The sequence below is a fragment of the Sus scrofa genome, chromosome 7 (genome assembly GCF_000003025.6).
Source record: "Sus scrofa isolate TJ Tabasco breed Duroc chromosome 7, Sscrofa11.1, whole genome shotgun sequence".
Lineage (NCBI taxonomy): Eukaryota > Metazoa > Chordata > Mammalia > Artiodactyla > Suidae > Sus > Sus scrofa.
The window spans coordinates 78,487,253-78,631,023 of NC_010449.5; the positions used below are offsets into that span (position 1 = coordinate 78,487,253).

At 42.1% G+C, this 143,771-nt stretch overlaps 4 protein-coding genes and 1 long non-coding RNA gene across 10 annotated transcripts; 3 read left to right on the top strand and 2 right to left on the bottom strand.

Moving 5' to 3' along the window:
* TEP1 (telomerase associated protein 1) lies at nucleotides 996-42,933 on the top strand. The gene is given in 56 exon segments (XM_005656313.3): nucleotides 996-1,102; nucleotides 3,777-4,457; nucleotides 5,540-5,719; nucleotides 6,217-6,351; nucleotides 7,096-7,257; nucleotides 7,657-7,818; nucleotides 8,135-8,209; nucleotides 10,338-10,462; nucleotides 10,656-10,813; nucleotides 13,891-14,000; nucleotides 14,439-14,529; nucleotides 15,013-15,199; nucleotides 19,361-19,529; nucleotides 20,015-20,173; nucleotides 20,354-20,434; nucleotides 22,137-22,267; nucleotides 22,625-22,684; nucleotides 23,916-24,071; nucleotides 24,692-24,868; nucleotides 25,041-25,123; nucleotides 25,126-25,160; nucleotides 25,733-25,857; nucleotides 26,110-26,223; nucleotides 26,313-26,430; nucleotides 26,589-26,783; nucleotides 26,924-27,099; nucleotides 27,187-27,343; nucleotides 27,456-27,635; nucleotides 28,089-28,181; nucleotides 28,474-28,606; nucleotides 28,741-28,891; nucleotides 29,136-29,269; nucleotides 29,453-29,541; nucleotides 29,827-29,941; nucleotides 30,363-30,603; nucleotides 30,799-30,922; nucleotides 32,186-32,310; nucleotides 32,429-32,528; nucleotides 32,731-32,886; nucleotides 33,032-33,244; nucleotides 33,449-33,602; nucleotides 34,002-34,214; nucleotides 35,158-35,318; nucleotides 35,588-35,701; nucleotides 36,696-36,803; nucleotides 37,471-37,603; nucleotides 37,682-37,758; nucleotides 37,863-37,995; nucleotides 38,137-38,273; nucleotides 38,437-38,561; nucleotides 39,953-40,096; nucleotides 40,245-40,335; nucleotides 41,548-41,653; nucleotides 41,759-41,964; nucleotides 42,092-42,196; nucleotides 42,700-42,933. Coding segments are annotated over 55 exon segments (7,962 nt in total). The 5' UTR covers nucleotides 996-1,102; nucleotides 3,777-3,800; the 3' UTR covers nucleotides 42,823-42,933.
* Nucleotides 47,820-64,141, bottom strand: PARP2 (poly(ADP-ribose) polymerase 2). Its single transcript, XM_005656314.3, has 16 exons — nucleotides 63,997-64,141; nucleotides 62,952-63,101; nucleotides 62,519-62,589; nucleotides 61,169-61,219; nucleotides 54,013-54,109; nucleotides 53,504-53,579; nucleotides 52,780-52,882; nucleotides 51,854-52,016; nucleotides 51,469-51,607; nucleotides 50,149-50,212; nucleotides 49,934-50,068; nucleotides 49,549-49,676; nucleotides 49,290-49,389; nucleotides 48,535-48,633; nucleotides 48,202-48,326; nucleotides 47,820-48,085 (listed from the first exon to the last, which is right to left on the bottom strand). The coding sequence occupies exons 1-16, from the start codon at nucleotides 64,037-64,039 to the stop codon at nucleotides 47,926-47,928; spliced, it is 1,704 nt and encodes a 567-aa protein (XP_005656371.1). The 5' UTR covers nucleotides 64,040-64,141; the 3' UTR covers nucleotides 47,820-47,925.
* On the top strand, nucleotides 66,428-88,805 carry CCNB1IP1. Of its 6 annotated transcripts, XR_002345960.1 has the most exons (8): nucleotides 66,490-66,644; nucleotides 69,903-70,050; nucleotides 73,806-73,875; nucleotides 74,914-75,104; nucleotides 76,624-77,039; nucleotides 82,393-82,725; nucleotides 83,938-84,271; nucleotides 87,179-88,805. It is a non-coding gene; the product is annotated as a cyclin B1 interacting protein 1 (long non-coding RNA). The 6 variants fall into 6 exon arrangements; XR_002345959.1 differs by having other exon boundaries at nucleotides 66,428-66,547; nucleotides 69,903-74,136; nucleotides 87,179-88,804; XR_002345958.1 differs by having other exon boundaries at nucleotides 66,428-66,547; nucleotides 69,903-73,875; nucleotides 87,179-88,804.
* Nucleotides 90,995-113,542, top strand: TTC5 (tetratricopeptide repeat domain 5). The gene is made up of 10 exons (XM_001929309.5): nucleotides 90,995-91,099; nucleotides 95,238-95,370; nucleotides 96,257-96,468; nucleotides 97,113-97,263; nucleotides 98,842-98,933; nucleotides 101,946-102,002; nucleotides 102,537-102,683; nucleotides 102,859-103,073; nucleotides 107,112-107,256; nucleotides 110,443-113,542. The coding sequence occupies exons 1-10, from the start codon at nucleotides 91,049-91,051 to the stop codon at nucleotides 110,560-110,562; spliced, it is 1,323 nt and encodes a 440-aa protein (XP_001929344.3). The 5' UTR covers nucleotides 90,995-91,048; the 3' UTR covers nucleotides 110,563-113,542.
* Nucleotides 137,615-138,583, bottom strand: LOC100156306 (olfactory receptor 11H4). Its single transcript, XM_021100007.1, has one exon. The coding sequence runs from the start codon at nucleotides 138,557-138,559 to the stop codon at nucleotides 137,615-137,617; it is 945 nt and encodes a 314-aa protein (XP_020955666.1). The 5' UTR covers nucleotides 138,560-138,583.

Here is a 143,771-nt window from a genome sequence, read left to right on the forward strand (position 1 = left end):
CACTCACCCATCCTCACCCACCCTTAGGAAAGGATGTTTTCCAGAAGACAGATAATCTATTTTCCAGGAGGTAAGCCCGTTTTTCTTGCTACTCTGTTTAGCCCTGCTCTTTTTTTTCTGTTTGTCTTTTCTAGGCCCACAACAGCAGCATATGCAGGTTCCCAGGCCAGGGGTCTAATTGGAGCTGTAGCTGCCGGCCTGCACCACAGCAACGCGGGATCCAAGCCGCATCTGCAACCCACACCACAGCACACCACAGTTCACAGCAACGCCCGATCCTTAACCTGCTGAACAATGCCAGGGATCGAACCCGAAACCTTATGGTTACTAGTCGGATTCGTTAACCACTGAGCCACGACGGGAACTCCGGCCCTATTCTTTATAGAAAAGTACTAACATTACCAGTCTATAAGTCACTTGTCTCTTTGCTGAGCCTAGTCCCACTTTCTGGGAAACATCCGCACTAACCATTCAGGATGGCTCAAAAAAATTCTCTGTAATCCAGGAATCTCTCCTAAAGGGGCATAGGCATGCTCTTGGTTCACTCTGCCTTAATTATTTGATATTTACACCCGGTTATAGGTTATTGCTTTAATCTCCCTTTACTTCTGTTTTCACCAAGTAATTTTTGCATGAAGTTAGTGTCCCACTATATTTGATACCAGGACAAAAAAGGTGTCAAGGTCGGTAGCGAAAATGCCAAAACCTTTTCAAGAAACGGTGTTGAAAGATAAAACAAAAGAGAGAAAACTTAGCAAAAGAGGGGAATATGGTAGAGGAGGAAGCCTGAGGGATAGGAGAAAAGAGGACTAGGAAGCGGTGGAAGAAGGTGCAGGGAGGGAATGGAAGTAAACTCAGTTCTCAGAAAAAGCTGCAAAGTCCTCTTCTGCACTCGCCCAGCCAGCGGCGCCGCTCTCCTTCCGGGCGCTCCGGACCCGGCCCCCGCCCAGCGTCTCCGGCGGCGCGCAGTCTCCTCCCCCGCTCCCCGCCCCCCCCACCCCCCGTCTCCCTTCTTTCCACCCGCGGAACCAGGAACCGGGTTCTTCTTCCTGCCCCCGGGACCGGAGCTTCCTCGCGTGACAGCCAGCTGCTCCAGGCTTGGGTGACTCCGGGGAGGGGCGAGCACCGGCAGCAGTTGCCCCTAGCCTCGGGTCCACGTGTGGCCTCGGCACCCGGGCCGGTGGGAAGGGCCTAGCGCGGCTAGGTAGTTACCTCCCGGGCTTTGGCCGGATGGGCGCCGGGCGGGGTCCTCTGTCTGGCTGCTCCTAATGCTCCCGGAGCGGGAGTGGTGTGTGAAGGGAAAGTGGGAAGGGCAGTTGAGAGAGCGAGCGTAGGAGGATGAGGGAAAGGGAGGGCCCAGGGCTAGAAGAACACTGGGAGAGGAAGGTGGGGACTAAGTGAGAAGGGGGTCACTTTTCCTTGCTCCAGGTGCTTCTGGGAAGGAGAGAGTAGCTGCCACAAACAGACCGTGGTACGAGCACGGTTTGTTAATAACGGAAACCGGGCTGTGCTTGAGCCAGGTAGACTGTCAGCCAACTTAAAAGTATGGTTGATACTAATGTGTTAACACGGCAAGGTCTTCAAGACATACTAAGTGAAGAAAAGTGTCTATAAAGTATGAACCTCTTTGTACAAAGCAAAAAAAAAAGGGGGGGGGAGGATATGGGGAAAGCAGACATATAAACCTATGCATATAATTGTATATATGCATAGAAAGTGTCTGAAACTCTTCATATAAAACTTAGCATGTGGGAGTTCCCTGATGGCCTAGTGGTTAAAGATTTTGCGTTGTCACTGGTATGGCTCATGTTCTATCCCTGGCCTGGGAATTTCCAAGGGTGTGACCAAAAAAAAAAAAAAAAAAAAAAATAGTAGTGGTTATTCCTGGAGAATGGAGCTAGAAACTAGAGATGAGGATTTTTACTTTTCATTTGTAGATATTTTTGCTCTCATTTGTAGGTGAGCTGAATCTCCCTTCACAAACACCAGGGTGCAAAAAACCCCCCAAAATCTAACTTTATATTTCTATTAAGTTAATTTTTGTTGTGAGACTTCTTTTTTAAATCTTGAGCCAATTCTGAGATTTCCTGCTCTGACACCGGGGTCTTACATAGTGCAAAGATATGAGGGAAATGTACAGGACACACAGGCCATTACTTTTGATTCATTTTGCCTGCACTAATATCCATTGGCCATTCTGGCTTTGGATTGTCAGTCCATTCAAGTCTTCTTGGAAGTATTCTATGTTCCTGTCCATAAGCTTTTGCATATAAGGGATTAAGTGATTTACTTAACAACATAATTATTCCTAAAATATTTAAATGTAAATAGGAGATAAGCATTTGTCCAAATAAGAGAGTATATACATTCCTAATGATATGAATTCAAGTACTCTCTCAGGCAGAGGTTCAATTTGCAGTTACTGGAGATACTAGGAGATCCATGGGTGGAATCCCTGAAAACTGAATGCAAAATAGTACATACTCATGTTTTTCTGTGAAAAGCTCCAACTCCGTAGCTTTTAGCAGAATCTCAAAAGCTTTTGAGTCACACTGAGCAGTATTTTAGCAACAGTGGTGAACAAGGCTAAAGGGTCTCTGTCCTCAGGAACTTATTGTCTGGTGGGGTGAAAGACAAATGAACAGGCGGTTACAATAGAGGGGATGTGCTCTGTGATAGAGGAGGCACAGTGGTTGTGAGAATATAGAAGGACCACCATACCAGACAAGGGGTGGCTGTCAGCTGAGGCTTCTTGGAGGAAATGACTTAAATTGAGGCCTTCAGAGTGATAGGAAAGTAGAATTTGGGTTAGCAAAGAAGGAGTTGGGGAAGGGTGGTGTGGTCTTAGTAGAAGAAAGAGCGTTCTAGCCATCTGCCTCTGCAGAGATCTAAAGTCAAGAGATGCTTTGGCAATTCATAAGCTAAAAAGAGTTTGTATGGTTTAAGCTTAAAGTTAGATGAGAGTTGGGGTTCCTGTCGTGGCCCAGGGGTTAACGAATCTGACTAGGAACCATGAGGTTGCGGGTCTGATCCCTGACCTCGCTCAGTGGGTTAAGTATCCGGCGTTGCTGTGAGCTGTGATGTAGGTTGCAGACGCGGCTTGGGTCTGGTGTTGCTGTGGCTCTGGCATAGGCTGGGGGCTACAGCTTCGATTCAGCCCCTAGCCTGGGAACCTCCATATGCCGCTGGTGCGGCCCTAGAAAAGACCAAAAAAAAAAAAAAAAGTTAGATGAGAGTAGCAGTAAGGGATGAGGCTGGGAGATCAGAAGCCAGGTTGTGTGAGTGATACATACAGATGTAAACAAGACAAAAGAGCCCTGACCTTCAGGTAGTTTTAATAAGGAGAAACAGGAGTTCCTGTTGTGGCACAGTGGTTAACGAATCCGACTAGGAACCATGAGGTTGCGGGTTTGATCCCTGCCTTTGCTCAGTGAGTTAACGATCCGGTTGCCGTGAGCTGTGGTGTAGGTCGCAGACTCAGCTCGGATCCTGAATTTCTGTGGCTCTGGCCTAGGCCGGTGGCTATAACCGATTCGACCCCTAGCCTGGGAACCTCCTTATGCCACTGGTGCAGTCCTAAAAAGATGAAAGACCAAAAAACAAACAAACAAACAAAAATACATCCTTAGTTTGGACCCAGTCCTCCAAAAATAAATATTGGTTGTTCTCTGCCTGAAGCTCACTGGCATTATCAGGAGGACTATGGGAAAGGTTTAGTCCCAGTACACAGGCACTCCCAACACAGCCAGCTGCTTATCACCTGTCTTTCCTTCTAGGCATATACTGGTTGGGCTCCAGCCATGGAGAAAATCCATGGACATGTGTCTGCCCACCTGAACATTCTCTCCTTGGAGAACCGGTGCCTGGCCACACTTCCTGACCTGAAGACCTTGCAGAAACGACATGGGCATGTGTCTGCCCACTCAGACATCCTCTCTTTGGAGAACCAGTGCCTGGCCACATTTTCTGACCTGAAAATCTTAGAGGATCCACGTGGGCCTGGGTGTGCCCACTCAGACATCCTCTCCTTGGAGAACCGGTGCCTGGCCACACTTCCTGACCTGAAGACCTTGGAGAAACCACACGGGCCTGTGTCTCCCCACCTGGACATCCTCTCTTTGGAGAACCATTGCCTGGCCACACTTCCTGACCTGAAGACTTTAGAGGAACCACATGGTCATGGGTCTGTCCACCGAGACATCCTCTCCTTGGAAAACCGGTGCTTGGCCACACTCCCCATATTAAAGAGCACTGTGTCTCCTAGCCCCTTGCTCCATAATCTCCAGCTGTCTCGTCTGGTACAAGCTGATCTGTGCAGCCTGAATGCCAGCAACCACTTGGTCTCTGAGCCTCCAGCCTCAAGGGCTCAGTGCCTCTCTGAAGGATTAAGCCTTCTGACCTGCCCCAGGGTCTTGAAAACCATCTCTGCCACAGAGACAGCTCAGGAAGCAGCTTTGGTAATAGCTCCAGGCACTTGTGTTCACTCCAGCCGTATCTGTTAGGTGCTGTGGTCACTAGCTTTCAGTGTCACAGTGTCTCTGTGTGCTGCTCTGCATCTGTGTACCTTCTCTCCTCAGAACCTCTTCCTGAGGTGTCCTTTACCCAAGGGCTATCTTCATAAGCAGCATTACCCTTATTGAATATCTAGTTCAATATTCTGGACAATACAGCAAAAACAGGTTTTGTCCTTAGAAAACCTCTGGTCAGGGGCGGGGTAATCGGGGGATGCATGATATTGCAGTAGCAGAGTCAATCAAGTGCTTTTGAGATCTTATAGGACATGAGACACTTTACTGTATTCTGGACCACTTCTCTGAGTGTGCATGTGCAAACACACATTCACTTTTACACATCTAAGTATGTTTGGTGTACAGGTCAGGATCAGTAGACAAGCACACAATCTTTCTGTGTAGATTGGGTATTTGGACTGAGGGGAAGGTGAATCTGAGCCCTTTACCATCTGCTAGTTGCAAACCATTCAACCTTGGGCAAAACTCTTAAGCTTGTGAAGTTTTAATTTCTTTACCTTCAAGATGATGTCAGCGAAAATCTACCTCACAGGGTCATTGTCAGGGTTTTAGCTACTGTGATCTTACATTTATTTAGGGCTTTGCGATTTGCAGAGTCATACGTGAGTGATCCCATTTAGTCTTCTAACAGCCCCATCAGGTAGGTGGCCGGGAATGAGGAAGCCGAGGCTAAGGGTAAGCTCATGGTTGTTGGGAGATGGGCCCTTTTTCTTCTGACTCCAGAATACCTTAATAGCCTCATAGGTGTGTCTCGAGGGGCCCAGGCTCCTAGGCTGTGACATCAATGAGGAGGATCATGAAGCATCTGAGCAAAGGTTCAGGTTATGGGTTTGGGAAAGGGGATATAGATCTGTCCCAGACAGGACAGATCCATGCTGGGCTGTGAAGGGAGAGGGGTTCAGGTGCTGGAAGATAGATGTGGACTCTTCCTAGCCCTGGGAGCTGCTTTCAGCTCCCTCTCTGAGGGGCTGTGGGTGCAAGCTGGGATTAAGTACTGCTGCTCTCTCCAGGGTCGCTGGTCTTCAGGAGAGAAAAAGTCGGATGAGAAGGAATGGGCAGAGGCTGAAATGCCTTTTTATAGTCTAAGCCTGGGAGAGAAGGAGGAGGTGGAGGAGCTGGCTCTGAAGCTCACTCATGGGGACTCTGAATCTCATCCCGAGCCTACTGACCAGGCCCTTCAGGAAAAGAAGGTAAAAGTTCCAGAGCTGGGGAAGGTTAATGGTGGTGGGAGGAGTAGTCACCAGAGGCTGAACCAGATCTCCACCGACAGAAGGGGAAGAAACTTTTATTTTCTCACTTCCTAGTCTCTCCTGCCCTTTTTTTTTTTTTTTTTTTTTTGACTTTTTAGTGCCGCACTTGCAGCATATTGAAGTTCCCAGGCTAGGGGTCTAATATGAGCTACCAGCTGCCAGCCTACCCCACAGCCACAGCAATGCCAGATCCTTAACCCACTGAGCGAGGCCAGGAATCAAACCTGCAACCTCATGGTTCCTAGTTGGATTTGTTTCTGCTGCGCCATGAAGGGAACTCCCCTCTCCCCTTTTCTAACCTCTCAGCTGAACAAACATCTTCCTGAATCTGGGTTCATTCTCTTTGTCTTTGACTTTGTAAGTTGCCCTGAGTGGATGCTGAAGTTGGTCCTTATTACCTCTCTGCTCTGTTCTTCCCTTTCTTTCCCGATTCCCAGATGGTTCTGATCAGCTATCTTTGTTCTACCCTGGCGTCAAATGTAAACATGAAAAATGAGGCTTACTCTATCCAGACTTTCCTCCTTGAGGTCTGTAGTGAGCTTGCCCCCTTGGAGCCTGAATTTATCCTCAAGGTATTGTGATGTGAAGGAGGGGATCAGGGTGGGACGCTCAGAGGGAGGGAATTTAGTTAGGCTGTGTGAGCGGGATAGTGACCAGCTTTATACTGGAATGGAAGGAGCTTTACTTAGATCGTAGGGTCTCTGGGTGAGTCTGAGGCCCAGTCTCTGGGGTTCTCTCAGGACTAGGGGAAGATAGGATTGAGAAAGAGTATACTGGGATTTGTTTATTTAGTAATTACTCAGGCTGAGTACACAATGCTAGGCCTGAGGGGTTATACCAACAGATATAATGAAACTTGTATCTGGCTCTTAAGGAGTGTATGGTATTGTTAGGGAAGCAAAAACAATCCCAAATATTATATACATGTAAATGGAGTAGTAGATAGTGAATAAAGTTTCAGAAGTAGAGAAGAAGGGCAAAGTGTTTCCTCAGAGGTTTTGGAAGATGGCAGCATAAAGCAACAATTTGAACCCTGGGTAAGTTTTTGATAGACGTTGATGGTGGGAGGTCTTCCGAAGAGGGAAAGGGCCTGGTTAAACTGGGAGACAATAAGCAGACTTAGGGGAAGACTGGTGAATAAGGGTTAGGTTATGGAGCATGTAGAATGCTGGGCCAAGAGGCTTGGACTTTATATTTTATAGACTATCTGGAGGGCTCAGGAAAAGGTTTATGCAGGCAGATTAGATAAGCAAGTTAGTTTAGAGCATGATGCTGTGAAGTGGCTGAGATGCCAGCCCACCCACCCTGTGCCCTAGGCATCTCTGTACGCCAGGCAGCAGCTGAATGTCCGGGATGTAGCCAACAACGTCTTGGCTATTGCTGCCTTCTTGCCAGTCTGCCGCCCCCACCTGCGACGATATTTCTGTGCCATCGTCCAGCTGCCTTCTGATTGGATCCAGGTAGCTGAGTTCTACCAGGTATGGTACTCAGTTCCCTGGGCTTTGACCCTCCTTTGGTTCCCTCTCCTTTGCTCGCTATATCCCTGGAGAAAATTCTCAGGTATTTTGGCATCCACTTGGCCATCCTCAACCCTGGTACCCAGACCAGATAGCTTCTCCCTCTACCAGGCTGGGACATCCAACAGGGAGAATACTATTGAGAAGGGCTGGACAGAGTTTGAGAAGAATTGGTGTTCTGGATCTCGTGTTTATAATGAAGAGCATGAGAATTTGAGAGGTCTGCCAACAGGCCCAGGACCACAGAAACTGTCATTGTAGAGCTGGTGCTGGGGCCACACTCCCGATTCTGTGCTCTCTCTTAACTCTAGGAATGGTCTAGAGGGTCTCATTCCTGATGGTTTCTCCTCTTCCTGACAGAGCCTGGCCAGAGGAGAGGAGGACAAGCTGGTGCCCTTGCCTGCCTGCCTACGTGCTGCGATGACAGACAAATTTGCCCAGTTTGACGAGTACCAACTGGCCAAGTACAACCCTCGGAAGCACCGGGCCAAGAGGCGCCCCCGCCGGCCACCCCGCCCTCCAGTCAGTCCCTGTCTCATCCCTGGTCATTCACAGCCTAGGCCTCTTTCCCTGGGAAAGTAGGGGGAGGAGGGAACACACTGACACCCCTCCGCCAGGATCCCACATTAAGCACCTGACATGTTTCTGCCACCAGGCAAAGAAGGAGTCAGAGATAGGCAGAGGAGCTGGGTAGAGCTCAGGGGGCAGAGGGCAGGGCCTGCTTCTTCCCAGTCGGCTTCCTATTTGGTAGCAATGGGCTTTTAGGGCTGTTGGAATGGGTCTCTCTAGGGACAGTCTCCACTTCTCTTTTTTAAAATGGCTTCTCCTGTCCCAACAGAAGGAGCATACATTTTCTAAGACAAAGCAATTTTTGCCAAAGTTCATTCGGCCTCTTCAAGGTGAACAAATGATGGTGAGTCCTTGTTCTGGGGTTTTGAATGTACATGTACAGTCTTTTCTCAACTAATATTTAGAAATGGAATTTCACTTGGCTTAGAAGTACTAATAGTGAGTGTAGCAGGCACATACCACTGTCCTACCTAGGGAATTCTCAACTGTGATTATGGGGGCACTGGGAAAGCCTTTTTTTTTTGTCTTTTTATGTCTGCACCTACAGCATATGGAAGTTCCCAGGCTAGGGGTCTAATCAGAGCTGTAGCTGCTGGCCTACACAGCCACAGCCACGCCAGATCTGAGCCATGTCTGTAACCTACACCACAGCTCATGGCAACACCAGATCCTTAACCCACTGAGCGAGGCCAGGGATCGAACCAGCATCCCCATGGACACTAATCAGGTTTTTAACCTGCTGGGCCACAACAGGAATTCTGGAAAGGCTCCTTTTATTTCCATTTTTGCTCTCCTTTGGTATCCTACTTGAGTGACAAGAGGTACATCCAGCTGGATAAGTGATTAAAACATTATGAAATATCTCCCTTCCGTAGGAAGTTTTAAAAACAAACCAAACACAAAATCTTTTTTCGCTTAATTAGCAAATAAGTCACTGCACTTAGTGGTTAAGAGCATAGAACCTGATCAGACCACGTGGATTTGAATCCCACCACCACCACCACTTGCTGGCTACATGACCTTGGCCAGCATGATGCACCTTTTTTTGCCTCATTTTCCTTACATATAAAATGGGGGGAGTTCCTGTGGTGGCACAGTGGTTAACGAATCTGACTAGGAACCATGAGGTTGCGGGTTCGATCCCTGCCCTTGCTCAGTGGGTTAAAGATCCGGTGTTGCTGTGAGCTGTGGTGTAGGTTGCAGATGCGGCTCGGATCCTGCGTTGCTGTGGCTCTGGCGTAGGCTGGTGGCTACGGCTCTGATTAGACCCCTAGCCTGGGAACCTCCATATGCCGCGGGAGTGGCCCAAGAAATGGCAAAAAGACAAAAATAAATAAATAAATAAATAAATAAAAAATAAAAAAAATAAAATGGGGATTGGAGTTCTTTGGTAGTGTAATAGGTCAAGGATCCAGCATTATCACTGCAGCAGCTTGGGTTACTGCTGCGGCGCATGTTCAGTCCCTTGCCCAGGAACTTCCAGATGCCATGGACACAACCAAAAATAAAAATAAATAAAATGAGGATGATAGCAGTACCTACTTCATTGGGTTTTTGTGAGGATTAAATAAATCAGGGACTGTGTTTAAGGTCTTTCTAACAGTTCCTGGCACTGAATAAGTGATGACGTCACCACCATCATCATTAAAATAGGAAAATATTTATTAATATTATAAGAAAACGTATCCTTATTTGGTCCACCGATATTTTCATCCTATTACTACACCCTAAACTTAGCTCCTCTCTTATAGAAAATTCTTTTTTTTTTTTTTTTTTTTTTTGTCATTTCTTGGGCTGCTTCCGCGGCATGTGGAAGCTCCCAGGCTAGGGGTCTAATCGGAGCTATAGGCGCCAGCCTACACCAGAGCCACGGCAACACCAGATCTGAGCCGCAGCTGCGGCCTACACCACAGGTCATGGCAACACCAGATCCTTAACCCACTGAGCAAGGCCAGGGATTGAACCCGCAACCTCATGGTTCCTAGTCGGATTCGTTAACCACTGCGCCACGACGGGAACTCCCCTCTTATAGAAAATTCTGAAAGCCAGCATCTTTCTGTTTCTTAAAACACCTCACAGCCTGCATTGTGCTGATGCTTCCATTTCCCTGTTCCATGTCTGACTGATTTAAATAAGAGCTGCTCTTCCCTCTCCCTCCCTCCAAGAACAAGATGTTCTCTCTTTATTCTATCCTCATGTTTTTCTCAAGCCAGTCATCCCACATTAACCACTGATAGTTCAACCTTGTGTAAATGAAACGTGGTGACCCCATAGACCTATTCTGTTATGCTCGCCGTAGGAGCTGTTGTTGCTGGAGATTTTTTACCCCCTATTCTTATTCTCTACCGAGATCTACTCTGGGGAAAGAAAGTACCTCATAGGAATAGGATAGTCTTGGTTTTTGTTTTCTGAAAAAAGTGACCACAGTGTTAGATTGAATGACTCTGGGGGACTTGGGGATATTTCCACAGTTTGAGGCGACCTACAATCCAGTATCAAAGAAAGAGAGTGAGCCAAGATTCACCCTGAAAAAGTTGGTACAGCGACTGCACATCAGGGAGCCTGCCCAGCATGTCCAAGCCCTGCTGGGCTGCAGGTGAGCAGATGTACCCTGAACACACGCTCCATCTTGGTAACCCCCGACTCTTCAACAGCCCTGGGCCCCAGCAACATTAGTTTGGGCAGACTGGCCTTAAACACAACTGACTAGTTTTGGATGACTCACCTTTTCATTTCTGAGTTAGTTTTGGCTGGCTTTGAAATAATAAGTTTTTCCTCCTCTGTTCCAGATATCCCTCCAACCTACAGGCCTTTTCTCGAAGTCGCCTCCCGGGCCCTTGGGATTCCAGCAGAGCTGGGAAACGGATGAAGCTTGCCCGGCCTGAGACCTGGGAGCGGGAGCTGAGCTTGCGGGGAAACAAAGCTTCTGTCTGGGAGGAACTCATTGGTAGGGTAACCTTGACCATCACACTCCCTCCCTCCCTTCCTCATTCGTGCCTCTGCATTTTGCACCCTAGATTTCCATGGCATGACGCTATTATTCTTTTGCTTGGTGGTTCCATCCCTGAAAATGATTGGGTTTGTAAGGTCTGCCATTGACCCACTGAAGTGGACAGTGGGCCTGCTTTGAGTAGCACTGGCATTATAGGTAACTGGTCATAATTCCAGATGTAGTTAGGGGATATACAAACCTTTATCAACACATGACAAAAGTGGTACTTTCTCTCTGATTTCACTTGTGTCAGTATCTGTGTAACTTATCCAAACAAGGTAGGACTGTCCATGGCATATTGGAATCTCTACCAAAACCCATTTTTAGGGCATGGATGTTTTAGGTAATTTGCACATTGTGATAATGAATTCAAATGGGGAAGACCAAGTTACTTACAATTTTCTCTTTCTGTTTTTTTCTTTTTTATTTTTTTGCAGGGGGAGGATAGCTAGTTTATTTTTAATGATAGAAGGTTCTATTCCATTTTTTCTTTTACTTTCTCTTTCATCTTTGAACATTTAAAGTCAGCTTCTTTCTGTTGAAAAATATCTGACTTTTGACTGCTTGAGTTTTTTTGGTTTTTTTTTTTTTTGTCTTTTTGCCATTTTCTAGGACTGCACCCATGGCATATGGAGGTTCCCAGGCTAGGAGTCTAATTGGAGCTATAGCCGCTAGCCTACGCCAGAGACCCAGCAATGCAGGATCTGAGCTGCGTCTGTGACCCACACCACAGCTAATGGCAACGCCGGATCCTTAACCCACTGAGCAAGGCCAGGGATCAAACCCACAACCTCATGGTTCCTAGTCGGATTCATTAACCACTGAGCCATGACAGGAACTCCCATTGACTGCTTGAGTTTAAAAAATTTTTTTTATTATAGTTGATTTACAATGTTCTATCAATTTCTTTTGTACAGCAAAGTGACCCAGTTATACATATATATAACTACAAGTCAGATATTTTTCAACAGAAAGAAGCTGACTTTAAATGTTCAAAGATGAAAGAGGAAGTAAAAGAAAAAATGGAATAGAACCTTCTATCATGTGTAAGATAAAATGTAATCAGATATACAGATCCCTCTTTGTAAACCACAGGCTCATTAGTAACTCATTAATACATTTTTTTGGAATGAAATCATTGAATTTTCTCAATCTATAGGTTAAATCTTCATTTTATTTTCTAGTATCCTAAATATGATATTAAATTTAATTTCTTATCAAAATGATCTAGACAACCTTCATCCCTATCAACATTAGAGCAAAACTTATGAGTTGACAAAGGGTGCAATAGTGCATGAGTTGTAACATATAATTTATGCTGTGTACACCACCTAATTGTTCTACACAGACTATAAATCAGAATTATGACTAGGAGTTCCTCTCGTGGCTCAGTGGTTAATGAACCTGACTAGTATCCATGAGAACGCGGGTTCGATCCCTGGCCTTGCTCAGTGGGTTAAGGATCTGGTGTTGCTGTGGCTATGGCATAGGCCAGCAGCTGCAGCTCCAATTATACTGCTAGCATGGGAACCTCCATATGACAAGACAAAAAAAAAAAGAAGAATTATGACTGAAGAGCCCCAGACTTCCAGAAGGCTGAAAGCTTCTAGCTATAATTCAGATGGGATTTATATCACCTTAAAAAAGATGCCACCGCTTTCCTAATTCTACTGATGGTGCTGGCTAGTGCCTGGGATGTGGGGGGAGGGAGGGCAGGCAAGTTGGCGTGGTCTTTAATGTGGTCTGAATGCATCTCTAGATGGTACTTCCTATTTATGTTTACCTTTGTCTAAAAGAAAGAATGTTTCCAATATTTACTGTACAGATTGAACCCCTATAGTCACTTAGTGCCTGTTATGTGGCTGTATGTCATGTATGATAGTTGAGGTTATTGAGGACGAGTAGGAGTTCTACAATACAAAGACATTGAAGGTGCCCCTCACCCTTTTTTGGTTTCTGCATAATGTGACTTATTGCAGCTTACCTTTGAATTGTAAATGGATTTTGAATTATTATTCAGTATTAACCAAATTAACCCTCTAAAATTGACCTAAACCTTCATTATAAAGAAACTGTGATTGAAGGTGATACTAATCTCAAGAGACAAGTGAACAATGAGAAAGTGACAGAAGTAAAATTCTGCTTCAGGATAAATCTTTTTCATCTATCTTCAAATAAAGAATAATTTAAAATAATTTAACCATCTCTTATTAGACATTGGCCAAAAAACTTAAGAATTATCAAGAAGACTCTTTGTAGTATGGATTTACACTCAACTGTTAATGGTGAATTTATAATTTAAGTGTGTATTGTACCTTGATATATGAATGATTGTACTACATGTATATAATTTATAAATATCATTATACTAGGAAATTTCTCTTTCAGCCATCTAAAAAGTTTGGAAATCATTATGCTAGATTATAGAGAATGTAGTTTGCCAGTTGAGTCCAGTCTCAGGGCTAGAGCCAACAGACAAAAGTGATAACCTAAGTAGTTTATTGAAATATCCAAACCCTGGGAATTCCTGGTTATGGCACAGCAGAGATGAATTTGACTGGTATCATGAGGATGTGGGTTTGATCCCTGGCCTCGCTTAGTGGGTCAGAGATCCATCATTGCTGTGAGCTGCAGTGTATGTCACAGACACAGCTCAGATCCTGCATTGCTGTGGCTGTGGCTGTGGTGTAGGCCAGCAGCTACAGCTCTGATTTGACCCCTAGCTTGGGAACTTCCATATGCCACGAGTGCAGCCCTAAAAAAAAACAGCAAAAAAAAAAAAAAAAAAAAAAAAAAGAGAAATAAATAGCTAAATCCTGTTTATGGGTTGTATAGATTTTACTCCAAACTCAGGCAACCCCATTTTTATCTTTCCAGACCTTTAAAGCATGTTGTGTAGGATAGATCATATGTTAGCACCTCATTTCCTCCAACCTGAAGATTCAGCATGGCCTCTGAGCTTCTTGCTCTGGTCTCTGACCTCTCTCACTCAAACTTTGTTTGCTTTTCTCACCTATGGCCGACCTTCACAGACAGGGGGAAGCTTCCCTTCATGGCCATGCTTCGGAATCTGTGCAATCTGCTGCGGGTTGGAATCAGCGACTTCCACCACGAGCTTGTGCTCCAGAGACTCCAGGAGGCTGTACGTGTGAGGGGCAGGGCGGTAGGCTTCTCCTGGTGGCTGAGGAAGGTCGTAGCCACCAGGCTATTTCCATGTGGTCTGTAAGCAGGTATGGAGATACAGATGGGTTGGGGGACACAGATCTGGGGGTTCATCATCCCTTTGAGAGGTTGGAGTAGGAGAACTTTCGTTTTTGTTTTCTGAGATGATTCTGTGATGTAACTAACTTCAGAGAACCTGATATAAAAGAAACAGAACATTCTGTTCCTCTCCTTTCTTTACCTCTTTTCATATTCTCATGTGACGTCTTTCTATATATTTCTCCACCTTTCTCTAATATCCATTTTGCTCTTCTTCACCTTCCCGCAGATCTAATAGAGTGCTTATCTCATCTTCCTGGTCCCTGAAACCCCAGATACCTCCCTGGTCCTCTACTCATGAGCCTCCCTTGCTTTCCAGAGGTCAGTGATCCATAGTCGACAGTTTCCATTCAGATTCCTTAATGCTCATGATTCCATCAATGACCTTGAGGCTCAACTTGAAAAGAAAGGTATTATCTCTCTTTTTCCAACTCTTGTTTGTCTCTCTTATCTGAGAATAGATGAGATTGGAGTCCCTGTCATGGCTCAGTGGTAACAAACCCAACTAGTATCCATTAGGACTCGGGTTTGATCCCTGGCCTCACTCAGTGGGATAAGGACCTGGCGTTGCTGTGAGCTAAGGTGTAGGTCACAGACACGGTTTGGGTCTGGTGTTGCTGTGGCTGTGGTGTAGGCTGGCAGCTGCAGCTCCAATTTGACCCCTAGCCTGGGAACTTCCATATGCTGTGGGTATGGCCCTGAAAAAAAAAGAAAAGAAAAGAAAAGACAGCAGCACTGGGATTTTTCAGCCTTTCGCTTTCCAGTCTCAGGGTGTGGGGTGGGCAGAGGTCAGACACTGGCCAACTCCAAGGGTCAGGACTCAGGACAGCTATGGGAGGACACGATGCGGGAATAGAATCTCCTGATTCAGATACTTACCTGTTGCCACACAGCATTGCCATTTCCTTCCAATACGAAACTGCTACAGCGGATAATGATTAAAAACACAAGATATGGTAAGAGGTTTGCCAGTTACTGGCAGTCTTGCAAACCAAGTCGTCGGGAACTTCGGGCAGCAATGATGATCCCTCTGATATATGAGCAGCTCAAGCGGACGAAGCTGAAAATACACAAGGCCAGGTGTGTGCGCGAGTGTGTGCTATCTGGGAGTAATGGGTGGGCAGGAGGCACCCTGAAAGGGCTGGGGAACCATCTGGAAACCCCAGCTTTTATTCTCCAAAGACATGCTTGTTGGTCATCCAAGTTGCTGAGACTCCCCTGGTTCCAGTCGTCTCCTGCACAGCAAACCTTGTCTTTAACGTTGTCCTCTAGAGAGATCATGAGACAAAATCTATGTTTGGGCCTTCACTCTGTTATCTGTGATTTTTTTTTTTTTTTTTTTTGGTTTCCATGGATTCCATCAGCCCCTGTAGCATTTTAGTGCGTTTAGTGCGTGAGTCAGCATGTAGTCCAAGAGGAATTGGTGCATGTATAGTGCCTCTCTGCTTAGGCTCTAGTTTGCACTTTTCTTTTAATTCTCTGTGATATGTTTGCTTTTCTTTTTGTTTCTCTTTGCGTGTATTTTCTGACCCATTCACTTTCCTTTTTCTTTTGACACGTATAAAGATAGTTATCATCAAGCAGATTTAAAGGCAGGCATAAAACCTGTTCTGAAAGCTTGATAAAGTCCCAGCATTCAATGCTTCCACAGTATCTTCATTCATTTCATTCAAGACACATGCAGGGATTATCTAACCTTCTAGTAGGTCTCGTTGGCTAGGACTCACCTGAATCAGTGAATCACTGGCTGAACACAGGGTTATTAAAGAATTCAGCTGAGGGTGCAGTCCAAACAGTATGTCTTCATGACCCAGTTGTGTAGCCACTAGCCACATGTCCCTATTAAGCACTTGAAATGTGGCTAATGGAAACTGAGATGTGCTGGATTTCAAGGACAGGGTGGAGAAGGATATAAATTACCTCATTCATAATTTTTGTATTAATTACATGTCGAAATGAAAATATTTATATATATATGGCTAAATTAAATGTAATATTAATGTTTCCAGTTTCTTTTTACTTTTTTAAATGCCACTGCTAGAAAAATTTAAATTACATGTGTAATTTAAATGTAATTTCACTAGTTGTAATTTATTTCTCTTGGTTAGCACTGCTGGAGACTACTGAATTCTCTAGATTAAAAAAATGAGGGAGTTCCCATTGTGGCTTATCAGGTTACGAACCCAACTAATATCCATGAAGGTGTGTTTGGTTTTTTTTTTTTTTTAGGCCTGCACCCACACATATGGAGGTTCCCAGGCTAGGGGTCCTCCAGTTGGAGCTATAGCCTCCAGTCTATGCCACAGCCACAGCAACACGGGATCCAAGCCGATTCTGTGACCTACACCACAGCTCACAGCAATGCCAGATCCTTAACCCACTGAGTGAGGCCATGGATTGAACCCAAGTCCTCATGGATGCTAGTTGGGCTTGTTAACAGCTGAACCACAATAGGAACTCTGATGTGGGTTTGATCCCTGGGTCTGCTCAGGGGGTTCAGGATCCGGCATTGCCGTGAGCTGTGGCATAGGTCACAGTGCAGCTTGGATCTGGTACTGCTGTTTCTGTGGTGTGGGCCAGCAGCTGCAGCTCTGATTCCACTCCTAGCCTGGAAACGTCTATATGCTGTAGGTGTGGCCCTAAAAAGCCAAAAAAAAAAAGAAAGAAAAAAAAAAGGTAAAAATTTTAAACATGCATACAAATAATGAGAATAATAAAATGTACTCCCATGAAGCTATTAGCCATATTCAGTAAATATCTAGATTTCACTAGCCTTCCTTTCCTGATTTCTCTCTGCTTTTTCTTTTCTTTTTTTTCTTGTTTCTTGCTTTCTTTTTTCCTTGTTTTGTGCTGACATCATGTGGCAGTTCCCGGGCCAGGAGTCAAACTTGTGCCACAGCAGTTACCTGAGCCACTGCAGTGACAATGCTGAATCCTTAACCCACTTCAGCACAGGGAAATTCCTCATTTCTTTTCCTTTTGAAGATGTTTTTATTTTTATCTTATTTATTTACTTATTTATTTAATTTGATTTTTAGGGCTACACCTGCAGCACATAGAAGTCCCCAAGCTGGTGGTTGAATTGGAGCTACAGCTGCAGGCCTATGCCACAGCCACAACAACGCCAGATCCAAGTCTCATCTGCAACCTACACCACAGCTCGAGGTAGCACCAGATCCTTAACCCACTGAGTGGGGCCAGGAATGGAACTTGCATCCTCATGAATACTAGTCAGGTTCCTTTCCACCGAGCCACAATGGGAACCCCTTGAAGATGTTTTTAAAAACAAATGTTGAATAGTATGATACACTTTATTTCACCCCTCAGTAACTCACATGTGTCTCTTAAAACAGACATTTTCTTGTATGGTCAGAATGTCATTAATATACTTAACGAAACTGAAAATAATTGCTTGGTATTATCATTTATCTAGTCTATATTCAAATTTCCCAATTGTCTTAAAAGTATCATTTCACAGTTTTATTCAAGTCAGAATCCAAACAAGGCATACACAGATTACATTTAGTTATTAAGGCTCTTAAATCTTTTAAAATCTTTTTTTTTTTTTTTTTTTTTTGTCTTTTGTCTTTTGTTGTTGTTGTTGTTGCTATTTCTTGGGCCGCTCCCGCGGCATATGGAGGTTCCCAGGCTAGGGGTTGAATCGGAGCTGTAGCCACCAGCCTACGCCAGAGCCACAGCAACGTGGGATCCGAGCCGCATCTGCAACCTACACCACAGCTCACGGCAATGCCGGATCGTTAACCCACTGAGCAAGGGCAGGGACCGAACCCGCAACCTCATGGTTCCTAGTCGGATTCGTTAACCACTGCGCCACAACAGGAACTCCTTAAAATCTTTTTAATTGTTTTCATGCCATTACCTTTCTGTGGAAATTATGCTCAGGGGGCCTCTCAGAATGTCCCACATTCCAGATTTGTCTCTTTCTTCAGTGTCATCTAACTCGTTTTTCTATTTCATGTACCCTGGGCATTAACTCTAAAGCCTGAATAGGTTTAGATTTAACTTTTTTTTTTTCTTGCAAGAATATTTTGTAGGTGATCCTTTGTACCAGCACTGTGAGTAAGACTAACAGAATTTTCGCCCCCTGATAGGATAGAGGATCAGGAGGTTCACTACCACAAGAAGTCTAGTGGTCCTACTCATAGTGCTGGTGATTGATCAGTGCTCTTAGGTGATGATACCCTGATTTCTTCACTGTAAAGCTAATGGTTTATTAATTGATGTTCTTTGCCTGAATTAATTGTTTCATTAGCAGCTACAGAATGGGGGTTTTCTATCATTCCCCATGTTTATTAGCTGGAACTCTAAAAAAAAACTGCCCTCATGAACTAAAGCTACTTAGTAACTTTGAATACTTTAAAATAGAAATTGTCTTGGAAAAGTGGGTAGGATGTTCAATTCTTCCTCCTTTAAATTCCATTTCATCCATTTCATTTTTCAGAGTAAGAAGTTAGCATTTGTTCTTTTTTTTTTTTTTTTTTTGCCACACCTGCAGCATACAGAAGTTCCTGGGCCAGGGATGGAACTTTTATCACAGCAGCAACCTGAGCCACAGCAGTGACAACACTGGGCCCTTAAAACACTGCACCGTAAGGGAACTCCAGCATTTGTTCTTTACATTACATTTAAAAATAGGTAGCAGTTGGAGTTCCCTTGGTGGCACAGTGGTTAACAAATCTGACTAGGAACCATGAGATTGCGGGTTCGATCCCTGGCATCGCTTGGTGGGTTCAGGATCCTGCACTGCTGTGAGCTGTGGTGCGGGTCGCAGATGCAGCTTGGATCCCGCGTTGCTGTGGCTCTGGCATAGGCTGGTGGCTACAGCTCCGATTAGACCCCTAGCCTGGGAACCTCCATATGCCGTGGGTGTAGCCCTAGAAAAGACCAAAAAAAAAAAAAGTGTGTATGTGTATATATATATATATATATAGCAGTTAAATCTTGCCCCCCGAGGTAAGTATGGATTAATTTGGTGAGCATGGCAAGCGATTTCAGAGAGTGGGTCTACAGGTGACTTCTCTTCTGCCATGAGAATGGATTAGGGGAGTCCTGTAGAATGGGGGCCAGGAGAAGCTCCATCCCTGTTTTCTCTACCGACACTGGAGACAGGCTGTGGAGGGAGAGAAGACTTAATATTTGAATGGCAAGTATTCCCATCTTTCTCAAAGTGGCAAACAGAGAAGCTCCTGAGCCCTCTGTCTGTTTCTTTCCTGCCTGCAGACAGTGGAAATGTGACCGTGAGATGCTGGCTCGGTATCGACAGGCCCTGGAGACAGCTGTGAACCTCTCCGTCAAACACAGCCTGCCCCCTCTGCCAGGCCGCACCCTCTTGGCCTATCTGACAGATGCTAATGCAGACAAGATCTTTCCCAAGAGTAACCTGCAAGGGGTAAAAGAATAAAAAGATGACGGGTGGTTGGTAGGCTACTGGGGATCCTGAGTGGCGTCCTGTTCCCAGACCTGGTTCCCCCAAGCAAGCACTCAGGACTAAAAGAGAGGTCATGCACTAGCTTCTCAGTCAGACCTTGGTTTCTAGGAACAATTCCTAGAATGTGGTCTCAGGCCTGTTCATGGACGGTAACACCAACCTTTCACATTTGGTTCCTTCATATTTTTTACGTTTCTGTCACCAAAATATGTACCACTTTCACCTCCTTCCATCCCATTGTTGACTTGGGGCAGGCATCCCTAGCCCTTCTCCACCTTCCTCCTCATTAGCCCTTTCTGGGGGCTGCTAAAGCTGTCCTTTTCTTAATTGGGGATTTTGTCCACTTTTCCCCAACCAGTGGAGATGTTTAGCCTCCAGAGCTGGATGGGCAAAGGTGGATTCTGGAATAAGGGAGCTTTATTTCACCCTGATACTTGTCCAATCAGCCCCCTCTGAACTATGTGCTCCTGTTGATTGGAATGATGATGGCTCGGACAGAGCAGGTGGATCTCTTGTTGTGTGGAAGAGGCATTGTCAAGACTCCTGTGATTAATGCAGAGCAAGGTATCCTGAAGACGGCCACTGAACTCCAAGCTCAAGTCCAGGTCAGACACCCTCCCCCACCTTGCAGAAATGTAGGAGTAGATAGAGGCCTGGGAACAGCCTGACTAGTCAGGGAAGGTTTGGGTATACTCAGCTCTGACGACTTCCTGAGCAGACTATAGTGTTTGTTGTCTACTGATCATCTCCCATGCAGCCACATGACACCAGCCTCTTTCTTTTAGGAGCTGGATGAAAAGTTGGATGAATGGTCCCTGTCTGCTTTGGGGGAGCACTTGCTGTCCCTGGCTACCCAAAGGGTCCCTGTGAGTACTGCCTAATCCCTGAGAAAATCTCCCCTCACCCACATTTTCGTCCACACCGATGTACCTCATTTCTCAAAACTTTCTTGCAAACTGTGTATGATACCGTACAGGCTGCAACCCCATACTCAGTGGCATGCTGGTAAATATTTCACAACCAGCAATCTGGAAAAATAAGTCCTGGTTAATATCATTTTCTAATTTCCATAGTGTAAATACTCCTTTAATGGCAAGTTTCAAGCTACCAACATGCAGTCGGTGACACAGAATTGGAAAGAGGTACCTCAGCAGCACGTTTATGTATAGTATTTCCACAATATAGATAAAGTAGATATAAATAAGGTCAAGAGTAGATAATGGCGAGATGTGGTAAAATAATTAGAAAGTGATGATTTTATAGCATTTATTACCTTTGTCTTTAATATAATTTATTCAATTGTAAGCTTATACAACTTATTTTTTTTTTCTATTTATTTTTTTCTGGCTGCTCTGTGGCACATGGAGTTCCTGGGCCAGGGATCAGATCTGAGCTGCAGTTGCTGCAGCAACGCCGGATCCCCAACCCATTCCACAGGGCCAGGATCGAACCTGTATCCCAGTGCTCCCAAGAAGCCATCAATCCCATTGTGCCACAGCAGAAACTCCAAGCCTACTCAATGTAATATTTAATGATGGCTATGTTTCACAGCTGGCTCACAGAATTCCTAAAGGTTTGAGAGTCAGCTTTTGTGAGCCTGAATGAGCCAGCTACACACTGCCCCTAACCCAAGCTCTACGTTAGTTTTTACTTTTATTTAAAATTTTTAATATAAGTTTTAAAGGTTATTTTCCATTTACAGTTATTAAAAAATATTGGCTATATTCCCCATGTTGTACAATACATTCTTGAGCCTATCTTACACCCAGTAGTTTGTATTTCCCACTCCACTACCCCATGTTGCCCTTCCTCACTGGTAACCAGTAATTGTTCTCTATATCTGCAAGCCTGCTGCTTTTTTGTTATATTCACAGTTTGTTATATATTTTTATATTCCACATACATGTGATATCATATAGTATTTGTCTTTTTATGTTTGATCTTATTTCACTTAGCATAATGCCATCCAAGTCCACTCATGTTGTAACAAATGGGAAAATTTCATTATTTTTTATGACTGAGTAGTATTTCATTATATATATATTTGTGTGTGTTTAGAAATATATATATATATATATATATATGTATTTTTTTAATCACATCTGTTTTTTTTGTGGCCATACCTGCAGCATATGGAAGTTCCTGGGCCAAGAATCGAATCTAAGCTGCAGTTATGACCTATACCACAGCAACACTGTATCCTTTAACCCACTGTAGTGGGCCAGGGATTGAACCCTTGCTTCTGCAGCAAACTGAACCACTCATTCATATTCTTAACCCACTGTGCCACAGCAGGAACTCCTACCACATTTTCTTTATCCATTCATCTATTGACAGGCACTTAGATTGGTTTCATATCTTGGCAATCCCACATTCCACTTTGATGCCCTGCAAATCAGGGCGTAGTGGCTTTTCCTACCCTACTTGCTCTCAGGAAAGTTTCTAATGTCCTCAGAGTTCTCCTAGTTCCCCAGTCCTCAGAGATCTTGTCTCTTGTTGTCCTGAGCTCTTTGGCACCTCTGTTCTCCCTCTGTTCCTGGTCTTAGCCTCTCCCCTTTCATCTTACAGGTGGACAGGGTCATCATCTTTGGCGAAAGTACAGATGATAAGCTGATAAATGCAGCGAAACAGCTTTTCTGGCAGCACGTGAATCCCAAGTGCCTCTTTGTTGGTGTCCTTCTGAGAAAGACAGGTTACCTGTAAGGGTGCTCACATTCCTTGCCCAATGCCAGCAGATAATGACCCGTATTTCCTGCCTAGCCCTACAAAATCTTGGGGTACCCCTATGGCTTTTTTCCTACCCCTACTCCCACTCGCCAGGCCCCTCCCCATTTTTCCCTTCTTTCCTCTGTTGCACTTCAAGTGCTAGAACCTCCTCTGTAGTCTTCAGCCTGGCTTCATACCTCTTTGTGATGGTCCATCCCAGTCCCAGCCTAGTAATGAACCCTATTAAAAGTGCAGAAGTTGGGTGGTGTCCATCCTACGGTGTTAGGGGTCAGTGACTCTTTTTTATGGTACTGTTGCTGACTACTAGTGGCTGCTTCTTCCTTTGCCAGGTGCACGGATTTGAATCCCAATGACGTGACACTCTCAGGCTGTACTGACGGGATACTGAAGTGAGTACAGGATGGATGCTGAAGAGGTCGGGGGCTTTGTTAGAACATCTTTTTTTTTTTTTTTTTTTTTTTAGAACATCTTTTAGAGATCATCTGTGGCCTCTGCTCCATTCCCATCCTTTTTAAAGCAAGACAAAAATTTCTTCCTCTTGTACATGTTGTAGGCATGGCACAACACAGTATTATATCGACTTGGGCATCTTCTATCTGTTGCTCATATTCCATCCTCAAATACTCTGCTTCCACCTCATAGTTCAAGATGGCTGCTCCAACCCCAAGCATCATTTTTTATATTACATGTAGTAGGAAAGGAGAAAAGGGTACATGGGAGATTGTAATGTTTGCTTTTATGGGAACAACTCAGTAGTTGGTCCTATCAGTTCTATTCATTCTCTGTGGCATCTGTTCCATTGCATTTCAGAGGAAATCTTATGTTAACTTTACTTATGCCAAATCTGCGGAAGTCTTTTTACTTTATTTTTCTCTCCACCTCTAGGCTTCCCACTTAATTCTTTTATCCCGTGCCTTTTCCTTTGGATGGCACTTAATCCCCACTCTCCTAAGTTCCATTAGGAAGGTTTATATACTTTCCTCCTTATCCGTGGAGCTTTCATGGCTGGTGCATTGCTGATGAAGCCCAGACTGGAACGATCTTCATCTTTGCACCCTCTTTCAGCCCAGTTACCTGTGGCCCAACAGAAAGCTTATGATAACTATGCACACAGCGGAGGGTCTATAACTGTGTTTCTTCTCTGTTCCATCATTCCTGTGGTTCTGCTCCTCACTTACTTTAAGTCTACACTTATTGTTTATGATTTTTGTTTTTGTTTTTTGGTTTTTTTTTTTTTTTTTTTGGTCTTTCTAGGGCCATACCCGCAGCACATGGAGGTTCCCGGGCTAGGGGTCAAATCAGGGCTGTAGCTGCTGGCCTACACCAGAGCCACAGCAATGCCAGGTCCAAGCCATGTCAGTGACCTACACCACAGCTCACAGCAACGCTGGATCGTTAACCCACTGATCGAGGCCAGGGATTGAACCTGTGTCCTCATGGACACTAGTCAGATTCATTTCCGCTGAGCCATGGCAGGAATTCCCTGTTAAGGGTTATTTTATTAAGGAGATCCAGTTAATTGGGTGACCTACTTTAGCCATATCTTTGTCCCCAGCCCTCTTAGATGATCTTCCTAATTCTCTATTTCACTCTCATTTATTTTGTTGTTCTTTATGTCAGGTTCATTGCAGAGCGTGGTGCCTCCCGCCTATTAGAACATGTAGGCCAAATGGATAAAATATTCAAGATTCCACCACCTCCAGGAAAGACAGGGGTCCGGTCTCTCCGGCCACTGGAAGAGAATACTCCAAGCCCCTTGGCTCCGATTTCCCAGGGGTAGGTCTGTTTTATGCCTTTGTGAATTGGGAGGGGGTTCAGGCGAAACCTAAAGAATCTCAGGTGACTATAGTTCTGGCTGTTGGGATGCTGCTTATTCTGGTCACTGAGGCCTGCTTCCTCTTTCCCAGGCAGGGGTTTCTTAATACAGATGGTGAGCATGCCCCTTTCTATACTAGGAAAAGGGAGTTAGAATGTGAGGTGGGCAGCAGGTACCATGGACATACAGCCAGGGCTAAGGCCGAGAGCTGAAAGGCACAGGTTCTGGCTTTCCCATCCTGGCTTTGTCAAATAGTAACTTCAAATTTAGGCTAATTGCCGGACATTTTAAGCTATAGTTTCTTGATCAGTAAAATGGAGATAAGGATCGTGCTTACCTCACAGTGCTGTCATGAGCATTTCATGGGCAGAGTAGGTAACAACTATTGCTGACACAGGAGAAGCGCTTAAGAAATGGCAAGTGGGGTTTAAGTTCTATGCTCTGTAGCTGAGGTCCCAAGCAGATTATTCTCCCAGACACCCTCCAGCTGGCTGTTGTACCTGGCTTGTCAGTGCCCAGGGGTGGTCACAGCCATGTCTCTGGAGCTGGGCTGTGGGGCTGATCCCCAACTTACCTGCAGATGGCGCAGCGTCCGGCTCTTCATTTCTTCCACTTTCCGGGACATGCATGGGGAGCGGGACCTGCTGCTGAGGTCCCTGCTGCCAGCACTGCAGGCCCGAGCAGCCCCCCACTGCATCAGCCTTCATGCCATCGACCTGCGCTGGGGCATCACTGAGGAGGAGACCCGTCGGAACAGGTGTGGGGGCCACAGAGAAGAGGGGCTGGGTTGGTGATGAGGGGCTTGAGTGGTAGAACTGATGTGGGCAGGGTTGGGATTGCAGGGGCTGCTGAGGGCTGAGGCAGGGATGCTATCATTATGGGCCAGGGCCCCGTCTCCCTGACATGGTGCCCCCATAACTATCCTGCAGACAACTGGAAGTGTGCCTTGGGGAGGTGGAGAACTCGCAGCTGTTTGTGGGGATCCTGGGCTCCCGCTATGGCTATGTTCCCCCAACTACAGTCTCCCTGACCATCCTCACTTCCGCTGGGTAAGTCAGACAAGGTTCAGGGTCTGGGGAGGAAAGAAAGGTTGAAGCAGGGGCAGGAGAGGCTACGGTGGGTCTAGAACCCTGGGACTCTGCATAGGCAGGTCCTTGAGTCTTGAAGTGGAATACAGACAGAAGGTTCTTTCTGTGAGTGACCAAGACCTAGATAAGCCAGTTGCCTTGAGAAATTCCTCTTGTTTGGCCATGGGATACGAGGGATAAGCAGACATCTTTAGGTTTTGCCGTCAGACAGAGCTGGGTTCTGATCTTCCTTCTGTCATTGTGCGGCTTTGTGGAAAATGGTTTATCCTAATCTAGGCTGAGCTTCATATACTGAAGAGTAACAGCAACGTCTCCATTGCAGGGTTATTATGGGAATTAGAAATCTATTTTAAAAACATGACAACATGTGACAGATATTCAATTGTTAGCCATCTCCTATATTTATTGGCTTGTGTCTGGAGGGAGAAAGGAACATTACCGAGATGAAGGGGTCCTGGGATCTTGGCAGGTCTCACAGGAGGGGTTAGTGTGACCAGGACTGAATCCGCGTGCCCTCCGTCCTCTCCCTGCAGGCCCAGCAATACCCCTCAGGTCGCTCTGTGACAGAGATGGAGGTGATGCAGTTCCTGAATCGGGGCCTCCGCCTGCAGCCCTCTGCCCAGCCTCTAATCTACTTCCGGGATTCTAGCTTCCTCAGGTACTTTCTGTTGCCTTCAGGCCTCTGTCACCATGGAAGGCCAGGCAGTGTCTTCTCTCCCCAACATTCAGAGTATAAAATGAGGGCCTAGGAGAGAGAAACAGGGATCAGAGGGCTTGCTTTGCAGCACCGAAGCAGCCTTGCAGCTGAAGTCAGGAGTTTCGGGGAATCACAGCCAGGTCTGGTGGTTGAGGGTGGAGAGAGGCTGAGGTCTGAGTCCAGCCCCATTTGGGGGGTATCTTTGGTGGTCAGCTCTGTGCCAGATGCCTGGAAACCTGACTTCATTTCTGAGTCTGAAGAGGCTGCACATCGGATCTCAGAACTGAAGAGCTACCTGAACAGACAGGAAGGGATTACCTGTCGCAGGTGAGCTGGGAGAGGTAGAGTGCCTGCCTGGAGAGACATGAGTGGGGCTAGGCCTGCTCTGACCCTGCTTGTGCTCTCTTTGCCCACAGATACTGCTGCGAGTGGGGGGGTGTGGCAGCTGGCCGGCCCTATGTTGGGGGATTGGAGGAGTTTGGGCAGCTGGTTCTGCAGGATGTGTGGAATATGATCCAAAAGCTTTACTTGCAGGTCATGGGAGTGCTGGGGCCTAGGGGAGTGGAGAGGGGGTGGAGTGGTCCGGGTAGTCCTGGGTGGGAAGTAAGTTGGTGGGGGCTCTGAGTTTTAGGCCTGGGGTCTTGGGGAACATGGACACATAGATAGATAGTCACTGTCCCATGTGCCCTCAGCCTGGGGCCCAGCTGGAGCAGCCAGGGTCCATCCTGGATGATGACGTGGTCCAGGCTACCTTTCAGCAGCTACAGAACCCACCGAGTTCTGCCCGACCCCGCCTTCTTCAGGACACAATGCGACAGCTGATGGAGCACCAGGGGAGGCTGACCGTGGTGACTGGGCAGTCAGGACAGGGCAAGACCGCCTTCCTGGTACAGAGTCTCAGAGGCCTGGACAGGAGGAAGGGAGGGAGGGAGGGAGGGCCATGTGAGCTAAGGAGGGCTATGGAGTGGGGTACAGGGAGCTTGTGCATGTGAGATGTGCCCATGTTTTCTCTTCTGTTCCCATGCAGGCGTCCCTTGTGTCAGCCCTGCAGGCTTCCGATGGGGCCACGGTGGCCCCCTTAGTCTTCTTCCACTTTTCAGGGGCCCGCCCTGACCAGGGTCTTGCCCTCATCCTGCTCAGACGCCTCTGTGCCTATCTACATAGCCAACTGCAAGAGCCAAGTGCCCTCCCCAGCACCTACCGGTGTGTCCCCCACCAACCCCAGCCCAGCCTTGTTGATACCTCATGCCACCACCCCTGCTGACCCTGGTCCTTCCCCTCCATATGCAGGAGCCTGGTGTGGGAGCTGCAGCAGAGGCTGCTCCCCAGGACTGCTCAGTCCCTGAAACCTGGCCAGCCTCTGGTGCTGATCATTGATGGGGCTGACAGGTTGGTTGACCAACATGGGCAGCTGATCTCAGACTGGATCCCAAAGACCCTTCCCCGGGTGAGTGTGAGAAGGAGGTAGGGGTGGGATGCAGGAGGGAAGGGGGGTGGCCTCCTCAACAATGCTCTCCTCCTTTTCATTTTATATTTCTATCCTGTTGCCCAAACTGCAGTGGGTGCACCTGGTGCTGAGCGTGTCTGGTGATTCAAGTCTGGGGGAGACCCTTGAGCAGAGCCAAGGTGCCCGCGTGGTGGCTCTGGGGCCACTGGAGCCATCAGCCCGGGCCCAGCTGGTGCGAGAGGAACTGGCTCTGTATGGGAAGCGGCTGGAAGAGTCACCATTTAACAACCAGGTGCAGTCTAGACTAGGGCTGGTGGGTGTTTGGGGTGAATCTTGGAGCTCAGAGGACCCTGGCTGCTGAAGCTACCAGCGCCTTCATTTTCTCAGGACTCTGTGCTAGGGGAAGTTGTTACTAACTACGATTCCTTCTAACATCACCCAGCCATTTCCCCGTAGTGAATGGCCTCTCCAGGGCCTGTCTGGGTGAGGGGAGGAGAGAGCCATGGTCATCCAGTGGGGTAGGCTGAACCATGAGGGTTTCCCTGAGAGCAGGACTGACTGGGCAGAGAAGTGTAGGGCAGGGATGGCTGTGTCCTGAGGTGATTCCATGGGTCTCTCTCCTGGTGGGGGCTTTCACAGGAAAGCTGCCCTGCAGTGGGCTTGTTGCCAGGGTGGTGGACGTGGGGCAGACGGCTGGCTGTGGGCAGGCTCTCTGGTCCTTGCACTAAATCCTGAGTCTTGTCAGATGCGGCTGTTGCTGGTGAAACGGGGGTCAGCCCTGCCTCTCTACCTGCGCTTGGTCACCGATCACCTAAGACTCTTCACGCTCTATGAGCAGGTCAGTTGGGGATGTGAACCCTCACTCCTCATCTTCTAAATCCTAATCCCACTTCCCATTCTTCATTCAGCATCTTTCATCTTCATCCCTCACCTTCTCCCACCCTCATCCTTTGCATCTTGTGATCCCCTATTCCCCTTCCTTACCCCCCAACCCCACCTCTGTCCCACCTGCATTCCTCTTTCCTCTTCATCCCTTCCCACTTTCTCCTACTGCCTTCTCCTCTACTCACAACCAAAGCTGCCTCTCCCCCTTCCACCACTGACCGAGGTCCCTCCCCCTCCTCTCCCAGGTGTCGGAGAGACTCCGGACCCTGCCTGCCACTGTCCCCTTGCTGCTGCAGTACATCCTGGGCACCCTGGAGCAAGAGCATGGCCCTGATGTCCTTCCCCAAGTCTTGGCCACTCTTGAGGTCACACGGAGCGGTCAGTGTTTGGAGAGGGCTCAGGGGTTGGATGACCTTGGTTTGGGTGGGGTCTTAGCAGTGTAGGGAGGGACCAGGTGTCATGGGGATACAGAGGCTGTATGGTTTAGGAACTCAGAGAGCTTGGGTTTTCAGGTCTGACTGTGGACCAGTTGCATGGAGTGCTGAGTGCATGGCGGATACTTCCCAGGGGGACCAAGACCTGGGAAGGAGCCGTGGCTGCTGGTAACAGCAGGGACCTGTACCCCATGGGCCCATTTGCCTACCTCATCCAGAGTCTGCGCAGGTACAGGTGCCCCCAGCTGAGCTCCCACTGACCTTCTGTCTTTGAGCCAGGGCCCCACTTGATCTCTCTTCATCCTGCCCTTCCCTCAGGATAGCCCCTGACACCTGTCTCCCAGGCCCTGAATGGCTGTCATGCACATTGCCACTGTTCGAGGTGGGAATGGGAAGCCACAGCTATGCGGGGATGCTCACTTACAGGCCTCCTCCCTCTTCTTTCCTGCCTTCTCTGCCTCCCATGGGGTCAGTTTGCTAGGAGAGGGCCCCCTCGAGCGCCCTGGTGCCCGGCTTTGCCTCCATGACGGGCCCCTGAGAACAGCTGCCAAGTGTCGCTATGGGAAGAGGCCAGAGCTGGAGAAGACAGCACACCTCCTCATTGCAGGTGACTGCAGCCTGGTTAACCCCCCGGGTGCTGAGTGGGGGGTCTGGTGCTCCCCATCGGCTGGCCCCTTATTTGCCACCCTAGTAGTGCTTGGCTCTTGCCGTAGCCTGAGGGATGTGGTCTTTGGTGCTGCTTCAGGGCTGAGCCCATCTCAGTGTCTGTTCCTATGACCCACACCTGCAGCTCAGCTCTGGAAGATGTGTGACCCTGATGCCTCAGGTACCTTCCGAAGTTGCCCTCCTGCAGCTCTGGGAGACCTGCCTCATCACCTGGTTAGTCCGCAGACCCCATCGGCACCTTCTCCCAAGGAACTGCTTTGGCTGTTCTGAGACCCATCTCCCCCTTGACCACTAGCACCCATTACCCATTCCCACTGCCATTACCCACTTCTCAAACTCCCTCCACCTTTCTCCTTTTGGTTTTCCTGCCCTTCTCCTTCAGGGCCTTCAATCCAGCACCTGAATCTAGTCTTGGCTATGCAGGCAGGGAGCCAGACTGCACTGCCCCTCTGCACCAGCCTCATCACATCCCTAATGAACCCAATTTGGCTTTCCCAGCTCCAGAGTGGGAACCATGGCCTTCTTGCAAAGTTTCTCACCAGTCTCCATGTGGTGGCTGCACACCTGGAACTGGGTTTGGTCCCTCAGCTTCTGGAGGCCCACGCCCTCTATGGTGAGATGAGTAACAAAGTGGCATCTTCTCCGAGCCATGGGCTCCTGGGTGTGTTCATGGGGGACCTGCTCAGAGGAAGGTGTAATGGGAAGAATTTCAGTTAAATTTCTATTCCAAGCTGAAAATGCCAAGAGGGTAAGTAAGTGGAGACCTATTGATTAGATTTCTTAAACCAGAGGTTCTCACACTTTATTTAGTGGGCATAAAAGTACTTGGGAAACTTGTTTAATCCCTGGGTCTCCAGATTCTGGTTTCCTAGGCCCTGAATGGGGCCCAAAGCTTTGTACTTTTATCAGGTGTTCCTGATTCGGGACCAGAGGGACCACATTCGAGATTTAGACACATCTTATGATGGACTTGGCACTGGGGTTAACGGGGGTCCGGGCTGGCTTCCCAGTGACACTCTTCATCTCTTCTATAGCTTCCTCTGTTCCTGATGAGGAACAGAAGCTCCCTGAGACTGATGTTGCTGTATTTCACACCTTCCTGAGGCATCAGGCTCCAGTCCTCAACCAGTATCCCCTGCTCCTGCACCAACAGGCAGCCAACCAGCCTCTAGACTCCCCTCTTTGTCACCAGGCCCCCCAGCTCTCCCAGCGATGGCATCTCCAGCACATGCTACGTTGGCTTAACAAACCCCAGACCCTGGGAGTCCAGCAAAGGTAAAACCCTTGACCCTAGATGCTGGCAGGCCCACCAAAGAGAAAGCTGCGGCACTCTCTGAATCTGGAGAATAAGGAACAGACCCGAGTCACCATGGAGAGGGGATTTCAGTCACAGAAATATAAGAATGAATTCCTAATCACGTCCTTCCCCACATTTCTCATTTCTTCCCTTTCTTGCTATTCTTTGTTTAGCTCCAGTGTGTCCCTGGTGGTTTCCTCATCCCCCACAGCTGTGGCCTTCTCCCCCAATGGGCAAAGAGCAGCTGTGGGCACCGCCAATGGGACGGTTTACCTGTTAGACCTGAGAACCTGGCAGGTATGACACTCAAAGTGGGGCCAAGTTTGCCTTCAAAAAGCCTCAGGCACTGCCTCGAAGCCCAGACTAGCCAAGGCTACCTGTTATCACCCTGTTTGATTCAGCAGCTTTACTCTCCTCACATCAGATTACAAAAACTTCGTCAAAGAAAATCAGTTCCGGAGTTCCCTTCATGGCTCAGCGGTTAACGAACCTGACTAGTATCCATGAGGACACAGGTTTAATCCCTGGCCTCACTCAGTGGGTTAAGGATCTGGCATTGCTGTGAGCTGTGGCATAGGTCACAGACATGGCTTGGATCCCGAGTTTCTGTGGCTGTGGTGTAGGTCAGCAGCTATAGCTCTGATTCAACCCCTAGCCTGGGAACTTCCATATGCCATGGGTGCAGCCCTAAAAATGCAAAAAAAAAAAAAAAAAATCCATCCCACAGCAAATATTTGCTGTATACCTTCCACTCAATGCACTGCACTAAGCACTGCAAGGAATGTGGGATTTAGGACATTGTCTTTGCCCATCAGACGGTCAGTTTTGTTGAAAGATAAAGCATATAAGATAAAAAAGGAACCAGAACATAGCCACGTGACACAGATAAGAGCTAAGAGAGTTGTGCACTTACTGGAGGACCTGGATTGAAGGGCAGGCATTCTAGGCTGAGTGAGGAGCCTGAGCTGAGACATGGGAGAAATGTTTCCTGTTGGGAGTGATCACAGCACTGTGTGCTAAGGGAGGGTGCCAGTAGATTAGGCTGGAGAGATGGGTCCCACAACCACAGCCTCTCTCTCCTCTTCCACCCGTATCAGCCCCCTCCCCATATGTATGCATGTGTGTAATGTCGTTCCCTCCTCAGACTCATCAGAATCCCATCAAAATCTTCTGTGATCTGGGGAAGCATATGGGGTTTGAAGGAGGATAGACGATGTAATCTCACTTGGATCATGAGGTCCCACTTGAACCTGTTTGAGCTTGGCCACACCTGCAGCAGGCGGAGGTTCCCAGGCCAGGGATCCAGTCTGTGCCATAGCAGGGACAGCACTGGACCCTTAACTGCTAGTCTCCCAGGGAACTCCCAGAGCTTTGCACTTTTAACAGGTGTTCCTGCTCTGGGGCCCGAGGGCCAGACTTTGAGACTTGTATAGGGAATGTGGAAAGCCCTGGGCTCCAGCCCTTCTTGCCATTGTCTCCTTCCTGGTTGGGGCTTGGAGTGGCTGGACATGGGGTGATCAAGAGAGTGTCCTGAGTGCACTTCTCTGCTTTCTGTCACAGGAGGAGAGGTCTGTGGTGAGTGGCTGTGACGGGGTCTCCTCTTGTTTGTTCCTCTCGGACAATTCCCTCTTTCTTACTGCCTTTGATGGGCTTCTGGAGCTTTGGGACCTGCAGCATGGTTGTCGGTAAGAGGCCCCATGTGTCTGAAGAAGAGCTCTCCCTGTTTGTTGACACACCAGGGGAATTGAGGAGGGAGCCTGTGGCCAGGGGGCCCCAGGCCCTTGACCTTGCCTCCTGGGGTAGGGTGCTCCAGACCAAGGCTCACCAGAACAGGATCACTGGCTGCTGCCTGAGCCCAGACCGCCGGCTGCTGGCCACCGTTTGCCTGGGAGGATGCCTGAAGGTAACAGTCAGGGACTGCAGTGGTGAAAGTGGCCCTAAGTGTGGCATCAGCCCTGAGAGGTGGTTCTTTCAGTGTGGCAGAGGCTCTGACGGCTTGGTGGGCAGAGGAGACTGGGCAAGGTGGCCCCGGGAGCTCTGGGACTGAGAAGCTCAGGCATCTGTATTCAGCATCCCAATTCTTCTTTCCCATGTCTGTCCTCCAGCTATGGGACACAGTCCGCGGGCAGCTGGCCTCCCAACACACCTGTCCCAAGCCCCTAAACTGTACTGCTTTTCACCCAGAGGGGCAAATACTAGCCATTGGCAGCTGGGCTGGCAGTTTCAGCTTCGTCCAGGTGGATGGGCTCAGAGTCACCAAGGTGAGATGTGCTGGGTGGCCCTGGGGGAGGAACCACAGGAGGGTGGTAGTGGAAGCTGAGGGGTGGCGGACATCTGCATCCTGTGTCATTTTACTTTTGGGTTGCGAGTAGGCCCTGACATTCCAGTTTGTACTTACCCCCACAGGAGCTGGGGGCCCCAGGAGCCTCTGTCCGTGCCTTGGCCTTCACTGTGTCTGGGCGGGTTGCAGCTGTGGGCCGGCTGGACGGGATGGTAGAGCTGTGGGCCTGGCACGAGGGGGCACGGCTGGCTGCCTTCCCTACCCACTGTGGCTTTGTTGCTGCTGCCCTTTTCCTGCGTGCTGGGTGCCAGTTACTGACGGCCGGAGAGGATGGCAAGGTCAGGTTACCAAGGGCTGGTGGTGGGTTACGAGGAGGGGGCAGCAATGGCATGGGAATATTTGGATAAGGGTGGGGCCTTGAGGAGGCTGGAGGTGCTTGGCTGGTATGAGCTACAAGGCGAGGGACACAGGTGGGTAATCTCTGGGAAGACTTTAATAGGGGTGGGAATGTGTGATCTTTAAGCCCCTTTCTTGACCCTCAGGTTCAGGTGTGGTCCGGGTCTCTTGGTCGGCCCCGTGGGTGCCTCAGAACCACCTGCCTCTCTCCTGCCCTCTCTGTGGCTCTCAGCCCAGATGGTGATCGGGTGGCTGTTGGGTACCAAGCAGATGGCATTTGGATTTACAGAATTTCTTCAGGTACCAAAGGAAGAAAGGTTGGAGTGTCTGAGCCTGGAAAGAACCCCATCCCAATCTCTGCCCCTGCAACCTGGCCCCCTTTCTCAGCATCTTACTCTTTTTTTTTTTTTTTTGGTCTTTTTTTTGGTCTTTTTAGGGCCACACTCGTGGCATATGGAGGTTCCCAGGCTAGGGGTCTAATCAGAGCTGTAGCCACCATCCTATGCCACAGCCATAGCAATGCAGGGTCTGAGCCAAGTCTGCAACCTACATCACAGCTCATGGCAACGCCAGATCATTGACCCGATGAGCAAAGCCAGTGATCAAACCCTCAACCTCATGGTTCCTAGTTGGATTCATTTCCAGTGCGCCACAATGGGAACTCCACATCTTACTCTCTTGTTGTCTCTCATTCTCTAGGTTCCCAGGGGGCTCAATGTCAAGCACTAGACGTGGCAGTGTCTGCACTAGTCTGGCTTAGCCCTCAGGTGTTGGTGAGTGGTGCCCAAGATGGGGCCCTGCAGGGCTGGATGCTCAAGGGAAGCTCCCTTCAGTCCCTCTGGCTCTGGTCCAGTCACTGGAAGGCTGTGCTGGGACTGGCCGCCTCCCAGGAACTCTTGGCTGCTGCTTCAGGTACGGCTGGGTTGGGCGGTGGGCAGGGTTTTGAGTCACTGTTCCTTTTAAATATGCTAGTACCTTTCTTCAATTTATATGTATATGTGTGCATGAAAATACACACACCTGTTTAACTTTTTTTTAAAACAACTTTCAGAGTACTTTTAAGTGCATTTATCTTACATAATCAGTCTAGGCCGTTTCTTCTTGTTCCCTACCCCTGATTCTGGGACTTCTTTGTAAGCCCTATAACCTTTTTTTTTTTTTTTTTTTTTGTCTTTTTGTCTTTTTTTGTCTTTTGTTGTTGTTGTTGTTGTTGCTATTTCTTGGGCCGCTCCCGCGGCATATGGAGGTTCCCAGGCTAGGGGTTGAATCAGAGCTGTAGCCACCGGCCTACGCCAGAGCCACAGCAACGCGGGATCCGAGCCGCGTCTGCAACCTACACCACAGCTCACGGCAACGCCGGATCGTTAACCCACTGAACAAGGGCAGGGACTGAACCCGCAACCTCATGGTTCCTAGTCGGATTCGTTAACCACTGTGCCACGACGGGAACTCCCCTATAACCTTTTGAATTTCTTCCCAGTGGGAGATCTTGCTGTGTAGAGGGATGAGCTTCCTTTAGGAGGAGAGAGAGAGAGCTTGAGGTGAAAATGTGGAATGGCCTCAGTCCTCTCTAGGTAGGAGGCTTGGTAAGAGTGACACTGGGCACTTTAGAAGAGGAGGATGAGGAGGTGCAGTAGAGACTTAGAGAGAGGCAGCTGCAGACCGGAGCTGGAAGAGCCTGGCATCCCTGTCCTGTGTCCTCACATGACGAGAGCGTTTGTCCAGGGCCTCTCTACAGCCTGTGACTCACAGCGTCCTCCCCTTGGAGCTGTGCCCTCAGACCTTGCCCTCAGCCCCTCCTAGGCCTGTGTCACTTCTTTCAGGGGATCTTCCTCTCTCCCTATTTCCAATGCAGAGGACTTCACGGTGCGGCTGTGGCCAAGGCAGTTGCTGACACTGCCCCAAAAGACAGAAGACTTTCCCTGTGGCATTGAGCTCCGGGGACATGAGGGCCCCGTAAGCTGCTGTAGCTTCAGCACTGATGGATGCAGCTTGGCCACCGGGGGCAGGGATCGGGTGAGCTACAGAAGGATGCAACCCCAGGCCCCCCTTCCCCAGATCCTCAGTCCCCTAGGCCCCACACCCCTCTGGTCCTGGATTCCTGAACAGCTCACTTACCACTGCTTTCTCTGGCCTCTTGCTTTGCCAAATCTCTTGCGCTGGATCTGTCCACCTGCTTGTCTTTGATACTCCCCTTTTCCTTGAAACGTCTTTCCTGAGATGGCCTTGGTGTTCCTTCCTTTGTCCTATGGTCCTGATGGCTCCCTCTCTTGGGACCTATCCAGAGTCTGCTCTGCTGGGATGTGAGGACACTCAAAGCCCCTGTTCTGATTTGCTCCTTCTCTGCCTGTCACCGAGACTGGGTCACTGGCTGTGCCTGGACCAAAGACAACCTCCTGGTGAGTGACATGGTGGGGTTGGCACAAAGCTAGGCAAGGTTCCTGGGGGATGATGTCACTTCCCACCTCATCTTGTTCCTAACATCCATTTATAATACAGTATTATATAGTATTAATTTAATTTTCTAACACCCAATATAATAGCTTACATTTTTGGAGCGCTTAGTATGTGCCAGACACTGGACTGAGCTCTTAGGCTATATTGCCTCATTTAGTCTTTCCAACACCTTTTAAAGAAGATACTACTATTACCTCTGTTTCATAAACAAGGATATTGAACTCAGATAGATTAAAGACCATTTCCAGGGTCATGTAAGTGAAGAAACTGAGCTATTAAACTTTATGTAAGAAAGCCCATAGTCTTAACAAAATGCAGAACTGTCTCCTGATGGGCTTAGGATGCCCTGCAGGTCAAGGGGACTGCCCTGATTTCTTTGTCCCTAAGGGAAAAATGAGTCTCAAATTATGTACTCGGGGTTGGTGCTGCCTCGTTTTCCAATGCAGAGTTCTTGTTGTTCTCGAAAAGAAATAAGTGTGTCAGTTGAATAGACTTGTCACAGTCTGTCTTAGCCCTGACCTCTAGGTAGCCAGATCTCTTCTGGGTGTTGTACACTTTTCACCTTTGTTAGAAGTTTATTGATTGACATAAATAAGCTTGTTATTATTGACATAATAACAAGGACAATAGCTATTATTTAGTCAATGCTCACTGTATACCAGGCAGCATGCTTTATCCTTTTATGTAGGTGCTTCAGCCCCATATAGGTAGGTACACTGTTATTATCTTGGTTGAATATATGAGAAATCTGAGACCCAGAGAAATGAACTTGTCCCAGGTCACCAGGTAATGAATGGTGGAGCTAGGTTTTGAACCCAGGACAACCCTTGCTCTTAATTATAAGACTTAACTGCCCTCCACCCTACATTATATATAATGTACAGAAAGGCTGGAGGGATGCTGATAATTCCATTCCTCTACCCCCTGACTCTGCAGGTCTCCTGCTCCAGTGATGGCTCTGTGGCGCTATGGGACCCGGAGTCGAGACAGAAACTTGGTCATTTCCTGGGTCATCAGAGTGCTGTGAGCGCCGTGGTGGCTGTGGTGAGAAGGCAATGGAGAGCTCAGTGGGGATCCGTGGGAAGGCCAAGGGGACTTTGGGACTGCATGCGCTGGGAATCTAATCCCAAAAGCAAAAGAGTATATAAAGAGTGAGATGCTTGGGAGTTCCCATCATGGCACAGCAAAAATGAATCTGACTAGGAACCATGAAGTTGCGGGTTCGATCTCTGACCTCACTCAGTGGGTTAAGGATCTGGGGTTGCTGTGAACTGTGGTGTAGATCACAGATGTGGCTGAGATCTGGTGTTGCTATGGCTGTGGTTGTGGTGTAGGGTGGCAGCTACAGCTCCGATTCGACACCTAGCTTGGGAACCTCCATGTGCCCCAGGTGCGGCCACAAAAAAAAAAAAAAAAAAAAAAAAAAAAAAAAAAAAGGCAGTGAGATACTTGAGCCTGGATTAGAGCATGATTAGGGTATTGAGGCTGAGAGTTAGTGTGAGGGGAGGGAGAGCATGAAAACACAGCATCTCAGTATCGTGACCTTGCGGCAGGATGGCATTCCTGAGCCTCCTAGGCCCACTATTGTGTGGTTGTCCTCATTCTTTGACATCGTCTAGGCCCTTAACGCTCAGTCCACACCTCTATGGGGGAGTCATAATTTCCACGTCCTGCTCAGTGTGACTCTTCTCTGATCTTGTGCCCTCGGCAGGAGGAACACGTGGTATCGGTGGGCCGAGATGGGACCTTGAAAGTTTGGGACCATCAGGGTGTGGAGATGACCAGTATCCCTGCTCACTCAGGACCCATCAGCCACTGTGCAGCTGCTCTGGACCCCCGAGCAGGTAGTAAAATAGCCGCATTCCCTTCCCTGCTGCCTCTTCCCTTCTCCCCTTCCTCTGACCAAGTCTCTGTCTTGTCAGCGGGCCAGCCAGGGTCAGAGCTTCTGGTGGTGACTGTTGGATTGGATGGGGCCACACGGCTGTGGCATCCACTCCTGGTGAGTTGCCCGTAAGGACTGGGGTGGGGAGGCGGAGAGGGTAGAATAGGACAACCTTCTCTTGTGTCAACTCCCCACTGTTCCATCTCCATCTTTGTTCCTAGGTGTTTCAGATACACACCCTTCTGGGACACAGTGGTCCAGTCAATGCAGCTGCTGTTTCAGAGACCTCAGGCCTCCTGCTGACTGCTTCAGAGGATGGTTCCATACGGCTCTGGCAGGTGCCTGAAGAAGCAGGTGAGTGAGGTGTGGAGAGAGGCAAGATGTGAAAGGAGGTGTGTTAGTAGGACTACTGAGAAGGTCAAGGGTAGCCCGGTATCTCCTCTCGTATCCTAGCAGTGGTCCAGCTCCTCATGAATTACTTCCTTTCTTCTCTAGATGACACACATATACCCAGGAGTTCTGCTGCCATCACTGCTGTGGCCTGGGCCCCAGATGGTTCTGTAGCGGTGTCGGGAAATCAAGCTGGGGAACTAACACTGTGGCAGGAAGCTAAAGCTGTGGCCACAGCACAGGTGAGTTGGGTCAACCTCCGTTTTTCAATTTTGTGAATTCTGTCCCAGCTATGTATCTGATGGTATGTGCTGAGGTTAAAAGTTGTATAGATGCCTGGGAGGGGAAAAAAAGGTTAATCCTGGATCCTCAGAAATACTAAAATAAACTTGTTGTATTCTCTAGGCTCCAGGCTGCATCAGTGCTCTGATCTGGTACTCAGCACATACCTTGATTGTTGTCAGTGCTGATAAAAAAGTCAGCGAGTGGCAAGTGGAACTGCAGAAGGGCTCAGCACCCAGAAATTGCAGGTGAATGAGGCGGCTGAGTTCATGGATGTGGTTACACCCAGGATTTTGCTCAAATCACTCCCCTCTACTTCTAAACTATGTCAATAGGATATTAGTTAGTAAGTAGGGAAAAGTCCCTGAGAAATTGTTTTCTGCTCCCCATCATATCAACTTAAATAATAATTATCAAGTGCCTATTTTATGCCAAGCTCTGGGCCGGGCAGTGTGAACCAGATTGAAATTAATTTTTAATTAAGGAAGTTCACAATAGAGGAAGGTGCATGTAAGTAAACTGTCATCAATATGCAGAATGATTGCTGCTATAATGAATGTATATTATGAATATTATATATAGTGAATTATATTCATTTGAATATGTGAATATTATATGTAGGTAATTCCTAGGGCTGCAGAATTTAAGAAATTTACTGTTTACAAAAGAGTTGCTATTTGAAATTGGGCTTAAAGGATGAGTAGGAGTTTTCTGGATCAGTAAGGAAGGGGAATCGTGTTTTAGGAAGAAGAGGTAGGCTTAATAAAAGGCATGGAGCCATGGGAGTGCATGGTGCATTCTGAGTAAAGCCAAGTTTTGGGGTTCTTGGTGGGAGCTGGGGTGGGGAATTAAATTGAAAAAATAAACTGGGCCCAGGCTTTAGAGGGCAGAGTGCTAAGAATTTTGAGCAGAATAATTATCTGAATTTAAAAAATTTTTTTTATTGTTTTGCTATTTCTTGGGCCGCTCCCATGGCATGTGGAGATTCCCAAGCTAGGGGTCCAATTGGAGCTATAGCCACCGGCCTACACCAGAGCCACAGCAATGCGGGATCCGAGCCGCGTCTGCAACCTACACCACAGCTCACGGCAACGCCGGATCGTTAACCCACTGAGCAAGGGCAGGGACCGAACCCGCAACCTCATGGTTCCTAGTCGGATTCGTTAACCACTGCGCCATGACGGGAACTCCTTATCTGAATTTTAGAAAGTGAATTCTAGTGGCTGTATAGAAGAGGATGAATAGTAGTAGACAGATGCTAAAGGTAGGGAAATCCCTTTTACAGGTGTTGCTATACTTGAGAGAAGACATGTGGGCCCTGACCTGGGCAGTGGGGATGAGAAGGAGAGATATAGATTTAGGCATGTGTTACAAGTAGAATCCACAGTGTTTATCAGTCTATTGGAGGCTAGGAGGGAAGGAAAGGACAAGAATGTTAGCGATTCCTAGTGTGAGCAAGTAATGGGATGGTATAATGAATACTAATATAAGAAAAACAGACAGGAATGGGATTTGTAGGGAAGGTGATACAGTTTCTTTTATACTTTACTCCTGAGGAATTCATGGGGAACCAAGGAGCCTGAGAGAGGTGGACTAAAGTAGGATCTTTCTCTGTCCATGTACCTTTTTTGAGGTGCAGTTTTCACCTGAATCGAGTTCTGCAGGAAGACTTAGGGTTCCTGACAGGTGTAAGCCTGGCCCCTGACAGTCAGTCCCTCATGTTGGCCAAAGCAGATTTGCAAGTAATGCAAATGAAGCCAGGGGAAGATCCATCTAAAATCTGGTAAGATCCAAAGTGCTCTTTCTTCTTGGGCTGGAAAAAGAGGAAAAGCGGGTCAGTGGTTACTCTGAGGTTGGGTCTAACTTGTAACAAACACTGGGATCTTACAGTTAGGTGTGCCTGGGCTCAGCTTTTTTCTTTCATGATCTAGGGAAAGCTATTCAGAACATCCCATGATGTTGTCTACCCACCAGCACTATGGTGTGTTTTTCCTGCAGTCAATGAACCTTGGAATTCTTTCGGTAAGTTCAGTTTGGGTGCGTGTTAAAACAAGCATTTGTCCAGGACCGATATTTTAGAGCCTTGGGGTCATGATGGAGGATAAGAGGAAGGAAGAGGGAAAGGAAAGACAGTTGGTTCCAAATATGCTTATCTTCTTTCAACTGGAGCAGCTCTGTTGAAGAGTATTCCTATATTGGGTTACTCTATAAGACTTCATTGACACAGAGTTCCTATTGTGGCTCAGTGGCTAATGGACCCAACTAGTATCCATGAGGACACAGGTTCGGTCCCTGGCTTCGCTCAGTGGGTTAAGGATCTGGCGTTGCCATGAGCTGAGATATTGGTCGCAGACACACCTCGGATCCTGTGTTGCTGTGGCTGTGGCATAGGCCAGCAGCTGTAGCTCCAATTTGGCACCTAGCCTGGGGACCTCCATATGCTGTGGGTGTGGCCCTAAAGAGACAAAAGACAAAAGACAAAAAAAAAAAAAAAGAGATTTAATAGATACAAAAAAGGATTCTAGTGTTTAAAAGAATCATGGGAAACCATCAACTTAGGCTTTTTTTTTTTTTTTTTTTTTGGCCTCATCCACAGCATATGGAATTCCCAGGCCAGGGATTAGATCCAAACACCCACTGTGCTGGGCCAGAGATCAAACCTACCTCCCAGCACTCCAGACACACCGCCAATCTTATTGCATCACAGCAGGAACTCCTTAGGCAATTCCTTAATTGCATTTTTTTCATAGTTCTCTTATCTTGCCACTGTGAATATTAGCAGTATCTGGAACAATATGGACATATCTCATAAACAGTATGTTGGGCAAAGGAAGCCAGACACAAAAGAGTACATAGTACATGATTTCACTTAAAATGAAGTTCAGGAGGGAGTTCCCATCGTGGCGCAGTGGTTAACGAATCCGACTAGGAACAATGAGGTTGCGGGGTCCATCCCTGCCCTTGCTCAGTGGGTTAAGGATCTGACATTGCTGTGAGCCGTGGTGTGGGTTGCAGATTCAGCTTGGATTCCACATTGTTGTGGCTGTGGCGTAGGCCAGCGGCTGCAGCTCTGATTTGACCCTAAACCTGGCAACTTCCATATGCCAGGAGTGCAGCCCAAAACACAAAATAATAATAATAATCTTGACCAGCCCAGAGCAAAAAAGAGGTGCTTTGTCTGGGCAGCAGTAAGTAATATAAGTAGGCTAAACAAAATGATCTATCCTTTCACAGAGGCAAAAGGAATCAGGAGAGTTTGAAAAGTGCCTGGAATTTGATCTGAACTTAGAGAATCCTAATAAGACCCTCATATCAGTAACTCAGGCCAAACCTGAATCTGGTGAGTGGTAATGGAAGGGCCCAAGGAATGCAGAGATGGTCCAGGGGAGGATGGTAGATCCTTTAAAGCCAAGATCATGCTCTAATTCTGTCCTTGAAATGGCAGAGTCCTCATTTTTGTGTGCCAGCTCCGATGGGATGCTGTGGAACCTAGCCAAATGCACTGATGAAGGAGAATGGACCACAGAGAATATCTGGGAGAAAAAAGAAATGCCTGAACCCCAAACTCCAGGTTCAGACTCATCTGTGTGTTCTGAGTTTGGGTTTGCCTGGCAAACAACTCCACAACTAAAGACACGGCAGCGTAAAAAGGTGAGTTTGAGAGAAAGGTCACAAATACTGGGGAGGAGGCTCTAGGTGACCCAGCAGCCTTCTATGCTCCCTTGATTGAGGAGGGTCCACAGAGAACTCACCACGCCTTTTTCCCTTCCTCTCTAAGGTTCACACGAGCTCTGTCACAGCCCTCCATGTGTTGCCTGGGTTGCTGGTGACAGCTTCAAAGGACAGAGATGTTAAACTGTGGGAGAGACCCAGTATGCAGCTGGTAAGTGTGTGTGTGTGTGTGTGTGTGTGTGTGTGTGTGTGTGTGTAAGGAGGTCTAAAGGAATGTCATAGAGCAAACTTGGGATAAGAAAGGACAAAAGGTCAAAATTCCTTTTTCTTTTCTTTTCTTTTTTTTTAGAGCTACACTCATGGCATATGGAAGTTCCCAGGCTAGGGGTCTAATCAGAGCTGTTGCTGCCAGCCTACACCACAGCCACAGCAATGCGGGATCTGAGCCATGTCTGTGATCTATGCTACAGCTCACAGCAATGCCGGATCCTTAACCCACTGAGAGAGGCCAGGGATCAAACCTGCAACCTCGTGGTTCCTAGTCGGACTCGTTTCCACTTAGCCACTACGGGACCTCCTCTTTTTCCTTCTACCCTTGCAAAATTGTGCAACTAACCTATTTCTAGACAAAAGTCATTAGTGTTTTAGATGAACAAGTTAGTAAGGCAGTCCTAGGCTTTTAGCCCTCATCTCCTGTTTTTGTTCCCACTGTAGCTGGGCCTGTTCCGATGCGAAGGGCCAGTGAGCTGCCTGGAACCCTGGCTGGGTCCTAACTCTACCCTGCACCTTGCAGTGGGAGATACCCAGGGCAATGTGTACTTTCTGTCCTGGGAATGAAGATGTGCTACTCAGGACAAAGAGACCACTTGTGCTGGAGATGGAAAGCCTGAAGATACCAGTGGCTACTTTCTTGATACAGTTATATCAATAAAGTATCAGAAAATCTCATATGCAGTCCTGCCTGTGTTCTCGTGTGGATTTGGACCAAGAGGGAAGAATATGGATATTCTAAAGTTTCTCTTCTTATTTAACATTAATCTTTACTAGAACTACAAGAAAGGGAGCTGGATCTTTAGATCATAGTCTTTGAAACTAGGCTTTAGAATTCTTGTGTCCTTTGCTGGCGCCAGGACCCTAAGCTATGATTCCTAAAGGAGGAGGAATGAAGGTGGTGTTGACCAGCAGTTAGTTTGAAGAGTGATCTGAAGACCTCTCACTTGTTCAGGAAAGAGGGAGAAGGAAGAATGGGTCAGTTGTGGCCCTGGTCAGGGCCTTTGGAAAGAACCAGGATAAGTTGGATGAGGACAGCACTGAGTTCTATCACAGAAACAAGCCCCCCTCTACTCAGAGCCAGCTGCCCAGGTGAGAGGTGGATGGAGCCCCTGATGGCTGAGGAAGAAAATAAAAGCAGAAACTGTGAATACATATTTCTTTCATAATCACTAACTTTAAACCAGTAGTTTTTTAATTTGTTGGTCTTTATAAGATATACTGTGCAACGCTCAATTGTTATGTCATTCAGGTTCATATGTTTACCCAGCTAGAAATGTAGTATGTAGTTTCACTTTTTAAAATGCAACAGCTTGCTGAAATTTTTAATCATTAAAGCTTGAAGTAGGAGCTCCTATTGTGGTGCAGCAGAAACGAATCCGACTAGTATCCATGAGGATGCATGTTCGATCCTTGACCTCTCTCAGTGGGTCAGGGATCTGGTGTTGCCATGAGCTGTGATGTAGGTTGCAGATGTGGCTCAGATCTGGCATTGCTGTGGCTGTGGTGTAGGCCATTAGCTGTAGCTCCAATTCAACCTTTAGCCTGGGAACTTCCATAGGCCATGGGTGTGGCCCTAAAAAGCAAAAAAAAAAAAAAAAAAAAATCTATAAACTTATTTTCCTATAGTTCTATTTTTTGGGAGAGGGGTTCCCCTGAGGTCCTGTCTTTCTTGTATGTGATAAGCCAGAGCTACTTTAGGATTTTATCCTGAGTTGGTAGGGTTCTCTCAGAGAATACCACAGTACTGTGGTCTAGAAATGAGTTTTCAGGATTTAGGGGATTGACGGGCACTCGGTTTTGTTCTTACTTTGACCTGAATCCAGATTTTAAATGGAGTAATCACTTGAAGGACGTTACCTTGTTTTTACCCATGCCTTGTATTGTCTCTCATAAGGACATAAGGAATGCCATCAGCTGATAAATCTTAATCATGGGTCATGCTTCTATGTTTGCTCATGGGTTTCATGCCAAGGCTCTAAATACACCTTCTGGACCACCTGCTCCACAAGTACCTTGTGATTAGATGTCCAGTTTAAGGTAATCTGAAATGTATGATTCATCCTACTACCCTGAAATGCTACAGAGAACCGTGACAGAGCATAATCTTGAGAGTCACTCGTTTCATTCTATTGCCTTTTGTTTCCCTGAAAGCATAGGCCAAGGACAGGAGGAGGCCCTAGATATCTGTCTTCCCTGTTCTCAAGATCTTGCAAAAGCACCCCGAGGCTGGAGGAGTGGGGCCAGAGAAAGTAAAGGCTAACTTGCTCAGGAAACTCAGCCTCGTTGGCCAGGTCCACTTGAAGGGTCTTTCTTATTTTAGAGATCTACAGCGAGGTCATAGTATGATTGCTGTGAGTGAAGGTAAGGACAGATTCTAGGTAACGTTACGTATGAGCCCAAGGGAGTTAAAGCAAAAATAAATTGGGGTTTCGCATTAAATATTTTCTGAGTTCTCATCATTAAACAGAATGTCTCCTGGTGCCTGGTTGCATTCCAGTTATAGCCACTGGTTCGTAGGACCTTGAAACAGTCTTTCTCCCACCCATACCCAAAAGCACATAAGCCAAACACCTGTCTTTACACATCTGTTCACAATCTGGTTTTGAAATCTAGAGCAGATCTACTCAAGGTTTGGTTTGTGGACTAGTGCCATTCCATAAATTGTTAATGGTTCATTTTCCTAGTACTTCGTTTTTATTATGTTTTACACAAGTATTGTTCCATGACAGGTCAGAAATTAAAACAAAGGAACAAACAACTGGTGCTTCCTCAAAGAAAGTTTGAGATGCTCTACTCTAGAAAGTCTAGCTCACACTCAAGGGGAAGGAGATTAAACTTGTAGGGGGAGAGGCATCAAAGCATTTGTGGTAATCACCACATAATCAATACATTTAGAGGTAAGTTTAAAAAATTATTTTTGTTTTTGTCTTTTTAGGGCCACGCCTGTGGCATATAGAAGTTCCCAGGCTAGGGGTCGAATCAGCCTACACCACAGTCATAGCAACGTGGGATCCAAGCCGCATCTGTGACCTACACCACAGCTCACCCAACACCTACTTTAACCCACTGAGAGAGGCCAGCAATTGAACCCTCATCCGTATAGATACTAGTCAGGTTAGTTTCCACTGAGGCACAACGGGAACTCCCCTAAGTTTTTTTAAACTATGCAAATATCCTGTTTCACTTAAGTTTTGGTATTCATCTATCAATCTTGGCTGAGCAATTATTACTGTGATTTTTTTTAAGATTTTTATTTTTTCCATTATAGTTGATTTATAATGTTCTGTCAATTTCAATATATATATTCTTTTTCTCATGTTATCCTCCATCATGTTGCATCACAAGCGCCTAAATATAGTTCCCTCTGCTATACAGCAGGACCTCATTGCTTATCCACACCAAATGGAATAGTTTGCATCTACTATTCCCAGACTCCTGGTCCATCCCACTCCCTCCCCTTCCCCCTTGGCAACCACAAGTCTGTTCTCCAAGTCCATGAGTTTGTTTCCTTTCTGTAGAAAGGTTCATTTGTGCCATGTATTAGATTCCAGATATAAGTGAAAATCATATGGTGTCTCTTTCTGACTTCACTTAGTATGAAAGTCTCTAGTTCCATCCATGTTGCTGTAAATGGCATTTTTTTGACTGAGTAGTATTCCATTGTGTATCTATACCACATCTTAATCCAGTCACTGTTGATGGACATCTAGGCTGTTTGCATGTCTTGGCTATTGTGAATAGTGCTGCAGTGAACATAGGAGTACAAATATATTTTTCAGTGTAAGTTTTGTCAGGACATATGCCCAAGAGTGGGATTGCTGGGTCATATGGTAGCTCTATATTTAGTTTTCTGAGAAACCTTCATACTGTTTTCCATAGTGGTTGTACCAGTTTACATTCCCATCAACAGTGTAGGAAGGAAGCCTACTGTGATTTTCTAATAGTAATTTTCTACTTCCCTCAGCCCTTCTATATTAAACTTCTGGGAGTTCTCTTGCAGAGCAGGTTAAGGATATGAGTAAGGAATTTCTCCATGCCATGTGTGCAGCCAAAAAAAGAGGAAAAAATGAAAAAAATTATCCTGAAAGGAATATCTAGTCTCTTCTTTCCCACTTATTTATTGAGTCATTCACATTCATGAATACCTATTTTACTTTTCAGGAGCCTGCTGCATTTTAACAGTCAAAAACATAGTATGTGTATTTCTTTAAAAATTTTTTCTTTTTGGGGCCATGCTTACATCATATGGAAGTTCCCAGTCTAGGGGTTGAATTGGAGCTATGGCTGCTGGCCCATACCACAGGCACAGCAATGGCATATCTGAGCTGTGTCTGTGACCTACACCATAACTGAAGCAACACTGGATCTTTAACCTGCTGTGCCACAGTGGGAACTCTGAGTATTTTATTTTTGTATCTACATTTTTTTTTTTTCTTTAGGGACACAGGCATGGCATATGGAAGTTCCCAGGCTAGGGGTTAAATTGGAGCTATAGCTGCTGGCCTACACCACAGCCACAGCATCACAGGATCCAAGCCATGTCTGCAACCTATACCACAGCTCACGGCAACATGGGATCATTAACCCACTGAGCAAGGCCAGGGACTGAACCCACCTCCTCATGGATACTAGTCAGGTTCGTTACCCCTGACCCACGATGGTAACTCCTATATCTACATTCTTAAGAGGTACTGGTCTAGTTTTCTTGATATCTTTATCTGGTTTTGTATACTGCCTTATGGAATGAGCTGCAAAGCATTCCCTCTTCTTACATTTTTGTGAAAATGTAGTTTTAACAGCAGCATAGTATTTCAGTGAATGAATATATTTTACTTCCTTATTTATGGGTCTTTTTGCATTTAACAATTCTGCAGTGACATGATTTATGTAAATTTAATGTACACCTGTAATTTTTAGGTCAAAGAGTGTATACATTTAAAATTTTTGATAGATACTGGTATCTCTAAAGATTTACAGGCTATTGTTGTCATTTAAATAACCTTCACTGTTAACTATGGAATTATGTTGTGTGTATATGTTTATCTGTGTTGTATCTGTTTACAAACAGGAAGACTTTGGATCTGACTTAGGCTTTGGTACTTCTAAGATAGAGTGGGATACATCAAAATCAAAATCATTCTACTTCTCTCTCTTCCTCCTTGAGATGTATTTAGACTTAGTGACAGTCCTCCAAGTGCTTTCCAAATTTCTGGATATCTGCTGAAGCCGAGGATGCTAGGTGGTGAGAGACCTGATCTGCAGATGGTAAACGGGAAGATTTGTATGGGAAACAGTTCAGTCTTTGCTGCCTCCACCCTTTCTGTAATGTTACCTATCAAACTCCAGTTTGCAGAAAAACCATATTAAATGCAGAAAAGCATTAATGTCCATTAGTCTCCCTCAATGCATAGAGGCTATTTCACTGTGAAGGCACAGGATGCTGAGTGACCTGCAGCTAGCTGTGGGATATGCAAAGCAACTGTACTTTTTGTCCTGGAAAAGAAGATACACTAACATCAGAAGACATGTGCTTGTAGAAGTAAAGCCCAAAGAAGCCAGTGGTAGATCTGTACTATCTTTATTTCAGAAAATATAAGAAAATCAAAAGTACAACATGGTCTGTTTTCTTGCTTGAAGACTCTTCTCTGGTTTATTTAATATCAACATTTACCACAGCTGCAGAAAATTAAATTGAACCTTTAGGAGGTATCGCATACGGACCTGATTGGGGTTATAGACAACAAACTCATTGTAGTTGAGGGTATAACCCTCTGGATTCAGAATTCCTGTGTCACTTGCTGGTCCCAAGGGCACCGTACTCCCATTCCTGCCAAATGGAAGAAAGTATGTCAACATCTACCTCTGGTTCAGAAGCTGGGACCGAGAAAGTAGTCTTATCTGGCCAAAAGGAGTGCTCTGGCCCTCCAGGCTCTGCATACTTACAAGGTGATGGCACGTGAAGGACTGGGAGCCATCTTGCCCAGCCCCTTGGTGCTATGCTTGTCCTGAAGTAATCCTTCTGCCTCTGGATTGGCCCCTAATAGCTCATTACACTGACCTAGAGCTACCTGCAAAGCAAAACATCTTTGAACACTCATGTCCTCCTGAGAAATGGATGGCTCTAAAGCCGAACAGAAAATCCCATCAGTACTTCTCCTATTATAGCAGAAGAATGGAATGCAATGGAAACTGCACTTGGGTTCTCTCTCAAGTTCTCCAAGGTGAAAAATGAGAACTAATAATAAACTGGAGATCATAGATGTGCTCCTGCCTTACCTCTGATAAGAGCAGCAGTCCAGTATCCTTTAGGCGAGTGGCAAAGCAGTAATTAGCACTCTTGGAAGACATGTCAGCAAAGTAGATTCCTTTTCCAAACTGAAATATATAAATGAATAACAATAACAACTGCTTAACTCATTTAGAAAGGAGGCTCATACCAGTGTTCTATTATCTTGAACACAACACAGACCGTTCTCCATTTTCCCTCACAATCCTGTTCTAAAGAAAGCAGAGGCCCAATGAAATCTCTGCTTTCTGAGGGGAAGGGAGGGATATATTTAGGGGTTTAAGAAAGGAGGGTCATTGGAGTTCCCGTCGTGGCGCAGAGGTTAACGAATCCGACTAGGAACCATGAGGTTTCGGTCAATCCCTGGTCTCACTCAGTGGGTAAAAGATCTGGCGTTGCCGTGAGCTGTGGTGTAGGTTGCAGATGTGGCTCGGATCCCACGTTGCTGTGGCTCTGGCATAGGCCAGTGGCTACAGCTCCGATTGGACCCCTAGCCTGGGAACCTCCATATGCCGCAGGAGCGGCCCAAAGAAATAGCAAAAAGACACACACACACACACACACCAAAAAAAAAAAAAAAAAAAAAAAAAAAAAAAAGGAGGGTCATAGTAAAAGTCAGAGTTATGAGTGAGCTGGTTTAATTTTTTGGAATGGCACCACCGAATCCTAACCTAGGGAGAAAAAAGCTTGAGAAAATTATGTCCTTTTCCTTTGTACCTGCTTGTAGGGTTCAGTTTCTACTCACCATGTAACCTGTTATGGGAGCTTCAGGTGGGGCAATTCGAAGCCCGTGGCTCAGGATTCCCACCCAGTTACTCAGCCTGGAACCATGCCATAGCAGCATCCTAAGGAAAAGCCATTATTATTGTACTCTCTGTTGCTTTCCTGCAAACAAAGGCCACAAGCATAAAAAAAGCCAACCGCTGTCCCTACCATCCTTCTAAGTCCTATAACTGTACTTCAGGCAAGGGACTGTCCTCCCAAACCCAAAGCTAAAAGGAGACCTGTTAGGTAGGTCCTCTCTGAAGGCTTCTTTCTCCCCCTCCTTCTCTACTTCAAAAACATCCAGCAAGGTCATGGTATAGTCACTGTGTGTGGGAGCATGGGTAGACTGTAGGTACTGGGAAATCACCTGTGAAAAAGAGTGAAAGAAATGGCTGATGTGGACTCTAGAGGAGAGCAGGCCAAGCTGAAGAACCTCAGGGCTTCTGGTATAAATTGGCCCAAATATCTCACCAGGTAGCTAGAAAGACCCCACCTTCCCAGATTCCTAGTAAATAGAAATTCTGCCCTATACTAAAGTCTTCTCTTCACCAGAAGCAGTCAGAACAGGGTGGAGAAGGGTTGATCTCAATGGTATAAAAATAAATAATCATTTTTCTTACTTACTTTGAATTCGTTACTCTCATGGTCTAAAGGGTGCAAAGCACAATGTAGTTTTTTATAGTGCTGGTCCAATGGGTGTTCTGGGCTTTGCAGTTCTGTTTTCACCAGCTTAATGGCAATTTCAATGTCTCCCAAAGCCTGACGAGATGAGACAGAGTCAATGCAGGAAAAACCTGGGGCAATGAGATTTAATACTTCCCAATCCACACATATCTCACCTCTAGTAGCTGTAATTTGTCTAAGAGTTCTTGCTCTGTCCGGATTAATGGAGGAGTACGGAGTCTAAGGTCAGAGATATAAACAATAATTCTCTGATGTGTGGCCCAAAGGCACGTAATTTTAACTTCCAAATACATAAAGAGATATTATGTACATACTCTGCGTAAGATGAAACAAAAAACATACATTTTGACATTTGGGATGAGTTAAAATTCCTTTCTATGGGAACTTTTTAAAAATAAGATATACTGACATCAATAAGGAGTAGTATGGATAAAGTCCTATCTAGAAGCAGCAGTGGACCTGTTGACCCAACTCAAGGTTGTTCCTAGGTCCCAGTGCTCTATGAAGCAATAGAATAAAAATAAACACCAGGAGTTCCCGTCGTGGCACAGTGGTTAACGAATCCGACTAAGAACCATGAGGTTGCGGGTTCGATCCCTGCCCTTGCTCAGTGGGTTAACGATCCGGCGTTGCCGTGAGCTGTGGTGTAGGTTGCAGACGCGGCTCGGATCCCGCCTTGCTGTGGCTCTGGCGTAGGCCGGTGGCTACAGCTCCGACTGGACCCCTAGCCTGGGAACCTCCATATGCCGCGGGAGCGGCCCAAGACATAGCAAAAAATAAAAAAATAAAAAAAAAAAAATAAACACCAGAATGCAAAATCAATAAAGATAAAATGTATTTTATATACCTAGTATCATTTGAGTTCATAGAAATAGTGTTAGTGTGTTACAGTTACCTAAAGAATAGGGAATGGGGCGGGGGGGGGGTGCCTGAAGGTATGTCACATGTTGGTTGGATAACTTGACCCACTCTCTCTTGAATTGGCAACTTCCATGTGGTGAGAGAATACGGTCATAATCAGGCCAGGAGATTGCATCCCATATTTGTAAACTGATTAAATAGGCTATCTATAAATCATTTTGGCTCTATATCTGTTCATGATAATCACTTAGAAATGAAAAATAAAAAAGATTATAGTTGCTGCTGAGTGTTGTAGCTGATATGGTTGGGCAGAAGACCAAGGCAGGGAGCTCCCGTTGTGGCTCAGTGGAAACAAATTTGACTAGTATCCATGAGGACGCCGGTTCGGTCCCTGCCCTTGCTCAGTGGGTTAAGGATCCAGCATTGCTGTGAGCTGTGGTACAGGTTGCAGATGCAGCTAGGATCTGGCATTGCTGGGGCTGTGATGTAGGCCAGTGGCTATAGCTCCGATTCAAACCCTAACGTGGAAACCTCCGTATGCTGCAGGTGTAGCCCTATGAAAAAAAAAAAAGAAGACAATAAGACCGAGGCAAAGTTAACAGCATGGGCCTTACCCAAAGTCATGTGGGATTCTGGTGTAAAATTCATTGCACGCGTCCACAAGAGCTCGTCCATGCTGGCCAGCCCGAATACAATCCTCAATCTTCTTAAGAGACTGGTAACCTGCCTTGATTTGTGCCACTGTCAGCTTCCCTGCAGGCCCAGCCAGAGATCAGACTCCACCACTAGGGCCCCATCCTGTAAAGTGTATTTATGTCCCTGCCAACAAAGACTCTCACCTTTCAGCTTTCAAAATTAATCCTCCTCCCCTGCCCACAGCCTCTTACCCCAAATCTCTATACAGTAATAGCAAGCTTTATATCATATCAGTGATAATAAATCCGTTAAAGGAACTAGCAACATGAAGTGAGAATGCTGGATAGGAATCTGAAGTCCTACCAAGTGGGGCTTTCTTGGTATCGTATTTCATTTCTACCATCATCTCTTCCATGGCCTGGACGTTACAGATCAACTTTATCAGCTCCTGTACACGAAGATCTAGCTGTGACTCTGGTTTCAAGGGAGATTTAAGAGATTCTTCTTTTTTTGTTTCCTCTTCACTCTATAGCAAAAACCAAACAAACAAAAAAACCCCCAACTATAAAATCTCAAAGAATCTACTTTATCCTCGCTGCAGGGACTGGCTCTACAATACTCCTGGTGAGTGAACATCAGCCTCTGCCTGAACCTAAGCCCAGTCCATTATTAACTACTTAGAGTACCCAATGTGATTTCCACCTTCTAATCCTAATTCTGCCTCTCATAGTTAACCAACCACTCAGAATAAGTCTTAAAAGGCTGTCCTAATGTGAAGTTAAATTTGTAAAGACGGTTATTATATCTCAAATCTTCTCACCTTAAAAAGATTGATTTCTCCATTTTTCAGATAGTTGATAGTTTTCAGGAAAGATCTTTTTAGCATCCTGGTTGCACCTTAACACTCAAAATTGATTTTTTTTTTTTTAAACTGTGTTGTATAGCCAGAAGTGAAGGCAACTTTAAATGTAGTTTTATCAGTTTAACTGTTTCTTCTCACTTGATCCAATATTAAATTTCTGGAAATAGGACCTAGGATTTTGTAAGATCCTTAATAAATAACAGAGACTAGAAAAGCACATTCTATCTTCTACAGTCCCTTTAAGATTACAAAGATCAGTGAAGCTTCCCCCTGAGGGAACTGTAATCTTTCTTTAGGTGGGAAAGAACAAGACTTAAGCTATCCTGGCCTGTTCTGGTCTAGGACCTTCTCTAAGTCACTCTGCTAGGCGTCACCCTGGTTAAGAGGAAACGGTTTTCCACTAAATGTATATATAGTCAGAGTTTACCTGTTCATTGGTGGTATAGTCCATATGTAGCATATCATATTTTCCAGGCACCTTTTCAAACTTCTCACGATCCTCCCAATTATTTTTTGTTTTGTCAAGGAATCTGTAAGTTCAAGGTGGTGAGAAAATCTTTCAAATAGGGTCTACTATGAGAGATGGGCTTACACTTATTTCCAACATTTCCAAACTTTAATCTCCTACAATATCAATGTTCCATAAATCTGGATTTTAAATTATAACCCTGAATGGACAGAAAAGCTCTGGAGACAAAGGGAACAACAACAACAACAAAAACAAAAAAAAAAAAAAAAAAAAAAAAAGGAAAAAAAGGACCCCAAATATCACAAAAGTCACTGAGATTTAAGAAAAAAGACCCATATTCAATCTTTCTCTCAGAAAGAAACATTCCCAGAGACTCTAGAAAGTTTTTCATATCACAGTAAAAAGAATTTTTTAAGCTGTAGCTGGATAGTCTCACCTCAGTTTCCCCAAATTTCCTAAATTGTTGGTCATATGCCGAATATATTAGTTGCTTCAGTTTTCAGTCAATTTCATGGTTCCAGGTGATTTAATCGCTAGCTAAGGACCCAGTTTAGTGCTCCAGTCATACAATGTCAGTGGAAAGACATTATCATTTAAGCCAAACCACACTTAGAAAATTCTTAAAGAAGATATATTCAAGAAGAAGGATATATATTTTTTTGTATTCATTTCTTGCACTCACTTTTTTTGAAAGATTTCCTTGGCCTTGTTGAGGTCCCCTGAACAAGCCACCAAGCTATGCTGCCCCATTTTCCCAACTGCAAAGTAAATACCACATATAAGATGGTTCCCTGCCCCTGCCCCCAACCCAAGGAAAGCTCTCTAACAGGAACAAGCCAGCTCTCTAAGGTCTCTCTGCTTAGCATTCGACAAATGGAAGGGAAGAAGGGAAGGAGGAAAATGTGAAAGGGCTTGGGGACTGATCCTGTTGATTAGTAAGCCGCTAACTGTCAGAGCCTCTGAACAGCACTAGCATCCAAGCTGCATGGAGTTCTCAGCCTCAACAGGCTGCTCTTAGCTTTTCCACTGGGAACTTGCTAACGAGGATGCCTGCCACTCCTCCATTTCAAGTAGTACAGATTCCTGAGCCTCTTTTAGGTTACAGAGACTCCATTTCACTTTTGGCTAATCTCTAAGCTGCTTCTGGCTTTTTGAATAACCCCTCGTAAAATCCATAATAAAAGTCATTACCTCGGCCCCATCTCATCCAAACACTGAAGTTCCTCTGGGCATCATCTTCTAACAGCTGAATCAGATAATACTTGTTGTTGTTGAACTGGAGATTGGTCTATGAGAGAAATACAAACATAAAAGGACAAAGGCATGCAAATGGAAGCCACACAGACCAATGGCTTTTCTTTGATCAGAGGAGCCAGTAATTTCCATGAGGAAAGGATAGCATGGGCTGAGAAAATCAGGTTCATGTAAGAGTAAGCATATAAGAAAGGCAGGATAGGGTTTCTACATTAAACTTTCAATTCCTGGGAATTAATGGCTGGAAGCTTCCTAAAACCTCACCCCGACCTCAAATATCCTATATTAATTGGCTCCTCTGTTTTTTCCTGCCTCACCTCCCTCCACAGGTATTTCCAAGATATTTCCATATGTGTTTTCCAGCTCCCAATCCATTCCTAATCATTATTTTCCAAATGAAAACAATGTGGATGCCACAAGGATCTGTAACTATTATGCATGTTTGTTTAGATAACTTACTCTTTTTAACAGTTTTACTTACAGCTTTGGTTTGTCAGCTGCAGTGATTTGACAATGAGCTGAGAGCAGGATAAGGTTAGGAAGAGGTGGCGAAGAGGCAGAAACCACTGCCACACCAGTCCCATAGCTAATGTGACCTGACTTGGAGACATTCAGAGAAAATGTGACTAGCATCTAAAAGGAGGCATCCTGTAAGTAACTTACTCCGAGTGAAGAGAGGGAACAGTCTATGGTAAGGAACAGCAGCTTGTATGGTGAGGCCAAGCCCTGGTTATCTAGGTACTCGTCTTTGTTAAGTGTGTTGCCTGTTCCTACCTCCTGGCTACTCACATTATAAAGTCACAGGATGGAAGAATAAAAGGGGGCCTTAAAAGCTCTTTGATCTGCTCACGATATTTTAAGTGAAAGAAGCGATAACAAAGGAATACTAAGTAGCTGTTTAAAGGATATATGATGGATCAATAAATTCAAATACAAAGATATATTCAGGAAATTCATTAACCAGACATGTGTAGTATCTATTCAAAACAACAAAAATAAAAAGGAAAAGATTAAAAAGAAAAAAAAAAGAATGTTAGCATCATGGTGGAGAAAGATGCTCCCTTCATTTCTCTCCTTCAATTTACAACCAGTAAAAGATCCACGACTCAACAAAGGTGCCTCTGTACACCACAATGGACTCCAGAGAATTCCACACATCTGTACATCTGAAGGTGGCTAGACTGGAACACACAGAGGAGGTGGAGCCTAGGGAACAGTGGAGGCGGTGGCTGCAATCGTGGTTCCTCAGCCATGGCAGATGACCCCATGGCCTCTCAGAACCCAGTAGCAGCAGGTGAGGTGGTGCATAGCAATCTGGTCTCCTGGTGCACTGGTGCTGGTGGCCACAGGCAACTGGGCAGCAGTGACAGGGGAGCCTATGATTCTGTCCTTGCTGTGGAAGGCCCATGACTCTGGCTCTTGCACTTTTGCCCTCAGTGGCAGCTCCCTGCCAAATGCAATAATACCATACACCAGAAAGGCACTGGCAACCAGCTCCTCACTCCCTTTTCCCTGAGGTGGAACCTGTGACTCAGGAGATTCCAGATGCACAGAAGCTCCTGCCATCCTGGTGCCCCAGGTGGTGATGCCAGTGATGTGGCATCAACAAAGCACCAACGTCTTTGGAGGCACAGTAGCGATGAAGGGGGCACCGAGTGACCCCTCTGACAGAGGTGATGGCCAGTGGAAAGAGCTCTCAAATATAATCAGAGGCAGGTCAGATAAGAAACACCAAAAACTTGTGCTACAGCACCATCTGCTGGAAAGCTACAGAAAGGCCTTCTAATTGAGCAATCTGTTAAAGCTTTACCTAAGTGAGAAAGGTGTTCTACTTCAAAGGTGATGGCAGAGGAACAACTTATCAAACACCAAGAAAAACCACAGTTACACTGTATCACAAAAAGAAAATGACACTTCTCCAGAAACCACTGCCATCTGATACAGAATACAAAATAGCTGTTATGAAGAAACTTAATGAGCTACAGGAAAACTCAGAAAGCAAACTCAATGAGCTGAGGAATAAAATTAATGAACAGAAATACTTTACTGAAGAGACTGAAACTCTGAAAAATAATCAAGCATAAATTCTGGAGCTGAAGAATAAAGAGGATGAGAAATGCATTAGAAAGCACTGGAGGAGTTCCCGTCGTGGCGCAGTGGTTAACGAATCCAACTAGGAACCATGAGGTTGCAGGTTCGGTCCCTGCCCTTGCTCAGTGGGTTAAGGATCCGGCGTTGCCAGGAGCTGTGGTGTAGGTTGCAGATGCGGCTCAGATCCCGAGTTGCTGTGGCTCTGGCGTAGGCTGGCAGCTACAGCTCCAATTCGACCCCTAGCCTGGGAACCTCCATATGCCGCGGGAGCGGCCCAAGAAATAGCAAAAAGACAACAACAACAACAACAACAACAACAACAACAACAACAACAAAAGAAAGCACTGGAAATGGAGCAGACCATATGAATGAAAGAGTGAGCTCAAAGATAGAAATCTAGGAAAGATACAGCAAAGAGAAGATATTAAGAAAAAAATGAGGAAATTTTATAAGAACTATCTGACTCTTTTAGGAAGGGTAACATTAGGGAAATGGGTATCTCAGAAGGAGCAGAGATTGTGAAAGGAGTAGAGAGTTTACTTAAAGAAATAATAGCTGAGAACTTCCCAAACCCTGGGGAAGAAAACTGATATACAAGTCCATGAAGCTAACTGCTTTAACACAAAAAGATCTTCTACAGGATACATTACATTAGAATTGTCAAAAGTCAAAATTTAAAACAAACAAACAAACAAAAAAAACACTGTCAAAGATTTTTGTAGTTTCTGTCATGGTGCAGCGGAAATGAATCTGACAAGGAACCATGAGGTTGCGGGTTTGATCCCTGGCTTTGCTCAGTGGGTTAAGGATCGAGCATCGCCATGAGCTGTGGTGTAGGTTGCAGACTCGGCTTGCATCCTGCATTGCTGTGGCTCTGGCGTAGCTCAACAGCTACAGCTCCGATTTGACCTCTAGCTTGAGAACCTCCATATGCAGCAGGTGTGGCCCTAAAAAATAAACAAACAAAAAAACAACAAAAAAAAGTCAATGATAACAGATTTTTAAAGACAACCAGGAGAAAAGGATGGTCATCTAAAAAGGAATCCCGATTAGGCTATCAGATTTCTCAGCAGAAACTCTACAGGGCAGGAAGGAGTGGAATGACATTCTCAAAATACTGCAAGATGACAACTGTTAGTCAAGAATATTCAATCTAGAAAAGTTATCATTCAGATATGAGGGAGGAAAAAGGCTTTCTCAGACAAACAAGAGCTGAGGGAGTTTATCACCACTACACCTGCCTTACAAGAAATGTTGAAAGGAGCTTTTCTACCTGAAACAAAAACGCAAAAGTACACAAAACTTTAATGTGACAAAGAGACAGAATCGGAAAACTGCAACTCTCTACAAAATAGGTTTTAAACAGTTTATTATAACATAAATGTTAAAGGGGGGAAAAGCAAAAAAAAAAAAAACAAAAAAAAAAACTAGGTACTTCAATTTTTAACTCACAACATAAAAAAGGATAATTTGAGACAATAAAAACATAAAAGGGGAAGAGGAAGAGGATGGAACCCACACAGGCAAATGTAGGTAAGATGTTACTGGCAGAAAAAGGACTATTTTGTCTAAGAGATGTTAAACTAAAATTGCCAATCAAAAGACACAGAGTGGCTGGATGGATTAAAAAAATAAGACCCACCTATGTGCTGCCTCCAGGAGACTCATCTCAGCTCTAAAGACAAACACAGGCTCAAAGAGAAGGGACAGAAGATGATACTCCAAGCAAACGGCAGCCAAAAGAAAGCAGGACTAACTAATACATTAAACAAAATAGTCCAGGAAAAAAAGGTAGCAAGAGACAAAGATGGACAGTATATAATGACAAAGGGGACAAATCACTGAGAAGACACAAAAGTTATTAATATCTACATATAGAAAACACACACGCACCTAATATAGGAGCGCCAGAATAGATAAAGCAATCATTAACAGACCTAAACTGACAGCAACAAAATAAAGTTGAAGTCTTTTAACACCCAAATTCCATCAATGGATAGAATATCCAGACATAAAGTCAACAAGGAAATAGGAGCCTTCAGTGAAACATTAGATCTGATGGATTTGATAGAGTAGTACAGAACATTATATCCAAATGCAGCAGAAAACACATTCCTCTCAAGTGCACATGAAACATTCTTAAGAATACACATTAAGCTACAAGTCTCGATAAATTTAAGAAGACTGAAATCATATAAAAAACTTTTCTGATTACACTGCATGAAACCATTCCAGCAGTGTAGAAATCAACTGTAAGAAGAAAGCTGGGAGTTTGCATTGTGGTGCAGCAGAAATGAATCTGACTAGTATCCATGAGGATGCGGGTTTGTTTCCTGGCCTCCCTCAGTGGGTTAAGGATCTGGTGTTGCTGTAAGCTGTGGTGTAAGTCACAGGTGTGGCTCATATCTGGTGTTGCTGTGGCTGTGGTGTAGACCGGCAGCTGTAGCTCTGTTTCGACCCCTAGCCTGGGAATCTCCGTATGCCTCGGGTGTGGCCTTAAAAAGCAAAAAAAGCAAGAAAGAAAGCTGAAAAAAAATCACAAATATGTGAAGAATAAACAATGCACTACTAACCAATACGCTACTGAAAAACTGCTGGGTCAACAAAGAAATCAAAGCAGAAATTTAAAAAGAACTGAAGAGAAAATGAAAATATGACATGCCAAAATCTATGGGATGCAGCAAAAGAGTTACTAAGAGGGAAGTTTATACAGGCCTACCTCAAGAAACAAGAAAAATCCCAAATAAACAATCTAACTTCACACCTAAAGGAACCAGAAGAAGAGTAAATGAAGCCCCAAGTCAGTAGAAGGAAATAATAAAGATCAAGTAGGAATAAATGAAAGAGAGACTGGGAGTTCCTGTGGTGGTGCAGTGTTTAACAAATCCGACTAGGAACCATGAGGTTGAGGGTTTGATCCCTCACCTTGCTCAGTGGGTTAACGATCCGGCGTTGCTGTGAGCTGTGGTGTAAGTCGCAGATGCGGCTCGGATCCCGTGTTGCTGTGGCTCTGGTGCAGGCCGGAGGCTACAGCTCTGATTCGACCCCTAGCCTGGGAACCTCCATATGCCATGGGAGCTGCCCTAGAAAAGGCAAAAAGACAAAAAAAAAAAAAAAAAAAAAAAAAAAAAAAGAAAGAGAGACTAAAAGGACAATAGTAAAGATCAATGAGACTAAGAGCTGGCTCTTTGAAAAGAAAAAAAAAAAATTTGACAAACTTCTAGATATACTCATCAGAAAAAGAGAAAGGCTCTGATAAATGAAATCAGAAATGAAAGAGGAGAAAAAACAATGGTACCACAGAAATACAAAGGATTATGAAAGAATATTGTGAAGCACTCTACACCAACAACCGGACAACCTAGAAGAAATGGACAAATCTTAGTATCATACAACCTTCCAAGACTGAATCTTGAATAGAAGAAAGTATGAATAGACCAAACTCTCGTAAAGAAGTTGAAATAGTAATCAAAAACCTCCTTAAAACAAAAGTCCAGGATCAGACAGCTTCCCAGATGAATTCTACCAAACATTCAAAGGGGATTTAATACCAATTCTTCTCAAATTCTTCCAAAAAATTAAAGAGAGGGGGAATACTTTCTAACTCATTTTACGAGGCCAACATTACCCTGATACCAAAACCAGACAAGGACAACACAAAAGAAGAAAACTGGCAGCCCATATCTCTGATGAACATCGAGAACTGAACAGTGACAGAAACTAAATTTTTGGTGGTGAGCACCCTGTAGTATATACAGAAGTAGAAACACAATGCTGTGCATGTGAAACTTAAAAAATGTTATAAACCAATGTTACCTCAAAAAAAAAATAAATTTAAAAAAGGAAAAAATTTTAACTATATAAAAACCTAAAACTTGAACAAGGCCAAAAAGTATTCCATAAGGAAAATCAAAAGGCAAATGACAAATCTGGAAAAGATATAAGCAATTTTTGCTATAAACGAATGACTATCCTCCATATTATATAAAGGTTCTCAAAGCCTGTAAGAAAAAGATCAACAACCTATTAGAAAATGTGCAAAATGATACAAATAGAGTTCATAGGTATTCTGTGTGTGTGTGCGCGCATGTGTGTCTTTTAGAGCCACACCTGTGGCATATGAAAGTTCCCAGGCTAGGGGCTGAAGTGTAGCTTCGGGTGCCAGCCTACACCACAGCCACAGCAACAAAGGATCCAAGCGGCATCTGTGGTCTATACCACACCACAGCTTACAGCAGCGCCGGATCTTTAACTCACTGTCTTCATGGATCCTAGGGATCAAACCCATGTCCTCACGGATCCTAGTTGGGTTGTTAACCACTGAGCCACAACGGGAACTCCAGAGTTAATAGGTGTAATAGAAGACATAAAATCCAGAGATCTCTTGTGGCACAGCGGGTTGAGGATCCAGTGTTGTGATTGCAGTGGTTCAGGCTACTGCTGTGGTGTGGGTTCAATCCCTGGCCTGGGAACTTTCAAATGCTGCCGGAACAGCAAGCCCCCCGCCCCCCCTTTTCTTTTAAAGAAGGAAAAAAAGGCCTAAAATCTGCTAAAAGATCTGCTTCTCACAGAGGACTCCACGATCAGGTAGAGTGCACTAGGGCTGAGCACTTGGGAGTATGAATCTCTAGGGGTTAATGTAAGGGATTTCAAAATTAATAATCTGGGCACTGGGACACTGCTCTCAATAGTTATCAGGAGGGAGTTCTTGTCCGGACTCAGTGGAAACAAATCTGACTAGCATTAATGAGGATGCCAAGTTTGATCCCTGGCCTTGCTCAGTGGGTTAAGGATCCCATGGTGCCGTGAGCTATGGTGTAGGTCACAGATGTGGCTGGGGTCCAGTGTTGCTGTGGCTGTGGTGTAGGCCAGCAGCTATAGCTCCAATTCGACCCCTAGCCTGGGAACCTCCATATGCCGAGAGTGCGGCCCTAAAAAGACAAAGAAAAAAAAAAAGTTATCAAGAAAAAATTCTCAGAAATAGAATAGTTTCTTCCCTTACCTGATTTAGCATGACATCATAGACATCATTCCCCTCACAGTATACATGGGCCTAGAGAGAAAAGAAAAAAACTGATGACATCTGTATAGTCCCAACCCTGATGAGATCCTAAGTGAGGCTCTAAAGTTTCTTGCCTCAAGGTATCTTTCCCCTGCACTATCAACATGTATCTTCCAGAGAAAGAAATGCAAAAGTACATTCTCCTACACTTAAGTTGTCATTCCTATAAGGAAAACCTGTTGCCTTTTTGTAATTACAGAAACACAAATGATTCTAACTCAGTTAAAGGAAACCCACTCCAGTGGAAGCCTTTTTTATCTTCAAATCCTTTTTCTATTCCTCAGTAACTTATGCCACACGAGGGTACAGTTTCCCATCAGAACATTGATAATGATATAATTAACTAATTGAGAAAAAGAATGAGGTATGGAAAGCTGATGAAAACCCTGAAGTTAACCATGTTAAAAACACCTTACTACCCCTAAACCCCACCACTCCTGTCTTTCAGCCTTGGAGAAAATTAATCACCAGTAGTATTTTTTTTTTTTTTTGTCTTTTTGTCTTTTTGTTGTTGTTGCTATTTCTTGGGCCGCTCCCGCGGCATATGGAGGTTCCCAGGCTAGGGGTTGAATTGGAGCTGTAGCCACCGGCCTACACCAGAGCCACAGCAACGCTGGATCCGAGCCGCGTCTGCAACCTACACCACAGCTCACGGCAACACCGGATCCTTAACCCACTGAGCAAGGGCAGGGACCAAACCCGCAACCTCATGGTTCCTAGTCGGATTCGTTAACCACTGCGCCACGCCGGGAACTCCACCAGTAGTATTTTGAAGAGGATTCTCTCTCTTTTATTTTTACTTTTTTGCTTTTTAGGGCTGCACCTGCAGCATATGGAGGTTCCCAGGCTAGGAGTCAAATGGGAGATACAGTGATGAGCCTACACTACAGCCGCTGGCCTACGCCACAGCAACACCAGATCTGAGCCTCATCTGCAACCTACACTACAGCTCATGGCAATGGTAGCGAGCTGAGCGAGGCCAAGGATGGAACCTGCAACCTCATGGTTACTGGTCAGATTCATTTCTGCTGGGCCAATGGGAACTCCTCTCCCTCTCCCTCTCTTTTTTTTTTTTGTCTGCTGGTGGCAAATGGAAGATCCCTGGCTAGGGAACCTGTGCCACAGCAGTGACCTGAACCACTGCAATGATAATACCAGATCCTTAACCCACTGTGCCACAAGGGAACTCCCTTGGAGAGGATTCTTAAAATGGATACTAGTAATGTTTCAGACAGGAATCTCAATAACAAGGAAGAACTGCTCTCTGAGAAATCAATGGGAGTCTCTCACCTTTCCCACCTTGGCTGTGCACTCTGGGTCCACTGGAGCTTTGCCCTTTAACAGCAAGGTCTTCACAGACTCTGAGGAAAGACAGATACATAACACATGTACTTCGACGGAAGTCAAAAACAGCTGTCATGGTTAGATGGAAACCTGTCATAATGAACTTTGCCCTTCCCAAGTACAGCAGTGAAACAAGTGCTGATTCAGAAGGTGATGGAAATGGGAAGGGCTATAATAGACCTTATCTACCCAGGTCTCAGTTTATCTCAGATACATGAAACTGAACATTTTGAGAAAGTAGATTAGTTGTACGGTATGCCCCACAGGTAGAAAGTTAATTATATCTTCAAGAAAGGAAGAGATAAGAGTTGAAAGAACAAGATATCCCCTAGCCTCACCCCTCCCAGGAACACTCTTGCTGGCAGATGTTCTCTCTGACCTTGCTTGTCTTCTGTCCTGTCATTGTCAGCCTTTCCTCCAGCCACAGGCTCCCTTTTCACCTGCTGCCTCTGACATCTTCGAATTTTCTTTGCAGGAGGAGTGTCTTCTGTAGCTGTTTTGCCATTAATTTTTGCAGCTTCATTTAATGCTATGGGCAAGACAAATGGACAAAGCAGCAAAAGAAAGAATGAGTACACAATGAAAAAAACACCTTTTGAAAGAAATGGATTGCGATGGTTTTGTAAATTTACAAAAAGAGTAATAACTGCCGCATCACCGTTCTTGAAAACAGTCTGAGTTCCTGAATTGCTGTTCTAGCCAAATAAAACAAAATAAAATAAAATGAAGCCTTGAGGCTCTTGTAAGACCATGCCTGAGGCATGATTCTCTTCTGCCTGTTTATCTCTTCTGTTTACTGGTGTCCCATCCCCCAAACTCCCTAAGGTGGTAGCAGAGTGCTCCGAAGTCTGTGCCTAACTAGGAGCCCAGCCCTGTCTTTTTCTAGTTGTGGAATCTTAAGTTGTTTCATCTCTTTGTACTTCAGTTGCCCCAACTGAAAAATCCAGAGGATGACAACAACAATATGGAATTTGTAGGGTGGAGCAATACATTAAGAACACAATATACAGAGAGATAGAGTATCTCATCATAAATCAATTGTATGAGCTGCATTTTATCATCTCTGAAACTGGATGCATTTTACAAGTGATAATTTACAAGCAGTGAATCATGTTTTAACTGGAAGCGTTTTTCTTTGCTTGGTGCTACATAAAATAATTAGACACCTTATAATTAATTTTTTAGATTGTATGACATTAGATATTTAAAATAGTGTTGGCACCAGGCTAGTTGTTATAGATCAACAACCTGTTATACACAATTCTGCAATCCAAAAAGCTCTTAAAACTGATTGTCAAAGTACAGCACCAAAACAAGTGCTGATTCAGAGGGCGATGGAAACGGGAAGGGCTACAGTTGACAGCACCGTTCATTTTCCGACTTCCCGCCTCCCGGCATTCCGCCCCCAGCAAAGTGCTCCGAACCTCGCGTCCGGCGGCTGCAGGTCCCTCTCCCGCGCGCAGCCATGGATCCCTAACATCGACGTCATCAACCACTTCCTAGGAATCTGCCGGCGCAGTCTCAAGGCGGGAACATGTATTGCGCGTGCGTCCTGGAGCGAAGCTGCCTGCACCGGACGGGGACGAACGCGCCACAATATTTGCATGTCGCAATGTCTTATGGGAAATCACCATAACTATGAAATCTCTCTACTTATGGGAGTTTTATAAGTGCTCACAGAAGCAGTTTTCCTACGTAGGGCGGAGAGAAGCTCATCGGTGGGGCTACGCGCTGAGTGCATTCAGTCACTCTACCCCATGTCCCTTGGGAAGGTCTGAGACTAGGGCCAAGAGCGGCCCTAACAGGGCCCTCCCTGAATCTCAGGGAGGTGAGTTCCCAGAGAACGGGTCTCCGCGCGAGGGCAGACTGGGCAGGAGATGCCATGAGACCCCGCCTTGAGGAGGGGCCTGGCGGATGCCTCCTGAGCCGGAGCTTGGAACAGACTCACGGCCAGCGAAGTGAGTTCAATGGCTGAGGTGAGGTACCCCGTCAGGGGGCCTCATAACCCAATTCAGACTACTCTCCCTCCGACCTTCTTTTAAAGAAATGCATGATTTAAGCGCATCCTGTGTGTGAGCACTGATCTTCAATAAACGAACTTGAAATACACAGAAATATCTTTTGAGGCAAGGAATATCTTGAGGTAAGGAATGGGGGGGGTTCTCAAAGATATATAGTATAAGGGAAATATTGATAAATTTGATTATATTAAAATAGAGAAATTTTGGGAATTCCCATTGTGGCCCAGCAGTAACGAACCGGACTAGGATCCATGACGACATAGGTTCAATCCCTGGCCTTGTTCAGTGGGTCAGGGATCCGATATTACCCTGAGCTGTGGTATAGGTGACAGACGTGGCTTGGATCCTGTGTTGCTGTGGCCTGATTTGGCCTGGGAACTTTCATATGCCACGAGTGTGTCCCTAAAAAGCCAAAAAAAATTAAATTAAGAAATTTTGTTCATCAACATAAATGAAGAAATTTTTTCACTACTTGCATGCTGTTTGATTACAAATATTAAAAAAAATCGGAAGATACTGGGAGATAATTTTTTTAACTCAAAAAGGAAGCTTAGCAAGGCTAATAGAAAAATAACACGTAAGAATAAATTTTATCTTTTAAAAAGAGCTTCAAAGAAATAGAAAAAGATTTTTTAGAAAAGATACAATTTAAAATAACATAAAAGCATATCAAGTACTTGGGAATAAATCTGACAAAATGTAAGTACTTGCTCAACAAAATGTTTGCTGTATTGGATTGGTTGATCTGTTTCTGAAGATAAATCAAAGCTTGTTGCATCTGACTTAATTATGGCACAAATAAGCTAGACGGGCCTAAAAGGCATTACTTTGGAAATAGGAAGATGTATAAAAATGGAAATTTATTAAAAATATCTAATATTTACTAGAGCTTTCTTTGTGTACTAGACACTGAACTAAGTGCTGTACATGCACAACCTCATTTAATCTTTATATTGATAATAACTAGAAATTATTTAGTGTTTACTATGCAGTAAGCTTTACATTTATTATTTAATTCTCACAGCAACCCTACAGGGTACGTATTATCCTTATCTCCATTTTGTAGTTCAGGAAATTGAACTTTAGAAAATTTCAATAATTTATTCTAGATCGCACAGTGTATTAGTTTGCTAAGGCTGCCATAACTAAGAACTACAGACTAGGTTACTCAAACAATAGAAGTTTGTTTTCTCAAAATTCCGGGGGTTGGAAGTCCAAGATTAAGGTGTTGGCAGTACTGGTTTCTCCTAAGGCCTCTCTCTTTAGATTGCAGATGACATACTAGGGGTCTAATTGGAGCTGTAGCCGCCGGCCTACGCCAGAGCCACAGCAACGCAGGATCCGAGCCATGTCTGCGACCTACACCACAGCTCAGGGCAACTCCGGATCGTTAACCCACTGAGCAAGGGTAGGGATCAAAACCGCCACCTCATGGCTCCTAGTTGGATTCGTTAACCACTGCGCCACGACGGGAACATTTTTTTTTTCTTGCAGTATCTTTCTTACTAAGCCTGTTAACTTGACTATTACCCTGATGATAAATTCTAACTTGAGTAGATCTAGACTGTTTATGATGATACCTCACATAAATGAACCTTACATAAATGAACCATGTCGAGGTCATAAAGGATAGGTAATTATCCTAAAGGAATGAAAATTGTTTGCAGTAAGTCCATCTAAACAAGAATATATGTAAATAGCTTGGATTAGCCTGTCTTTGCTTGTGCTAAGTGTATTAACTCAAAAGGAAACTCGGTTTAAAAAGTTCAACCTAAAAACAGTGCAAGTGGCATCACCCGTCCTTAAAGAGACCTGGAGAAGGAGGGGATTACATCATTTCAGCACCATTTAAGGTAAATGAGGAGGGAATCATCATCAGCCAATCGGGCTCAAAGGCCATTTCCCAATGTCACTTCCTGTCTCTCTACTTTCTCTCCATTTTGGTGGTGGGCTGGTGAGTGTGCACGTAATTTTGCTCCCTAATTGTTTGAATTTTTCTTTGACTTGAGCTGTTGTATCCTGTCGGCGGGCCTTTAAGTCTGCATCAGAGTGTAAGTTACAGGGTGATTAATTTTGGCCGTGTGGAGATTGGGGGAAAGCAATAAAATGATCTTCCTGGTTGTTTCCACGTGGGTCTCTGCAGTTCTGGGTCTGCCTGCCTTCTCCGAGACAGAGTGACCTAAAAACTGTAGACTCTGCTTCATTTACAGAGTGCTCCTGGAAAACACCTGGATTCATTTTGCTTGGGAGAAAAGACACTTATTATCTCTATGCCAGTGGATTCTTGGTTTTTTGTTTTTGTTTTTTTTTTGGAAAAGGACAGATTTATTACTTGTAGCAAGTAAGGAGAATGCCACAGATATTTCTCAAAGCAATGTCTCAATGCTGTTTTGACTTCTGTCTCCCTGAGTGAGTGCGTATCTCTTGGGAGGAGGAGTTTTAATTCTGCATCTGCAGGGCCCAGGTACTTACTGGGTTTGTGGGGGCTGCAATGGTTGTCTTTGTCGTGATCTTTGCTCAGAGTAGTTTGACTTTCTTAGTGGGACTAGGTTGCAGACTCGCAAGTGAGATGATTTTAATGAGCTCTAAGAGGAGATCCCAGTTTTAAAGTTAGCATTGTGGTGATGGTGCCTTAAAAAGCTTAAGATATATTTAGAAAGAGGAGGGGCCTTAGCTTAGTTCAGGCCTAAATCAAATTACAACGCCACTGGTTTCTCCTCCAGTGACCTTGGGTGAGTCAGTGAACCATTCTGAGGCTCAGCTTTTGAAGATTAAAGTATGAAGTCCAGGCACTAGTCGATATATAATAAATGTTAAATACTTTCTAGAAGTAAGCAATGATTTTATTCTGGATATTATTTTCCTCGTAAAAAGTTTTAGTGACATTGAGTGATGATATACACTAGTTTGAATATAATATATTGTGGTCCTTATAGGTAAAAGTGTGAGAAAGACAAAATAATGCATGGAAAATGGGAATAGCCAGTAGTAGACCCTTCATAATCCTTACAATAATTATCAAGTTTTACTGTTAAAATTAATGTTATTGAATAGTAATATATTAACATTATTCAAAGTTCAAAAGGGGTTATAGACTTTGTATAATGAAGTTTCTTAAGCCTGATTCCTCTCTCCAATAAGTGTTAACAATTTCTTGTGTATTTTTCCTGATATTTTATGCATCTATAAGCAAATATGTGTATTTACCCCTCCTCTCTTCTATGCCTACTCTACCATGTATCTTATTTTTCCCACTTAGATTTTCAAATGAGTAAATATAGAGTGTCCACATTCTTTAAAATGGTTACATAACAATCTGTATGCACATGCTATAGTTTACTTAACCTTTATTGTTGGACATTTAGGTGGTTTACAGTCTTGTTATTTCCTGCAAAATGAAAAACCTAGTGATGCATAAGTCATTTGTCACATGTGACATTTCAGTGGGGTTTTTGATATGTTATTTTTCATAAGGACTCTCAATATACTGTACTTGCTGTTATTTTGTGGACATAGTGATGGCTAGAAACCAACACCCTAAATATCTTGATTGATCAATAAAGGGTTTTCTATTAAAAGTAAAACCATGCTGATGGCTTTTATGTGAATATATATATCTTTGCCCACTTCAGTTAGGTAAGGGATGGTTTATTTTCCTATGAACCCGTTTTGTGGGGAGGGGATCTTTTTAGGGCTACACCAGAGGCATATGGAGGTTCCCAGGCTAGGTGTAGAACTGGAGCTGTAACCTCCGCCTACACCACACCCACAGCAACATGGGATCTGAGATATGTCTGTGACCCACACCACAGCCCATGGCAATGCCGGATCCTTAACCCAATGATGGAGGCCAGGGATCGAACCTCATGGATGCTAGTAGAGTTCCTTATCGCTGAGCCATGAGAGGAACTCCTGAACACATTTAATGTGAAGGAATGGCAGCATGAACCGGAAACCACGTGTTCTTCATATTCTCAAGGGCAGAAGGGGCAAGTCTGCCATGTTTACTTAACAAAATGTGTGCTGGACATATTTTTGAAATAATGGTGTTGACTGAATAAACTCATATTTTAGCATTAAAGTTAGGGAAAATGGAAATGTTTTGGGGCTGTAAACATGCAAAATAAAAGAGGAGGAAATTCCTCCAAAGCTATTTATTTTAAAAGCATTTGAAGGCCCAGATCATATTTTGTAAAATATCTAGTTTTCCAGTTAGGAGATTTCGCTGATTGGGAAATAAATTAGTTTTAAATGGAAGTATGCTTTTATTGTTAAAGAGTAACTTTATATCGAATATGCTGGAGTCTTCATTCTTAAGTAGAGAATGATGGGAAGGGGGCAGTGGACTTTTTTTCCTTAAAAGTTAACAGAATCTTGAATCTTTTGGAAGGGGCTTTATGATTGACTTTCCTGGCTTCAGGATTATTGTGAAAGTATGAAATTTTAGGTAGACTATTTACATTACTATTCATTAGCTGGTTGACCTTGGACACTTAATGATGCAAACAACATGCTAAACATTTAATTACATGCCAGCTGTTGTGCAAAGTATTTTATATTTATTTTATGTCATTTAATCTTCACAACGGTTCTAAGAGGTAGATGGTATTTGTCCTCATTTTACAAAAACGGAATCTTCAACTTAGAGAAATTGCATAACTTGCCCCCAGATCACAGCAAATAGCTGGGGGAGTTAAGATTCAAGTCCAGTTCTGTCTAACTTCAAAATCCATTATCTTAACCACTAAGCTAAGTTGTCTACCATTTATTTAGTTTCTAGACCTTGCTTGCGTACCTACAAGATGAAAATGACATAGTGCTTGTGAAATGAGGTAGTATATAGACAGTGCTTTATAAATTCTAAGATAGGCAAAGTATTATGAGATAGATGAAATATGAAGTTAACAAAATAAAAGCTTTTATTGTCTTTTGCATGCTGATTTCAAATTATTCCTTTTCTGCTGTTTTGACCCAAAGCCCTCAGGTACTATATTTTTATTTTGCTCCACTAGCAATGAGTTTGGGATGGGGTGAAATGGTGGTCTCTTGGGATGAGCTGTATGATTAGTCAATATTTCTGATCTCACCACTTTCATTTCATGTGTACTCTGAGCAGATTCCTTCTGTACTGAGAGGTTAAAACAATTGAAATCGGCTAAAATAACTGACAGTGAGCAGAAAACAAAACTTGGTAATCTATTCTGATAGTAGTTCCTTATAGAGCTGTCTCTAAAAGAGGACTGTGCCAAGCAACCAATTTAGCATTTATATCTATGCAACGTTTATGTATTGTTTTCTTTTCGCTTCAGGTTGAAGATGGAATCCACTGAGGAAGGAAGGCCTAGGTCTTTGGCACTGTGTGTCAGCCCAGAAGCTGGGAAAGACCCCTAAAAATCAAGAGGGCTTGGATTTGGACATTCTCAATAGGAATGGTTAAAGGCTAATGGGACCAGAAAGGCAAGTACTTAAACTTTGACCAAGATATGCCTTAAATTATTCTGTTTCACATGTACATATGTGTTTTCTATCTAAAAAAGATAGGAGGTTCTTTGAGTTGCCATTGTATTCCATATTGTGGGATACACAGTAGACAATGAGTAAATTGGAATGGAACTGAGTAAAAGGGAGTGATAATAGAATCTTGAAGTGGAAGCATCAGCTGATTTAGTATTTTCAGTTTGTGGTTTGTATCAGGCCTTTATGAAGCACCTGTTCACATATAAAATGTACATTTTGGCCATGAGACTCCAGTCCTTTGAAGAACTTATGGCTACAAGGAACAAAATGTTTGAGTCATTGATTGTTTATAGGCTATTTACACAATGTTTACTTTAGTTCCTTAAATAACTCAGTAAATATGCAGTGGCCTTTATGTGGTAGAGTGACTGGAAGCATGACTAGAATCCTGTAGGGAGCATCGCACATTGGGAAAGGCATCATATATATGTATATATTTGTCTTTTTAGGGCTGCACCTGTGGCATGTGGAGGTTTCCAGGCTAGGGGTCAAATCAGAGCTGTAACTGCCAGGCTACTGCACAGCCACAGAAATGCCAAATCCTTGACAGTGAGCAAGGCCAAGGATTGAACCCTAGTCCTAGTCCTCATGGGTGCTAGTCAGGTTTGTTAACCCCTGAGCCACACCATAGGAACTCCATGGTATCATATATTAATAGGATTTATGTGCTAGGCTTTGTGCTGCACAGCAAGGACACAAAGACCAGGCCCTTTGCAGTCTGGGTTTTGTTTGTGAGATGAGACAGATAGAGAATTTATACTTTTCAATCTGTAATTATTTTCCCATAAGAAGTACTTGGACATGGAGTTTTGAGGTATACTGTGTTAAAATACTCACAATAGAAATGGTGAAATCTCACAGCCTTGCTTCCTATGTTACATTAGTTAATCTCACATGTTGCTGATCTCCAAAACATTTTGCATAATTAAAGTGTTACTCAAGTATAGGACAAGAAAGAGTAAAATAACACTTTGATTATATCTCCAAGGTACTTAAACCACCTGTTTCTTTCTGACCTACTGAGCCAGGATGCCATTTTTACTATGTTCTAAAGCAGACCATCTCTTACAGCTCTGCTTATTTCATGTAAGAACTGGCATAGTGAAGTGAAAATACAGAGTTTTGACAAAGTTGGGTTGAAATCATAGGTCTTAATAGCTAGGTGGCCTTAAGAAATTTTACCTCTCTGAACCTCAAATTTTGAAATATGGGGTAGTTGTAAAGTTACAGTAAGACGATTTCAGTAGTTCTTGACAGATTGTAGGAATTTTTAAGAATGATAGCTACTACTTCCTGTCAGCTTATTTTAGTCATACCCACCCTTCAGGCAGTGGTATCCAAGAGAACTTTCTGTGATAATGGAAATGCTCTATATTTGTACTATTTGGTTTGGTAGTCGTCAGCCACATGAGGCAATTGAGCAATTAAAATGTGGCTGAGGAATTTAATTTTAAATTTAGGCTGTAGGTGGTGTTACCTATTGGGCAGTGCAATTTTTTACTCCCCCCCCTCCCTTTTTAGGACTGCACCTGTGGCATATGGAAGTTCCCAGGCTAGGGGTTGAATCAGAACTGCAGCCTGCTGGCCTATGCTATTGTTACAGCAATGCCAGATCTGACCACATCTGCAACCTACACCATAGCTCACAGCAACACTAGATCCTTAATCCTCTAAGCAAGGCCAGGGATCGAACCTGGATCCTCATGGATACTAGTTGGGTTTTTAACCTGCTGAGCCACAATGGGAACTCCCAGTTTTTCTTTTTGAGATATAATTGATGGATAACATTATATTCGTTTCAGTGTACAACATAACTATTTAGTACTTACATATACTGTGAAGCGATTACCAAAATAAGTCTAGTTAGGATGCATCACCACACCTTGGTACAAATTAAGTACAATTTTAAGGCTTATTCAAGACCTATATTTTTCCTTCATGAAGCCTTCTTTGACCAATGGTTCTTTTTAACATTAGTTGGCTCTCTCTACCACTTATTTGAGACATGGACATTAATTTACATGACTCTTGTCTTTGATTGTATTTAAAGTTACGGATTTTTAAATTTCCCCATTGCTGCATGGAAAGGAACATGACAGGAGTTGCCTCGTGACTCAGTGATTAAAGACCCAGCATTGTCACTGCTGTGGCTCTGGTTACAAACTGGCATGGATTCCATCCCTGACCCAGAGAACTTCTGCATGCCATAGGCGTGTCATTTCCCCCACCCCCACTGTAGGAGAAAATGTCCCTATAAAAAGGTAGAAAGGAGAGATCCCAGCCATGATGACTAAGCAAAGTCCAGCCAACTGCCCCTAACCACCCCTGCCCCACGCATCTGCTTCTGTAAGCTTGCTTCCACATCTGCTACCTTGCCTGACCTCACTCTGGTCCGACCAGCCAAGCATGGACCCCGGAAGAGGTAGCCCATAAAAGCCTTGTGAAACCCTTCTTGGGGGCTCAGACTCCAGAGAGCAATCTCCTCTGAGCCCGCCCATGTGATAAACCTGAGTTCTCCAACTCTCCCAAGTGCTCGCTCGGTTTCTTGCCAGGTAAAAGAGCTGAAACACTGTAGCCACAGGGCTGTCACTAGAGCCGATAGCCTTCGGCACAGGGCTGCTGGGAAGCTGCGGTTAATACCACCACATAAAAAGGAAGAGGATAAAATACAGTTGTAGTTAATAAGCTTTAAATGATCATTAAATGTAATAGAAAAAAGTGTTCTAGTTAGTAATTAGGTAGAGAATAGGGAATAGTATGAAGGTTGCCTGCAGTGATGAACTTTGTATCTACTGTTTCACTTGAAAGTTCAGATCACATTCAAACGCTGCAAGAAGAAATTAAAGGCTTTTTTTAAAAAATATGTATACTGCCATCTTGTGGCCATTTGGGCTCCAAATGATGCTAATTCAATTTTGCTGTGTCAAAGGAAGGTTTTCTTCAGTTTATTGTGATAAAATTTTATCAAAAGTAGAGATTAAATACAGTTGAAATAGGCTCAAATGAAACTGAAACATACTTTTTTAAAAAAAAGCTGATTTAAATTACCTTCTCATTTATCTGAATCTTATGTGTTCTTATCTCCTTCCTTCCCCTCTTTTTTTTTTTTAAAGGATTCTGTGGGAGTTCCCTGGTGGCTTAGTGGTTAAGGACTTGGCATTGTCCCTGCTGTGGGTTGAGTTTGAACTTCCACATGCCATTGTGTGCCCCCCCCAAAAAGGATTTTGTGATTTTAATGATTGTAGTTAGGAGTGTTTTCTGCAACCACATACATACCTTGTGAACTGGATGTAACCCATGCCATTTATGCTTTATCTTGAATTTGTTCCCATGGCTGCCAAGCTGTGGTTGCAGCCAGCACATGGCGCTTTCCTTTTGCATACCCATTCTCTTGTTAGATTGTTGACTTTTATAACTTTTCTGAGGTTGGTTGTACTGGTACCGTTTTACCCAAACTTCTAAATTTATACAAAAAGCAGAGTTTATACAGAAGTCCCTCCCTAGTCTGATACTGAGTTGGGCATTTGATGATAAAATGGGTCAATTTATATGACTGAATGAAGATGCAAATAAAGAATGAATAGTTTTCTTTGAGGTTAGTTTTCCTTGAGGCTACAGGAGTAGGCTGATGTGTATTCAAGTTTTGTAGTCATAACCTTTGTATATTTTTTATTTACTAATTGTTTATTTTTCAGAGATGATGCCAGATAGTTGATAGTTTAACTTGATTCCTACATAGGCGCTGGATTCCACCTGCTATCTGAAGTGAGTATAAAAGAAAACTTCATTTGGATTTCTAATCACCTTGCAAGTTTGGGGGCTCAATTTTCTTAGTGGCTGAAATTTGGTAGTTGAAGAAGCCTTAGTTCTAACATTAAGAGAATTTCCTTTATTTAGGGATGATGCTCTGGTGGTTTGTCCTTCACCAGTCAGTCATTTGCAGTTTGCCAGAGTGAAAGAAAGGCCTGTTAAGTCCATATTTTGGCTGATCACCCTGATTCAACATATGCTCTATGCAGACTGAAGGTAGGGCAAACACCTGGAATTGAATTCTGCTTTTTGGAATTCTTACTGTGATGTAGCCCATGATCTCAGATAACTCTTAAATCTTTGAACTATGAATTTACTACCATAGCACTTTGTTGTGCTTTGCTGTTTTGTGATATGTCCTTGAGACAGACAGAACTTGGGTCAAGAATCCTTGGTCTGAAAAATCAAACACAGAGTTCTCATCCTGGCTCAGCAGAAACAAATCCGACTGGGAACCATGAAGTTGCGGGTTTGATCCCTGGCCTCGCTCAGTGGGTTAAGGATCTGGCGTTGCTGTGAGCTGTGGTGTAGGCCGGCAACTATAGTTCTGATTAGACCCCAGCCTGGGAACCTCCATATGCTGATGGTGCGGTCCTAAAAAGACAAAATGAAAATTCAAACACCACAAAAAAAGCACTGATGGCTGGTATGATTCTGTCAACCACTTGTCAGTTTTTAACTAATCACTATTTTATTAATCTCTATATAAAAGTAAGAGAACTGCAGAGTTGGTTAAATCAATTTAAAATCAAGATCATATACTCCAACACTATATAGTCACTTAAGTTATGCAAGTTCATCTTTCTTGAAGTGGAAGAATATTCATGATGCATTAAGTTAAAAACAAGTTACAGAGCAATATGTGTAATCCTTTTTCTGCTTAAACCTTTTTAATTTGGGGGGGTACTAAATTACTTTATTTAAAGGAATGGTAATTAAGGAAAGAACTTAGGTAGAGGTTAATTTTTTGGCTTTTGTCTATATCTTTTGCAGAAATGGAATTTCAAGAGACTGAAGCTAGATCAGAGTCTGACTTCTTTCCTAGCCTGGAACACTTGGGTGCTCTAAGTCCTGGATATATAGTGGTTTTTCTGTTATGATAAGGCTTATGTTGAAATTGAGAAGCTCTGACATACGTATGAATCTGAAAACTCAGCTTGGTGACTTCATGGCTAGCCACTAAGGTGCTAACAAGTTTTATTTTTTATTTTATTTTAAAAGTTTTATTGAAGTATAATTGTTTTACAATGTTGTGATAATTTCTGCTGTACAACAAAGTGATTCAGTTATTACAAATTTTATTTGAAAAATCAACTAAGGATGTTAAGAGATAGCATAGCATAGTTAGTTATACATGGGTCTAGAGTCAGACTGGGTTCAAATTCATTCTCTGTCATTTAAGCAGCTATGTTATCTAGGCAAGTTTCTTAACATCTTAATGTCTTAGTGTCTATTTCTTAGAAGATGATAATAGTACATGACTCAAAGGAATAATACTTGACTTGGGAGATTAAATCAGAAAACAAATGTGTGGGGCTTAGAACATTGTTAGCATATAGTAAATGCTCAATAGATATGTAGCTCTTTTATCATTAGAGTCCATGTATATATTTATCTTAGGCTTTGTAAGGACCTGGAGGTTTCTGCATAATAGGATATCAGGAATTCTTTGTTTTTATTGCTTATGTGCATCTTACTGCCAACAAGTCTATCCCCTATTATCTTTATCCCTAGCACATAAAGACTAATTTAGTTCTAGACCTAGGCAAAATATGGTAATAAGGGCTATAGTGGGAGTTTCTGTCATGGCTCAGTGGTTAACAAACCCGACTAGTATCCATGAGGATGCGGGTTTGATCTCTGGCCTCATTCAGTGGGTTAAGGATCCGGCATTGCCGTGAGCTGTGGTGTAGGTCACAGACACACCTCGAATGTGGCATAGGTGGGAGGCTCTATTTCCCTAGCCTGGGGACTTCAATATGCCACGGGTGCGGCAAAAAAAGACTATAGTGTATACTGTATATAATGGTTCCAGTAACATTTTCTTATTTATCATCTACTTACTCTTTTTGTCTATCTAGGTGGACCAGTTGGGTCTTATTGGTTCTTCTGACTGACTTTAAAATTTAGATGTAGTGATTAAAGTTTCTTAAAACATTTATTAAAAGGTTTATTTGAATAATTGGAGATAATCTTTGATGGCTGTTCCTCTCACTGCTTGAAGCCTTAGGTAGTGGGATTTTAGTCCATCATATATCTAAACTGACTTATCTTCACTCAGGGCACCACGGGGATGGGTTGGCTGTCCCCATTAATGCCTCTGAATTTTGCGGAGTCAAACAATTGCAAAGCAGGTGGTGATTCCAGATTGAGAAAATATACTTGTGATTTGGGAAAAAAACCTCACTAGTTTTAAAACATGAGTGTGTGTGTGTGTGTGTGTGTGTGTGTGTTTGTATATATATATATATATATATATATATATATATATATAAAATGCATAGAGAACCCTTTAATTGCGATAGTATTTGAATAGCACTGATCTATAGCTATAAAAGAGCTCTAGTAAATTGATTCCAGCAGTTACTAAAACATATATTCTGAAGTCATTCATGCTTAAATTTTAACTAGTTTACTCAGGTTTCTATTGAGTATTTGTTTACACATTTCAGAGTGGTATTGAAATTATCTTTTTCTTTGCAGATTAAGGGTAAATGATTCTTCAGATTAAAGATGGACACTGACTTCTCACCAGAAATGGTTTATAGAATCAACTTGCAAAATTGTAAAGAGGCAGCAAAAGAAAGAGTGAAATATTTTCTTACCCCACGAAAGCAGGATAACTTGCTTATCCCCAAACACTGGCCCAGAATAGATACTCAAAAAATAAAAATAAAAAATTGAAGTTAATTGAAATTTCCATAGTTGTTTTGTTTTCATGTTTTGTTTTTAATCCCTGGAAAACGGCAGCCATTTTAATGGCATTTCTGCAAGAAATTTACATGGAATAACTGGGATTTAAATTTTGATTCTGATAAATAAACTATCTGGATACCAATAGCTGATTATGATGCTGATCCTTTAAGAGGCAATGGCAGCTGGTTGCCAAAGCGAATTGTGTGAGTAATAGATACATAAAGGCTTATTTATGTTTAATAGGAAATCTTTTATGACGAAGATTTTATTTATAGCCTTATTGGATATTTTTCATTGATTTAAATTGTATTTACCACTCAGGTATGATTAAAATGTCATTTTTAGGAGTTCCTGGTGGCTCAGAGGGTTGGAGACTTGGCATTGTTACTGCTATGGCTTGGGTTGCTACTGTGTCACAGGTTCGATCCCAGGCCTGGGAACTTCCGCATGCCCTGGCCATGGCCAAAAGTAAAAGAAAAAGATTTTTTTTTTCCGCTGTATTTTTAATGTTGAAATAGACTCAATTGTTTTGGTTAAATTATACTTCATGGATTTTTTTTGCCTTATATACTTTATTTACATCCATTAAGCTATATTTAACATGCAAGGGGTACAAAATAAACATCCAATTATTGGAAGTTTGGTATACTTCACTATTTTGGAATGAGTTTTAATACTTGTGCTTATGTGAGAATCACACAAATGTTATACAACTATAATAACTACTGTTAAGACTATTAACCATGTTCTTTAGATTACTATTTTAAAATATAGGTATCAAATTAGAGTAGATGATGTCAACTAGATCATCCAGAGTCATCTAGAAATTAAGAGTGTCAGATTCAAAGATAATGGGAAAGATTACCTCCGGAGATCTTAGAGGATTGTGGTACATAAATACTCATAATATTGGCTAATAGGTACTCATAATAGCTAAACAAGATCAAAATCAAACTTCATGGTTAAAAATACCATTTCTGAAGGGTGAAAATAACCTGCAATTAAAGTGATAATTGTAAGCACAAATTGTGCCTTCAGTTTATGTTAGGGAGAATGGATTAAAGATATATAAATGGGAGTTCACATTGCGGGGCAGTGGAAACAAATCTGACCAGTATCCATGAGAATGTGGGTTTGGTCCTTGGCTGGCTCAGAGGGTTGGGCGTTGCCATGAGCTGTGGTATAGGTCACAGATGTTCAGATCTGGCGTTGCTGTTTGCTGTGGCTGTGGTGTAGGCCAGCAGCTGCAACTCCGATTCAACCCCTAGCCTGGGAAACTGCACACCACAGGTGTGGCCCTAAAAAAAAAAAGAAGACGATGAATACATAAATAAGTAAATAAAACATTGAGGAATTCCCTAATGGCTCAGCAGATTAAGGATCTGGTGTTGTCACTGCTGTGGCACAGGTTTGATCCTTAACATGGCAACTTGTGCTTGCCATGAGTGAGGCCAAAACAAAAACCAACTATGTTCCTGAGGTTGGAGTAGTGGTATCTCTGCTAGTGGCAGTGAAATTTATATTATTACTGTGGAGAGTGGTTTGGCAACATCCAGTTTATTTGAAGATGCTTATACTCAGTCTCGGCATTATATTTTATAGGGATTCTTGACATGTATACTCAAGGAGACATGTACAGAAAGTTCATTGCAGTAATATTTTTAATTGTAAAAGCCTGGAACTAATGTCCATTAGAAGAATGAATAAATTGTGGTATATTTGTAGTATTTGGCTATTACAATGAATTAATACGAAGCATGTATATTAGATTTACATCTCAAAAACAATGAATTAAAAAAATGGCCAACTGATCTGTGTTGTGTGAAAAGATTTAGTAGTTTTAGAACATGCAAAACAAAGGTTGATGTATACACATATACTAAAAGTGTAAAAACATGCATGAGAATGATAAACACCAAAATCTGGCTTATTTACCCTCAGAGAGCTAGGAGGAAAATGTATTGAGGTGTAAACAGGGGAGGCGCCAGTTGTACCTGTAACTATTTTTTTCCCCTTTTTTTTTTTTTTTTTTTTTTTTTTTTTTTTTTTTGCTTTTTAGTGCTGCACCTGAGGCACATGGAGGTTCCCAGACTAGAGGGTCTAATAGGAGCTACAGCTGCTGGCCTATGCCACAGTCACGCAGGATCCAAGCCTTGTCTGCCACCTATACCACAGCTCACTGCAAAGCCAGACCCTTAATCCACTGAACAAGGCCAGGGTTCAAACCTGCAACCTCATGGTTACTAGTCTGATTCATTTCTGCTGTGCCACCATGGGAACTCCTGTATCTGTAACTTTTTACCTCACTGAAAAATATCAAATGTGAGAAAGGTGTGGGTTTTTTAAAGCTGAGTGATGGTCATTCATATTTTTGATAGATGATACTTAATAATAAAAGCCAATATTTACAAAAACTCTTTTTGGTAGATGGGTCTCTGTATTCCAGCCTTGATTGATTTCAGTGGTCTCATTCCCAGGAGCTACTTTAGAAATGGGTCCATTGAAAGGTCAGTCTATGCCATGAGAAAAGAGGACATATGCCACCAAGAAACAGTTTAGGTCAGGCTACTGGGATATTAAGACTTTGTGGTTCCTCTCCTTTTTCCTATCTGGCAAAACATGCCCTCCTTATCCTGCCACTCCCCTCCCCTCCTGTGTGTGTGTGTATCATAAAGTTGGGTACTGGTTGAATTTGAGTGCTTTATATTTTATAATGAAATGAGACTGAACTTTTACAGTACTTTAAGTAGTATTTCTACATTTGGCAGAAATACCAAATGTAAAACCAGAAGATGCACAAAAGTCTAAGATAGCCAAAATATGTTCAGGGTTACGTGGTTAACACATGAACCCCTAATTTTCCTCAAACCTATTTTGTACCACTAAAATTGAGTTACTATTCTAAACTCTCAGAGATATTTTAGGAAAGTTTATACAATGGCCAAGATGACCCTAATTACTGTGAACCAGTTCCAAATAGACAAAAAGCTAGTAGAAAGTAGTTTAATTAGAATACATTTTTTTTTTTTGGTTTAGAATAGGTTTTTGTTTGAAAGAGAAAGGGTTAGTATATAGATTCATGACCCATAAAGGGATTTCCATGGCTTAGTATCCATTGTGTTGTTGATTTATCAGATTGTTTCTGTTACTAATTCATACTGATGTCACATCACCTGGAAAGGTGGATGTAAAAGACAGCATTAAGATTTGCCTCCTGAGGTCCCCTCAAGCTCTCCTCAGATTAATTTCTAATATGAATTCTAATAGACTCATATAGATTGAGCAGAAAGGCATACAATAAGCACAGAACAGAAAAGAAAATGACAGGCAACAGTATTAGGATAAAATTGATACAAACATTTTAACAACAAGCAGGTCCAGGAAAACACACAGGCAGATGAAATGACCTCAAAAAAGCTGTGACACCCAATCCTATTGCTTCGTTCTGAGAGCTGTAATGAATGTTCATAGTGCAGATGCTAAATCAAGAAAAGTTTTTTAAATGTATAGGATGTGTAAAAGCTGGAAAGATGTCTATTTCAAGATGGATAGAAAAGTAAAACGTCAGGAGTTCCTACTGTAGCAGTGGGTTAAATCCTACCTCAGTGGCTCAGGTTGCTGTCGGTTGAGTTTTGGGTCCCCATCCTACCCAGTGGGTTGGAAGATCTGGCCGTTGTCACATCTGCCCGTGGGTCACAGCTTTGGCTCTGATTCTATCTGTGGTCCAGGAATTTACATATGCGGGTGCGGCCATAAAATTTAATAAATAAAATGGCAGAATCTACCTCAACATGGAGGTCTTAGGTGTCCAATTATAGGTATCAGAATTTATGGAAATGTTTCCTGAAACACTTCGGGAGGCTGTGCTGCCCAGAGGTACTCCCCCAGTTTTCCCAGGGCAAACACCTGCGTGTGCTCAGAGGCTGTTAGTTTCTCAACCGTCCCCACTCTGCTTTGACCTCAAATGTTAGGTCCACGACAGCTAGGATATCACTCCTGTGCCAACTGAGGGCTGAAAAAGGCACAAAATGACACTATTTGAGGGGCTCCCAGGTGAGAAGCTTAGATCAAGCTCAGATTCGCGCCCTGAAATGCGCGTGCCAGGTGGGTGCGCGATCCATAGCCCGGGTGCCACAGCCCGTGGGTCCCAGAATCCTGAGAGGCGGGAACCCGGGAGCTCTTACCCAGCAGGCTCCAGGGCGACTCCGCGCATGCGCTCTCAGACGTACTAGCGACGCCGGCGGCGAATCCTCACGAGTTGAGGCAACTGCGTTTTCCCGCGCTTTTTCTGGACGCCTCAGGTTAGGTATTTCATTTGTATTTTTATTGTTATTGTTTTCTCTTCTGAGCGCAGAAAGCAGGTTGTGAATTTGAAGTTTCCGTGAGTCTAAATCTCAAAACTTGGTCTGTGGTGTCTTGGACAGCTCACTAAATTGACTCTTCCCTCACCTTGCGGAATATTTAGAATGAGTTGCACCTCGCTCTGCCGGAGAGGGTCTCAGTTCCTAACTCTTCCCAACTCTTATGCCTCACCTCTGCACAGTACCCTGCTGGAGGTAAAATAGATCTTGAAGCTCGCTGCCAAGTGCCATAGACCCGTGGAGTCTCACTCAGCAGGGACATTTGTCAGAGCGTCCTTGTCTGCCCCTATGACCAGGGCAACATTCTTGACAGAATTTATCTATTTACAAAGTGAATATTTTCCTTTGGTGTGTGTAATTGGTGTGTCACTATTAGTTTATACAACATTTGACTTATTTTGGCATATTCAGAATATTGCTGCCTGGTTTGGATTAGTAAAGCTCCAGTGAGTGTGGACATGATATTGAAAAAAATAACTTAAATGTGTTTACATAGTTTTACAAATGTTTGAATAGAAGCAGAGCATTGACTAGTATTTATATTAATAGGTGAATTATTTAAGTGATAAAATCTGCTTTTATATAGATATTCAGGCTTCATAATGGTCAATTACTTGGATGAATTAGATTAGTTTCCATTTAATACTATCAGGTTACTTCTATTTTTTAGTCAAGGAAACACAGGTAAAGAATCTGAGGAATCAGCATATATGAAAACCTAGAAATGTAACTTAAAATACTTTGCATTGAAGAATGGCTCGTATCAGTGACTGGACTTTTATATATGCCAAGTGTGAGAAGTGATACTAAAATATTCTAGCAAACTATGAATAGGTAATAAATTTGGATTTTTGTTGTTAGATAATGGCAAAAAGCACTAATTTATTTATTTGTTTGTATTTTGTAAGTGTTCCTAAACCTTTTTTTCCATGAATATACTGTTTTTGACTTGTAAGATTTGAAACCACCTGTGTATCTAATTTTTTCCTTAAAATTTTTTATGGCCTTTGTAGTAGTTTGCACAAATAAGGAACACAATGTTGTTGAGTGACTGAAGTCAATATGGTATATTGATTATAATAAATACAAAAGCATAATAACAGGTACATTATTTTACCATAATAAAATAGATACATGCTTTATTTATTTATTTAATTTAACTGCAATTTGACTTTGTCATTTTTCCCTTATTTAGGAGTCTTTTCAGCATCTGGAGACCTCATTGACTGTTATGTCTTTGTGTGAAGACATGCTGCTTTGTAATTATCGCAAGTGTCGCATCAAACTCTCAGGCTATGCATGGGTCACTGCCTGCTCTCACATATTCTGCGATCAGCATGGCAGTGGTGAGTTTAGCCGTTCACCAGCTATCTGCCCTGCTTGCAACAGTACTCTTTCTGGGAAGCTAGATATTGTCCGCACAGAACTCAGTCCATCAGAGGAGTATAAAGCCATGGTATTGGCAGGACTTCGACCAGAGATTGTGTTGGACATTAGCTCCCGAGCACTGGCATTCTGGACGTATCAGGTTAGTGCCTAGGCTAGTTTCTCTGAAGAGTATGATTTGAGGCATGTGTGAAAGCATCTGATGCTTTTCCTTCACTGTGTTTATTTTTTATGAACGAATGGAAAACTTTTTTTTTTTGTCTTTTCTTTTTAGGGCCTTACTGTGGCATCTGGAAGTTCCCAGGCTAGTGGTCAAATCAGAGCTACAGCTGCTGGCCTATGCCATAGCCACAGCAACACAGGATCTGAGCTGTGTCTGCAACCTGCACCACAATTCATGGCAAGACTGGATCCTTAACCCACTGAGCAAGGCCAGGAATTCAATCTGCATTTTCATGGATACTAGCTGGATTCATTTCTGCCCATGCCACAATGGGAACTCCCTCCCATGTTATCTTAAAATAATTTTGTAGTTTTGGTGTTTTACATTTAGGTGTGTAATCAATTTTGAGTTAATTTTTTGAAGGCTGTAAAGTCTATGTTTAGATTCATTGTGACCTCAGTATTTTGCTGGTTGTTACCCAGAGGCTCCCTTAGTTAAATGCCTTGTTGGCCTTTCCAACTTGGTCTGTTGCTTCCACAAATCCAGCAAGAGAAAGAGTGGGCTAGTAAGATAGACTCTATATTGTTATGTAAAGTACTCATGAAGTGATGTCTTTTCATTTTTTCCTGTATTCTAGTCACAGGTCCTATCCACACTCAGGGGGAAGACAGAAGTACCAGGAGGCAGGGATAATTGGGAGCTATCTTATAATCTGTTCTTCATGCTATAGATCACTTGAAATATAGTATTATCTCTCTGAGAAAACTTTAGGCTACATGTCACTTGTTAAGGTTAGACAAATACTCACTTTTTTGATTGTTTAAAGGTTATTTTATCAAATATATTCTGTTCAAGTTTTCATATGTTAAGTTAGATATATACTCACTTTTTTTTTTGTTGGTTTGAGAGTATTCCTTCAGGCTTTTTTCTATGCATTTAGTGACATAACATATTATTTTCTATAATGGCCATCCTCTTGTACAATATTATTGTATATTATTTTCTATAGTATACATCCTCTTGTATTATTTTCTATAATGACCATCCTAATTGCTTCTAATCTGGTTCTAAACTTTAACGTAATAACGTGCCAGTATGTGTGTCTTTCTTTTCTTTCTGTGTTTGTATAAAGTTAAAATATAAATTTTACATTTATTACCTTAATAATCTTTCTTTTCTCTTTTGGGACAGGTACACCAGGAGCGTCTCTATCAAGAATACAATTTCAGCAAGGCTGAGGGGCATCTGAAACAGATGGAGAAGATATATACTCAGCAAATACAGAGCAAAGATGTAGAATTGACCTCTATGAAAGGGGAGGTCACCTCCATGAAGAAAGTGCTAGAAGAATACAAGAAAAAGTTCAGTGACATCTCCGAGAAACTTATGGAGCGAAATCGCCAGTATCAAAAGCTCCAAGGCCTCTATGATAGCCTTAGGCTACGAAATATCACTATTGCTAACCAAGATGGTACCCTTGAACCATCCATGATTGCACAGTCTGGTGTTTTTGGCTTCCCTTTAGGTAAGAAAGGCCATACAATATCTAATATCTCTTCTTTCAATGAGTGATTTTTTATACTCTGCATAGTTCCAAGTGGTTAGTGGAGACTCCAGAAGACCTCGAGTGGTAGGAGGCTCTAGGTTCTTCATTGTGTCCCAATCTGCACATAATTACTTTAATCTATTTTATTTGCTTACATTTAAGTTACGTCTTCAATTTCAATGGAGAGTAAATCTCTCCAGAATTGAACTTTGCACATTGCCACTTTAAATGAAAAGCTATTTAGTTGCAGTAATATGACAATATTAGCTGCCATCTATTGAGTTTTTACTAAGTTCTAGGCACTGTTATAGTTTTTCATATAGTTGTGTTATTTTCAAAACTTTAGGAGATGTAGGTATTACTATCATCATCCCTAATTTATATATGAGAAAACAGAAGCACAGAAAGTTTAAGTAAATTGGTCAAGGTCACAGAACTATCTTTAGAGCCCACACTCTTAACTATATGCTATCTGAGAAGGTCATGTTTTCATTTCTTTCCCATGGGAGTACTGATTGAAGAGTTCTTAAGTTATTGTCCATTGTTTGGTTTGTTTGTTCTTTTGTTTGTTCATTCATACATTCATCAAATATTTATCAAATATGTTTCATATGCCAGACTGCTAGGCATAATCCTAGGCAATGAGGATGTAAAGATTATCCAGATAGGATTCCTTCCCTCTGGAAATGTATAGTCTAGGATGATATTAGCTTTTTTGCTTGTTAGATGCCTTGTTAGAGGCAATGAATCAATGTCTCTTCCCGAGTTCTCCCTTTCATACTACTCCTTTTTTTTTTTTTTTCTTTTTAGGGCTGCACCCACAGCATATGGAAGTTCCCGGCTAGGGGCCGAATTGGACCTGCAGCTGCTGGCCTACACTACACCCACAGCAATGCCAGATCTGAGCTGCGTCTGCAACCTACACCACAGCTCACAGCAACACCAGATCCTTAACCTACTGATCAGGGCCAGGGATCAAACCCACATCCTCATGGGCACTAATTGGGTTCGTTACTGCTGAGCCACAATGGGAACTCCTATACTACTTAAAAAAATTATTATTATGGTTAATTTACAATGTTCTGTCAATTTCTGCTGTACAGCAAAGTGACCCAGTCATATATATATGTGTATATATGTATGTGTGTATATATATATATATATATATTTTATTCACATTATTCTCCATCATGTTCTATCACAAGTGACCAGATACAGTTCCCTGTGCTGTACAGCAGGATCACATTGCTTATCCCTATATGACTCTTGATGTAACGGAATACATTAGGTTTTTTTTTGTTTGTTTGTTTTTGTGTTTTTTTTTTGTTTTTTGTTTTTTTTTGGTCTTTTTTTGTCTTTTTGCCATTTCTTGGGCTGCTCCTGTGGCATATGGAGGTTCCCAGGCTGGGGGTCTAATCAGGGATGTAGCTGCTAGCCTACGCTAAAGCCACAGCAACTCAGGATCTGAGCCATGTCTGCAACCTACACCACAGCTCATGGCAACGCCAGATCGTTAAACCACTGAGCAAGGGCAGGGATCAAACCTGCAACCTCATGGTTCCTAGTCGGATTCGTTAACCACTGCGCCACGACAGGAACTCCCTACATTAGGTTTTTAATGGGCTATTAATAAATAGTTTTTAGCACACAAACAAAGTAAAGCTCTTGTGCTGGATTTTCCTAGATACTCATTAAAAAATTTTTTTTTATTGGTTGAGAAAAATGATTTAGTGAGGGAGGAGATGATGTCATAGAAAAAGCATGAGTAATGAGATGACGAATATCAGATATGAGACTGAAACAAAAACAAGTTTCTGCTTAACTTTCAGTTAATCATATAATTTAGTCAATCATAGTGTTACTGTCTATGGGCATTGTAGGTGTTCTTATTTTTTCCTTGTCACTATCCACATTTATTTCAGTTTCTTTCATTTTCACCAGTTCTTTCTTGTTCCTCTTTTTGTGTATAATTACCTTTTTACTTTTACTTCTTGCTACCATTATTGGCTTGAAGCAGATACAGTTAGCATTCTCCTTTGGTTACCCGTTCCCTATAAAGCCTGTAGAAACCAAGAGAGCATTCAATGGAAGTTGTTAAATGCTTATTTAGTCAGATCTATTGTCTAATTTTTCTTAAGGCTATTCTAATTGATCTTGGGTCCTGAATATGTGCCATATTTTCATAGTTGTCATATATTTTCTAGAGTGTTTATGGAAATCTTAAATTTTTTTTCTTTGAATTATTTGGGACGAAAGTTTACACACACACATGAATATACATGATATTCCTTTGACATAGATTAAATAGATAACAAATTAATAAAATTGTGATACTATAAATTATAGTTCTACTAAAATATTTCATTGTGTCAAACTACTTTTGGTGATGAGGTAATGCCTATCAATGGAAACTGCACACAGAAGAAGGTAGTGTATATATACTGTGGTCAGGGATGGGACTGTCATAGTCCTTGTCTTTGTCCAACATTAGGTTTAAGTTTAATGGAGTTCCCGTCATGGCTCAGTGGTTAACAAATCCTACTAGGAACCATGAGGTTGCAGGTTCGATCCCTGGCCTTGCTCAGTGGGTTACGGATCTGGCGTTGCCATGAGCTGTGGTGGAGGTCGCAGACACGGCTCAGATCTGGTGTTGCTGTGGCTGTGGCATAGGCTGGTGGCTACAGCTCCTATTAAACTCCTAGCTTGGGAACCTCCATATGCTGCTGGTGCGGCCCTAGAAATGACAAAAAAAAAAAAAAAAAAAAAAGTTTTATCCATCTCCTCAGAGTTGAGTTCTGCTAAATATATATTGAATGACTTTGTCTTTTTGTTCCAGAACATCTGTAAGCAAGTGGATGCCTCAGTTCTTCCCTTTTTTTCTCCTAGGGAACAACTCCAAGTTTCCTTTGGACAGTACACCAATTCGAAATCGGGGTGGTGGAGATGGAGATTTTCAGTTCAAACCATTTTTTGTGAGTTCTCCCACAGCACCTGAACCCAGCAACAGCTTTTTTAATTTTCCCTCCCCAAGTCATGAATTAGAGCAGCAGCAAGTCTCTAGCAGGGCCTTTAAAGTAAAAAGAATTTAGCTCACTTTATAGAATGTTCCTTCAGCAGTTTTATTTAGCAAATAATCTTTATTTCAGATAGGAGGCACCAACCTCCCTGTGCTTGCTATTGAGTCTTCAAAGTTGTCCTCCCGTTTTCAATTTACAAGAAACTCAGTGGCAGTGGAGGGAGAGTCTCATTTCTTTTTCTGTTTCTATTTAAGGCATGAGCATTTTATTTATCTCAATTTTATTGTCACCTTCTATTTCACTGGTAGTAAAAAGCTTACAATATTATTGGGTGTTTTGTAGATCACCATTTGTTTCTGTCTGGGTTATTTTTGACTGAACCATGTGTTTAAGCATGTGTATATAAGCACCTATGTTATATGTATACATGTCACTTTGGGTTGTGGTATTTATACATATATGTGTGTGTATATATATATATATATTCCTTCACATTGATATTTTGCTGTATTTGACAGTATGTTTATGTGAAGATTTTGGTTTCAGGAAATGGTGAGTGATCCTGTATCTTGTTATTTGAGTGTGTACATTTATTTGTGTATGTTTAATGTGTTTGCCCTTGTATTAGCTTGTTTGGAGAAGTGCTCATGTCACTGAATGAGGGTACAATTTGATGCATGTATGTTTAGTTTCTATTTCTATTTAAAAATAATTTACATTGATAAAGTTATTTTGTAAAGTTGATTTTTTTGGCCTTTATTTTAAAATAAAATTACTTCTTTCTTTACCCTTTTGCCCTGGGTCTGCTTATTTAGGAATGTATTTCTACTGTGAAAAACTTACCAATATGTACATTTTTTTATTTTTTAAATTATAGTTGGTTTACAATGTTGTGCCAATTACTAATATATTATTTATCTCTAGAGATTATATTAATTAAAATACTTTAAAGATTTATTACTTGTTTTTCTTTATTAAATAGTGATCATTTCTGACTACTATCACAGAAGACTTATTTAAACTGTTGAGCTATGAGAGAAATTTGAAGGACACTTTCAGTAACTTTACATCCTATTAGAGGCAAGATTTGAAAACATACTGGTTGCGGAGGCAGAACATCCAAGTTTTAGTTATCTTTTTTTCCATATATTAGTTGTGGATGTTTGAGTTTAAACTTTCTGGGCTTTTGTTTCTGCATCTGTAGAATGAGGGATTGAATTTTAAAAAATTGCCCTGACGGACATACAATTTTTGAAGTCATGAGCCCTGGCTGTGTCCCCCTTTGCCTGGCAAAGGAATAAAGCTATTCTTTTCCCCTTAAAAAAAAAAATTACCCTAAATGCCAAATTCCATTGTTTTTTAGGTAATAAAGTCAAACTAAAATCATTTGAGGATATTTTATATTTAGTCATTGCAGAAAAGCAAGTGGATATTTTTGCTTTATATAATTTACTAGCAAGCAAGTAATATTTTCTTTAGGAGTATGGAATATAAAATCTCTTTAAAAATATTTTTTACTGTATCCCAAAGTTAAAATGGTGTCTGAGAAAAAGGATGAAAAATCTTGACTTAAAAGTTTAAAAGGGGATACCTGTGGTGGCTCAGCGGGTTACAAACCCAACTAGTATCCGTGAGGATGCAAGTTCAATCCCTGGCCTTACTCAGTGGGTTAAGGATCCGGCATTGCCATGAGCTGTGGTATAGGTTGCAGATGAGGCTCGGATCTGGAGCTGCTGTGGCAGTGACTGTGGAGTAGGCTGGCTGCTACAGCTCTGATTAGAGCCCTAGCCTGGGAACTTCCAAATACTGCAGGTGCAGCCCTAAAAAAAGCAAATAAAACAAAACAAAGCAAAACAGTTCTCCCTATTTCATTGATAATTATACAGATTTAATAGATTACAAAGTTTTCCCCTTCCCTATGCATTTTAAAATTTTGTTGGAAAGTGGGTTGAAGAAATAATATTATTTACATTCATGATTTCTGTTTTGAAACTTTGCTTCTTTCTTCGTTAGGTTTACAGAATCAGTTTGATGTATAAGTAAGCTGTAATTAAAACTAAAAAGTAAGGAGTTCCTACTATGGCTCAGTGGGTTAAGAATCTGAGGGTAGTGGCCCGGGTTGCTGCAAAGTTGCAGGTTCTATTCCCACTTGGCACAGTGGTTTAAAGGATCCAGCATTGCCATAGCAGATGTGGCTGTGCTTGGCTATGGCTGGGATTCAATCCCTGGCCCCCAGAACTTACACATGCTGTAGGTGGGGCCATACAGCAAACAAACAAAAAAACAACCAACCAACCAAAAAGTAAAGAAAAACTCTGGTGGACTATTGCATGCCTTTTTTTTTTTTTTTTTTTTTTTTGCTATATGCTGCTTTTTAAAAAGCTATTTATTGAAGAGTTTAAAACATTTACATGGTACAAATTCAAAAGCTACCAAAAAAGCACACAGTGAAAATTCTACCTTTCACCCCTATTCCCCTACCACTCATTTCCCCTTTCTGAAAGCAATGACTGTTGCCAGTGCTTTGTCTCTTTCAGAGATAGAGTACGTGGAAGCAAATTTTTTTTAAATTTAAAAATTATGGTTTTTTTTTTTTTTTTTTTTTTTTTTTTTTTGGCCATGCCCATGGCATGTGGAAGTTCCTGGGCCAGGAATGGAACCCTCACCATAGCAGTGGCCCTAGAAAGAGAATTCCTTGTGGCTTTTAGATACCACCACAAGTGTAGTAGATTTATTAGAATAATGTGTCTTTTTAGGAACACACTGGTGGCATATGGAGGATCCCAGTCTAGGGGGCTCGATTTGGAGTTGTAGCTGAGGGCTTACACCATAGCCACAGCAACACCAGATCTGAGCCACATGTGCAGCCTACACCACAGCTCATAGCAATGCCGGATCCCTAACCCACTGGTAGAGGCCAGGGATCGAACCTGTATTCTTACGGATACCAGTCAGATTCGTTTCTGCTAAGCTATGACGGGAGCTCCCCAGAATAGTATGTTTAAAGTGATAAAATTACTCGTGTGTAGAAAATCACTGTAAAGTTTGGAAAACAACATTCAGACAAGTTACCTTACCATTGCATTGCATTCCCTTTAACTTTTTTTTGGTCTTTTTGCCATTTCTAGGGCCGCTCCCGCGGCATATGGAGGTTCCCAGGCTAGGGGTTGAATCAGAGCTATAGCCACCAGCCTATGCCAGGGCCACAGTAATGTGGGATCCGAGCCATGTCTGTGACCCACACCACTGCTCATGGCAATGCCGGATCGTTAACCCACTGAGCAAGCGCAGGGACCGAACCCGCAACCTCATGGTTCCTAGTCGGATTCGTTAACCACTGCGCCACGACGGGAACTCCCTCTTTAACATTTTAAACTTAAAATGCAGGCATCCGTTGTCTCAGCCTATTTTCTTTTTTGGGGTACTATAATCTTGTATAAATAAATAGGAATATATGAAACAGAAATATGTATGCACTTAAGCTGAAAACATTTTGTTTCCAGGATTTGGGAAAGAAAGAACCTTATGAACTCAAAGGTGTTTGCAGACCATACCCCTTGAGCTATAGACGTTGGGTTAAGTTGGTTTGCAGCGACGCCCTTCTGTAAAAACCAGCTCCTTTACTCCGGTGCAGGTAAGCCTCCAGAGCTCTAGATGTCGCTGTGGCTCCATGATGGGGACGGGTTTGCGTCTCTGTGGTTATAAAGTTGGGGGCGGAGAAGCCGAGGGTGGCTGGGAAATGATGGCTGATGAAGAGGGAGAAGTCAAGGAGGTCTTGCAGAAATTGCAGGTGAGGCCATAGATTAAAGTCTGTATCCGCTTTTGTTACTCAGGAAAAAGTAGAGAGCCCAGTTAATGCAGTACCTGCGAATTTCTTGGCGTATACCCGACGCTATTTCTGTCTGTGTGGTTACTATAACAACCAGCGAAGGTGCCGCCGCAGTAGACTAGGGGAGCCCGCCGGGTCAGCGGAGGGGCGTAGCCCGAATGTTGGAACCTCCTGTCTGTGACCTGACTGCACCCAATTTCAGTCCCGTAGGGAAGAGGATTTATTGCTTCTAACTTTATTCCCTTACATTTTTAGGATTTTTTTTTCTTAGTTCACCCATAACAAATAGAATACACTTGTATTTGGCAGATCTGCAGACGCTATTACCTATCACAAGTTGCTTTGATCTCCCAAAAAGCCAGGTCTTCAGTACTTTTCTGCTTTCAAATTGGCAACAGTCACAGTAATGGCTTGCACCTCATGGAATCTGGTTACTCCCCTTGATTTTTTTGCATACTCTACAATTCCAGTTTTGGGTCTGATGCAGAAGGCTCCAGACTCTATCCAGTCCACAATTGACTGGGACTACAAGTTTTTTGTACTTGGTAGGTAGGAGCTAATTAATTGCTTGGTGCTCTTTACCTTTCTTTTGATGACTGGAGATTTTTCTTAAACCTCCGACACTTACTTCTTTGTGTTCCAAGACAGCCTGCAATTTAAACATTAGACTTATGATGATAGGCTTGTAACTTTCTTAAAGGTTTTTACTGCAAAAGCTTAAACATTGGTGAGATTACTTTGTTTCTTGAGCAGAAGAGTGTGAACTTTATCTCACATCCATTTGACTTGGATTAATTTAACTTTATTCCCTACTGTGGCTGACTGCTCAATCCTGGCTCCATATTAGAAACATTGTTTTTGGGAGGTCCTGTCCTGGCTCAGCGGAAACGAATCCGACTAGTATCCATGAGGATGTGGGTTTGATCCCTGGCCTTGCTCAATGGCTTAAAGATCCCCAGTTGCTGTGAGCAGTGGTGTAGGCCGGCATTTGTAGCTTAGATTCAGCCCCTAGCCTGGGAACTTCCATATGCCTCAAGCACAGCCCTAAAAAGCAAAAAAAAAAAAAAAAAAAAAGAAACGTTGTTTGTATAGGTATGTTTGTATATGTATAGAAAAAAACCTGAAAAGGTAAACTGAACAGTACCTCTGAGATTATTGGAGTGATTATGAGGAATTTTTACTTTGTATTTTTTACACGTACCTATTTAAATTTTAACACTGTATGTATATTGATTTTGCCATGTGGAAAAAAAGTTATTAAAAATGTTCACTTTGGCAAAACAAACCAACAAATCCAAATAGTTTCTTTCATTTTACTATAACAACTAAAAACACACAATAAAACCTTCTCTATAACCCTTTTTTTTTTTTTTTTTTTTTTTTTTTTTTTTTTTTTAAGGGCCACTGCTGTGGCATACAGAAGTTCCCAGGCTAGGGGTCGGCTTAGAGCTGAAACTGCCAGCCTATTCGACAGCCACAGCAATGTGGGATCTGAGCCGCATCTGCGACCTTCACCACAGCTTGCGGCAATGCTGGATCCTTAACCCATTGAGTAAGGGCAGGGATTGGACCCACATCCTGTAGATACTAGTCAGGTTCTTAACTTGCTGAGCCACAACAGGAACTCCCTTCTCTATAATTTTTTTTTTTTTTTTTTGTCTTTTTGTCTTTTCTAGGGCCACACCCAAGGTATGTGGAGGTTCCCAGGCTACAGGTCTAATTGGAGCTGTAGCCGTTGGCCTACGCTAGAGCCACAGCAACGCCAGATGAAGCCACGTCTTCAACCTACACGACAGCTCACGGCAATGCTGGATCCTTAACCCACTGAGTGAGGCCAGGGATCAAACCCACAACCTCATGGTTCCTAGTTGGATTTGTTTACCACTGCACCATGATGGGAACTCCCTCTATAATTCTTAATTTGAAGTCATGCTGATTGCAGGACAAAAAGAAACGGGTTGTAATTTTTGCTGAGAATTGTCTTTTCCTGCTCTCATTTCTGGTAGATGCCCTAAACAACTAAATGTCTTTTCCTGCTCTCATTTCTGGTAGATGCCCTCAACAACTAGGTAGAGGGCATCTAGGGTATCTTGGGCCTGAGAGGGGAAGGTGTACGGATGGAATAGGGGAATGGAATAGAGGAAAGAATGGTGGTGATGCTATTTGTGGGAATAGTAGTAAGCTGTATTCCATTGTTACAGGCGTTTTAGGGAGGAAGGAATGGAAAAAGGATATTTCTCAAAGCATGTTTTACACATTATTTTTATTAAGATCATTAAAGTAGGTGCTTGTTTGAATGCAGAAGTTTGAGTTCTGCTAAAATCAGAATCTTTATTTAGGGTCCTAGAAATAATTCACGCAATAAAACTTGAAAAACTTAGCTCCAGAAGGTGCTAGTCTAATTTCTTCATTCAAGCTAGGACTTGAAGTTAAGTATAGTACATAGTATTTTCAAGATAAAGGGAAATTCACTAATTTATTTAATGAGAGCCTATCATATCCCAAGCCCTATTGTGGTGCTCAGGTATAGCTCTAAAGGAAATGGATTATTAAGATCCTCCCATCATGGACTTTACATTCCAGTGGTGGAGTCAGATAATGGATAATTAATGAATAGGCCATATAATTTCCAATAAGTACCAGGAAGGAAAGTAGGGATGTGATTTAAGAGTGGGCAGAGGAGGAAGGGATTTTTTTGGGCAGTCAGAGAAGGCCCCTGTGAGAAGTTGATATTTGAACTGAGATCTGAATATGATGAGGAATGAACTGTGCAAAGGTCTGGAGAAAGCATGTCCAGGCAAAGGAAACAGCATGTGTAAAGGTGGGGTTGAACTTAGTGGATCTGAGGAACTGAATGAAAGTCAGTGAGGCTCAAGTATTGTAGGAGAGTGAAAAGAAGTGAAGTTTGTGGCAGGATGAGTAGTGGGAGGTTAGATTGTACAGTCTTTTTTTTTTTTCCCCTGTCTTTTTAGGGTCACACCCACAGTATATGGAGATTCCCAGGCTAGGGGTCGAATTAGAGCTGTAGCTGCCAGCCCACGCCACAGCCCCAGCAACACAGGCTCTGAACCACGTCTTCAACCTACACCACAGCCCACGGCAACGCTGGATCCTTAACCCAGTGAGAAGGCCAGGGATTGAACCCTCGTCCTCATGGATACCAGTCACTGAGCCACAATGGGATCTCCATACTGTACAGCCTTCTAGGCTATAATGAGGAGTTGGACTTTATTCTATCTGCAGTGGGAAACTATTGGAGGGTTTGTGATATGATGTACATTTCTGTAAAGCCACTGCAACTATAGTGAGGAAAATGGGAAAGAGTAGAAGATGACCAGTTAAGAAGCTATGGAAGTAGTCCAGGCAAATAATGATAATGATTTAGTTGAGGATAGTGGTAGAGAGCTGAAAACAGGTAGGTGGATTTAGGATGTGCTGTGGAGGTAGTGATAAGACTTAGTGGTGTCGGATTATACTTTCGTGCTATTGTTTTGTTTTAGGAAAGAATGGAGAGATAAAGGAAAAGCTTTGACTTTTGTCACAGGAAGGCTCAGGCATGGAGGTATTTAAAAGAGAAAAGAGAATGTTTACTTGGAAAGAATGCAAGAGTGCCAAAAGGTGACTTGACAAAACCAAAACCAAACCAAAAAAACTCCCACAGGTATTTAAAGAAACAAAACTGCAAAAAAAAAAAAAAAAAAAAAAAAAAACCAAGGTTATCAAGCTTTAATTTGTCTGTTTGTCATGGAAAACATGACTCTCACATGTTTATCATATTCACGAAGGTCATGTATTTTCAGATACCAGCATAGGAAAAATCAGGGATAAGGAATTGTTTTTATTAAGAAGTCTAGATTTCAGGGTAAATATCAAAGCTTTATACTTTGGGGACCAGTACTGGATAGGCTAATCTTATTAACTTTGTTTTATTTGGGACACTTTCCTTCGGGATATGTGGAGTTTTGATAGACTTGTCCACCTGTCTCTTGTGTCATTACTAGCTGAGATAGATAATCAGCATTTCTAGACCAAAAGCTGGTGTAGCTAGCCAGTCTCAAATTTACTTGTCTGGTGTTTTCTTCATCCTTATACTTCCTAGGAACTGGTGGATCAGCTCTATACATTTCGAGAGTGCTATTTCGAGACACATAGTGTTGAGGATGCTGGGAGGAAACAACAGGATGTGCGGAAAGAGATGGAGAAGACCCTGCAGCAAATGGAGGAAGTAGTAGGTATGAGTCCCAAGAGAGTATGCAACCCCCATTCCCTCGCCACATGTGATTTTTGCTCTCTCTCTCTGCAGACTCTTTGGTGTCTTGTTTGTGGCTCCTACAAGATGGTACCACAGACTATTTCTGCTAACAGTGCCTGTGCGGGATGGCAACCTTTCAGTTCTCTAAACTCCAAGTGCCATGAAATAAAAAAGAGCATATTTTTTGCTTGATTACTATTGCAGTAATCTTCTTACCTGGGCTTTCTGCTTCTAATTTCTCTTACTTCCAAATCAGCTTAAATAATGACCGTGGCCATTATCTTTCTGAGTCCTTACTTCATGCATTTAATACCAAGCCTTGTCTACCTCTTTGCTCAAGTATCTTCAAAGAGTCCTGCTATTGACGGTTGAAATCTAAACCCTTTTACCTGGTATTCAAGTGTCCATTGTCTATTTTTTCCCCCCACCCTTATATCTGATTACTTACAGAGCAACTTTTTGTTTCATTCAGTTTGAACCAGCCACTCTCCTGTGAACAGGCCACATGTATTTCTGCCTCTTTATAATGGTTTACATCATTTTTTTCTCCCTGGAGTATCTGTGTTTTTTCCTTTTCACATTTTAAAGTCCGTTTATTGAGTGTATGCCATATGCTCTTTTTCATTGTTTTAATTTTCCTTGTATATGTTTTGTCCTTTCTGCTAGATTGTAAGCCCCTCAAAGGTAGAGATAATGCTTTCTTTGTTACCCTCTTTCCTAACATAGTATTCTGCATGTAGTAGGTTTTCAATCAATGGTTTGTTCATAAAGCTGGCATGGGGTTATTCCTTGAGAGAGAGCACCTTGGTCTTACCTGTAAGACTGCCTAGTTTTCCACTCTCCTTTATCTTTTCCCTTCCTCCTAGGTTCTATCCAGGGCAATGCACAGGTTCTGATGCTAACTGGGAAGGCACTGAATGTGACTCCTGACTATAGCTCTAAGGCTGAGGAGCTTCTGTCAAAGGCTGTGAAGCTGGAGCCCAAACTGGTGGAAGCCTGGAACCAGTTGGGTGAGGTGTATTGGAAGAAAGGGGATGTCGCAGCTGCCCACACCTGCTTCTCAGGAGCCCTCACCCATGTGAGCTGCCCATTATCCCCTCCCTCAGAAAACAGGAAGAATGGGATTTCTTTGGTTCTGTGAGTCTCCCTAGCAGAAGTCTCCCTAGTCTCTCTAGCAGAGTCTCCCTAGCAGAAAGAATACCAGGGTAGGACTGTATTGGAACTAGGAGAACAGAATCAGAAGGGAGGAAGGGTAGGGGAGCAGACTTAGATGAGGAGAACAGGGACTGGAGATGGGTCAGATTCAGGGGTAGATAAGAAATAAAGTTGATGCATGTAGATAGGGGTCTAAGATACAGATGGCAGGAAGAATTTTTTTTCTTTTCTTTTTTTTTTTTTTTTTTTTTGTCTTTTTAGGGCTGCACCTGCGGTATATGGAGGTTCCCAGCCTAGGGATCGAATCAGAGCTGTAGCCAGATCCGAGCTGTGTCTGCGACCTACACCACAGTTCACAGCAACATCGGATCCTTAACCCACTGAGTGAGGCCAGGGATCGAACCTTCGTCCTCACGGATGCTAATCAGATTCGTTTCTGCTGAGCCATGATGGGAACTCCCGGCAGGAAGAGTTAAGATGAAAAATCAGAAGAAGATTGAGATAGAATAGATCTGGAAAGGGGAAATAGAATCAGTAAGGTTGAGTATATGCCGGCTTTCTTTGCAGTGCAAGAACAAAGTCTCCCTTCAAAACCTGTCAATGGTGCTTCGTCAGCTGCGGACTGACTCTGGAGATGAACATTCTCGCCATGTCATGGACAGTGTCCGGCAGGCTAAGTTGGCTGTGCAGATGGACATCCTTGATGGCCGCTCCTGGTGTGAGTGTTCTCAAAAATCTCCAGCAGGTTTCTAGAGCAGTGGTTCTCAGCCATGGCTGCACACCAGAATCATCTGGAGCCCATCTATTGAGACTGACTCTGAGTGTGAAGCCATGGTGTCTTTGCTTTGAAGAAGCCCAAAAGGTGTATTTTGATGAACTACTGTTCTAGGAACTCTTGAACCTTTTCATTGAAGAGAGATGTATGTTTTTACATAAGCAGGGCAGGATGTAAGTGCCGTCTGTTGAAGTTTCTCCGTTGGGTCCTCGTTTGCCTTTTTCCCAGTGGAATTTGGGGTATGCTAAGTATAGTGTCATCACTGATTTGTTTCAAACATGGGGCCCTTCATACAGACTTTTGAGGGTGACCAAAATAGTTATGCTTTGAACTTGGCTCTTAGATGAGCCATCACTGTGTTTCTTAGCTTTTTTCTCTGCTTCTGCCTTAGGTGGGAGAGGTTGGCTGGAGTGGGCTGGAATTGGGTATTTCCTTTCCCTTTCTTCCATGTGGAAAGCTAGAATCAGCTGAAGTTGGTTTTTTCCCTTCTTTAGGTCAGTTGGGCTCTGGTTAAGTAGTTTGTCTTGAGGGCAGGCTTTGCTAAGAATGGAGTACTCAGGAATTCCATCTGTGGCACAGGGGGTTAAGGAGCCAGCATTGTCTCTGTAGCGGCTTGGGTTGCTGCTGAGGTGCAGGTTCAATCCCCAGCCAGGTGCAGTGGGTTAAGGATCTGGTGTTGCCGCAGCTGTGGCTTAGATTCGATTCCTGGCCCAGGAACTTTCATATGCTGTGGGTGTGGTCAAAAAAAAAAAAAAAAGAATGGAGTGCTTTAGGATATTTTAAAATAGTTCCTTTGTCTCCTCCTTCTGCTGGTAGTATGAGGGTATTTTTCTCTGATATTTTCTGTGAGAATCTGGTTAAGTTCCTGGAGGTAAAATCTCACAATATTGTGGAGTCTCCCTTCTGACCGGGAGCCCTGGAGCCTTTACCTCCCAGGTTTGTCCATACTGAGCCTCCAAAATTCATCAATTTCAGTTCAGGTTTTCCTCCCCCAGCCCTTTTCCTGTGGCAGCGCAGGAGTTTCTGCTTTGGTAAGCCATAACTCCCTGTGTTTGCCTGTTTGTCTCTCCAGTTTTGGGGGCAGTTGTTTGCCCTGTGTTTTCCCTTTTCTTTTTCTTTCTTTCTTTTTTTTTTTTTTTTCGTATTTTTGTCTTTTTTAGGGCTGCATTTGTGGCTATGGAGGTTCCCAGGCTAGGGGTCTAATTGGAGCTGTTGCTACCAGCCTACACCAGAGCCCTAGCAAACGCCAGATCCAAGCTGTGTCTGCAGCCTACACCACAGCTCATGGCAACGCCGGATTCTTAACTCACTGATCCAGGCCAGGGATCAAACCCTCAACCTCATGGTTCCTAGTTGGATTCGTTTCTGCTGTATCATGGTGGAAACTCCGTTTTCCCTTTTCTTATGCATCTGAGAAGAATTGTGGATTTTTCAGTCTGTTTAGCTTTTTACTTGTTAGGATAGACTGGCGACTTTAAGCTCCTAATATGTAGAACCAGAAACCCTGTGTTTTTCTTTCAGATATTCTGGGGAATGCATACCTTTCTCTTTACTTCAATACTGGCCAGAACCCTAAGATCTCCCAGCAAGCCCTCAGTGCCTATGCCCAAGCAGTAAGTATTTATGGTCACCCAGGCCAGATATACAGAGGCAGCAACAGTAGCAGAGGTATCATTCAGTCTTACTTGTAGCTTTTTAGCAAGCAGCATGGGCAGTGTTTGCTGGCATCCAGTGTGTGTGGTTTGGTAAAGCTGGGTCTGCAGAGTTGATGTATTTCTTCATATAACTTGAGTGTTAGCAACCATGTGCAGCATATGCCTCAGCTCCTTGAACAGTCTAGACTTCTTACAGGCATGTATAATCAAATTATAGAGCCCATCCTAACATGTTCATCTTTTTTAATGGGAAAAAAGTCCATGTTACAATAGCTTAATAATATTTGTGTACATTTTGAAAGAAAAAATAAAAACTCTTGATACTTAAGAATAAATTAAGCACCATCCACAGATTGACCATTAGATCGTATGGCTCTGGATTTCCCATAAACTAAGAAAGAAAATGGTATGTAGCCCATTCTGCATTATTTCCTAGGGATTAATTCACTGGAGCTCATGCTTCACTTAGGCTTTCATGCAATTTTATATTGATAGCCACTTGCAGGGGGGTTTCCTTCAGACTTTGAGTGCCTGACTGCTCATTGTTACAAAGTTCATACTGACCTTTTGACCCTTCATATCTAGGCCTCATATTCACCTTCTTTTGCTTTCTCTTGACATAGAGAATTGCTTTTAAGCTGAGCATGACTTATTTTTACTCTGAATTGCAGAGTAAGAAATATAGCTGTCTTATATTCATGTTTGCAGTTTAGGGACCATTCATTTATCTTTTCTTTTCTACCTTCCCACAGAAGCTTTATTTTTCATAAAGCTGAAGTGCAGAACATAGATAACCATTTTTGGGGGGGTTCTTTTTAGGGCTTCACCTTCAGCATATGGAAGTTCCCAGGCTAGGGGTCAAATTGGAGCTGCAGCTGCTGGCCTACACCATAGCCACAGCAACACCAGATCCTTAAACCAGTGAGCGAGGCCAGGGATTGATGGATACTAGTTGGAGTCCTAATCCACTGAGCCACAACGGGAATTCCTAGATAACCATTTTTTTTTTTTTTTTTTTTTTTTTTTGGTCTTTTTGCTATTTCTTTGGGCCGCTCCCAAGGCATATGGAGGTTCCCAGGCGAGGGGTCTAATCGGAGCTGTAGCCACTGGCCTACGCCAGAGCCACAGCAACGCAGGATCCGAGCTGCGTCTGCAACCTACACCACAGCTCACGGCAACGCCGGATCGTTAACCCACTGAGCAAGGGCAGGGACCGAACCCGCAACCTCATGGTTCCTAGTTGGATTCGTTAACCACTGCGCCACGACGGGAACTCCTAGATAACCATTTTTAATAAGCTCAATTTTTAAATTACAGAATGCTACAGGAATTATAGCTTTAGAAAATTCAACCGTTTTTCATATTTCAAAAAATTTCAATTCATTTCTTAAAAAGTAAACTTCTTGGGAGTTCCTGTTGTGGTGCAGCGGAAATGAATCCAACTAGTATCCATGAGGATGTGGGTTCGATCCCTGGCCTTACTCAGTGGGTTAAAGGATCCAGCATTGCTGTGAGCTCTGGTGTAGATTGCAGATGTGGCTCGGATCCTTTGTTGCTGTGGCTGTGGTGTATGCTGGCAACTGTAGCTCTGATTCGACCCCTAGCCTGGGAACTTCCATATGGTGCGGATGTGGCCCTAAAAAGCAAAAAAAAAAAAAAAAAAGTACACTTCTTATAATATTTGTTTGGCATTTTACCCTGGTTAAACTCTGGTGTAGCCATACACTTGTGCATTATGGTCTGTCCTTGCTGGGGTGATGATAACTACAGTTCACTTGATGGGACTCACTCATGACAGAAGAACATGCTTTTTCAAAAGGACAAATATGATTTCCTCACATACTATGCTTCTCACTGTAGCCTTAATGGCAGCATTTAACTCAACCCAACCTGTGTAGCCAGTGGGACTGTTCTTTTTTTAATGAGGGAACTTTTCAGGCAGAGGGATTATATTTTATTCTAGTTTCTTAATCTGATAAATGTTTACATTTTAAAGCATCATATGCCTTTAAAGTTTTATATTTGGCTTCTGATAAATAGTTCCTTTTTTGGAGTTCCCATCATGGCTCAGCATAAACAAATCTGACTAGCATCCATGAGGATGTGGGTTCGATCCCTGGCCTCGCTTAGTGGGTTAAGGATCCAGCTTTGGCATGAGCTGGGGGGTAGGTCACAGATGTGGCTCAGATCGCGCATTGCTGGGGCTGTGGTATAGACCAGCAGCTACAGCTCTGATTCGACCCCTGGCCTGGGAACCTCCATATGCCACAGGTGCGGCCCTAAAAGGATCCAAAAAAAAAAAAATTGTTTTTAACACTTTAATTTCTTCACTCAGACCTACATTTTTAAACATATTTGAACCAACCATTTAAACAGTTTGATTTATGTTGTTTATGCTTTTGCAGTGTGCAGCAAAATAGAATTTAATAGATTTTAAAAAATAAAGTGATTATAGGCATGAACATAGCCATCAGTTTCTTCATAAAAAATTTGTCTGCACCATTATATGGTTTCTGGCCATCTTAGAGAATCAGAATTTGACTTTCATTGTGTGTTTTAAGGGGGCTTGCATATAGAAACATGGTTCTGTTTGTATCTGGAGCTGGGCTCATGGGCAGAGGAAATGCATTAAATCAACATCATTTCTTTCCTCATTTATACTGTATCTCATTATTAAAAATTTTCTTGTCAGATATTAATCCTATATTTCTTCCTGTTTTTATACTTCTGCATGGATTATTTATATTCATATTTTAAAGTTTGCATACAAAACCCTTACATCCTTGAAGTTTCAGGGACTGGGTAATATGTACCATATAAGCAGTTACTGTATAACTATGTGGGTATAGGAAACATTTCGAAAAGCAAGGAAGTTAAGTTTTTCCAGGGAGAGGAGGTTTAGGACATGTGTGTGTGGTCATCCTTAAGACTGAGACAAGAGCCACTGATGATCTTTTTATCCTACTACAGGAGAAGGTTGACAGGACAGCTTCCAGCAATCCTGATCTTCATCTGAATAGGGCAACGGTAAAAAAAAATACTATCATTTGTGTTGGGAAGTGGTCATCTCAAGATTGAATAAATAAGACATCTAGGTCTTGGCTTGTGAGGATAACTGAGTATTCATAGGAACAAGATTGGGTACAAACTGACAGAAGAAAGCCAGGTTATTTCTAGGAAAAGCTATCTTAGTTTGACTGAAGTATCTGGAGGGAAAGGAAAAGGGGCTTGAGGGGGTGGGAGGGTCAGTAGAGGATGGGGGACACAGTTTAGAAGGCTTTACTGAAATGTTCATTGTAAGCATAAAATTAGTTTCACCCAGTATGTGCAACTTAACTGTTTTAGGGTTTGGAAGTTAGTTTCTTTGAAGTGATTCCATCTTTGGGGTTGTAATCGCCTTGGCCAGGAAGAAGGATGTAAGGTTTTACTAGCTCTTGAGGCTATTCATTTGTAGAATAGGAAAATGATTGGGAAGGAAAACTATTTCTTTAGATCCCTAGCCTGTGCTGTTTGTGTTAAATACACTTATAATTGGGAGGCTTTTGGTTATGTCTTATGCAGCTACATAAATATGAAGAGAATTATGGGGAGGCTTTGGAGGGCTTTTTTCGGGCTGCAGCACTGGATCCTGCCTGGCCAGAGCCCCGGCAACGAGAGCAACAACTCCTGGATTTCCTAAACAGATTAACCAGCCTCCTTGAGAGCAAGGTAAAGATCTAAAGGCTGAATCCTACTTCTTTATTCTTCTATAAGTCAGTAAAATAAGAATAAAATAGGCCTCAATGGTAGTAACCCTGTATAGTGAGAAGCTGGGAGGGGAGGACTAGATTCTCAAGGAGATGACTGCTTGCCAGTTTCTTACCTATTTCCTTTTCCTTTGCAGGGAAAGGTGAAGACCAAAAAGTTACAGAGCATGCTGGGAAGCTTGCGCCTAGCCCATCTAGGCCCTTGTGGTGATGGGCACTATCAGTCAGCCTCTGGGCAGAAGGTGACCCTGGAGCGCAAGCCACTGAGTGCTCTGCAGCCTGGTGTAAACAGTGGAGCTGTGGTCCTGGGAAAGGTGGTGTTCAGCCTCACCACGGAGGAGAAGGTCCCCTTGTGCGTGTCCTTGCCTTCTCTTGTGCATCCTTTTGAAATAATTGCTGTCATTTCCTGGCCTTACTCTCAAAGTTGAGGACTTTATTAGTGGTTGGAGATTAGTGAGTTCTGTGTTCTTTCTGTGACTGTCCCAAGAGCAGGTATTGTCTAGGTGATGTCTAGCAATCTCTTTGTAGAGTCTGTCACCAACAGTTTTTTTCCTGAGTTTGGCGTTCTTTGGTCTCCTACATTTGAAGCTGAAATTTGACAGCTGCATTTTGTTTTTTTAATATGACAGAGGGAAACCTTAAAGTTCTCTTACCTCTTTGTGTTTACATGATCATACAAGTTAAAGGAGGTAGAATTCTAAGTCCTGATTGGACTTAGATATGCTTAAGCAGTTCTGGAAGGTGAGCTTTGAGTTTGAATTTAAGGCCTGATTCTCTCAGATGTTATTCTGCAGATATTTATTGATCATCTGCTATATATGTTGTAGGGAGCAAAAAAAAAAAAAAAAAAAAAGTAACACACCTAAGTGAAAGGTGCTTATAATCTAGCGGTTAGAAATGAGTTAAGAATATTTGTTTAGAAAATTTTTAACTCTTGAAAAATTAGGGTTTAGTCAGCGCCATCATTCCTTGGTCCTCCAGCGACTTTTTTTTCTTTTTTCTTTTTTTATTATTATTTTTTAATAATTTTTTTTTTATTTTCCCACTGTACAGCAAGGGGGTCAGGCTATCCTTACATGTATACATTACAATTACATTTTTCCCCCACCCTTTCTTCTGTTGCAACATGAGTATCTAGACAAAGTTCTCAATGCTATTCAGCAGGATCTCCTTGTAAATCTATTCTAAGTTGTGTCTGATAAGCCCAAGCTCCCGATCCCTCCCACTCCCTCCCCCTCCCATCAGGCAGCCACAAGTCTCTTCTCCAAGTCCATGATTTTCTTTTCCTTCAGGGACTTTCTTTTTTTTTTTTTTGTCTTTTGTCTTTTGTCTTTTTGTTGTTGTTGTTATTGTTGCTATTTCTTGGGCCGCTCCCGCGGCATATGGAGGTTCCCAGGCTAGGGGTTGAATCGGAGCTGTAGCCACCGGCCTACGCCAGAGCCACAGCAACGCGGGGTCCGAGCCGCGTCTGCAACCTACACCACAGCTCACGGCAACACCGGATCGTTAACCCACTGAGCAAGGGCAGGGATCGAACCCGCAACCTCATGGTTCTTAGTCGGATTCGTTAACCACTGCGCCACGACGGGAACTCCTCCTTCAGGGACTTTCTAATCCCTGGTTGACTGGTTTCCTTTTTCTGTTTTCTACTGAAAAAAATTTTTTTTTTTTTTCTGGAATCACCATGTCTGATTGAGTTGCTTCTACTACATGGCTCTATAATGTTCTGACTTATCTCTCACTATTCCCTTTCCTATCTCTTCTGCTCCATTTAAAACAAAATACAACTCCCATTGTATGCCTGATTTTCCTTCATGGCATTTTCATGGGGTATTTGTTTGATGAATTGAAGAGCAAGAAGATAGTTGAAAAAAGTTTAGTTGCTAGAGCAGATCCTAGAGCTAAGAGGAATGAGAAAGAAATCAATAGAAGTTAGATTTAGGGGCCCTTGAGAACAAGTATTTTGCCACCTCCTGGTTTTTCTCTCTTTTTTTTTGCCCAATTTCTAAATATAAAGTTCTAGAAGGACTCTGTTTTTGTTCCTTTCCTCTTTTCTCTCTATGTAAGAATGACAAATAGATGCTACCTTTGATCACTTGGCAGTGATGTGTGACTCCCTGTGTAGAAGGATTCTGAGGCTTTGAATGGTTTCCCAGGAGAATGCTGTGCTTGATTGCAGTATTTGCTGTGAATTCAGGTGTGCCAAGTGATGGCATGAGCACCGATTCTTCACCATCTCATTTATAGGTCATCTTGTTTGGTGATGTCCTATAAACCTAAGGCTTTGGCTGCCTACACTGTGCTTGCAGGTTTATCTCAGCAGGCCTCATTTCCACGTTTTGGATTCTTGTATCCAGCTACCTCTGGGGTGTAGTTGGAAATCTCTTTAACTCAGTATGTTCAGAATCACTTACCTCATCTTTCTCTTTCAGTGGGCTTCTACTTCCTGAATTCTTTGTCAATCAGTGGTACCACCTCTCCTCAGTTCCTTAAGACTTCTGAAAATTGTTCTAGACTTCTCTAGTGTCCTGCGTTGGGGTAGTCACCAAGTCCAATAGATGTGCCTTTTAGTTCCTACTTTCTTGTGTCTTCTAATTTAATTTAGCCTCTTAACATTTCTCCAGACAAGTCTCCCTATTCCCTGTTTTTCCTCTAGTGTTCCACAGTGCGGAGAAATTTTTCCCAGATGCATTCTGGCCATTGCTGTTAATTATTTAAAATTTCTTTCTGGTACTGTGTAGCTTTTAGGATAAAGTTTTAATTCCTTAGCTTGGCTTAGCCTACAAAAGCTCTATGATTTTCTCCCTGCCTACCTCTATCCATTATCTTCTGTCACTTTCCCACTTGTGCCTTTTGTTCCAACCATAGGATTATTTTGTAGGTTTCAGAATAGCTCTTTTTATGCCTCTATGTCTTTACACAGTTACTGTGCTTGCTTTTTGATATAGATTACAGTTTTCCCCCAACATTTTATTATAAAAATTTTCAAATATGTAGCAAAACTGAAAGAATTTTATAGTGGATATTTGTGTACCCAACCACCTATATTCTACTGTTAATATTTTACTATACTTAGTTTATCACATATTTATCTATACTCCTGTTCATCTATTGATCTCTCTTATTTTTGGTGCATTTTGAAGTAAATTGCACACACCAGTAAACTTTCCTCTAAATGGTTAAGCATGCAGTCATTAACTGGAGTTCAGTATCTGTTTATACTTTTCTTCTTTTTATGTAAAATTTACATACAATGAAATGTACAAATCTTAGTGAATATTTGTTAAGTTTAGACAAATGCATACACCCATGTAACCCAGACACCTATAGAGAATGTTAGCACCACCTCAGGAAGTTCCCTCATGTTCCTTCCCAGTTAAGTCCTCTTCCCTTCCCCCCAGAGGTTTTTTTGTTTCCACTGAGGATTAGTTTTATTTATTTATTTATTTATTTTCTTTTTTCTTTTTAGGGCTGCACTTGTGGCATATGGTAGTTCCTAGGTAGGGGTTGAATTAGAGCTGTAGCTGCCACCCTACACCATAGCCACAGCAATTCCAGATCCAAGCTTCATCAGCCACCCATACCATAGCTCATGGCAACACCGGATCCTTAACTCACTGAGCAAGGCCAGGGGTCAAATCCTTATCCTCGTGGATACTAGTTGGGTTCTTAATCTGCTGAGTCACAACCGGAACTCCTAGTTTTCCTTTTTTAACGTAGCTAGTTTTTTTGTCCTTTAACATTCAGTTTGAGTGTTAAACCTTCCTGGCTCTCCATTGATTTAGACATTTCTCCTCTGGCTCCCACAGTCCTGCTTTTGGCCTCACTGAATTCAGCACAGGGAAAAGCTATTCTAGTACCTATTGCAGTTGTACTGTAAGTGATGGCTTAATTGTCTGATACTGCTAGACCAGTAAGCTTGCTCATAGCTAGATTGGTGTCTCACTCCCAACTAAGTGCAATACCTGACACATTATATGTTTTCCATGAAAGTTTGTGGAATTAAATTGACAGTTATGGTTAGAGACCAGGATGAAAGTTGTGATAGTTAAATGGATAGAGCAGGAAATGTTCAGCCGCAACATTTTGAGCTAGTTCGTTATTAATATTTGTTGAATGGCCTCCATGTGCATGTGTCCCAAGTTCTTGGAAAAATGACAGACTGATGGGTCTTGTGCATGGTCTCTAAAGATATTATATATCTGAGACAGATGAGCACTCAGATGTACATAGTGAATGATGGCACCTATCGTAGGATTTCTAAGTAAGTAAGAAAACATGTTTATTTTGTTGGTATTTTAAAACCACTAGTTTTGCTTTTCTTTCCTGTCCACTTACCCCTCCACCCCTTTTTTTTTTTTCTCTCTCTCAACTCATCTTAACCTGGCAGTACATTTGGCCTGGTAGATTCAGATGGACCTTGCTGTGCAGTGATGGTGTATAATATGGTGCAGAGTTGGGGAGTGCTCATTGGGGACTCTGTAGCCATCCCCGAACCTAACCTTCGGCTTCATCGAATTCAGCACAAGGGAAAGGTGAGTGATGGCTAGGATTCTTTCTCAGCTAACGGGCTCTGGAAGAGGGACCAAGTTTACCTCTTTTAAAAAGTAGATGTAGGAGTTCCCATCGTGGTGCGGTGGAAACGAATCTGACTAGGAACCGCAAGGTTGCGAGTTTGATCCCTGGCCTCGCTCAGCGGGTTAAGGATCTGGTGTTGCCGTGAGCTATGGTGTATGACGCAGACCCGGCTTGGATTGCTATGGCTGTGGCATAAGCTGGCAGCTACAGCTCCGATTGGACCCCTAGCCTGGGAACCTCTGTAGGCTGCAGGTGCGGCCCTAAAAAGCAAACAAAACAAACAAACAAAAAGTATATGTGAAGTAATGCATATGTGTGTGTGTGTGTGTTCAATGATATATATCCATACACATATATGTCTATATATATAATTTATGTTTTACTAAAAGTTATACTAAAAAGTAGTTTTTTATTTCCACTAAAAAACTAATGGTAGACAAAAATGGACTGAACAGAGAAACACAGATATATATGATATTACTTAACATTTGGAATCTAAAAAGCCAAACTTTTGAAAACAGATAGTAGGATGCTGGTTGCCTTGGGGATGGGGGAGTTGGGGAGATGTTGTTTCAGGGTACAAACTTGCAATTATTACATACATAAGTCCTGGAGATCTAATGCACAGCATAGTGATTATAGGCAGTAATATGGTTTTATAAACTTCAACGTTGCTTAGAAAGTAGGTCTTAATTGTTCCTACCACAAAAAGAAGTGATAATTAAGTGACATGAAAGAGATTTTAGCTAATGCAATGGTGGTAATATTGCAATATATAAATGTATTAAATCACCACATTGTATACCTTAACCTTACAAAATATTATATGCCAGTTATTTTAATCAAAATACATTAAAAAAAAAAAATGGGCCGAGGAGTTCCCGTTGTGGCGCAGTGGTTAACGAATCCGACTAGGAACCATGAGGTTGCGGGTTCGGTCCCTGCCCTTGCTCAGTGGGTTAACGATCCGGCGTTGCCGTGAGCTGTGGTGTAGGTTGCAGACGCGGCTGGGATCCTGCGTTGCTGTGGCTCTGGCGTAGGCCAGTGGCTACAGCTCCGATTTGACCCCTAGCCTGGGAACCTCCATATGCTGCGGGAGTGGCCCAAGAAATAGCAACAACAACAACAATAACAACAAAAAGACAAAAAAAAAAAAAATGGGCCGAAATATTGTCATTCAGATGTTATTACTATTAACAGTGTGTTATGTAAACCTTCAGTCTTTTCTTAACATATATACACGCATTCCTATGTATATTTTAAATGACGAATGAAATATTATATGCAAATGTTTGCGAACATTTCCCATGGTTTTCTACATTCTGCAGCATTGTTTTGAATTAACTCATAGAGGTGGCGATGTTAGTTAAAATTAACTGAAACTTAACTGACTGCTAAACACTGTGTTAAGAACTTTACTGCCCACAGTGATTCATTTACTCTAGGTATTTAACCACATTTTCCCCATTTAGATGAAGAGTCAGCAAGCTATAGCTGATTGACCAAATCTGACTTACTGCCTGCTTTTATTTGGCTTGTAAGCCAAAAATGGTTTCTGTATTTTTAAATCAAACAATTGAAAGAATAATAATAATTTGTGATACATGAAAATTACAGGAAATTAAAATTTCAGTGTCTATAACTAATTTTTTTTTAAAACAAAGTCACTAATTTGTTGTTGTTTGTGGCTGCTTTTGCACTATAGTGTCAGAATTGAATAGTTATGTGACAGAGACCATATGATCCTCAAAGCATAAAATATTTATTATTTGACTCTTAATAGAAAAAATTTGCTGATCTCAGATCTATATTATTTGTAATTTTTCTTATTATAAAAGTACCATAGTAAATATTTTTATATCGGCCCATATCCATGATTATTAAATACATTTAATTTATTAAAGAAATTAAGTGAATTTCTAAGATAAAATGCTGGCTCTAAAGAGTATGCAGAATTCTAAGACTTTTGATACATATTACCAAATTATTTTTTGGAATGTTGTATCAGTTATTACCAACAGTGGATATGAGTAATTGTTTTTTTCTAGTTTTGTTTGCACCTCTGTATAGAAACCTCTGAAAAATTATTTGCTGCTTTTATATGAAAAGTATAGTATCAATATTGCTTGGCTTTGGTTTCTTGATTATTGGTGAGGCTGAAAATTTTATCATATGTTTACTGACTATTTATAATCCTTTTATAAATTTTTTTTTGGTTGCTTGCCTATATTCCTGTTAGGATGTCATCAAAAAATTGATTTATGAGAACTTTTCAGTTTACTTCTTTACTTTGACTTAAAAGAACCTTCTTTACACTCTAAGTAGAATAGTATTTTTTGGATAAAGTTTTTTTTTTTTTTTTTTTTGTCTTTTGTCTTTTTAGAGCCACACCCAAGGCATATGGAGGTTCCCAGGCTAGGGGTCCAATTGGAGCTGTTGCCACTGGCCTATACCAGAGCCACAACAACGCCAGATCCAAGCCGCGTCTGTGACCTACACCACAGCTCACGGCAACGCTGGATCCTCAATCCACTGAGTGAGGCCAGGGATCGAACCCTCAACCTCATGGTTCAAACAGCATGTTTACAGCTTAAAATACATTTGAACTGATAAAGTGACCTGACATCTTCTGTTATTAGGACAGTGTTTACATTTTGTTAATTCTTCCTGATATAAAAGAAGAAGTAAGTCTGATTTATATTTGACAGATCAGTTTATGGCCTTACAAACTTGATCCAAGAGTTTCTCAGACTTTTCATTGGCTCTGGTTGGCTGCTGTGTGTATTAGTTATAATTGTTGATAAACTCTGTGGGAAGGGCAGATTCTGTAGAGCTGATGGGACCCTTGTTTTTTTGGGTATTGCCAGGATCCTGTCCTTTTTGAATCAAGAGAATTGTCCCATTCTTACAGTGACAGCACTGGCACCGTACTTGACCCATATTTTTCTTCCGAAGATTGAAAACTTGGAAAATTACATTCCCTGTGTCAGCTCAGTTTTGTTTAGTGTGAGGTGGAAATAAAGGGTGTATCTACTGAGGAGAGCAGAGAGGAGGAGGAGAAAGTCACAGGTGGTATATCCCTGTGCTATAGTTTCTTCCATGTTAGAATCTGTAACGAGCCTCTGTGTTTTTATCTTTTCCAGGACTATTCCTTTTCCAGTGTTCGTGTGGAGACGCCCCTCCTGTTAGTGGTGAATGGGAAGCCTCAGGGCTCCAGCAGCCAGGCTGCTGCCACAGTGGCATCTCGGCCACAGTGTGAATAATCCTCCTTGGATTGCATGCCAAAGAGGGAGTGGAGGTGAAGAGATAATGCTCAAGGGCACTTGGCAGCTGGACCAGCCACATTCAGTGACTCGGCTAGAATTGGGGGGACGTTTTAGATGACAACTTTCCCTTCCTCTGCCCTATAAGACACTGTGTCCCTTCATTCGCTCTCTGGTTCTCTCTGGGGCCACACATGTCCCTGGTATATCTTTCTTGCCTCTTTTCATTGCTCTCCTGTGTTTCAGGCAAAGAGCATGGAATTGGTAGAGGTGTTGGGACCTTGCCATGGGACGGTCCCCAAGGTTCCAGTTCTTGCCTCCTTCCTGAGCCTCATGTGTATATATCATTTCAATATTTATTGCTAAGGGAGGGGGCTTAATTTTTTAATGGCTTAGTTTTTGAGCAATTTTTATTTTATTTTTAAAATTTAGGTCCTTCCCCTTCTTTGGGGCTGGAACAGAATTAAATTTGTTTGGAAAAAAAAATTACTGTGTAGTTTGGCCTGCTTCATACTCTTCAGGTTTGGATTCTTGATTTTAGGATCACTTCAACCCATTAGAGTAATACTCCCCCACCCCCTGCCACATACCTTTTTTTCTTTATGCAAAATAGTTTATTTCTCTCTGTTAAAATAATTCAGGCAATAGGCATCCCAGGGCAGGAATAGCACCTCCACAAAGTCTTTGGGAACCAGCCTTCTTCCATTTCCCCATCTGTCATCCTTTGGGGTGGTCCTTATCATAGTTGAAGATGACAGTAATACTGTTCCAGTAGTGTTACTAGGCTGAAAGACCAGAGAGAACTAGATATTCATTTTCTTTAGGTTCTAGTGATAAATTTTATAACAGTTTCTCTTAATGTCCTTGTGGGAAAAGGGGAAATGTGAGGGAGGATTTTCTTTTTTTTTTTTTCTTTTTTAGGCCCACATGCATGGCATATGGAGATTCCCAGGCTAGGGTCCAATCGGACCTGTAGCTGCCAGCCTCCGCCACAGCCACACAGGATCCAAGCCAGGTCTGTGACCTACACCACAGCTCACGGCAATGTCAGATCCTTAACCTACTGACCGAGGCCACGGATTGAACCTGTATCCTCATGGATGCTAGTCATATTTGTTTCTGCTGAGCCACAAGGGGAACTCCCAAGATGTTTTTTATGTGGTTTTTACATACGCCTGCTCTTAGATTTCAAGCCTGTTTGAGTTTTTAATCATGCAAAGGTGTATTTTAGCTAATGCTTTTTCTGCATTTATTGATATGGCCAGTTATTTTTTTTTCTTTTAATCTGTTAATGTGGTGGATTAGAGTATTTAGCTTTTGATTAATAAACCAAACTTGAGAGTTCCCTGGTAGCCTAGTGGTTAAAGACTCAGTGTTACTGCTGTGGCTTGGGTTTGATCCCTGGCCTGGGAACTTGTACATGCTATGGGCATGGCCAAGAAAAACCCAGAAGTAAAAAAAAAACCAAACTTGCTTTCTTGGTATAAGCCTTACTTGGTCAAGACACGTTTTTTTTTTTTTTTTTTTTGTCTTTTTTGCTATTTGGGCAGCTCCTGCGGCATAGGGAGGTTCCCAGGCTAGGGGTCGAATCGGAGCTGTAGCCATTAGCCTACACCAGAGCCACAGCAACTCGGGATCCGAGCCGCGTCTGCAACCTACACCACAGCTCACGGCAACGCCGGATCGTTAACCCACTGAGCAAGGGCAGGGACCGAACCCGCAACCTCATGGTTCCTAGTCGGATTCGTTAACCACTGCGCCACGACGGGAACTCCAGACACGTATTTTTTTAATACGTCGCTGGATTCACTTGTGTAATATCTAGGATCTAATATCTGTGGGTCACAGGTGATATTAGTTCAGGATTCTACTCTATTTCTTCACCTATTCTAGTCTTTTTTTTTTTTTTTTTTGTCTTTTTGCCATTTCTTGGGCTGCTCCCGTGGCATATGGAGGTTCCCAGGCTAGGGGTTGAATTGGAGCTGTAGCCGCCTGCCTACACTAGAGCCACAGCAACGCGGGATCCAAGCCGCATCTGCAACCTACACCACAGCTCCACCACAGCTCATGGCAATGTTGGATCCTTAACCCACTGAGCAAGGCCAGGGATCAAACCCGCAACCTCATGGTTCCTCGTCGGATTCATTAACCACTGAGCCACGACAGGAACTCCATACCTATTCTAGTCTGATTTTGGTATTAAAGTTATGCTAGACTCATTCAGTGGGTAAAGAACATTCCTCCTGTATATTTACTTGAAAAGTTTATATAAAATCATTTTATCTTTTTTTTAGAACTTGCCTGTAAAGTTATCAGCACCTGCCTTTTTCTTTATGGAAAGATTACTGATTTATATTGTTTAATGTTTATTGGATTGACTCATTTAAGCTTTCTCTTGATTCAGTTTTGATATTTTGTATTGTACTTCCCTAAATATTTGTAATGTGTTCCTTATTTGTTTACTTTCTCTGGTATCAGTAATGTTCTTTTTCTCTGCGGGTATTGTTTATTTGTACCTTATCTCTTTCTTTTGTCTCTTACAAATCTTCAAAGAACTCGATTTTGTTTATTCTCATCTTTTGTATGTTTTTTTTTCTATTTCATTAATTTTTATTTTTAATCTTCATAGTGTCCTTTTTTCTTCTGCTTTAAGTGCCTATTTCTGAGTTGGGATACAATTTTTATATCTGATAGTCAACATGGTAATTAATTGTGTTAAATTTGCACTCATTTATTTGTAATATTGAACATCTTTTAATAAAATACTGGTTAGCTACTTATAAATTTGATGTAAAATATAGAAGAGAGCATCCAAGACTGAAGAAACTGTATTAAAGAAAAAAATATTCAGGGAGATAATATTTAAGAAATGATGTATAGCACTTTGAGCATTCTATATTATATGCCACATGTTATATTATGATTACTTGATTATATGGTTTGAACTCTTAAAGGACAATCACTAACTGTGACTAACTTATCTTTGAGTTCTAGACGTTATTATTTACATCTGTGATTGTTAGCCATTGCCTGACTCAATAACAAATGGCTGGCTGGCTGGATAGATGGTGTGTTAGGAAAATAAGATACATTAGATGAGTATAGAGGGTGTTGAAACCTTGTATGCGGAATAATACGATTTTAGAAATTTGTTCTATTGGCTTATAGAGCCTATAGAACAGGGCTCCTGCTTCGGTAGTTCCTTCTCTCTCTCTCTCTCTTTTTTTTTGCTTTTTTAGGGCTGTACCCATGGCATGTGGAGTTTCCCAGTCTAGGGGCTGAATCGGAGATATAGCTGCCACCTACTCCACAGCCACAGCGACAGATCCGAGGTAAGTCTGCGACCTACACAGCAGCTCACAGCAATGCTGGATCCTTAACCCTCTGAGTGAGACCAGGGATCAAATCCACAACCTCATAGTTCCTAGTTGAATTTGTTTCCACTGAGCCACAACAGGAACTTTGGTAGTTGCTTCTCTTGTAGGTAGGTCAGCTTGGTCTCTAGCCTTTCAGAGAGCACTGGAAATCATGCTATGCTTTATCAGAATACGGAGCATAGGAGTTCCTGTTGTGGCGCAGTGGTTAACGAATCCGACTAGGAACCATGAGGTTGCGGGTTCGGTCCCTGCCCTTGCTCAGTGGGTTAACGATCTGGCGTTGCCATGAGCTGTGGTGTAGGTTGCAGACGTGGCTCGGATCCCGAGTTGCTGTGGCTCTGGCGTAGGCCGGTGGCTACAGCTCCGATTCGACCCCTAGCCTGGGAACCTCCATATGCCGCAGGAGCGGCCCAAGAAATAGCAGCAACAACAACAACAACAAAGACAAAAAGACCAAAAAAAAAAAAAAGTAATAATAATATGGAGCATAGAGGTCATTAAGGGAACAGGAGGATGGAATATATCAGTCATGGTTCAATCAGGGAAACAGAACCTTTATGAATTATGGGATAAGGAATTTATTATATAAATTAGACCTGATGAATTGTCAGAGGAATTGGAGAAGTTAAGGTTCAAAAGAAAGTTAGGAGTCACCAACTAGTCAGTCTGAGAAGTCAAGCACATCCAGTCACTGAAATGGGACTGCAGAGGAAAGGCTTGTAGGGAGGTATGTGAGAGGCTATGCCTCCAAAGCACAGTCTCTGTGGGTTGACTGCCAAGTGTGTGTGGTGGCCTACAACTGCTTTTGGCCAACCAAGTCAACAATAAAGAATAGGAGGATGGAGTGGGGGAGAGTGAGGATAAGTTGGGAGTTGTTGGCACCTCTGTGTCAACCTCTAGCTACAGTAACTTTCAGGGTAATGGCTACCGATTCATTTTCACCTTCCAGGTCTTGTTAAAATTCCATTTGTGGCAAACTCTAAACCAAAACTGTTCAGGGAAGAAGATTCTTGGACATATAGGTCCACTTTAGCAGTACAAAGTGGTTTGGCACAGTACAAACCAACACATAACTTCTAGGAGGATACTCTAAGAATAGAGCAGAAGTTGAAGGCTGTAATTAGGTTTTACAGGGGGAGGAAAAGAGGCCTAATTATAGTGATTAGAAGAACTGAAAGAAGAACCCACAGTGTTGAATCTGAGAGGGTAACCATGAACATAGTGAACCCAGGTAAGCGCTGAAGCACAAACTTTTTCTAATCTGTGGATATGATGAGCATAGCCCTGAATATTATTGAGAAATCAGAATCTTAATTGAGTCCTGTTTTTATATGGACACTTCTTCAACCTCTCTTGAAATGATGGTGGCCTTAGGAGTTCTACCCATGGCCTGCTGCTTTTCTTCCTCAAAACATTTTCATCAGACCATTTCATTAAGAGCCATGTGTTCAATTATCAAACCACTAATTTTCCTAAATCTATATTTCCAGATCTCTTACCTTGACACTAGTGATAAATTTACACCAGCTTTCTAGGCTGTATGTGCCAGTGACATTTTAAATCTGACACATCTAAAATAAAACTCTCTAGCAGCCACTTCTGTTGTCTCTATATTAGCAGCTGACATCATCAAGTATTCAGTTATCTAAGCCAGAAACTGGCAAGTCACCTCTGATTCCTTCATTTCCAATATCCAGTCTGTCATTGGATATGTTGATCATATCGCCGAAATATCTCTTCATTTTCTTTCCATTCATATTGTTTCTATTTCTTGCCTATCTATTGCATTGATCTCCCCCCCCCATAGTTGAAATCTTACTTTCTCTAATTTTTTTAACTTTTTAGTAGTAATGGTTACAGTTGTCCAAGTTTATAAGCTTGTAAGTAACAGAGCCATGATTTGAAATTTTTAACTGTTAACTCTCCTTCAAAGGCTATGGGCAAGTTTCTTACCTCTCTGAGATTCAGTCTCCATCTGTAAAATGGAGATGTTATTACTACTTACCTCGTAGGGTTGGTTGTGAGGAATAAATGAATTAACACAGACAAGCAGGACTCAGTACTGGAATTCCAGCTCTACTGGAGCTGGGATTTGATCCCAGTCTTCCTGCCTCAAGCTTGTACTCTTCCTATTATGCTCATGTGCTCTTCTGCTATTTCAGAAGTGAGAAATGCTGCAATACTCCTATAAATTTATATATTTTATTTTATTTTTTTTGTCTTTTTGCTATTTCTTGGGCCGCTCCCGCGGCATATGGAGGTTCCCAGGCTAGGGGTTGAATCGGAGCTGTAGCCACCGGCCTACGCCAGGGCCACAGCAACGCGGGATCCGAGCCGCGTCTGCAACCTACACCACAGCTCATGGCAACACTGGATCGTTAACCCACTGAGCAAGGGCAGGGACCGAACCCTCAACCTCATGGTTCCTAGTCGGATTTGTTAACCACTGCGCCACGACGGGAACTCCAAATTTATATATTTTATATTTAGATGTGCATAGCTGCATTTCCCATTGTGTCATATATCCTCTCACCTTTCTTTTTGTGGGATTCTGTTTCTGTATTAGGCTAAGAAATCTCCCTTTGATAGTCAGGAAAGGAAGTTCTTTTGTTTATGTCCGTGACTTTCCAGGCTGTTGCCAGTATTAGAAAATCACAGTTCCCTAATACTGGCAGCTTTTGAGGCCCTCATTCTTTCTAATCTTGATCCTTTATGCTGAAGTGTTAGCTTATTTTTCTATTTTCTCAAGATATTTGAACAAAATGAAATTTTTTTTCCCCAAATGAAATTGTATTGTCGGGAATCACTACCTACATACCAGAATCACATTATCAATTTCCCTATCACTTTGTTGGTTTTCAGCACACTCAGCTCCTGGCAGATTTTCAGAGCAGGCAGTCATGGGAAAATTCTCAGAAAGTTGTGTGTATATATGTACATGTGGATGATGGTGATGGAATGAACAAGTGGGAAGATAAGGGAGAAAGAAAACTGCTCTGTTCCCTTTACTCAACATGAGAGGCAGCATTATGCAATGAGAAAGAGAAGTGGATTGTTGTTTTCTGCTCCCTAATTGTAACTTTCATTTAATTTCAGGGAGCTTTATACATATATATATATATATACACATAATATATACACACACACATACATACATACACGCATACATATACATATACACATACAATAGTGTAAAACTGTAAAGTTACAAAAAATAACAGAGAAAAGAAAGCTTCATTTTTACTCCCAATCCCTAGTTCCCTTGCTGTGGTAACCACTCAATTTTCTTAAATTTTCTTTCAGGAATATTCTATATATACATGTATACATACACACACACACATATATAAAAGCTTAGTGGCATGTGACTTAAAATATATAAGTAATACTGCCTATATGCTTTTAGGCAGATCTCTCAAACTTTAGAATTAAAAATTTTTTTTTTTTTTTTTGTCTCTTTTTTTGCTATTTCGTGGGCCGCTCTCGCGGCATATGGAGGTTCCCAGGCTAGGGGTCAAATCGGAGCTATAGCTGCCAGCCTATGCCAGAGCCACAGCAACGCAGGATCCGAGCCGCGTCTGCGACCTACACCACAGCTCACAGTACCGCCGGATCGTTAACCCACTGAGCAAGGGCAGGGACCGAACCCTCAACCTCATGGTTCCTAGTCAGATTCGTTAACCACTGCGCCACGACGGGAACTCCCTAGGATTAAAATTTTAAAATACCTAGATGGAAATGCTACTACATAGCTGACAGAACCCACAGTGATTTTGTGATAATCAATTAAGCACTATTTGTGAACATGCTTGAGAATCATCAGGTATTTTACAAGTACAGGATGGAGGGCAGGGTAGTGATGGAAGCAGTATTGTTTTACATAAAGGACAGTGTGTGAGTCACGTGTGATCTGATTTGACCGGAGCAGTTCTGAATTGGTAGCAGGGCTCTTAGGTCAGCAGCACCCTGCTTAACTCTTGGGCATACTTCCCTGCCTGCAGGTCCTGTGTGTCTCCTGGCATGGTCTTGGGTTTTTTCTGGATGGCTTATCAAGAGAGAGCACTTACACCTTAATTGTCAGGTGCGTATTCACTTGAGATAAGAAGTGGAAGCTTGCCAGAGTGTGGGACACCTCTGCCTCCCTCCCTCCCCTCTCCCCTTTGCTCCTTCTTTGTGTTCAGGGAGTTGGTGCTGGAACTTGGCTGATGCAACAGTTTGAATCACAGTCCCTTGGTGCTGTGAGATCCATTCACTTTTAATTGGTAGTTGCTGGAATCATTTCTTCCCACCCCATCCTAACTTCCCTTTCTAATTGGTTCTCAGGGGCCTCCAACTTGTGCTTTAATCAGCCAAAGCAGACCTGCTGCAGAGAGGCTTAAACCAGCACCTCGGGACCCTAAGGTTTTTCTGTTATGACTCTCCTTCTTCAAGTTTCTTTTCTAATCTATTGAAACAACTTTGTTTTTGGATTAGGCCCTGGAGGATAGTGATCCTTTGGGCATTGCTTTCAACGAAGGAAGCTTGAACAGTGCCAACTTTTTCTAGACTACTGTGTTTGGCCTGAAGCTTTTTGTTCCTGCTAGCAAAGAGGGAGAAGATTTCTGGTTGAGGTGTCCAAAAAAGGGCATTGTGGACTCACTTGCTCATCTAGGTAGAGATAATGGAGCCAGGAAGAGAGAGGGTGAATTCCCACATAGGGGCCAGAGGCACAAAATCATCTTGAGTTCTAGAAGTGAAATAAAGCAGTAGGAGAGGGCGAGAAAGATGATAGCAGGGTCTCCAGGGAAAAAGGTCCAGGCCACAAGAAGAAAATGAAATGTTTGAAATGGTTGCTGCTTTTAGTTGAATAATTCCATCTCCGCCCCCACCCCAGGGAATGTAGTGAAGTCAATGTCACAGTATTGTATAGAATTGCCTTTGTGATACTTAGAAAGAAGAATTATGTGATTTTAAAATGGGGGGAACCTAAAAAACCAAACCAAAACAAAACACCCCCAAAAGGACCTGGTGAATGATGGGAGTAGATGAAAAGACTTATCAGCTGAGGAGTGTGAGCCTTGTCACTTTGGCCCATAGACTCCTTCTCTATAGCAAAAAGCATTGTGGAAAACTTACTTTGCTTCTGTTTGTCACTGCCCAAAGGGAAAAAACAAGCACTAGTTGTATGGTTTTTGACAATAATCATTATTGGGTTACATTTTTTAAAAGTATTTTTTAAATAGTCTTTATTTTTTAGAGTAGTTTTAGGTTCACAGCAAAATCGAGTGGAAAGTACAGAGCGTTCCAATAAACCTTTTGTCCTCACACACGCACATGCTCACACATGCACGTACTCCCCCATTATCAACATCCTGCATCAGAAGGGAGCATTTGTTATAGTCAGTGAACTCACACTGACACATCATCACCCAGAGTTCACAGATTACGAGTTCTCTCTTGATGTTGTACATCCTGTGGGTTTTGACAAAGGTGTGATAACTTGTATGCACCATTAGAGTATCATACAGAATGGTTTCACTGTCCTAAAAAGCCTGTGTGCTCCATTTATTCATCCTTTCCCTAGCTGCTGACAACCACTGATTTTTTTTTTTTTTTTTTTTTTTGTCTTTTTAGGGCCGCACTTGCGGCATTTGGAAGTTCTCACATTAGGGGTCTAATTGGAGCTGCAGCTGCCAGTCTGCCACAGCAACACTGTATCCTAGCATCGACCTACATCACAGCTCATGGCAACACCAGAGCCTCAACCCAATAAGCAAGGCCAGGGATCGAACCTGTGTTCTCATGGATACCAGTTGGGTTCATTACCATTGATCCATGATGGGAACTCCAACCACTGATCTTTTTACTGTCCAGAGTTTGGCCTTTTCCGGAAAGTCATATACTTGGAATCATAAGAACATGTAGCCTTTTTAGATTGGCTTCTTGGGTTTTATATTTAAATGACATTTGAATGTTATTCTTTGTATGATTTTAAAGCTATAATAGAGAATAAATCTCTCTTCTTTTGGCAAACACAAGCACATTTGTGTGAGTTCTTTTTTTTAGAGCCGCACCCGAGGCATATGGAGGTTCCCAGGCTGAGGGGTTGAATTGGAGCTGTAGCTGCCGGCCTACACCACAGCCACAGCACTGCCAGATACTTAACCCACTGAGCAAGGCCAGGGATCAAACCTTCGTCCTCATGGATACTAGTCAGGTTACTTTCCACTGAGCCACGATGGGATCTCCTGTGTGAGTTCTTTTTAAACAAATGGATGCTGCTAAAGGAAACTGTCCTTGTACCAGCTCACCTTTGGAGAAGCAATGCAATAGTAGACTTGATTTTTTGTGACTTATTACCAAGCAGTCTTTGGTCAGGGCACAGTCAAGATCCAGGATAGAAAGCACTTTTTGAGGGTTGAATTTGTAACTTTTTTTTACTGAATGATAGGGTAGCTATTATCCTTACTTACAAGGCTTTGTCTTGAGATAAGACCAAGAAAGACACAGAAATCTCAGTTATAGTTTCATCAATGTTCACTGAGTAATACATTCTAGATAAATCAATAACATGCATATATTTGTATCACTATGTAACATATAAGTGATTTGTAAACCATATTTATCTCCTAAGAGATTGAGATCCTTCTGTCTTTCTAGAATGTGTCCCCATCTCTACCATTGTGTCTATTTATAGTACACACTCAGTAAATGTTGAATAAATAAACATTATTTTGTTGTAGATTACAATTATCTGAACACATTTTTTCCTTGTATTTATTTATTTATTTTCTTTGCATGGCCGCAACTGCAGCTTATGGAAGTTCCTAGGCTAGGGATTGATTTTTAAAATTACCTAATGAATTTTATTACATTTATAGTTGTACAATGATCATCATGACCCAGATTTATAGCATTTCCAACCCAAACCCCCAGCCCACCCTCCTATTCCCAACCTGTCTCCTTTGGAAACCAAATGTTTTTCAAAGTCTGTGAGTCAGTTTCTATTATGCAAAGAAGTTCATTGTGTCCTTTTTTAAGATTCCACATGTAAGTGATAGCATATGATGTTGGTGTCTCACTGTTTGACTAACTTTACTTAGCATGATAATTCCTAGGTCCATCCATGATAATGCAAATGCTTTTATTCCTTTCCTTTTAATGGCTGAGTAATATTCCATTGTGTATATATGTACCCTATCTTCTTTATCCACTCCTCTGTCGATGGGCACATTTAGGTTGTTTCCATGTCTTTAGGTTGTTTCCATGTCTTGGCTATTGTAGATAGTGCTGCAATGAACACTGGGGTACATGTGTCTTTTCTTTTCTTTTTTTTTTTCATATGTTTATTAAGTTTATTTTATTTCTTTTTCTTTTTTTATTACTCAAATGAATTTATCACATTTGTAGTTGTATAATGATCATAACAATCTAATTTCACAGGATTTCCATCCCACAGCCCAAGCACATCCCCTCACCCCCCAGACTGTCTCATCCGGAGACCATAAGTTTTTCAATGTCTGTGAGTCAGCATCTATTCTGTAAAGAACTTCAGTCTGTCCTTTTTTTCAGATTCCACGTGTCAGTGAAAGCATTTGATGTTGGTGTCTCATTGTATGGCTGACTTCACTTAGCATGGTAATTTCTAGGTCCATCCATGTTGCAAAAAATGCTGGTATTTCGTTCCTTTTAATGGCTGAGTAATATTCCATTGTGTATATGTACCACATCTTCTTGATCCACTCCTCTGTTAATGAACATTTAGGTTGTTTCCATATCTTGGCTATTGTAAATAGTGCTGCAATGAACATTGGAGTACATGTGTCTTTTCGAGTCATGGTTTTCTCTGGATAGATGCCCAGGAGTGGGATTGCTGAATCGAATGGTAGTTCTAGTTTCAGTTTTCTGAGGCATCTCCATACTGTTTTCCACAGTGGTTGTACCAATTTACATTCCCACCAACAGTATAATAGAGTTACCTTTTCTCCACACCATCTCGAGCCGTTATTGCTTGTAGACTTTTTGATGATGGCCATTCTGGCTGGTGTAAGGTGGTGCATTTCTCTAATAACTAGTGATGTGAACATCTTTTCTTTATTTTGTTTTTTTTTGTCTTTTTTTTTTTGTCTTTAGGGCTGCATTCGTGGCATTTGGGGGTTCCCAGGCTAGGGGTCCAATTGGAGCTGTAGCCACCAGCCTACACCACAGCCACAGCAACTTGGGATCCGAGCCGAGTCTGTGACCTACACCACAGCTCATGGCAACGCCAGATCCTTAGCCCACAGAGCAATGCCAGGGATCAAACCCGCAACCTAGTCAGATTCCTTAACCACTGAGCCATGATGGGAACTCTTTTTTTGTTTGTTTTTCTTTTTGCCTTTTAGGGCTGCACCTGTGGCATATGGAGGTTCCCAAGCTCTGGGTCCAACTGGAGCTACAGTTGCCAGCCTACACCACAGCCACAGCAATGCAGGATCCGAACTGCATCTGCAACCTACACCACAGCTTATGGCAATGCCAGATCCTTAACCCACTGAGCAGGGCCAGGGATTGAATCTGTGTCCTCGTGGATGCTAGTCGGGTTCGCTAACTGTTGAGCCATGACAGGAACTCCTGAACATCTTTTCATATGTTTTTGGGTATGTCTTCCTTGGAGAATTGTTTGTGTAGTTCTTCTTCCCATTTTTTTTTTTTTTGGTCTTTTGTCTTTTTAGGGCTGCACTTGCGGCATATGGAGGTTCCCAGGCTAGGGGACTATTTGGAACTACAGCTGCCAGCCTATGCCACAGCTCATGGCAACACTGGATCCTTAACCCACTGAGCAAGGCCAGGGATTGAACCTGCAACCTCATGGTTCCTAGTTGGATTCGTTTCCACTGCACCACGACAGGAACTCCTTCTGCTCATTTTTTGATGGGGTTGTTTGTTTTTTTGGTATTGAGCTGCAGGAGGTCTTTATAAATTTTGGAGACTAATCTCTTGTTAGTCCCCTCATTTGTAAGTATTTTCTCCCATTCTGTGGGTTGTCTTTTTGTTTTGTTTAGGGTTTCCTTTGCTGCACAGAAACTTTTAAGTTTAATTAAGTCCCATTGATTTATTTTCATTCTTATTGTCATTACTCTAAGAGGTGGATCTGAGAAGATATTGCTGTGGTTTATGTCCAAGAATGTTTGGCCTATGTTTTCCTCTAAGAGTTTTATAGGATCTGCTTTTATATCTAGGTCTTTAATCCATTTTGAGTTTATTTTTGTGTATCGTGCTAGGAAGTGTTCTAATTTCATTCTTTTACATGTGGCTGTCCAGTTTTCCCAGCACCACTTATTGAAGGCTGTATATGACAAACCCACAGCTAACATCATTCTCAATGGTGAAAAGCTGAAAGAATCCCACTGAGATCAGGAACAAGACAAGGATGTCCCCTCTCACCACTACTATTCAACATAGTTTGGAAGTCCTAGCCATGGCAATCAGAGAAGAAAAAGAAATAAAAGGAATCCAAATTGGAAAGGAAGAAGTGAAACTCTTCACTATTTGCAGATGACATCATACTATACCTAGAAAATCCTAAAGATGCTACCAGAAAACTGTTAGAGCTCATCAATGAATTTGGCAAAGTCACAGGTTACAAAATTAATACACAGAAACTGACTGCATTTCTACATACTAACAATGAAAGATCAGAAAGGGAAATTAGGGAGTTCCCGTCGTGGCGCAGTGGTTAACGAATCCGACTAGGAACCATGAGGTTGCGGGTTCGGTCCCTGCCCTTGCTCAGTGGGTTAAGGATCCGGTGTTGCCGTGAGCTGTGGTGTAGGTTGCAGACGCGGCTCGGATCCAGCGTTGCTGTGGCTCTGGTGTAGGCCAGTGGCTACAGCTCTGATTAGACCCCTAGCCTGGGAACCTCCATATGCCGCGGGAGCGGCCCAAGAAATAGCAACAATAACAACAACAACAAAAAAAAGACAAAAAAAAAAAAAAGAAAGGGAAATTAGGGAAACAATACCATTTACCATCACATCAAAAAGAATAAATTACTTAGGAATAAACCTACCTAAAGAGGCAAAAGACCTGTACTCTGAAAACTGTAAGATGCTGATGAAAGAATTCAAAGATGACACAAACAGATGGAAAGATATACTATGCTCTTGGAATGGAAGAGTCAATATTATCAGAATGACTATACTACCCAAGGCAGTCTATAGATTCAATGCAATCCCTATCAAAGTACCAAGGACATTTTTCACAGAACTAGGACAAAATATCTTAAAGTTTGTTTGGAAGTACAAAAGACCCAGAATAGCCAAAGACATCTTGAGAAAGAAAAATGGAGCTGGAGGAATCAGGCTCCCGGACTTCAGACTCTACTACAAAGCTACAGTCATCAGAACCATATGGTGCTGGCATAAAGACAGAAACATAGATCAGTGGAACAGGATAGAGAGTCCAGAATTAAACCCATGCACCTACTGTCAACTAATCTATGACAAAAGAGGCAAGAATATACAATAGAGAAAAGACAGTCCCTTCAATAAGAGGGGTTGATTCTGAGCTGCAACTGCCGGCCATACCACAGCCACGGCAACACCAGATCTGAGCCACATCTGCAACCTACACTATAGCTCATGGCAACACCAGATTCTTAACCTATTGAGTGAGGCCAGGGATCAAACCTGCATCATCATGGTCACTATGCTGAGTTCTTAACCCACTGAATGTTTATATTTAGAAGATTAGGATCTCACATGCTTTTTCATGTATTTTACATGTTTATATGGATAGAGAAGGTAACAAAAGTGGCTGCATAGTTCTGTTCACCTTGGTTCAGGAGAGGATGGTTGTAGAAGGCCTTAGCCAGAATTCCTCAGATGAATGTAGAAGTAGATCCACAGTGTTGGGATTTGAGGGCATGGCCTCACTAGATGGGAGACTTCATGGTTTACTAGTAGTCAAAGAAAACTCTGCTTCCCAGGAGAATATGTATCCCATTAGGGTCTAGGTCTACCAGTCTTTTCACCCTGTCTAGCTTTGCTTCTCTTTGTGCTTCTTTCCTGGTGCAGGCCACTTCCTCTGTCCTACCAGTGGTTGAACATTTGGGAGGGAGGACTTTACCTTTTCTTTTTTACTTGTCTTTTGCCATAGCACAATTCATAAGTTGGCAAGCAGAGGAGGCCTCTTTCACTTTTCACGGGCTGCTCCTAGACTCAGTTCCTGGTTTAAATTCGTAAATGTTGATTGACTACCTACTCTCATATTGGATATAGCAATATGAGAGATTTAAGATGAATAGGGTCATACAGCTAATGAGTGGTAAGTCTGTTCTTAATCTAGGTCTACTGATACTAAGTCTACTGCTATTGACACTATGCAAGCCTGTTCTGTGGGGTTCGTATGTCAAAGTAAGAAAGTGAAAAGAATTACGTGTTCTTATTTAAACCCATGAAGAGATTAATACAGGAAGGACTAAAATTCCAAGAGCTAAGATTAGTGTATACAGTGCCTAATTCTCCCTTGGGGTTTAGATTTATTTATTTATTTATTTATTTATTTATTTATTTGCCTTTTTGCCATTTCTTGGGCCGCTCCCGTGACATATGGAGGTTCTCAGGCTAGGGGTCGAATCGCAGCTGTAGCCACTGGCCTACGCCAGAGCCACGGCAACGCGGGATCTGATCCACGTCTGCAACCTACACCACAGCTCACGGCAATGCCGGATAGTTAACCCACTGAGCAAGGGCAGGGACCGAACCCGCAAGCTCATGGTTCCTAGTCGGATTCATTAACCACTGTGCCATGACGGGAACTCCTAGATTTAATTTTTAAATGTAGTTTTTTTTCTTTTTTAATTGTTATTTCCCCAATACAATTTTTCCCCCTACGGTACAGCGTGGTGACCCAGTTACACATACATGTATACATTCTTCTTTTCTCCCATTATCATGCTCCGTCATAAGTAACTAGACAGTTCTCAGTGCCACACAGCAAGATCTCATTGCTTATCCATTCCAAAAGCAACAGTTTGCATCCATTAACCCCAAGTTCCCAATCCATCCAACTCCTCCTCAGGCAACCACAAGTCTATTCTCCAAGTCCATGATTTTCTTTTCTGTGGAAAGATTCATTTGTGCCCTATATTAGATTCCAGATAGAAATGATATCACATGGTATTTGTCTTTCTTTTTCTGACTTCACTCAGTATGAGAGTCTCTAGTTCCATCCATGTTGCTGCAAATGGCATTATTTTGTTCTTTTTGATGGCTGAGTAGTATTCCATTGTGTGTATATACACCACATCTTCCTAATCCAATCATCTGTTGATGGACATTTGGGTTGTTTCCATGTCTTGGCTATTGCGAATAGTGCTGCAATGGACATGCGGGTGCATGTGTCTTTTTCAAGGAAAGTTTTGTCCGGATATATGCCCAAGAGTGGGATTGCTAGGTCATAGGGTAGTTCTACATACAGTTTTCTAAGGTACCTCCGTACCATTTTCTATAGTGGTTGCACCAATTTACCTTCCCACCAAGAGTGCAGGAGGGTTCCCTTTTCACCACAATCCCTCCAGCCTTTGTTATTTGTGGACTTATTAATGAATGCCATTCTCACTGGTGTGAGGTGGTATCTCATGGTAGTTTTGATTTGCAGTTCTCTAATAATCAGGGATGTTGAGCATTTTTTCATGTGCTTGTTGGCCATCAGTATATCTTCTTTGGAGGAATGTCTATTCAGGTCTTTTGCCCATTTTTCCATTGGGTTGTTAGCTTTTTTGCTGTAGAGTTGTATAAGTTGTTTGTATATTTTAGAGATTAAGCCCTTGTCCATTGCATCATTTGAAACTATTTTCTTCCATTCTGTAAGTTGTGTTTTTGTTTTCCTTTTGGTTTCCTTTGTTGTGCAAAATCTTGTCAGTTTGATGAGGTCCCATTGGTTTATTTTTGCTTTTATTTCTGTTTCTTTGGGAGACTGACCTGCAAACACATTTGTAAGGTTGATGTCAGAGAATGTTTTGCCTAAATTCTCTTCCAGGAGTTTGATGGTATCTTGTCTTATATTTAAGTCTTTCAGCCATTTTGAGTTTATTTTTATGCATGGTGTGAGAGTGTTCTAGTTTCATTGCTTTGCATGCAGCTGTCTAGGTTTCCCAGCAATTCTTGCTGAAAAGACTATCTTTTTCCCATTTTATGTTCTTGCCACCTTTGTTAAAGATTAATTGGCCGTAGGTGTCTGGGTTTATTTCTAGGTTCTCTATTCTGTTCCATTGGTCTGTGTGTCCATTTTGGTACCAGTACCACACTGTCTTGATAACTGTGGCGTTGTAATATTGCCTGAAGTCTGGGCGAGTTATGCCTCCTGCTTGGTTTTTGTTTTTCAGGATTGCTTTGGCAATTCTGGGTCTTTTGTGGTTCCATATAAATTTTTGGATTGTTTGTTCTAGTTCAGTGAAAACTGTCATGGGTAATTTGATAGGGATTGCATTGAATCTGTAGATTGCTTTGGGTAGTATGGGCATTTTTATAGTATTAATTTTTCCAACCCAGGAACATGGAATATCTTTCCATTTCTTTATATCTTCTTTAGTTTACTTGATTAGTGTTTTATAGTTCTCAGCATATAAGTCTTTCACCTCCTTGGTCAGGTTTATTCCTAGGTATTTTATTTCTTGGGGTGCAATTTTAAAAGGTATTGTATTTTTGTATTCCTTTTCTAATATTTCATTGTTAGTATACAGAAATGAGACTGATTTCTGAATGTTAATCTAAATGTAGTTTTTCATATTTAATGTTTATAATTGACTGTTTTATAGAAAAATGTCTAATTGATAAAACCATGTTAACAGAGCCTTTTAAAAATCCCCTATTTTTGTTGGATGTCTAGTTGCTCATACACAAAGATGTAACCAGTGTGATAATTTTATCTCAAATTAGTTATTCTACAGGTCTCTGGGAAGAAATTAGAAGCCAAAATTAAACCTTAAAGTGATGGCATATGTTATTCTAAAACATATGAGAAAGCCAAAAAATAAAAATATGAGAAAAATCTTACTAAATCAAGGAGGGCACTGAGTTACTGGTTATAATAAGTACTGTTATTAAGGATAGAGATGGTTGCCTGGGGACAGTATGTTTGGAGAGCTGAGGAGAGAAAAGAATCAGCACAATATTGACAGGTTGTATTGACATGAAGTCAACCTTCCAAGAGTTCATAAAGTTTTGGAGCTATAAATGTATTCATTTTCAAGAAAAATTATGGAAGGAAGAACTGAATTAGAGTAACTTAATTTCTAATATGGTATTATAATATGAGAATTATTGACTGAACAGATTTGCTGTCCCTTAAAGCAATGTTTAGAAAATGATACACAAGAAAATGATGGTTGACACAGTGTAATATACTTGAAGGAATTTGAAGGCATCTCTATTGATTTTGGTTAAAAAAATCATTTTTTTATGTTCTGAGAATAATTTTGTAATATGATTAAAATTTATAACATGAATTAAAATATATAAATATTGAGTTTCTATAAAATTACTCTTTTTTTTTTTTTTTGGTCTTTTTAGGGCTTTACCCGCAGCATAGGGAGGTTCCCAGGCTAGGGGTCAAATCAGAGCTGTAGCCTCTGGCCTACACCACAGCCACCGCAATGCAGGATCTGAACCGCATCTGTGATCTACACCACAGTTTATGGTAACACCAGATCCTTAACCCACTGACTGAGGCTAGGGATCAAACCTGTGTTCTCATGGTTACTAGTCAGATTTGTCCACTGAGCCATGATGGGAACTCCTAAATTTTCTAAATAATGTATTTTTTAAGTTTCAAGTGAAAATTTGAATCTGTTTCACGTCATGTAATTTTTAAATATACCGCTTTTTTAAAGTATCAGTTTTCTTAAAACTTGTATAGTTCATGCAATTCCTAGTCAAGACTTTGAATGACAATCTCTTCAAATTCTAGGCATTTACCATTGATGAGAAATTTTCTTTGCATAAATACATGGTACAGATGGTAGATATACATTGCTTTCTCTCTTCTCTGGTTATTAACCAGAATTTGGATAATTCAACCTCTTTTGGTCATATTTAAGGGTGTGATCATTCTTTAAATCTCACAGCTCTTCTTTTTTCTGTTATTGACAAATGTAATGTTAAAAGGTCTTGTGAGGTAGCTAGACATAATTAGACTGTGAGTATGGGTTTTAGGGAAAGATACCACAGAGGTAAAGTACCCTTCTTGTCATGTCATATCAGGGGATATAATATCCACATATCACTGGGGATATTAACCTTTATCACATGGTTGATGTTGTGCTTGCCATGTTTCTTCACTGTAAAGTTACTCTTTTTCCCTCTCCTTAATATTCTCTGGAAGCAAGTCACTATGTCTAGGCCACTTTCAGGAAAAGGGTTTAAGCTTTACCTCCTGGAGGAAGGAGTATCTACATATATTACTTAGAATTCTTCTGTAAGGAAGAGTTGTCTCTTTCTCCCCATTTATTTATTTATTCAATCATTTATTTATTTCAGTATGGACTCAAGTATATTTATTTCATACTTATAATCCAGTTAAAATCCAGTACTACATTATTTATTTTGTTGCTCAAATTATTCCAGTTTTGGCCTTGTGAGGACTTTCAGTTTAGCTCCTGTATCCCTTTGACATGTCTTCATCTTTTTGCTTTTTGAGAATTTATTCTTGTACTACAAGATGCTTCAGGCTCATCTTGTATTTTCTCTGTCCCAGCTCTAGAATCAGTCATTTATCCAAGGAGTCCTGATACCTTTTACTGAAAGATGGTATTTAGAAACCAATAAATGGATGCTAGCGGTGTTTATTGCTACTGGAGTGTCATTGCTTCCATGCTCTTTTAGCAGACAGAGCTGCATAATATATATGTATGTATATCATGTCATGTATATACACATCTTTATAATTATATATTCATATGTATACATATATTGAGATAAGTATGAATTCATAATGATGTCTCTGACACTAACTTAGTAATGCAGAGTCTATTCTTGCTTTATTTCCTTGCTCAACTGTAACTTTCCTCTCTGGCAGTGTGGTAGGCTGAATGTTACTTTACATGGGAAAAGGGACTTTGCATTTATGATTAGGCTAAATATATTGTGATGGGGGAGGTTATGCTATATTAGCTGTAATTACATAGGTTAATGTAATCATAAGGGTCCTTATAAGAAGAAGGCAGGAAAATCAAAGACAGATAATGTGATGGCTAAAGGAGAGACAGAGAGATGGAGATTGGAAGATATTATGCTGATAGATTTGAAGATAGCAGAAGGGGCTATTAGCTAAAGAATGCTATAGGGACAATAAATATATTAGTGATTGCCAGGGAGTGAGGGAGAGGGAAGTGGTTGACTACAAAAGGAATGCACAGGGGGATTTTTAGGGTATAGGAACTGTATCGTATTGTATTGGGGTGGGTAGTAAATACATGACTATACATTTATCAAAACCCACAGAACTGTACATCACAAAAAGTGAGCTTTATGCAAACAAAAAAAGGACCAACCAGGATGTAGGAGTATCTGAAGGTGGAATGCAAACTGTGACAAATGAATCAGGACCAGATTTCCTCAGCTTTAAGTTTTAGAATCTCACTTTCATCAGATCAGTAGTAGTCAGACTTTAGGGGAGCTAAAATAAATGAAAGAATCGAATTTGCAAGTTTGGAATAAACTCCGTAATTTGGGTAACTGCTAGAGAATCTTTTTGTGTCACTAAAGCTACATCATCAGAATATACATACTCAATATTTAAACCCTAAACATATTTGTTGACAGTGTAATCCTTAATAGTTATATCCATTTAGAGCTAATTGTTTTGTCAGGAATGAAGCTGGAAAAAAAAAATTCCTGGAGTTCCCATTATGGTGCAGCGGAAACGAATCCGACTAGGAACCATGAGGTTGTAGGTTCTATCCCTGGCCTCACTCAGTGAGGATCCCATGTTGTTGTGAGCTGTGGTGTAGGTTGCAGACATGGCTCAGAACCTGAGTTTCTGTAGCTCTGGCGTAGGACGGTGGCTACAGCTCCGATTCCACCCCTAGCCTGGGTACCTCCATATGCCGCGGGTGCAGCCCTAAAAAAGACAAAAAGGCAAAAAAAAAAAAAAAAAAATCCTCTTCTTATCACCAACATGTTCAAATTGCACATATACAATTGTATAGCAGTAGCTATCCATCAGGTCGCATGGAAAATAATTTGCTAACTTTATTTAGTCTATGATCTAGTTCTTTAATACATTGAGCTGTGGTGTCATTGAAAAGTGGTAGTTGAGCTACCTTCTTGGTCATGGATTCATTCAAGATTTGCTAGCAAGCATCTTTCTTACAGTCTTTCCTTGATGACTCAGCAATTGTATAGTTCTTTGTTTTAGCAGCTCAAAATGTTCATCTTTTATTTTTGTATTTTTTTAATTTTAATTTTTTTTTTTGTTTTTTTTAGGCCTGCACCTGCGGCATATAGAGGTTCCCAGACTAGGAGTTGAATTGGAGCTGTAGCCACTGGCCTATGCCACAGTCACAGCAATGCTAGATCTGAGCCACGTCTGTGACCTACACCATAACTCAGGGCAACGCCAGATCCTTAACCCACTGAATGAGGCCAGGGATCAAACCTGTGTCCTCATGGATGCTAGTCAGATTTGTTTCCACTGAGCCACATCGGGAACTCCAAAATGTTTTTTTATAAGATCTCAAATCATTGATGTTCAAATGGGATATTGAACATTTTAAATTTTTTCTGCTTTTTAATTCAATAATAGTTCTTTTCATTTCTTTTTTGTCTTTTCTAGGGCCACATCCATGGGATATGGAGGTTCCCAGGCTAGGGATCTAATTGGAGCTGTAGCCACTGGCCTACGCCAGAGCCACAGCAACTCGAGATCTGAGCTGCATCTGTGACCTACACCACAGCTCACAGCAACGCTGGATCCTTAACCCACTTGAGTGAGGCCAGGGATTGAACCTGCAACCTTATGGTTCCTAGTCAGATTCGTTAACCACTGAGGAACTCTCAATAATATGTCTTTAAAAAAACTTTTGGAGTTCCCATTGTGGCTCAGCAGGTTAAGAACACAACATAGTGTCTGTGAGGATGGGGGCTCAATCCCTGGCCTCAGTGGGTTAAGGATCTGGCATTTCTGTAAGCTGTGGCGTAGATCACAGATGTGGTTTGGATTCAGTGCTGCTGTGGTGTAGGCTGATTTGCTAACTTCCATATACCTCAGGTGTGGGTCTAAAAAGAAAAAAAAGCTTTTGGTTTTGAACTTACTTCTTCATGTTTTACATATAAAATGCTTAAGGTTTAATAGTTTCATTAGCTAATGTTTCTCTGCAAATAATACATTGTAGTTTTAGTACCTCATGGTCAATTATAGTTTAAAATAAATGAGGGTTCATTCTTCTGGGTAAACTAGTATAAACTTGGTTCATTTCTTGGGTACCACTTCCAGTGTTGTCATTTGGTTTACCACTATGGCTACAATCAGAAAGGAATGTCTTTTCTTGAAAAAGACTCTGTATAGCTTGTTTTGCCATAGACAAATTAGAGTTAAAAAATAATATAAATTCTCTTCCCTGAATTTAACTTATATTAAACTATATATTAAAATTTAAATTATTGTAAAAGCAAGATATAAAAATAAATACGTGTATATTTTCTCAAGTTTTACATACTTTGGGTTATAGCTTACAAACAACCTTAAAATATCACCCATTTTAATGTAGTTCTATTGTGTATGACTAATATGTACAGATAGGACTATAGTACCCAAACAGTATATATCCTGCTCAATGAGATGAGTCCTTTGATCATGCACTCGGCTATTGTAATAACATTGATTTGCTATAAAAGTTTCCAAAGTTTCCTCTCAGTTTCTGTTCTTTTCTTGTTGTGGACCATACTTTGAGAAGTACTGTTCTAGATCAGGTCACCATTATCCTTATAACTCATCCCCTCTCTCCAGTTTTAATTTTCCTGCCAGCCCCATATACCCTCAGCCTTGACTGGGTCATATGCTCCTTCCATATGCTCTTAGCATCCTATGTTTACCACAGGACAGTTCTTCACACACATCAAATTAAACTGGGCTGTCCATCATCTGTTTTCCCTTACTATGTAAGTGCTTTGAGACTTGTCATAAATTGAGGGAGAAATGAAGCAACCCTAGATTCACTCACCTTAGCTTTCTTATAGATAGAGGAGCTGAGGCCAGAGAGGTGAAGTGACTTATGTAAGGACTCATAACTAGTGGTGGTGGTATAATTGGAATTAGAATGACTATGGTCTGACTGTGTACTGCATGTCCTAACATATCACACATCCTGAGTTCTTGTGTGGTGAAAGATTAAGTCATTTATAATATATCAAGGTACAAAAGTTGGCAAATACACTTTAGAAAGATTTTAATACTCAATATCGAAAGGATTTTTCTGATTAGTCCTCAGTTATCCAGAAGTTTGAAATATCCTGCTGTATAGCACAGGGAACTATATCTAATCACTTGTGATGGAACATGATGGAGGATAATGTGAGAAAAAAGAATGTAAATAAATGTGTAACTAGGTCACTTTGCTGTACAGCAGAAATTGACAGTTTTTATTAAATAAACTATAATAAAAACTTAAAGAATATTTAAATAAACATTACCCTTTCCACAAGTTTGGGTGGGTTGAGGTTTTTTGTTTTGTACTTAGGTGTACAATGGAAGCAAGATGACCACCAGAGAGCAGCAGAGCACAGTGGCTGGGTAAGACCATGGACAAAGGAAAATTTGTAGGGCTAAACTTCTAGAAGTTTAGAAAGCAAAACCCTAAAAGCTTCTAGGGTTGCTTCATTTTTCCCCAATAAATGACACAGAGAGGAATAAGTCAGTGAGAATGCTCATTGTGATAAGTTTTGTCTTTCTCCACAATTTTTCATCTTTAGAAATTGTACATCCAGGAGTTCCCGTCGTGGCTCAGTGGTTAACGAATCTGACTAGGAGCCATGAGGTTGTGGGTTTGATCCCTGGCCTTGCTCAGTGGGTTAAGGATCCGGTGTTGCCGTGAGCTGTGGTGTGGTTTGCAGACGCAGCTCGGATCTCATGTTGCTCTGGTGTAGGCTGGTGGCTACAGCTCCGATTCGACCTCTAGCCTGGGAACCTCCATATGCTGCGGGAGCGGCCCAAGAAATGGCAAAAAGACAAAAAAAAAAAAAAAAAAAAAAGTACATCCAGTATCTAATAAGTATCTCTAAGACTCATCCAAGGATAAAAAAATGTTAATATTCCACAAATTCATCCTTCAAAAGCCTCAGCAATAATGTGATGGAACAAAATATTCCTATTAAATTGAGGTAAAATTATATGTACCGACTTTGAAAGATACCATGATATTTTACTGAGTTAAAAAATATTCTTTTAACTGATGTTTTTCGAGCTCTACTGTTTGCTAGGCACAATGCTATGAGCTTCAAAAGTGTTGACTCATTAATAACCCTATGACATAGCTATTATTTATCATCTCACTTTACAGGTAAAGTAGCCGAAGTCTGTAGCATTCAAGAGACTTGCCCAAGGTCACACAGCAAGCAGATAAGTTAGGATATGATAAATCTGACTCCAGTGTTTGTACTTTAACTAAGGCATTAGCTTTGTGTACATATGTATATGTATTACCTGGCAATGAAGGCTTGCATGAGCATAGTGAAAATCCAGGAGAATAAGTAGTAACTTATTCATGGTAAATTTGAAAGACATGAGAGGGTAACACACATGCTGAGAACCTCCTATATATTCTTACTGCGTTTATGGGCCTTACATAACTGTCTTTAATTCCTTGTGACATTGTTAAAAATATGTTACATATCCATTTTGTAAAATAAGACCCTATGAATCTTAGTATTAAGTCTCTTTCTCAAGTTGCATGAAGATGAGAAGAGGCTCTCAGGTTTAAAGAGCACTCTAAGCAAAGGTGTGGAAATGATAGGGGGTGGAGTAGTTAAGTGACTATTACATGTTGGGAAGCAATGGAAAACAAAGTAGGGTTAGTGGGTCCTATGAGATGTGCTGACTCTGAGGACCAGAGTGAAGGACTGATGCGGATGAGAGTGAAGGTGGAAAATCCATCATCATTGTACATTTCTTCATTGCTTGACTTTGTTAAAACAATTACGTATTATTTTTGCAAGTAAAAAATTGAGATACAAGTATTTAAAAATATTTTGAACTCTTATTCTATGTTAGATATTGTACTATTATTGATTCCCAGTGACACAAAGACCCTCAGGAACACACCTGTAGTTGAACAAAGATGGGCTTTTTGCAAAGAGAGAGAGATAATATGCCATGAAGAACATGGGGTATCTCAGCAGAAAAATGTTAGATGGGATTTATTATATGAATGGAGCTTGTGTTAGGTGACTTCAGGGAGAACTTAAGGGAGTAGATAGATATTTTTATCTGGATGCTGTCAGAAAGTGGAAGAAAATTCTATGATTATCTTAAGTGTTATCTAGAAGGCACTTGGGCTAAAGCCTTACTTAGTAAAGAGACAGCAGTCACTCATACTAGCCTAAAGAGGGAGGATGTTTGGTTATTTTTTGTGGTTGGGACAGTGTTCTTGATTTTGTCTATGATCTGAGGTGACTATAGAGTGACCTTATTTCATCTTGATCCATCATGCTCACATAGTGACCTTGTCTGATGTTGACATTCTGTGAACTTGTTTATGTTCAACAGGATTACACCATGGCCTGGGTGATCATTCCAGGCCAGCTCCTAGATTCCAGGGACTGCTTTCCTTTCTGTCACTTTGTGTTGGGGATCCAGAAATGAAAACAGGAATTCCTGTCCTTCAGGGGCTCTCTCAAGGAGAAGTGCATGTAAATAAATTATACTACAGTGTGGTACGTGTAATAACAGAAGTGTTAAAAGCAACACATTATTATTTATCATGTATTCAAGTTTTATTTCAAATTTACCACAAAGGAACTATATTCCTAAGAAAATATGTTGACAGTGTCTTCTGGTTGAGAGAGTTTTTCCCTCTCTTTTTCTTTTATTTATTTTTATTTTATTTTATTTTATTTTTTTGTCTTTTTGCCATTTCTTGGGCCGCTCCTGCGGCATATGGAGGTTCCCGGGCTAGGGGTGGAATCGGAGCTGTAGCTGCCAGCCTACGCCAGAGCCACAGCAACGCAGGATCCGAGCCGCATCTGCGACCTACACCACAGCACACGGCAACGCCGGAACCTCAACCCACTGAGAAAGGCCAGGGATCGAACCCGCAACCTCATGGTTCCTAGTCAGATTCGTTAACCACTGCGCCACGACGGGAACTCCTCTTTTTCTTTTAATTGAGAGTGTGTTTAGATAAGATTGTTAGAGTAGGTCTAAGAAAGAAGTGTCTATTTTTAAAAAAGATTATAGAAAGATCTCACGGTTTGTTAAAAGTCATTGCACCTTTAATATACATTAAACACATGCAGTCTTTTTTGTATATCAATTATACCTAAATAAAAATTGTTTTTAAAAAGTCACTGTACCTTTAACCATTTGGTATAGGTCCTTAGACTCGTCCTCAAACTGATGATTAATCTTTCAGGAAAGTATAGTTTCTCTCATATAGCAACCTTATTTTATCATTCCAATAAGGACAGCCTTTTTTTTTTTTTTTTTTATTAAATTTTATTTTCCCACTGTACAGCAAGGGGGTCAGGTTATCCTTACATGTATACATTACAATTACAGTTTTTCCCCCACCATTTCTTCTGTTGCAACATGAGTATCTAGACATAGTTCTCAATGCTATTCAGCGGGATTTCCTTGTAAATCTATTCTACGTTGTGACTGATAAGCCCAAGCTCCCGATCCCTCCCACTCCCTCCCCCTCCCATCAGGCAACCACAAGTCTCTTCTCCAAGTCCATGATTGATTTTCTTTTCTGAGGAGATGTTCATTTGTGCTGGATATTAGATTCCAGTTATAAGTGATGTCATATGGTATTTGTCTTTGTCTTTCTGGCTCATTTCACTCAGTATGAGATTCTCTAGTTCCATCCATGTTGCTGCAAATGGCATGATGTCATCCTTTTTTATGGCTGAGTAGTATTCCATCGTGTATATATACCACATCTTCCGAATCCAATCCTCTGTCGATGGACATTTGGATTGTTTCCATGTCCTGGCTATTGTGAATAGTAGGACAGCCTTTAAAAATGTTTACTGCTTGTTGAAATCCAGTGAACTAAGGTTTTAGCAGTCAGTATAGGTATTGAAGCTGGGCACACTTCCAGGAAAAAAAACACGGTCTCTACTACTCAAGAGTGTGGACTAAAAGACCACCTTACATATCTCCACATTATTCTTTTTTTTAAAAATTAAAATTAATTTTTTTTTGGTCTTTTCAGGGCTATACCCACGGCACATGGAGGTTCCCAGGCTAAGGGTCCAATCGGAGCTGTAGCCACTGGTCTATGCCACAGCCACAGCAACATCAGATCCGAGCTGCGTCTGTGACCTACAACCACAGCTCATGGCAATGCCAGATCCTTAACCCACGAACGAGGCCAGGGATTGAACCCGCCACCTCATAGTTCCCAGTTGGATTAGTTTCTGCTGTGCCACGACAGAAACTCTGTATCTCCATATTATTCTTCATTAGAACCTGGAAGTCTTTGGCATGTCTTTGGCTCATAAATTTTGACTATGTCTCATTCCAAACAGGACATTTTTCAGGGCCAGTTTCATGTCCTTATTACGAAGACTATAGATCAGGGGATTAAGAAGAGGAGTCATTACTGAGTATACCAGTGTGAGGATTTTCTGCATCAAAGTTGAGATGCCATATGTTGGACTCACATACATTACCATGACTGTCCCATAGAAAAGAGACACCACAGCTAAATGAGAACCACAGGTGGAAAAGGCCTTTCTCCGGCCAGCGGCAGAAGGGACCTGAAGAACCACTTTGAGCAATACAGTATAGGATCGAAGAATGTACAGAATAGTGGAAAAGAGGACAAGGGAGCTCTGAGTATAGAAAATAAGTTCAGTGATGGGGGCTGGAGCACAGGACAGAGCCATCAGTGGGTCCATGTCACACAGAAAGTGATCAATGATATTGGGTCCACAGAAGGGAAGTTGGGAGATGAAAAAAATGGGGATTGGGTAGCCAAGGAATCCAATGAGCCAGCACAGAGACACCAGCATTCCACAGAGCTTTGCAGTCATAATGGTGGGGTAGTGCAGTGGGTGGCAGATGGCCAAGTACCGATCATAAGCCATTACTGCCAGGAAGAGACATTCAGCTGTGCCCAGGGAAAAGAAGAAATAGAACTGCAGGAAGCAGCCAGAAAATGAGATGGCCTTGGTTTTGGAGAGAATATTGATTAGCATGTTAGGAACAGTGGAGGAAACATACCAGATCTCAAGGAAGGCAAAATTTCCCAACAGAAAGTACATGGGGGTGTGCAGTTGTGGCTCCCATCTCACTGCACAGATAATGGCTCCATTCCCCAGCAAGGCCAAGGCATACACCACTAAAACCAGTGAGAAGAGAAAAATCTGTATCTCCCAGCAACCAGGGAATCCCAGGAGGACAAACTCAGTCACGATGTGTGTTGCTGACCTGTTCATGGGTCTTAAATCTACGAGGAAGAAAGACACGAGTGTTACCCAAGTTGCTTTGCTTCCTGAATATTTTAAAGATTTTTTTGAAAGAGAACTTCAACACTACAGGAAAATATATGAGATATTCTGAACGCAGGTGGGAATAAATATCATTTTTGAATTGACCGTGGTTCTAAATCTCAGTATTATTTTCCTAGAATCCAATGCAGCAAGATCCATATTAGTTTGTACAACCAGTGGTATACATTTATTTCTTTTTTACTTTGATCCTTAAGAAGAACACTTTTTCTGATTTTTGTCTGTTTCTCTAAAGTAGATTATGGATCTTCATGGACAAATTAATCTACTTCCTCTTATTTAGCATACCTTTTAAAAAAACCCCAGCAACATATATTTTGAGGACCACTAGTGTGAGGTTGAGCTAAGTTTTTGGCAACAGAACAGAATTAGTTGATATACACATGGAGATAAAACTTACTCCTGAACACTGGCTTTTCAAAATAGTCTAATCAACTGAGTTAGTTGTGACAAACATTACTATACTCAAGACTCAAGGCTGTTCCTAAATTTCCTTTAAAATTTTCTTTTAAAATAGTACTCTGACCAGTTGAGTGATACCTAAAAAAATACAAAAGACCCAGTTTATAATAAAGAATGAGAACATGATTTTTAAAATATCCCTATTTATAAATATTTATTTTCATGTTTTTACATATATAATACGAAAATGAACGTTTACATTCAGATCCAACCTAAATAAAGAAAATGTTGTTTTCAATACAAAGGTTTAGTACATTCAGTATTTTGGGGTAATAAAAACAAATAAAAGGATTTGCGATCACATGGGGTTTTGCCTGCAATTTTGTCTGGTAGAATTAATTTTGTTTTCTGAAAAGGAAGAGAAGGCATTTTAAAATATTTGGACAGGCAGGTGCTCGGTGGTATTTAAAAATTGAACAAAAATGTGTAAATCTTTGTGTTTAAACAACAGAGTAATCTTGTAATTGGTGAATATTAAAACACTTATTAAGAGTTAAAAATAATAATTTCAATATTGAATTTTCTTGTTCATTTCAAATCTCTTGCATTGTATATTGGAAGTCACGAGTCAAAACTTTGTTAGGAATGTGAGATAAAGACATTTGAGAGACAAAGAACAGAGAATTTGAAAGAAGGATCATGTATGACATTTAGGAACCAGGATTTGGACTAGGGGCTAGTACCATGTTGGGGGTTTTTAAGAAAGCATATGAAAAAGGAAGTTTGCACATCCAAGCTCTAATGCTTTCTAGTTTTCCAATCAATATTGAATTAATAAATACTTGCTTATCAGAGTTCCTGTCGTGGCTTAGCGGTAACGTGAGCTGTGGTGTAGGCCGGCAGCTACAGCTCTGATTAGACCCCTAACCTGGGAACTTCTGTACTCCACAAGTGTGGCCCTAAAAAGACTCCCCCCCCCCCAAAAAAAAATTGCTTACCACTTTCACTGAATAAAGTGCTCAATAGATGATTCTCAGATTATTTATAAAGCATAACTAAATCATTTTCTTTGCTACAGGTCAGAACCTAAGTCTAGGCTCACAGATTTACACCAGACCAGAATCATAAGATCTGTGCTTCCTGTCCTTCTTTCTGAAAAAAATGAACTGTGTCTGCTTAATGTGAATGACACTAAGTGTTCAGGACACTCTCCATTATACACTGACAACTTCACACCTCATTTCATTGTTCTGCCATCATCCTCTGTAAGATTTATTAGCAGCAACATTATTTTTCCTATAACCTTTTGTGCAAGTGTAGATAAGTAATGTGACAATCAAAAGGGTGGGAAGCTTAATGGAAAAGCCAGAGTAATCAATTTTTATTTTAACCACTGATGGATTAAACTGACTCTATTAAGTTCTTCATAACTCCACCCTCCAAATCTCTAAAACTACTTGCTGGGGGAGTTCCTATCATGGCGCAGTGGAAACAAATCTGACTGGGAACCATGAGGTTGTGGGTTCTCAATCCCTGGCCTTGCTCAGTGGGTTAAGGATCCAGCGTTGCTGTGGCTGTGGTGTAGGCTGGCAGCTGTAGCTCCAATTAGACCCCTAGGTTGGGAACTTCCATATGCTGTGGGTGTGGCCCTAAAAAGCACATACACACACACAAAATAAAACTACTTGCTGGGAATAGTCAGGGTATTAGAGTGGAATATCCACCATTTTATGCCATAAACACCTCATGCTTTGGGGATTCATCAATCATTATATAAGGATAATCCTAGGGGACCATATTTTTATACACTCCTTTCCAGTACAAGAAACCAACCAACCAGCTAACCAATCAACTCACCAGTCCATCCACCTCAAGTATAATAGCTTGATGAAGTAGCTTCTTTCCAAATAAATGTTCTTCACTTGGTATACTGAGGTAGTCTGAGAGAAGAGTATACCACCTGATTACTCCTGGAATGTGAAACTGCTTTCAGAAAGATGAACCCTAATAATCATTAATTATAGAATTGTGAAAAAAATGGTGCAGATGATCTATTCTAACTGTTCATTTTATAGATAGGCTTCAGAGAGGGTGCATGACTTTTTATCCGATTAACATAAATGTTCTATGTTGATTTATGGAACAGTTTCAGTATACAACTACATAGGAACAATGACTAATCAGATATAGAAAGTAAAAGGTACCCTGTAGTATAGCAGAGCAGTGGTTGTAATATGGACAATTAATCCTTTTCTCTTACATAGAATGGTGGATTTCCTGGCTCAGCTTGGAGAGTGGGATGGGCATAGTGGAGCTGAACATAAAGTCATCTGCTCCTCATTGGCTCTGATGAGGAAAACTCCAGGTGAGGGCATTTTATGTGGTCCACTGGACTGCCTTCATTTCTGGAGGCTCAAGAGACTTGTTTCTTAGGACTCTGCAGAGATATTTAACATATGAAGCAATGTTTAATCCATGTTTCCTCTCAGGGATTTCTCTAAAACTCCATATCTCTTCCCAAGTGGTCTCAGTGGCTTCCTTAAGTTTCCCCTTGAGAGGCTCCTCTTTTCCATCTTTCAGGCTCATCTAAATTTTAGTAGATTAACTTCTACGGGGAGGCTACTGTCAAGGAAACAGAGAATCCAGGGGAAATGACTAAATTTCAGGAGGCTTTTAATTGCAGAGATTGCATTTCATTAAGGAATCACCCTCTGCAGGGATGAGTACAATAAATGGAAGTTTTGCCCTTGACTCTAATTCTGAAACCACGACATATTTTTGAACAAATATTTCCTCTCTAGCTAAAATGAAGTGCTACAACACAGAGAAACAGGAAATGGTATTCTGTTGGTCACTTTAAAATTAAATCCACTAAAATTTCCTGGAGTCTTTCACTGTAATGACCAGGTAGCTGGTACTAGGTAAGAACCGCCTTGCATGACCTGATCATGATCTAGAATGACCTTACTTGCTGTGGAAGAAAACCCAAGATTGCAGAAATAATTTAATTGACTTATCTAGTCAAATTGTCAGTTTCCACTCTGATTTCACTTTCTAAGAATGCGGAATTTGAAACCAGTGCAAATGTGAGAAGAAACTTTAATCTTTGGTCTTCTGTTTTTCTTCTAAAAGAACTGGGAATTCTTCCTAAGGTCCTCTTAAACCACTTCTGTAAAATATGACCTCTAGGGAAAGGTGAGTGATGATCAATGAGAAAATCTTCACAGATGGTTATTGGGACAGGTTGTAAGTGAACTTGATATTCAGTGACACTCAATGCCATATCCCCATTGAGTATTCTTGGCTTCCTTGTCAAATATTAGTTGCTTGTACTTATGAGGGTTTATTTCTGGACTCTTGATTTTCTTCCATTGGTCTATGTGTCTATTTTTTATGCCAGTACCATACTGTTTTGATTCCTATATCTTTGTAGCATAGTTTGAAATTAAGAAGTGTGATGCCCAATTTTGTTCTTCTTTCTCAGGATTGCTTTTGATATTTGGGAATCTTTTGTGGTTCCAGACAAAATTTCATGTCCCTTAGGCTCTCTGATCTTAGTCCATCTGCAGGTCCTGAAATGGTCTGTTAACTCAGCTTTGGCCACTCTTAGCCATATGCCAGAAATACACCTGCCACCAAGCATCAAAAACAATAAAATACTAAAAACAACAACAACAAAAAACCTAAGAATAAATTTAACTGAGAAGGTGAAAGCTGTACTAAAACTATAGAACTCTGATGAAAGAAACTGAAGAAGACACTAATAAATGGAAGAATATCCTGTGTCTGGAGTGGAAGAACGAATATTGTAAAAAATGTCCATAATACCCAAAGCCATTACTAGATTCCATGCAAGTCTTATCAAAATTCCAATGGCATTTTTCACAGAAATAAAAGCAATCCTAATTTTTGCATGAAACCACAAATGACCCAAATAGCCAAAGCTATGAAATACTGTTCAGCTGTAAAAATGAAGGAAATTCTACCGCTTGCAACAACGTGGATAAATGTGGAAGGCACTATGCTAAAAGAAATATAAACTATACGCTGAAAGAAGTACACAGATAAATACTATTATGATTTCACTTGTGTATGGAATCTAAAAGAAATGAAAAGCACTGGAAATGAAATAAAAGTGAAATGCAATATTAAAATTAAATGCAATAATGAAATAAAAGTGAAATACAGTAATTAAATGCAACATTTTGGGTGTTTACAGCATAAAATTAAAGTCTATGACAAAAACATCCCAAAGGATAAGAGTGAGGGATTGGTTGGGAATATACTGCTATAAATCTCTTATATATACCAAGAGTATAACAATATTAGAAGTTAGACTCTGATTAAATAAATATGTATCTTATAAACCTTAGGACATTCATTTAAAAATGGTTATTAACAGTTATTTAATAAGGCAATAATGGAGTTCAGATGGGTTCATTAAAAAAAAAAAAGCCAAAAGATAGCAGAAAAAGAGGGAAAAAAGAACTGGATAGAATAAATACAGAATGGAATTAGCAAAATGGTAGATTTTAATCTAACCATATCAGAAATTAAATACAAAAGGTCTAAAGAAACAAATTAAAAGATTGATATTGTAAATTGGGGAAAAAAATAAGGCAATTTTGTACTCTCTACAAGAAATTCGATTTTAGATTAAAAATAGATTAAATGTAAACTATTAGAAAAACATATACCATATAGACATTAATCAAAAGAAAGTTGCAATAGTTATATT

Bases quoted from the DNA above. Each gene is read 5' to 3' on its own strand.
- PARP2 (XM_005656314.3), bottom strand. From the start codon at position 64,039: ATGGCTGCGCGCGGGAGAGGGACCTGCAGCCGCCGGACGCGAG. The intron at 52,883-53,503 runs GTGAGTGCAAGA...TTGAACTTACAG, and splicing joins AAGGAAATCTTTCAAAAAAA to ATTCCTTGACAAAACAAAAA. The intron at 48,327-48,534 runs GTAAGGCAGGAG...TTTGCTTTGCAG, and splicing joins GACTGCTGCTCTTATCAGAG to GTAGCTCTAGGTCAGTGTAA.
- TTC5 (XM_001929309.5), top strand. From the start codon at position 91,049: ATGATGGCTGATGAAGAGGGAGAAGTCAAGGAGGTCTTGCAGAAATTG. The intron at 98,934-101,945 runs GTAAGTATTTAT...ATCCTACTACAG, and splicing joins TCAGTGCCTATGCCCAAGCA to GAGAAGGTTGACAGGACAGC. The intron at 102,003-102,536 runs GTAAAAAAAAAT...TGTCTTATGCAG, and splicing joins TTCATCTGAATAGGGCAACG to CTACATAAATATGAAGAGAA.
- LOC100156306 (XM_021100007.1), bottom strand. From the start codon at position 138,559: ATGAACAGGTCAGCAACACACATCGTGACTGAGTTTGTCCTCCTGGGA.